Source organism: Rhinatrema bivittatum, chromosome 2, assembly GCF_901001135.1.
Source record: "Rhinatrema bivittatum chromosome 2, aRhiBiv1.1, whole genome shotgun sequence".
Lineage (NCBI taxonomy): Eukaryota > Metazoa > Chordata > Amphibia > Gymnophiona > Rhinatrematidae > Rhinatrema > Rhinatrema bivittatum.
The window spans coordinates 430,164,917-430,309,095 of record NC_042616.1 but is presented as its reverse complement, the minus strand read 5'-3'; the positions used below and the strand labels follow the sequence as shown (position 1 = coordinate 430,309,095).

The 144,179-nt window shown below is 43.4% G+C and overlaps 1 protein-coding gene across 2 annotated transcripts; it reads right to left on the bottom strand.

Moving 5' to 3' along the window:
* Positions 1 to 36,530: 36,530 nt before the first annotated feature.
* Positions 36,531 to 143,795, bottom strand: SERPINB5 (serpin family B member 5). 2 transcript variants are annotated; one of them, XM_029590313.1, is made up of 7 exons: positions 143,776 to 143,795; positions 102,642 to 102,819; positions 100,376 to 100,513; positions 80,957 to 81,074; positions 76,916 to 77,058; positions 70,851 to 71,018; positions 36,531 to 40,235 (listed from the first exon to the last, which is right to left on the bottom strand). In XM_029590313.1, the coding sequence occupies exons 2-7, from the start codon at positions 102,807 to 102,809 to the stop codon at positions 39,843 to 39,845; spliced, it is 1,128 nt and encodes a 375-aa protein (XP_029446173.1). In that variant the 5' UTR covers positions 102,810 to 102,819; positions 143,776 to 143,795; the 3' UTR covers positions 36,531 to 39,842. The 2 variants fall into 2 exon arrangements, with proteins under 2 accessions (XP_029446173.1, XP_029446171.1); XM_029590311.1 differs by lacking the exon at positions 143,776 to 143,795 and adding an exon at positions 139,926 to 140,045.
* Between the last annotated feature and the right edge of the window lie 384 nt (positions 143,796 to 144,179).

The following is a 144,179-nucleotide window of genomic DNA, read 5'->3' as shown; positions in this document are numbered from 1 at the left end:
TCCTGTAATAATGCCTGGTTGTCCTTACAAGCCCCAAGCCTAACCGCTTAGGTTCTCCTTAACAAGCCCAGAGTTAAACAGCTTTTAAAACCACAATTCCCTTCCAACCTTTCTCATACATCATTTACCAACACAGGATTTACCATCCCCCAACCTCCTGGTTATTCCACCTCCATAGAGGAACAGCTGGAGCTTTCCTCTCCCCAGCTTACCTCCATCTCCTCCTCCTCTGACTCTGAGGAGCCGGGCTTTTGTGGCCAGCTCCACCACGTCGGCACACCCTCTTTCTCAGCTTCCATGGGTTCTGCTGAGTCATAGGGATCAGTCCCTATTTCCTCCACCTGTTCCTGCTCACCTTCCAGCCAGGGGTCAGGTGCCGGTTCAGGGAACCTGGGAAGTGTAGTCTTTGTTGCTTTCCTCAGCGCCCTCCGGTGGATAGGTTTGGTACTGCCCGCTTCTGCTTTTCTATATCCAGGCTGTTTCTGCCCCTGGCCAGGTCGTACTGCCTCACAATATGCAGAATGTCACTTTTGATAGCCACAGTAACCACAGAAACTGCCAAAAGCATGCAAGCAGCCCCCAAAACCCTGGTGTAAGCTGCTAGAGATAAAAATGGTTTCCCCAGTCCCAGTAGTGCATACACAAGAAAAAAAACAAAAGTGTGGCAGGGCCCTGGAGCTCCTGAATAAATCCAATCTCCACACAAGGCTGCTGAGGCAGGTTGATATGGACCCTCCTGTGAAAATGGGTTTAGCTCAAACTGCATGTGTGTTAGATACCCTGGCCACAGGTGGCCACAGCCAGCTCCTCTTACCTCCCCTCCAGGCACTGGGACTACTGTCGGCATCCACGCGGTGGCAGGGAGATGCCCCCCGGTGCAAGCCTCTGGCCTCCTCCTCTCTTGCAGCTCCTGCCGCTGAATTAGTGCCACACTCCGCGGCACAAGGGACGACTCCCAACCCTCTCTTCATGGCACCAGGCCTATGCTCCCTGCAACCCACGTTGGGCAGGGCCCTCCCTAGGCGTGCAGCCATGCCTCCTGAACATTCTTAAAGGGCCAGCACCGATTGATGCAGCTCAGCCTCCTGGATGATGTCAGGAGCCGGTAACTACTTATAGGAACCTCCTCTTCCTGTTCATTGACTTGGCATAGAGTCTACTTCGCCTTGGTGAAGTCCTCTGTGCTTCTTTGGTGCCTTATGAGTCCTGTTCCCACCTTCTGAAGTCCTTGTCCTGCCTTCCAAAGCTCTGTTTCTGCTCCTGCTTCCTTCCCTTGGCTCCCACGGACGGATCTTCTGGCTTTTGACCTTGGACTGGCTCTCAGTGATTCTCTGGCTTCTGACCCTGGACTGGCTATCAGCGACTCTCTGGATTCCGACCTTGCACTGACTATCATCGATTCTTCCGGCTGTGATTCCACCATCTTCACAGGGGCCCACTTAAGACCAGCCAGCCCCATGCACCCAAAGGCCCAACCCGCGGGGAACGGGATTGGTATTGGTGAAGCTCCAGCTGGCCCCTGCACCAGTTCAGCCTCGCCTCCTGATGGTAGGGACCTGCGGGGGTCCGCTCTTGCAGGTAGTGCCAACTCCTCCTCGGGCAAGGGATCCACACTCTCCTCCATGAACCCAACAATGTGTTTGAGCAGGCAGCCGCTGTTGGTCTCTGTGTTTACAGCACAGAGGGTTTCTCTGGATTGAAATCCCCCTGTAGTCTGACTCTCCTGTAGTATTTTCAAGTGTAGGGCAAAACTCCTAGCACAGTGCACTCTGTATAGCATCCACTAGAGGAATACAATTTTAGGGAAAACCCTCTGATTCTCACTATTAGAGTTAAGATTTAGATTGTTATGTGGTTGTTTACTTATCTCTGTTGGCTCTTTCAGCAGGGGAACAACAGCCCCCCCCCGCCCCCCAAGAAACTGCAGCTAGGGAAGGACAGCAAGGGAAGAGTTTATTCTCAGCTTGACCCTGTACCCTGTTGAGAGTTTCTTTCCCTTTCACTGGTGCTCAGCAGTGCTCCTCTTGGTGTAGCACATCTCCATGAGGTTTAGTTTTTGCATGGGATTCACACAAAAACCAGATCCTAGACTCCTTTCACTGCCAGATCACTGTTGTTTCTGCCTTTCCTTTCAGCAGAAGCCACGTCTCTCCTTTTTCTCTCACCCCATTGGTCAGAACTCTCAGGGACAGCACAACCCACTGTGCAAGCCATGCATTTGCACAGGGTGGTGGCCTGGAGGGGGTGGCAGCCTGATGTCAAGACCAAATGAGCTGCTGGCATGGTGAAGAAGAGGAAGAGGACAGGGCCATACGATGAAGAAGAGGAGAAGCACAGGGCCATGCAGCAAACAAGAGGAAGTTGTAGGGCCATGTTGTAGCGCCACATTTAAAACTAATTGGAGAAAATTCTTTCACTCAACATACAATTAAACTCTGGAATTTGTTTCCAGGGGAAGTGGTTAGTGCAGTTAGTGTAGCTAGGTTTAAAAAAGGTTTGGATAAGTTCTTGGAGAAAAAGTTTATTACCTGCTATTAATCAAGGTGACTTAGAAAATAGCCACTGCTATTACTAGCATCAGAAGCATGAGATATATATTTAGTTTTTGGGTACTTGCCAGGTATTTTTAGCCTGGAGAGGCCACTGTTGGAAACAGGATGCTGGGCTTGATGGACCCTTGGTCTGGCCCAGTATGGCATGTTCTTATGTTTTTACAAATGTAACAATGCTACCTATGAAAAGGCAACACTGCAAATATTACACCAGGCCCTAAAAAACCAATACACCTCATATTAGGAAACAGAACAAACCAAACTGTTATAAATTTCTACGTGCTAGCAGAATCTCTCATCCCAATCACACATGCAGAACGTAGGCAGACCCTCACCAAATACAGGAAAAAGAAACTGTAAAGTATGAATATAAACATGCAGGCAAAAACTGAATTGGAAAACTGCAACAAGTCACTCTCTATGCAGTGTAGCAATGGAAAAACAGAAGACATCATGAATACTCAGACATTAAACAATAAAATCTAGAAAAATAAATACATTAATCATAATAGTATAAATATACTAGTAAAAATATTTTAAAACAGCTAGTGAACAGAAGATCCATTAATTAAAAGCTCACAAATAACTTTGTTTTAAATTTCTCAAATACCAATAAAATATTTCAAAACGGCAGACACAAATAACATCCAAAAATTACAACTAATAAGGATAAAATAATTCACGCTCGCTATACCTGGAAATTTTTTATTTCCAGTCACGCAGATTGTTGTGGATCAGTGAGAGAGAGATGCATAAACTTTCTCCTCTCTCATACACATGCATAAATATGCTCTCTCCCTCATACACACACAGGCTCACTCCCTCTTACATGCACATGCTCCCACTCTCTCAAACACATTCTCACTCACACACACACACAATCCCTACCACATACACATGTTCACACACTACGTTCCGCATGCACACACAGGATCCTTCTCTCTCACATATTCACGCTCAGACACAGGCAGCTTGGCTGACGAGCTGCAGGAGGGAGCAGGTCAGCAGCAGTAGCCTTTATGGGGGAAAAAACTGCTCATGTTCCCATGCTTCTCCTATTCTTTTTACCTGTATTTTTCAACTGCTGCACCAGCTTTTGTCTCTCCTTTTTGCCCCAAGACAAGCAAACTTGCTTGATTCTCTTCTCCCCCTCCCCCACCCCTTCTTTTGGCCTTGCAGCTGGGCCAGCAGGGACAGTTGTGTGGGCAGACACCTAGGGAGAGCAGAGGCAACAGCCAAAAGAGTGTTTTCTTACCTTCTTTTCCCCCATCCCTTTCCAAATAATAATTCTGGGGTTTTTTCTGGTTTTTTCCTTTCTCTGCCATATCTGGAGCAGGAAAAAAGTTTCTTTTGAAAAATGCCAAAAGGGAGACCAAGAGGATCAAAAAGCAAAATGCTTAAGACCCCCCTCTCCATGAAGACTATGACCCAAACCTAATACCTGACCTTCCCCAGACAGAACCATTAATGTTAAACCAAGGTGAAGGCATTTCTATCGCCGCCTTTTCCTTCCCTCAAGAGCTTAAACCTCAACGAAATGAGACAGGCCAACTCTCACCCCTTTCCATAAAGGAGACAGAAAAGCCATTATCAGACTCTGAGGAAAAGTCATCAGGAACACCAAAGGAGAGCAATTCAGAACTACCTCCCCTCCTCCGAAGGATAACCTTCAAGAAAATCCAGGAGGAAGTGGCAGAACAGGCAATGAGTGAGAAAGAAAGAGAGAGAGAGAGAGAGAGGGCGGCTGAGGGAAGAGGCTTCTAAACAGCCCCTCCCACCAGAAATACAAGGAAGAAGAATGATATTTATAAGCAAGGGGAGTAAAGAAGTCATCATAGACTCTAAGAAGAGCCAGAGTACACAGTCAGTTCCCCAGGTGCATATAATATCTTTGTGGGGCCACCCCCTTCTGGAAAAGGAGGGAGTAAAACCTAGAGACCCAGAAGGAAAGCAATCAGCCACTCTCAGTCCTCAGGGAAGTTCCATTGCTGCTTCACTTGGCCTCCAAGAAAAGAATATCGAGCCTCCAGCAGCCAAATCTAAAAGGAAAGCATCAAATTGATATCTGTTGACAACTATCCAGCTGAGGGGACACTCTTTGAGAGATGCAACAGAGGAAAGGGTGAAACATGAAAAAAGATCTGGAACCCTTCCCCTCCCTGAGGACACTGAGCAAGTTGCCCCTTCGGCAGACGAAGTGGAAGCTCTTGGAAAATCAAAGGGGGGGCGCTTGGAAAAAACAACCGATGAATCTGTCGCTGACTAGTCTCTGCCATCTTCCTTGAGAGAAGATCCTCTCAAAGAGGAGGCACCCTCCAGTGAGAGGAACAGGGAACAAGAAATGATGCAGGAAAATGCCCAAGAGATGGATGCAACACACAGCACCCCAGGCCTCCAAGAAAGAGGATTGGTTGAGGAGGAAGAAGAGGAAGTGATTCAGGAGCCAGAATCAACTCTGGATGTTTCTAACTCTCAGAAATGGAGGTATAGTGGAGGAGGAGGAAGAGGAGACAGCCCCTACCAATGAGCAGGGGCTGCAGCTGAGACCTAGCACCATCTCTCTGAGCCATCAGTCTCCCACCCCACCTATGATTCTAGCCCCCGGAATCTTCACTAGACCTCCTAACCCTCCTTCCATAAAAATACAGGATAAGACATGGACTTCCAGTAAGGTTTTTCTCCTTCACCACGAGCCATAAAAATGCAATGAGCTCTTCACAGGGAGAGATTAAGGCTCCCCTGAGAAAGGGGGAGAAAACAAAGGAAGGTCGCAAGGTGTCATCCAAGCTGCAAGAGTTAGAGAGCCAGCCACAAGAAAAGGACAACAACAAAAAAAAAAAGACCCAAGAGACTAAGGAGGTGTAGGTCGGCAGCACACACTTTCGTGTAAGATGCTGCCAGGATTCAACATTCATGACTACACCTGCACTGCAGCCAAAATAGTGGGCCCTAAGGGATTACTTGCAGACACAAAAGTGAGTGGGGAAGCTGTCATCTTCTTCGCTTTTATGACTGTAGTATCAAAGGCACTAAGGGAGGACATTATAATCGGGGGCAACACCCAGCGGCTACAGCTCCTGAAAGAGCTGGGAACAAGGTTGGCACTCTCCAATGTGCCACCCTTCCTCCCAGATAAATACATTGCAGCTGCATCTGAGTGCCTTAGGGGAAGTGGTCTCTGACATAACCAAAATTCTCCTGGGGCACCAGGAGGCAGAACTGCATCACCTAAAATCCTACAGGCTCCAAATGATTATCCGGCTGCAGGGAGGATGGCCAGGGCTAAAGGGGTGGTTCTGGGTTCGCTAACTACACCACCCCTACAAGGTATACTATTCAGCTGGAGAGGGGAGGTGTTTCTACTGCCAAAACATAGGGCACACTAAGAGGCAGTGCCCTGAGCCGAGAGCACCTCCCCCTACCCCCAAGCCCAGAAAAGGTGCTGGGGCTCTGCGACCCGCGAAACTGGAGGGTGTGGCTGCGGGACCGTCAGAGCTCAGGAGAGGCAAAGATCATCCCGGTTCATCAAGAATAGGCTAACTAACTTCAGGGACTGACTGCCAGATGACTCCAAAAGTCAATTCCATTCATCCCCCAAAAACAGTGCTCAGCACTATCACAAGCAAAAGAGAGGAAAAGGGCAGAAAAACCAGAAGGAAGGGAACAGATAGAGGAAAGAAGTCCCAAAAAGCTGCCACCTCTCCAAAGTTTAGAAGAGATGGAGATGCAGCACAGCATGAGATTCCCCTCCTTTTATTGCCCCAAAAGATGATGGACGAAACACCCAATAGGGAATTGACAGTGGCAAAAGGGAGATCCCAGAAGAAAACTCTCTGTACCAGTGAGACTACAAATTCTCAGCCATCAGTCTCCCCAGAAGTCCCACAACTATTACCACTGCCTTCCCCCTCCCCTCCTCACTCTCGCTTAATTCGGAGACCAGAGACAGCCAACGCCAACGCCAACCCAATACCAGTCATCCAGCCTCCAAGTTTTTTATCTAACTGTTTAACCTCTTTCCTACCAGTGCTGTCCATACCAGTCCCAAGCATGCGTAGAATGTTTTAAGTACAGGCTTCTACCACCTTCACAGGTAGCCCATTTCAGGCCTTGTCATCTTCCTCAGGGCTTCTTACAACACCAACAATAAATCCAACACCCAGGTCTCCTACTATCTCCATGAGGTTTGGTTTTAAACCACAGTCATTCCATGCAGATTTCCCCAATGACTTCTTAGAAAGCTGATGCAACCATTCCACTTCTGTTAGGATCAGAAGTGACCCTCCGGGCAGGTTGCCCCTCATTTTAGACAACTGTCCAACAACATTACAGGCCTGTTCATTTTTACTCAGATCCAAATGCATATACTGACTTGTCAGGCTCTCTGATTTTATTATTATAATTATAATTATTCTTGCACAAGCAATGTACACAATATAGAGCCTGAGCAGAAAAAAAAACACACAAGCCATAGAAGGTGCACACAGTTATACACGGAACATGGAAGCAATTACAGTTGGAAAGAGTCAACTGATTTACACTTGTGGCCCAGTACCATGTTTACGTTACATTATTGTAAACTATAAAACACTAGGTAGAATCTCTGCCCTTGGTTCCAGCTATACTGAAATCCTAAAACAGTGATCGGGTTGGATTCTTTAAGATCCCCCCTCCCCCACAGCTCCTTCCTCTGCCCTCTGCCATGCCCTCTCCAACTAAAGTGAAATAAATCTAAACTAGGAGGGAGATACCTTCTTCATATGGATTTGGTCATTTCAATTTCTGTTTCAATTAAAGTTAGTGCTGTCAAAAACGTTTCTGTGTAGGTGTCCAGAGTGAGCAAAGCATACATTTGAAAAATTACAAATTCAAGTGCCATATGCTAGTACTGTATCTCAGGTAACGAATGGTCAAGACAGAAAAAAAATTATTTTCTCATCTAGGAATCAATTAAGAGCCAAAACATAGCTGTGTAGGGTGAAGATAAATACGTTTTTAAAGGTCTTCAAACTGCTTTGGTGACATTCTTCACATAACTGAGCTAAGTCCTTTACTATATTTGACAAGGAAATATTTAGTGCTGGTTCTATTTTTATTTTTTGGGTGGACTTTATATACATTTTATGCACAATACATGGACTATGATTATTATTGGCATATGGCTTTGAGAAGGGATGAAAAGTGGTCCTAAATGTTATCGCCTCCCTATATGATTGTCTATATACACATATTTGTTGTTGTTTTGCATATATTCATCCCAGGATCTCAATATGCAGAGTGTTTGAGAGGAGACTGAGTAGGTCCTCAAGGCCTAGCCAAGGGAAGAAGTTTTTTTTGGAGACTTAGAGGTTTTGAAGATTGAGAGGATTTTTGATATTTTGAGTCAGCACCTGAGAGGGGGGGACCCCCTGGAATAAAGGGCCGTGTCCCTGTTTTGCATCTTCCGCCCAGTTAACAGCAGGGTGGAAGACAGATTGGATTATTTGAGTATCGTGAGCAGTCTTTTGGAGATTAAAATTAAGTTCTCCAGATGTTCTTCACTCCTCTTCTCTCACTGGAACTCCACTTAAAAAAAACAACCCAAAAAACAGATGGTTATAGACCTTCCTTGATTTAAGGTTTCTCACTGGAAAACAGTTTTTAAAGCTATCCAGCTCTTGGGGTAAGGAAGGGTTGCAGGGAAAGCTCAGATATGCAAAAACCAAAAACGTCTTTATTCACCTTCAGGTCACTGCAACCGCCTCTTGATCAGGGCAATGAGGTATGCAGGACCCTCCTGGGCAGGGGAAACAGCTTCCCAGCAACACATAGGACCTACAGGAAAAAGATTTCAAAACTTAGAAAAAAAACGACAAAACTCTCTCTCTCTTCTTCTCTACTCCCACCCAGTCTTGCAAAGGAACTGGCAGGGCAGTGCCTCTCTCGCTACTGACTAAATCAAGAGCTGGGAGCTAGAGCCATCTAGTAGAGATCCAAGGGGGTCCAAATGAATGGGACTTGCAGTAGCCCATATGGGAGATTGCACAGGCCTGAATAACTGTATCAAGGGCAGGGTCATCATAGAACACGCAGAAGTGGAGAACTTGCCATAATTGAAATATGGCATGCTGCTTTGTTGTGCTTCTTTGTGCACACAAGAGAGATGTGTGCCACTCTGGTTAGTGATGCCTCCAGTGTCACTGTGGTCCTTTTACAGCCCCCTAGGTGACATCAGAGGGCAAGGCAGTAAGGTCTTCCAGGAGCAGCTAAGCACTGAACACCAGTGGCAGATGTATCAAGAGCTGAAACTTGATGGTAAGCAAAGCAGGCACAGTCAAGTAGGGCCTTTTGGGTAAGGAGAAACTGAAGAGAGATAAGACTGGTGGGGAGTAGCTAGAAAGAATGAGAGAAAGATTAGAGGGGAGGCTGGAAAGAAAGAGATTGGTGGGGGAGGCTGGAGAGAGAGATTGGTGGGATGGGATCTGGAAGGAGAGACAGTCTGTTGGGGAGGGCCTGGTGTTCAGAGACTAGTGCAGTTGGGCAGGAGGGAAAAGGAAAGATGTGCCGAGGGGCTGAAGGAGAAGAAAGAAAGACTGTTGGGAAGAAGCTAGAGAGAGAGTGATGGTATGGGAGCTGGGAGGAGATAAAGACAAAAATAGAGACCTTTGGAGAGGGTTTGGATGCTGAGAGACTGTGTGTTGAGGTGAGATTGGGCTATAGAAGGTAGAAAGAGACTTATGGAGAGAGGCTTGGGGAAATTAAAGAAATAGAGAGACACTGATGGGAAAATGCTAGTCATAAGAGAGAAATTTGTGACGAGATATTAATAGGAGGGAACAAGGGGGAGAGGAACCGGTGGGGTGAGGATGGATAGCAGGGGAAAGAGAGACTTGTGGAGAGAGGATTGGGGAAATAGAAGAGAGAGAGAAAGACAAGTTGGGAAAGGCTGCTGATGAGAGTGACACATGGGGAGGGACTGGGTGGAGAAAGGTTGATGGGACAGAGAGAGAGAGAGAGAAGAGAGAGAAACTGATGGGGGGGGGGGTCTGGGCAGGAGAGAGAGGTGGGGGAGAGACTATTTTTTATGTATTATTTATTTATAAAATGTATAACCCACAAATTGCAAATACATTGTTCTAAGCAGTGTACAAAAATAAATAAAGTATAGGGTATATAACAAAAACCATTACAATAGACATTGACAAAAGCCAAAAAACAAAACTCATATCTTACTCATAATAACAGTTAATTAATTATAAACAAATGCTTCAATGAAGAGCTAAACCTTTAACAGCTTACAACAAACTTTATATCATTAATTAATCTCAAGTATCATGGGAGAGCATTCCTTAGTTTAGGGGCAATGTAAGAGAATGCACGATTGCATGTTTCAACCCATTGTACTTCTTTTACTGGGAGTAAGGCCAACAGACAATCTGCTTCAGATCGTAAAGAGCACTTAGGCTCATATTTAGTTAAGGCAAAAAACAACAAAGGGGCAACCTTATACCGTGGAAAGATTTTATTGATATATTCTATTAGAGAGCCCTTTCTCCGGCCAAGTTTCACAAGTAAGGCTGCATCAGGGGCTAAAAATTAAAATTTGAAAAATTAAAAAAATTCTTTACATAGAAACCTAAACAGTAAAATTGCAAAACCATAGATATCACTTAAGAAACATATATTTATAAAGAAATTAATTCTTTTTACCTCAAGTTTCATTTGATGATTATGAAACTACATAAACTTTCTTTTATGTAGCAACAAGGATGGCAAACAAGGACCTAAATATACAGATAAATTGTATATAGTCAGAAGAACAATTGAAAGTGAGGCATAAATAAATCATATAGCCAGACAAAAACCAGTCATTTTTGTAGCGAGACAAAAAATTGTAATACATAAGCTATGTCTGCCATGAAAATATATTCCAAAAAAAGTATTTTTCAAAAGAATTTTATGCAAAAATTAATCTATAATCTTTATGCAATCTGATACAAGTTACATGTGTTAAAACACCATAAAAAAAAGAAAAAAAGAAAAAGGAAAACATTTTTAATCTATAATCTTTGTGCGATCTAATATTGTTCTTCAATGTTATAATTGTACTGCCTTTGTTGAACCAACAGCAGAGAGAAAAAACGGGGCTAAAATTGTCCTAAAAAACATATAACAAGTCAAAATAATTACCTTAGTTTTACGAGCAACTCACACTGCTTCATAAGCGTTATATGTCAGTCTAGATACTGAATTTTTTACATCACCGATTGGGAATGATTAACAACTACTTAATTTAAAAAAAAAAAAAAAAAAAAGAGGGAGACAGTAATATTAACGCTTATTTCTTAACAAAACTCCAATTTAAAACATCAGTCTAAGAGGCTACATAACAGTTTCACTATCTAAGCCATGCTCTCTTACTCATGGGGTGCTACAAGGATCTGTTTTCTCTCTTTTTAATCTTTATCTTGCCTCATTAGCCACATTGATATAAAGTCTTGGTTTTAGCTCATACTTTTATGCTGATGATATACATATAGTGGCTCATTTTAACTTAAAACTAAATATTTCTAAAGCATAATTTAATGAATGCTTGACGAGTATCTACCTGGCTTCATACTTCTAAATTAAAAGTAAATCCTTCTAAGTCGGAGTCCATGTGGTTCTCTAGAAATACAGATCTTGTTGAGAACGGGGTGTTTTAGTGTGCCCTTGGGCCTCAGCCCAACCCCAAACGGATCCAGGACTGATCCGAGGGTTGACGGCGTGTTCCAGCATGGCTGACGGGCTTACCTTCTGCCAGGCCTGCAAGCTTCCAAGGCCAACAACAGGATGATGTTGGAATGAGAATGGTCCTCCGACCATTCCGAGCCATTTCGGACCTGCCGCTTAGATTGGCATGGAGCAGCAGGCCTGGTCTGAGGTCGAGGGCAGACGGGCCTTGACACGAAGACATAGCAGACTAGGGTTGATGCGACAGCATCACAGACGAAGACTTGGGTTGATGAAAAGGCATCATAGACGAAGACTTGGGTTGATGCAACAGCATCACAGACATGATGAGGAACTTGAAATCCAAACAAGACAAGACGCAAGGCAGGAGGACATTGGCACTGTCTCTCAGGGCGCCCTACTCAGTCCACCCATGGGACTGGTCGCGGACCACCCTGTCCCACTGCGCGCCCTACACAGCCTGAGGAGGCTGGTCACAGACCACGCTGAGAACGGGACAAGCGCAGGGAAGGATCCAGTCGAGGTGGGACTCCGACGACGAAGGCGATGTCATCCGAAGCACCAACATGGCTGGCAGGATGAGACTGCTCAGGAGCACAGGACACCAGTCCACCTGCAGGCCTCTCCAACCTGGGAAAGAAATCATCCGAGGGAGCAAGACCGACAGGACCAGAAGGCTCCAGAGCGCTGACGTGAACACCAAAGAGGGCAGGACACCAGGAGGCGAAACACCAGGAAACGAACACCAGGACACCTGAACGAGGACCTCAGGCATGGAGACATAGCATAACGAGGAACACACAAGACAAGGAACTCCATGGAGAAGATAAAAGACCTGACGGAGCTCTGGCAGGCAGGAGCCTCCAGAGTTAAGTAACTCTGATGCAAGGCGAAGACGTACTGTGAAGACAGCCCTTTTATAGGGCTAAGCAGGAAATCCATCCTTAGGTGGGGCCAGGCACACTTCCTGTGACTGGCCCTTTAAATATTGAAGAGAGGCGCGGCCGTGCATCTAGAAGGAGCAGGAAGAGCTGTGCAGGACCGTGGACAGCGGCCTGCACCAACGTACAGCATCAGAAGCAGCAGGGCTGAGCCTGGACGCAGGCCCCGATGACGGCAGCGGCACCAGCCACTTCAGGCAGCCTCGAGGGCGGCTCCAGCCATCAAGAAAGACCAAGGCTTTTGTGGCCTCCAGCTGCGAAGGTGGTGGAAGTCGGCGGCGGCTCTGTGCCGCGAAGATGGCAGAGAAAGTCCGCGGCTCTGGCCACGGTGAAGCAAGAAACAAGGGGCGGCCTCCAGGCCACAGGAAGGAATCAAGTCCGTGGCTCCGGCTGCGCAGGAAACCTGACGACGGCATCCTGCCACGTCGGTGAAGCGTGGGGTGAGGTGAGTGCAGCCTGCTCATGGGGAACGCCGCAGCCAGGAGTTTCATAACAGATCTATGTGTTCTCCTCCTCCAGAAATGGTAAGTATCATGATTCATGTAAAAGACACTGTTTCTACTCTCAGAATCATATTTGACTTGAGACTTAATTTTGAGGCGCACATCTGTGCACTAATTAAAAGGTCTTATTATTGCTTGTGGTTGATCATGCAGCTTAAACCATGTTAAGAAGATCATGATCTTAAAGCACTGATGTATTCATTGATTTTAAGACACCTAGATTATTGCAACTATCTTTATCAGAGTCTCTCAGTATGATACACAAGCTACAAATTGCTCAAAATTAAATACTGTGGCCAAGCTCATCTTTGAAAAAAAAAAATACAATCACGTCTCTCCCATATTCAGGAACTCCATTGGCTGCCAATCTCTTGTAACCCTTTGTCAGGGTGTTTGCTGTTTCCCCTAGGGCCATAAAAGTATTTGTTAGTCAAGGCTGCTCTCGCCATACTTCCCCAGGAAGTGAGCTCTTTATGTGAGGGGAAGGGAAATCCTTTGTGGTCCAGGTGATGGAGAGTTGCTTCTGATGTGTATCTAACTCTCTGGTGATGTATTCTTTTCAGGGACAAACAAGCTGGAATCAGACTGGGTGTTCAAATAAAGTTTACTAATTATGTCCAAAAGGTCAATAACTGTCCCACAAACATTCCACAAATGAAACTGTACATCCAAACTATTTACATTGTCTCTCTGCTGGGCTGCTTGTGTCCATCTCTCTAGCTCTTGGGAGGAAGCTTGCCACTGTCTCCTCATCTGTGCAAAGAGCTCAAAAGATTGGGAAATCCTAGAGGGGAGCCCCATGCCACAAATAGTTAGTCAGATGCCCACAGTCTGTGTCGTGATCCCTTTAGGATGGAGATTCAGTTGAGAATGTTCCAAGGCTTGAGGTTACAACCTCAGTTGACCTTGCTAGGAGAGAAGCCTGATGTTCCAGTTCTGCTTACAGGTCTCTATTTCCTTCCACAAGTGTGCAGAGGGATGGGAAAAACCTCCATACTACAAAAAGGGGAAAAATCCAAATGTCTCTATCCAAAATATCTCACACTGGGCAATGCTGTCACTGATCTTCTATCCTCTAGGGAGAAGAAGGGTTGCTGACAGATCTCCAGCCCCTGCTCTCGGAATTGGTGGGGTTGCCCCTCACCAAAGCACAGATGTTCACCAGATCAAGAAAAACATAAAAAACCTGACCAAAACCTACAAAAATCTCTTTCTATGGAAAGGGAGGCAGACCATCTCAGACAGAGAGTGTACTGATGAGGAATCTCCACTAAATGCAAGGAAACATCAAGCTGAGTTAGTAGGCCTAACACAGCAGGGGGAAATGAAAAAATGTTCCTTATTCTGAGATAACCAATCACACCCCCTCATTTATCAAAATGCGCTAAGGCGTTTTCGAATGCATTAAGGGCTTACCACATGTGAACACGTCTTTAATGCATGCGATAGCACCATATTGTATGGTGCGATGCAAATTTGAAAAACAGGAGGAGTTAGGGGTGGAGAGTGGGCTGGGTTAGACAGTCTGCAAAGTGCTATTGCACAGACCTAACGTTGATTTTAACTACACCTTTTTCATTAGCACTAAGCCATGCAATAGCTTGCATTACGGGGTGGTAAGGTTTTCTCACATATTGCGATGTCTCCTGAAAGGCCTGTTTTAGTAGATTTGAAGCTCCTGGGGGGAGGGGGGGAGGGGGAGAGAGAGAGAGAGAGAGAGAGAGAAGCCATAATGTCTTCTCCCTAGATAGGTATTTGTATCACCTCGAGTTACTAGGTGGGTTGTAACTCGAGGTGAGGTTTAGGTATTAGTGTAGGGGGATAGGGGCCACTTTGACATTCAACATGAGACGTACGAACAGAACAGTGGTCTCTTGTGAAGATTTGATGGCCTTCGGAGTGAGGAAACTCACCCAAAGATGAGATTTGTGCAATGTTCTCTCAACCTAGCTTGATGTTACCCAGGTAGAGAGTCCATCAAGGTAGGTTGAGAGAACATTGGCCAAATCTCATTTTTGGGTGAGTTTCCTCACTCCAAAGGCCATCAAATCTTCACAAGAGACCACTGTTCTGTTCGTACGTCTCATGTTGAATGTCAAAGTGGCCCCTATCCCCCTACACTAATACCTAAACTTCACCTCGAGTTACTAGGTGGGCCTAACATAGGGATACAAATACCTATCTAGGGAGAAGACATAATGGCTTCTCTCTCTCTCATTAACTAATGGTCCCCCAGTGGTTGGCTACAAGAAATACATCAGGTCTGGCACTTATTACAAAGACTGAAAAGGTTAGTGCAATTTGCACTAACTTAGCTCTTTGCATAGGTAATTAGTGCACATTGCAATAAACCACACCCCTTTTGCTATCGCATGCGATACTTATCACATTTTGATACATCCAGGCCACAGTCGGCTCAGTGGAGAGACTGAAAGGGAATGGAAAATCTCAATGTTGTTACTATTCCTGATGATAAGGGACCTAGGGCCATCTAGTGGTGAACCAAGGATCGGCCACACTCTTATTGTATACAGTTCAAAATTGTATGTTTAAATTTTAAAGCATTTTGATGGGATGTTCCTCCTTATATTGTAAATATTTTAGTTCTTTATCACCCTTTGAGACCATTACGTTCTTCCCAGGCTGAACTTTTAAGACTCCCATCTCCCAAGTACATTAATCTGGAATACGCAAGGGACATGAGTTTTTTCTACCTAGGGCCTTGTCTTTGGAACTCCTTACCACTTATTCTAAAGGGGTAGAAACAGTTTGTTAAATTCAGAAAAAATGGGAAGACATGGCTGTTCTCAAGATCCTTTAATCCATAAATGATTTAGGAGATATTTTATTTTATTTATAGGTATTAGATTTTACAACTTATCATATTTTATTTTCACAACTCTATTTGTATTAGGTTTTAGAATTTATTTACAGTGATATTATTTTATTGTTACTTTGATGGGGCTTTTTTATTTACTTATTTTTTTTCTGTCTGTTTTAACCTTGATTTTTCAGTACATCATCTTGATTATCTGTCAAGAAAGGTGATTTATCAGATATATTAAATAAATATTAACCTTAAACAGTGTTATTAGCAAAAGTCACATTTTGTTATTTGAAGGTTTAAATGCAGATAATGTAGCAGTTTGAGTATCCTGCATGGATACTTCAAACTCAGGTTTGAAGTATCCATGCAGGAAATCAACCCTACTCATGTTCTTATGAGACACCTGTGACATTCCTGATGAACCAGAGGTCAGTGCTGAGACTCCCCAAAGTCATTATATTATTGTGCTATGGCTGGAAGAGGGCTGGTCAGTTCAGCCTGCATCGTCACACAAAGCTGTTTATGCGGTATGTCACTACAAACTTTTCACAAACCTAATCAATGAAATTTCAAATGACTCACATTAGAACCATAAATATAATCATTATAATTTATGTATTTATTTTAAAATTTTATATTTTACTGATACACAAATTTCAGCAGGTTACAATAAATATGCATAATAAAATCAATCTATATATATGAAAGGACTGCATCGCCAACAGAAAATACAAAGACAAAATGAAAACAGACCATGACAAAAATATTGTACATAAACATAAAAGTTGCAAACCTAGTACCAGGATACTTGAGCAAATGCAAGATTAAAGGGGTAAGCTATGAGTACTTTTCTGAATCCGAGCAGGTATTTCTTGGATCTGATCACCTCAGGTAATTCATTTCATAGAGTACTGCTAGCTATGTTAAAAATCAATTTGCGCGATGTAGCTAATCAAACTTGTTTTAGAGAGGGAATTTCTAACAGCTGTTGAGCAGAAGAGCACGACAGCAACTGTGGTGGTAGGCGTGAATGACTTATGCAATACAGGATGGTGCAAGCTCATGAAGGGCCTTGAATACCAAGGAGAGAATTTTAAACTTCACTTGCCAGGCAATCGGAGCCAATGTAAGTCTGATAGGATGGGAGAGATGAGGTCATGCAGTGAAGATCCAGAAATTAACTTAGCAGAAGAATTTTGAATTAGTTGTAGTGCTTGAAGATAAGAATATGCTAATCCTAAAAACAGGACATTACAGTAGTCAAGTGAGGACAGGATGAGGGGTTGAGTCACAGTGTGAAAATCAGGCACTTAGAGTGGAATAGAGTGTCCAAAGAATAAATGGGAGTATCTGCAGAGACAACACAGCATAAGAACAGGATTTCAATTTTTTTGATGTTAAGAGAGAGCTTGTTTTCTTACATCCATTCCTTGGCAAACAGCCAATTTGTAAAAAGCAAGATTGAGTGTGGTGGTAATAGGTGAATATCATACACATACAGTTTGAAAGAAACACCTTAGCTGGAAAGAACAGCAGAGAGGGAGACAAGATAGATTTTGAAAAAAGTAGAAGAGAGTGAAGAATCCTAGGGGACACCCGTAGCTAACGGATATAAGTTAGATGAAGTATCATCAATCATAACATGATAGGAACGATAAGAAAAAAAAAAAGAAGAGAACCAGTAATAAACAGTAGAGGTGAAGCCTAAAGCCTGCATGCAGTGAAACAGTAGGTTATGGTTGAGGGTGTCAAAGGCCAAGGATATATCAAACAGGATTAAAAGGTATTGAGTCAAAGCCCTGGTGAATGGTGTCAAAACTTGATACCAGTGGTGACTCAGTGTTATGATGTGGTCAGAATCCACCAGTGAACTGTCCAGAAAGTAAATGGTGTCTAAACATTCCTGTAACTGAATGTGAACAATTTTTTCCATGGCCTTAACTAGTAACAGTAGGGAGGAAATAGGATGGTAGTTAACTGAATCTGAGGAGGAATCCAAATTGGCCATTTTTGATTAGAGGGCAAATAGCAAATATTTTCATTTTGGAGGGTAATGAAGGGACAAACATCAGAGCACAGGACTTTAATCAGGGCAGAAGATCAGTAATTGAATGCGCAGAAGTTGTCTTTCATCTGTTTAAGTATGGCAGTCACTTCAGAGCTTGTTGTAAGAGAAAATTAATCCCAGGAGGAGGAAGTGGGATGTTGATTAGATAGACTGGTTGGTGCAAGTGGAGCAAAGGCTTCCGCCACCTGGGAAGCTTTTTTAGCAAAACAAGAAGCAAATGTCTCACACAGTAACTGTGACAAGACTAGCGAGGTACATGTAGGGAGAGTAATTAGTGAATGGACAATTGCGAACAGCTCATGAGAGTGGTAGGCATCTTCTGTTATCCATGAAGAATATCCTGAGCACATTGTTTGAACCATAAAATCTTTATATGATGCTGATAGAAAGCAAGATTGGTGTCAGATTTATTGTTGTGCCAACAGCATTTGGTGGCTTGAAAATTGTGTTTTATAATTCTTAGAGAAGTATACCATGGGGTGTTTTTTGCCATCAGAAAAGCAATGATTTCATAGGGCCAAAAGAATTCAAGGCAGTGTGAAGAAGTCTGCCAAAGATTAGCTAATCTGTCAACATCCTGCACAGTGAGATGCATGAGTATTGGAAACCACTCAGAGCATAGCTGCTCAGGCTTAATAAGAGGGTCTTCTCAAATGTTTATGCAGAGGACGAACTTTGTGAAATGATAGGCGTGGGTTCTTTATCAAGCATTAAAATAAAAAAATGATCAGTCTAAGGCACATTGCTACAAGAGACACTGTCAGCTGAAACCCCAAGCCGCTAATTGTAAAGTCTCCCAATCAAAATATGATGAATGTTTTTGAAGCCACGGAAGGCCTAAAACAATTGGATGCATGGTCTTTTCTAATAAAAAGAAATTTCTTCTTCATGCAAAATCCCAGGGCGAAACCCCACAGGGTTAGTAACATGAGTTACTTGACTAGGTAACGATTCCCCTCGGATGGAGGATATAAGAAGTGGAGGCATCTTGGGAATAACTGGAAGTCCTAATTGCTTAACAAGGCTAGCCGAAATGAAATTTCCACCAGCCCAGAGTCTATAAAGGCTTGTGTTGTAAGTGATTCTTTCTGATGAAAAAAAGTCACTGGAACCGTGCACCGGGAAGTAGGATTAGTGCAGCCTAGGGTAATCTCCCAAGTGACTCCTAGGCTCGAGAGTTTTCCGGCCTCTTGGGACAATGGACCAAAATATGACCTTCACCTCCGCAGTAAAGGCACAGACCTTGGGAACAACGATGTTGTCTCTCCTCTGGAGTAAGGCGACTATGTCCCAACTGCCTAGATTCTTCAGTATGGTTAGAGACTAATTCAGTGCTAGAAGGTGTGACTATTGGTCGAGAGAAAGCCAGTGCTAGAAGAACTGGTTTGCGAATTGGTTTAACCTCCCGAAGGCATTGCTGGATACGACGATCAATTCGTCCCGCCAAATGAAAAAGAGATTCAAGTTCCGAAGGCAGTTCTCGGGCAGCAAGTTCATCCTTTATTCTTGATGATAACCCCTCCAAGAAAATGCTGCGTAAACTGTCATCACGCCAGCCAAGCTCCAAAGCCAAAGTATGGAATTCCACTGCATAATCCATTAAAGATCGGGAACCTTGTCGATGGTGCAAAGATCTGAGGACGCTGTAGACTGTGACCTGGCTCATCAAAAATTTGTCTGAAATTCTGTATAAAAGAAATCAAATCTGTAAGGAAAGAATCTCCACGTTCCCACAGGGGGGAGGCCCATGCAAGAGCCTTCCCATCTAGCAAGGACAAAATGAAGGTGATCTTAATCTGATCTGTGTGGAATTGAGCAGATTATATTGAGAAGTGCATAAAACAGTTGTTTAAAAACCCACGACACTGCTTAGGATCTCCGGAGTATCTTGGAGGAGCTGAAAAATGAATTGGAGCAACTTGAGAGAGTGAAACCACTGGAGGTGTTGTTGGAATTGGAGCAACTTGAGAGAGTGAAGCCACTGAAGGTGTTGTTGGAGCCATCGGCATGGGAGTGGAATCTAATCGGTTAGCCAAGCGTTCTACGGTTGCAGACAGGACATCCAGACATATTTGTTGCTGCTGAAGGTGTTGGGTCGAAAAACACCATTAAAGTTTAAGAATTGCCATACTGGGTCAGACCAAGGGTCCATCAAGCCCAGTATCCTGTTTTCAACAGTGGCCAATCCAAGTCACAAGTACCCAGCAAATACCCAAACATTAAATAAATCTCAAGCTACTAATGCTTAATAATTAATGGTTGTTTATGGATTTTTCCTCTAAGAGCTTATCCAAACCTTTTTTAAACTTAGCTACACTAACTACTGTAACCACATCCTCTGGCAATGAATTCCAGAGCTTAACTATGTGCGAAGAAAATTCTTTTTCACTCAAATTTGTTTTAAATGAGCTACTTTCTAACTTCATAGTGCCCTCTAGTCCTTTTATTATCACAGAGAGTAATAACTGATTTACATTTACTTGTTAAAGTCCTTTTATGACTTTGTAGACCTTTATCATATCCCCCTCAGTCGTCTCTTCTCCAAACTGAACAGCTCTAAACTTCCTTAGCCTTACCTCTTAGGGCAGCCATTCCATGCCATTTAGCCTCCTGCACATAACCTCCCATAATTTCAGCTCACAAATGGCCCATCCTGCCATCATCACCCCCAAACACTTCTCTGCTCACTATTCAGAAGCAAATATGTCGACCAATTTTCAAAATTTCAAATAATTACACATCATATATTCATTTTTACCCATGACAAAAACAATATGGAGTCTGTGATCCATGCTGCCCTTTCAAGCGATGGAGAGTCTACATCAGTGACGTGGAACACTTCCGATATGGTAAATGTTTTCATTACGAGCAAACCAGTGAACGCCTCCCAAAAGTGATCATAAGATCACAAGGTGGTTTCCCATGACATGTATCACAGTGGGTTGTCAATATACTGATTTGCCAGTATGAGTCTGAATAGTGAAGTGTGAGGATTACCCTTTCAGGTAACCTCCTTATTAAGGAGACTTTCATTGTAAATTGTTTTGGTTATTACCTTCTTGTTCTCCTATCCTTCCTACTGCCTTTCTGTTCTTCCCCCCGCCCAGTTACATTCCCCTGTTGCAATGTATTTTCCAATCTTTCAGTTACTATGTGAACCGGTATGATGTCCCCACAAATACCGGTATATAAAAGTTTCTAAATAAATAAATAAATAAAATCTGCAAGACCGTCAGCCATTCATATTACAAGACTGGAGCAAGATAGGTTGAATTGAAGTTGTGGTAGGAGATGTGAGCAACATGGTTCAACTCCCATGATGTAGAAAGCATGGACTTTTGAAACACAGACCGTGTCTACCCAATTTCTTAGCATTGGACTATGATGGCATAAATTTTATTTGCAAAAAGAAAAAACAAAACAAAAATAACACAAATCATTGTCTATGGACAGGGACCAATGATTTATATATGATTGAGTACAGCAAACATTTGCAAAATGAGCTATTTGGAATGATGGTAGCCTATAATATGAAGGTCTTGTAATTATAAATAATGTTGCATGAATGATAGGAGCAAAAACAATAAGAAACATAGAAATAACAGCAGAAGAAGACCAAACGGTCCATCCAGTCTGCCCAGCAAGCCTTCACTTTTTTTTTCCCCCCCATACTTATCTGTTACTCTTGTCCCTTGTAAGTAACTTTTTTTGTTATATTTCCCTTCCACCCCCACCATCAATGTAGTTAGCAGTAGGGATGTGAATCGTTTTTGAACAATTAAATTTATCGTCAGATAATTTTAAAATCGTCCAAAATCATTAGATACACAATACAATACAAATGCCCCCGATTTATCGTCAGGGGCATTTGTATTGTATTGTTAAATAGGGCGCGGGAAAACCGTCACACCAAAAAAACCCTAAAACCCACCCGAACCTTTAAAACAAATCCCCCACCCTCCAAAATGTTTTAAATTACCTGGGGTCCAGTGGGGGGGTCCCGACGCGATCTCCTCCTGCTCTCTGGCCACCGCTGCATTGAGAAATGGCGCCGGTGGCCCTTTGCCCTTATCATGTGACAGGGAGATCGCCCCCGGACCCCCGCTGGACCCCCAGGGACTTTTGGCCAGTATGACATAGTGAGGGCAAAGGTAGCGCCGGCGCCATTTTGAAGATTGGCAATACGGCCCGCGTGCTGGAGGTCGCTCCCGGACCCCCGCTGGACTTTTGGCAAGTCTTGTGGGGGTCAGGAGGCCCCCCAAGCTGGCCAAAAGTCCCTGGGGGTCCAGCGGGGGTCCGGGGGCGATCTCCCGCACGCGTGACGTCAGGAGCCAGGAAACAAAATGGCGCCGGTGCCACCTTTGCCCTGTCACATGATAAAGGTTCGGGTGGGTTTTAGGGTTTTTTTGGTGTGCCGGTTTTCCCGCCCTCCCCCGATTTACGATTTTTAACGATTTTTAGAAAAAAAACAAACTCAGCAATCAGATTTCCCTCCCCCCAGCCAAAATCGATCGTTAAGACGATCGATTACACGATTCACACCTCTAGTTAGCAGTGCTGGAGCTGCAACTAAGTGAAGTATCTAGCTAATTATTTAGGGGTAGTAACCGCCATCATAGCAAGCTACTCCTAAGCATGTTTATCCAGCCTGTGCAACTCAGTCCTTGTTGGTTGTTGTCCGAATATAAATCATCTTTTCAATAGTATATTGATGTTAGACTGAACTTCGTGGGGAGTTTGTATGTTTAGGACTCATTTCTTATCAACACAGGAAGTACTGAGTTCTCTAGGTTAGTGATTCCCATAGTATTTTCCCTAGGGAAGAATTCCTAGGGAAGAATTCCATAGCTTGAACTTGGCATGTAAAATAGCTGTAGTAAATCTACTCACACAGTGTTAAAGACGTTCATGCGTAAATTGCTTTTAAAACAGAGACTTATGCATGCATATGCAAACCCCGTTTTGACACTCTCCTAACATGCCCACTTTTTTCGCTTGTACTTTTTTTTTTTGTTTGTATTTGTTTATTAACAGCAATTCCAATTTACAATCAAGAAATTTTCATTACAACATGTGCAGTACATCTACTTTCAAGCTTCCATCTTGTATCAGTAGATCAGCCAGTTCGTATTGTCTAAGCCATCTTATAATTGTCTATCTGAAAACATATCAGTAGAGAGCCATCCCATACCACCTAAAGTTAGGTGGGCTACCCATTCCTGAACATTACAAGGACCTGCATTTTGGCTACATGTTAAACAGTACACAACTATGTTGTAATACAGTAGCAGATGGCTATACTATTCATAACATTCAACTATAGTATTCATAACATTCATAACATTCACTTATTCGATAACTGACCCCTCCTGGGCAATTCCTGTAGAATTAAGAAATCATCCACTTGGTATAGAAAATAAAACATGATATTATCACCTCGAACAAATTGGTGCTTGCTGTTGTGAGTTTTTGATTTATGCATGCCTCTAAACCTTCAAGTATTATGTCCCCTCCCCCTCCCCCCTCTCCCCATACTCTCCTCTCCGGATTACATATAGATGAACTATGAAACCTATGTGAAGAAAAGGATATTCCTCCTTCTTCCCCCCCCCCCCCCCACCCCATATCCCATATACACATTTCACATTTCACTTGTTACAGTTCACTGGTCCCACTTTCAGTACGAGTCCAAAAATTCAGCCCTCCACATCACCGTAGCCAGTACCTTATGAAATGACTGTGATCAAATACTAGCATTATATAGGATGTTACTTGCTCGCCTTGTTGAATCCTTGGCGCTACATACCGTCAACAAGTAGCCATCAGTCCTTGCTCCAGCCAAATCAGTTATCTAATTGAGCTGTCCTGGATTACACTCACTGCACCGCCTGCAAAGAAGGAAGACCCACAATGGCTTCCTTAGGTAAGTGAGCCACATAGTCTTGCCAAATGTTACCAGTTCGGATTCGATGTTTTGTAGATTTCTGTCGTGCTGATAAATATTCAAAGTGTAACATCTGTTGTATTTTGTGTTTCCATACAATCTTGTACTGTGGTACTGGATTTATCCATTGATTCAGTAATGTATCCAGTGCTGTAAGTATCAGTTTGTACATAAATTGAAGTTGAGGTTTACTGAGATGACCATCCAAATATGATACAAGACCAAAGAGCCAGATCCTTGGCTCCAGCGGTATGGTGATACCCCAAATTTCACTCAACAAGTGTTGCAAGTGTTTCCAAAAGGTTTGTATGAGTTTACACGACCAGACATTATGAAAGTAACCTGGATTTTTATCTCCACATCTGGAACAGTCTTGGTTTGTCGTCAGGCCCATATGAAAAGCCGCCTGCTGGGAGTAATACGCCTGATGGAAAAATTTATATTGTTTGTCTCGCAAGAGGACATTCTCACAAGTGATAGGAATTTGTTGAAAACATCCTTTGATATCCTCCATAGAAATAGGATCCGGTAACGCTCTATTCCACTTATTGAGCACATTTGAGAACACTGGCATTGACATTAATTGCAAGAGTGCTAGATAATACTGCGAGCATGTAAAACGTTTCTCCAGAGGTCCTGTAATGAAAGTAAGAAGAATATGAGAAGTTTTAAAGGATGTGGTATTATGTAACTGACCATGGATAAAATGCCTCAATTGTAAGTATCCATAAAAGTCCGCATAAGGAAGGTGGTAGAGCCTCTGAAGTTCTTGGAAACTATGCACATATACTTCTTCCTTCTCAAAATGAATTAGTTGAAATATATTTTTTAATCCTGCGTTTGCCCATCTGGTGAAGAGGACAAGTTCCATTCCTGGTGGGAAGCCAGGGTTTCCCGCTATTGATTGACAAACCGTATTCTCCGAGCTTACATGGTGGTGTTTACAGATAAATTTCCACATTAAGCGTATGGGATGTATAAGGATACTGGTAACGTAGTAGGACGGCAATGACTTATGAGTCCCATGCAAAACAGCTCCTGGAGAGAAAGGATATAGCCAGCTTTGTATGAAGCCCATAGGCGAACACGAGTCAGTAATCAGAATCCAATCTCTTAGGTGGCGGAGTAAACTTGCGTAATTATATAATTTCAAATTGGGGCAATTTAATCCCCCATCACTTTTTGGTCGCATTAAAACTTTCAAAGGTATCCTTGCACGTTTTCCGGACCATAAATATCTGTTAAGCGCTCTGTCCATCTCCGCGACGTCTGATGCTCGGAGCCAGAGAGGCAGCATGCTAAATAAGTAAAGCCACTTAGAAATTTCCATCATCTTGAGCAATAATATTTTCCCCGACAAAGAGAGTGGTAAAGTGTGCCAGGTTTGGAGTTTTTGTAGCAGTTTCTTCTTAAGAGGTATTACATTGAGAGAGTACACATCCTTCGAGTTAGCGGGTATATGGATACCTAAATATTTTAGCGACTTAGAGACCCATTTTAAAGGAAATTGACCCGGCCATGTGGACTGTAAGGTTCCAGATACATCCAACGCTTCGGACTTATCTACATTGATCTTTAGCCCTGCAAAACGTCCAAAAGCTCGTTGAATGTTAAGTACATGAGGCAGAGCTTGAATGGGATTGGTTAGGTAAACTAGCATATCGTCCGCAAAAGCAGCTAGCAGAAAGTTGTCAGTGCCTATTTGCTGGCCTTGCAGAACATGCGTTTGAGCCAATTTTCTGAGCAGAGGATCCAAAGAGAGAATGTACAAAATCGGAGACAGTGGGCAACCCTGCCTAACTCCCCGCTGAATCTGGACCTCGCCGGAGAACGAATCATTCGCCACTATGTAGGATTTTGGTTGTTTGTATAAAATGGAGATAGCCTTAATAAGCAATTCCAGAAAGCCAAATCGTTTCATGACGGAAAACATATAGTCCCAAGATACACGATCAAAGGCTTTTTCCGAATCAAAGCCCACAGCCATTGCCGGCTGCTGGAGCCGGTTAGATGTTTCTAATGCCGTGATCAATCGAAAGACATGAGCACCAGCATTTCTTCCTCCTACAAAGCCCACCTGGTAAGAGGAAATCAGCGATGGAAGGACTCCTCCCATGTGGATGGCAAGGATTCTGGCGTACAACTTCAAATCCGTATTCAATAGTGAAATTGGCCTATATGACGCTGCTTGTTGAATATCTTTTCCCGGCTTGGGTAAGACCGTAATGAAGGCATCATTAAATGAAGGTGAAAAGCCCTCCCCCATCCACGCGTGGTTGAAGAATAAAGTCATTGTATCATGCACACTAGCACCCAACAGCTTGTAATATTCCACTGGTAATCCATCCGGGCCAGGCGATTTATTGCATTTTGCTGTTTTTAGCACTCCTGCAATTTCTCCTGCAGAAATAGGACGCGTCAGCAATTCTTTCTGAGCTTCGCTAACACATGGTAAGTTAATATCAGTGAAAAAGGACTCCTCATCAAGGTGGTTTCCTTCTCTGTCTTCCTTATAAAGTGACGCATAAAACTGACGAAGTGTTTCAAGAATATCCTCTGTGTTGGTCACATACTGGCCATTATTGGTTTTTAAACCAGTGATGTATGATTTTCTCCTCTTAATCGCTACTAGTCTGGATAGCAGTTTGCTCGATTTGTTGCCATATCTATAAAAGTAATGATCAGAAGCCTGTAAGACTTTCTGTGCCCTTAGGTGTAACTGCGCGTTAAGCGCATGGACACATGCCCAATATGCCGTTTTATTGGAGGTAGATTGACAGGTTGCAAGCTGTTGTTTCGCCTGCTGCAATTGCGTTTCCAATTGCAGAATAGTATTATTAAGCTGTCTATGTTTCTTAATAGTATATGCAATGATCTCTCCTCTTATAACAACTTTACCAGTTTCCCAGAATAAAGTCGGGTCATTCAGATGTTGTCGGTTGTGCTCTTGAAATTCTTCCCATTTAGAGCGTAAATATGGATGAAAATCCACATCCTTCATCAAATGACCGGGAAGTCGCCACTTTTTTTTTTCGGTGTTCTTTAAAGAAACCCAAAGATCTACCCATATGGGTGCGTGATCCGCCACTACTATGGCTCCAATGTCTGCCTTGTCCACTCGCGAAAATAGCCGATCAGGTATCAATATGTAGTCTATTCGAGATAAGGTACTATGGGCTCGTGAGACATGAGTATATTCTCTCGTGGTTGGATTTAGTATTCTCCAAGGGTCCACCAATCCCAGATGCTTGCTTAGTTGTACTACTCCTGAGGTAGCAGAGGGGCGGAATCCTCTAGGTAATTGAGATTTGTCTAGTTGTGCATCTAGAATACTGTTCATATCTCCCGCTACTAAAAGGTCCCCCAGTACGTTGGCTAGTATCAAGGAAATCAACTGAGAGAAAAATTTCTCATCAGGCACATTGGGAGCGTATATATTACAGAGGGTTATTTGCTTGCCTGCTAAAGTGCCCTGTATGAGAATGAAACGGCCATTGGGATCCTTGACCTCTTTCGTTACTAGAAAGGGAGTATTTTTATTAATTAGGATCGCCACCCCCCCTTTCCTGCCTGCAGCTGAGGCAAAGTAACAATCAGAGACCCATTCTCTCCTCAATTTAATGCTCTCTCCTTCTGATAAATGCGTTTCCTGTAAGCAGGCGATGTTAGCTTTTAAACGCTGTAAATGTTGAAAGATTTTTTTTCTTTTTATTGGAGAGCCTAATCCATCTACATTCCAGGAAACTATCTTGTATTTACCCATATCCCGTCCAGTTAACTTCCATGTCACTAGATGTCCCCTGAATCAGAACATAAAGAGCTGCTGGCCCCCAGCCTAGCCTGCAGCTCCTCCTCTTCGTAAGGTTACTGAAAATAGATAAGCCAAATCCCCCGACCCGTAGTATAATCATGAAATGTGTTCTCTGCCCAAACCCCCCAAACCCATATCCCATTCCCTTCCCGTCTCCCAAGGGATTAACCCTATTCCTGAAATGCGTCACTCAGACAAAGAGCCCTCTGTCTGAGACGCTAGAGATCACGATTGGAGTGTTCCCACTCCCCAGCCAACTATTTAAACAGTAAACAACTTGGCAGTATAAAATTTAACTCCCATAAACCATCATTTTCCCCATTATGTGAAAATATGCAGGGGAACTCGAATTAGAAATTCTCTGAGAGAAACCTGTACCTACTTAAATATGCAGGATCTCAGCATACCTCATGCCTGTACACTACGGGTATCCAAATATTTGTGCGCTGCTTCGGGGTTCTCAAACGTATGTCCTTTGCCCCCATCCCAGATTTTTAGGATAGCTGGGAATTGAACTGCAAATTTAATTTGTTTATCTACCAGTTTCGCACATACTGTGGAAAAAGCCCGCCGTTGTTGGGAGACACGGGCAGAGAAATCTTGGGCAATGCGTATCTTTGTTCCTTGATATAAGATTTCTTTGGTTTTTCTCGATGCAACCCATAGTTTTTGGCGGTGTGCATAATTTAAAATTTTTGCAATCGCTATGCGGGGCCTCGGGTCCGATTCTTTTCTCACTCCCACCCTGTGGGCTCTTTCTATGGTAAGCTGATTTTTGAACTCCGGGACCCCCACAGCGTCAGGAAGCCAGGCCTCTAAAAAATTTTCTAGCCCCGATTGATCCACCGTTTCAGGTAGCCCAAGAAACCTTAAATTAGATCGTCTTGCCCTATTTTCTAGGTCCTCGAGTTTAATTTGGACCTCTTTCATCAATTTTTCTTGCGTCTCCATTTTCCCCGTATAAACCATCACATCGTCCTCTAGCAGTGAGACTCGGCCCTCCACATGGTCAAGTTGGGGACCTAATTCAGTAATCGCTTCTCTCACCTCATTTAGTTTCTCCGATATACCCGCTAACTTTTCGTCCAGTGCTGACGCTATTATTTTCTTTAGATCCGCTGCTGTAATTAGTCCTGCAGAAGGAGATTCGCCAACATTTGCCGCTGCTGCCGCCGCCATTTTAGGCTCCGAGACAGCCTTAGCTTTCTCTTTATCTTTTCGGGTGGTTTTCGATGTCATGCTCCCCGGTGAGCGGCTCATATAATTTACTATCGACATGAGCTAGAATTATAAAGATGCCGATAACTGCCTTAGCCCGCAGAGAGTAATTTCGCCGTTATTTGTTGGCTGTGAAGCCGGGAGCCGAAGCAAAGCACGTCCGCTTCAGCTCATCGCCCCACGTGACCTTCGCTTGTACTTTTATTTGCAAAGATGGATATAAGTGTCTATGTCATTCATTTAGAAAATCAGATTACCAGCAGATGGCGCACATATATATTTTTACATGCCAAGGGTCTGATTTTAAAGAGGATTTACATGCTTGAAATTGTGTTTTACATGTGTACATGCAATTTACCCATGTAAGTTGGCTTTTGAAAATTGCTACAATATATGCCATTGAATTGCCCATAGGATATTGACATGTAAGTGCACTTCATGCGCGTAAATGACTTGAAAATTGCTACAATAGCATGTTACATTTTCACATGTAACTTCTTTGAAAATTACCTCCATAACCTTATTGAAAATTCACCCCATCGATGAAACAACCTTTATTTTCAGTTTTTATTTTATTTTAGGCAGAAATTTATCAGTGTTTATTGCAACAAAAACAGTTGAAATCATTGGGAAAAAATGACTCATATTTCCAGGTCAATAGTACTTTCTTTACCTTGAATGAAGGAAAACGTGGATTGGAAATCATGTTTAACTAATTAATTAATTGATATTATGTTTGCTCTTGTTGTAATGAACGCTGATAAATACCTGTGAATAGTAAAAATTAAAATTGAAGAGAAAGGTCCCTATACATATAGTACTACAGTATTTAATGGGTTTTCTTCAACATCACTTATGCTACCAGGCCTGATAAGAAGAGGATAAAGAGGGTGCAATTATGCTGGTGCCAAAAGATTAGGAGCAGAGGGGAGTGCCAACATGAAATGATTATAATTTGATGAAAAATAAGTGATAAACGGATGAACCAAAAATTATAAGGCATGACTGTGTAAATAAAATTATCCAGGTATCTCTACAAATTGATTTAAAAACTTAATAAAATTTGACTTAACAAATGCAAATGTAAGAACAATTTAACTATTAAAAAATAGAATGAGAGATCACGTGATGTGGTGAGCTGAGAGGCTGCGATCCTCATCAGCTCCGGGACCCACTCCGCCTACCGCGAGGATTCTTACTCGAATATAGCCTCAAACCCGGCGAAAACTTAGCTTGAGAGGGGGCATATGTCCATCATTAAGTATATGAATAAACTAACACCTCCGATGACTACCAAAGCCGGCCGCCGAGAAAAAGAAAAACCGAAGGCAACACCCAAAATGGCTGCCGCGGGAGAAGGAGGGCCCGATTCTGGTTCCCAGGGACTTACAATTACCGACATTAAAGACGCGATCCGAGAAGCCCTTGATGATAAGCTTGACCATATTACTCAGCAATTGGGGGAAGTCAAGGAAACGCTCCATGAGCTTCTTCCCCGTCTTGATCAGGCAGAAGCCAGGCTCTCAAATGTGGAAGACGAGGCGCTGCAGACTGAAAGGAAAATGGCGGACACGGACAAGCAGCTGAAACTTATGCAGGCAAAAATTGATGAACTGGAAAATAGAGCCCGGAGGGACAACATCCGCTTTCTGGGATTTCCTGAACATATTGAAGAAAAAACGCTTTGTGGTTTACTGGAATCCTGGATCCCTGAGGCATTGAGCTTACCTCACCTCCGGGATAAACTGGTGGTGGAGAGGGCCCACCGTTTAGGGGCTCGGAAGGAGGCCAATGCGAGACCCCGTTTGGTCATCGCTAAGATTCTTAATTCCTCGCATAAAGCGGAGATTTGGCGCGCCTCCAGGTCCAAACGAGATCTTCAGTACCAGAGCCTGCCAATCCGTCTTTTTCAAGACTTTTCTGCGACGGTTTCGGAGGCCCGGCGGGGATTCTCCTCTATTTGCACCTCCTTGCATAATCAAGAGGTAAGATTTTCACTGCTCTACCCTGCACGCCTCAAAGTGTGGCAGGGTGATCGGGTGCAGGTGTTTGAGACCCCGGCGGCGGCGAAAGCCTTTCTTGCGAAACTGACTGATGCCTCACCGTGAGGGAAAGCAGGCCGATTAATGAAAAAAGAGGAAAAAAAAAAAAAAAACATCCATCAACCTAAACTACAACTCATAAATAGCCAAACTGCAAAGGACCTGATATTACGCCTACAGAGATGGAGAAGGCATGTATTGTGGAGAGTGGACTTAAAAACTATAATAATAAATATGGCTCACCCGGTGACCAGAGGCCCATCCATTGACGAGCTGGCTCGGATGGGACGGCGAAGTTATAACAGCGGTGCGCCTAGCCAAGCAACTGCCCACGGTGACTAGTATCGAATATTGGGAATTTTATTTTGTGCTTTGACCCGAGTACGAGCCCATCTGTGTTAGGCCTGCGACGTGCCCGCCTCATTTGAGTATGGCGGAACGACATGGGTGCGCTGCTACGCTACTGACTTCGGTGCGGCCTGACGCGGGAGACCTGACTTGGAGACGGGAGACCCGTTTCGGGTTCCGGGGCTTCGTGAGCCTTCCCAGAGCTCTGGTCAAGAGAGGGTACCAGTTTACAGTACGGTCGGCCTAAACGCGAGTTGGGATCTGAGCACGTGGACTCGCCGCTCATGCGGGAGCAACAATTGGCACCAAGAGGGTACCTGTGCGGGACAGCTGAAGGGGAAGGTGAACGCAATAACAGTACTCGTTCTCCCTTTAGACTGTAGCTACTAAAGCGCGCCCGGAGGCACCCATTTCTCCAGAGTGGTACGGCGATGGGGAAGTGCTGTGGCCTCGAGACCTAGACGCAACATAAACGATAGGCTATGCATACGTATCCCCATGTACAGTGTTATATTCTAATGGTTTTACCACGATTTGTTCCGAGTGGACCGCTCCCTTTGGATCACTCCGATTATGTTTCATGACTAGTGCCTCTGGCTCTGTTCTGTATATAGTTCGTCCTTGTGGATTTCAGGTCCATACTGAGGATGCGGAGTGGATGTGCCCGGGCACATCAACGAGATCTCTAAATCCCCATGGAGTTGGATGGGGGTTTATTTCTTAACTGTGGTATTGAGGGGACGGGGAAGGGAGGGGAAAGGGGGGGATGGGTGGGGGGGAGGGGGGCGGGGGTGGGGGATTTTGGGAAGGGATGGAGTAGCACTAGTATTGTCGTTGTTATGGGGAATGAGTTTTCTGGCCCATGGTTATGGGTGGCATATACTATGGCAAATGGGAGTCATACCGTTCTATGTGAGATTATATGTCGTGGGGGGGCAAGGCTGGGTGCCCACCCACGTTTACTACATGATATGCACTTGTATGTGGAGCCTTATTGTTTTCCATTCCCATGGTTAATTTGATATCTTGGAATGTAAATGGTCTTGGTACACCAGTGAAGCGAAACAAAGTGTTGACTCACCTAAAGCGATTGCGGGCAGATCTTGCCTGTATTCAGGAGACCCACCTCACTGAGTTGGAAAGTCGCAAACTCAAGCGAGACTGGGTGGGCACCTGCATCTTTGCAGCAGCGGTGCGCAGGAAGGGTGGGGTTGCCATATTAGTACATAAAAATGCTAATTTTCAAGTGCATAATACTCTGGCTGATGAGGAAGGTCGCTATGTTATAATACTGGGTGTCTGGAATAATAAACCGGTCACCATCTGCAATATTTACGCCCCAAATGCTTATAGCCATGCATTTTTTGTAGAACTGGGCACCCTATTGCAACTACACAGTCAAGGTATACTGTATGTGTTCATGAGGCCCTATTAGATAGAAATACTCCACAACCCCGCCATACAGGTGAGCAGAAGCAGGGGGTGGCATATTTGTGTCGTCAACTCCTTTTACTTGATGTCTGGCGAACACTACACCCCAGTGAGAGAGACTATACGCATATATCCCGGTCTCATCATACGATGTCCCGGATTGATTACATATTGGTATCTCAGCGGGATTTTTTTACGGTTTCCCAGGCAAATATAGAAAGCTTGGCAATATCTGACCATGCACCAATCTCAATTAGTATACGGTCTCCGGGATTGGAACGCCAAGTGAGACTTTGGCGGTTTCCATCTTTTCTAAAGGATGAGGCTGCCTTTAAAATCTTTCTGAAGGAAAAGTGGAAGAATTTTGCTAAGGATAACCAACAACACACCACTACACCTCTTCTTTTTTGGGATACTGCCAAGGCAGTACTCCGTGGTGAGATTATCTCCTATGTTCATTCTCGAAGTAAACGTATTAACCAATCCATCTTAGATCTTGAGACCAAATTGAAGAGAGCGAAACGGCTCCTTTCCTCTCACAACACTGGTAACTATAGAGTGGAGTTTTATAGTATTCTGGGACGTTTAAACACCTTACTTGATGCCCGAGCCCGCCTTTATTTGTGGGGAGGACAGAAGTCACTTTTCAAATATGGTAATAAAACGGGTCGGTTGTTAGCCAGACTAGTTAAAAATCAGACACCCCGCTCGTTTATAGCACGATTAAAGACTCCATCTGGGCAGGAAACGGTAAAGGAGGAGGAAATCTGTGCCTCCTTCCAACACTACTATGCCACCCTCTATAGCCCGGAGTTGGGAGATGTTGGTGAGGGAGAGGACGCCTTCTTTAGAGATGTACGCTTACCCACATTGTCAGCAGCCCAACGAGAATTTTTGAATAAACCCATTCAGGAATATGAAGTTTCACAGGTTATTTCTGCCGCTCAGACGAGGAAATCCCCCGGCCCGGACGGGTTTTCCTACGATTTTTATAAAATCCTGTCGCCTTACATTAGTGAGACCTTAACTAAGTACTTTATAGAAGGCCTGGCGCAGGATAGTTTCCCAGCCGCCTTTAATCATGCACATATTACCCTTATACCGAAACCGGACAAAGATAAAACATGCCCGTCTTCCTACCGGCCCATCACTCTTTTAAATTGTGATTTTAAGATTCTTGCAAAAATCTTAGCGGAACGCTTAAAGATCTTTCTTCCAGGTTTAATCTCCCTGCATCAGACAGGTTTCGTAAGGGGCCGAAAACCGAATGGAACACTTACGAAATTGCTCACTGCCATGACTATATGTCGTACTCGACAGATACCAGCGTTGGTAGTGGGCTTAGATTCTGAAAAGGCTTTTGACCGCGTTAACTGGTCGTATCTTTTCACGGTTTTACAAAGATTTGGCATTGGGGGGGATTTTTTGACTTATATAACCTTACTTTATAAGACTCCGACTTCCAGCATCTTAGCCAATCACTCCCGATCGGAGGCAATCCCCATACAGCGAGGAGTCCGGCAGGGGTGCCCCTTATCCCCTCTCCTGTATATTTTGGCACTGGACCCCCTGTTGCGAAAGATTGATGGGAGTAGAGAGGTGAAAGGGTTTGGTGGACCCCAATATATTTTTAAGGTTGCTGCCTTCGCCGATGACCTGCTAGTGTACCTAACAAAGCCCCAGTATTCGCTTCCCCATATGTTGGATCTTTTAGCTCAATATAGTCTGTTTTCTGGGCTCAAAATAAATTATGGGAAATCCGAGGCCCTGGATGTTACAGGCACTTTGCGAGACACTTGGCCGGGTGTTTTTCCCTTCCGATGGGCGGCAGACACTTTAAAATATTTAGGTATCTATATACCACATAACCTGTGTAATTTTTATCAAGCCAATATTCACCCTCTGCTTACTAACACCCTGGCTACTTTCAAGCGCTGGACCTCCTTGCCTTTGTCTCTCCTGGGACGTATTCACTTATTTCAAATGATAATACTCCCAAAATGGCTTTACGTTTTACAGCTGGCCCCTCTCTGTATTTTAAAAGCCGACCTTTTCCGATTTCAAAGAGCCCTACGCTCATTTCTCTGGAGAGATAAGAAGGCTAGAATTCCATTAGAGGTACTCATGCGCCCCAGAGTGAAAGGAGGTCTGGGATGCCCCAACTTAGAACTTTATAATCTAGCTTGTGGGGTACGCCATATTAGAGACTGGCTATCGGGATTATCCTCCTGGACCCCCCACACTCACTTGCTGGAATGGTATGGAGTTCGGACGCTAAATCCTTTAGTACAAATACCTGCTCATATGGTCCCCCATAATTTGAAGCCGCAACCTCTTTTGAGATTGTGCAGGAAGTCATGGAATCTATTATGTACCTTGGGGGGACTATCTGTGGTCCAACCAATGTTTTTAACGATAACAGGGCATGATCTCTTCCCACCGGGGTCTGGGGGTGGAGCTTTTCAACGCTGGAAGGGTTTAGGGCTCAATTATATCTCCGATCTTTATGATAAGGGGACGGGAACTATTCTCTCCTTCTCCACTGTCCAACAAAGATTCCTTGTGCCTAGCAGTGATTACTTTGCTTATCTACAGATTACCCACTTCCTTCATACAGGAGCACCCCGGTCAGAGGATGCCCCAGCTATCCAACGCTTGGGAGATTTAGTGCAAGTGGGGACCAGACATAAGAGCAGAGTATCCCAGCTTTATAAAGACTTACTCGTATATTCGGAAGTAGATGTGCTTGCCACGCTTTATGGTAGATGGGGAGAGTGGGCTTTGTTTTCTTTAACCTATGTAGAATTTGTGGCCTGTTTTACTGATATACCTTTGTTGTCCGAAAATGTACTGTTACAAGAAACCCAGTACAGATTTCTATGGCTTAGTTACATTACCCCTTACAGGGCTTATCAAATGAAGATAGCACCTTCATCCCACTGTCGTCGATGTGGACATGACAAAGGTAATTTTTTCCATTGTTTCTGGGATTGTTCAAAAATATCGACTTTCTGGAACCAGGTGTGTAAAGCCTGCTCGTCCTTTATGGGGCGTTTCTTGCCACCAGATCCAAATCTTTGGTTGTTTGGGTCGGTACACTGCTTGTCGGTGCCTCTCTCCGACCCGGAGAGACTTCTGATCTGCCGAGCGGGGTTGGTGGGAAAGCAATTAATATTGGCTACGTGGTTGGAGGTTTCTGCCCCCTGTTATGAGCGCTGGTTCCAAAAGATGGTTAGATTATGTTCAATGGAACATGCCCTTCTCACAGTGGCGATGCCAAAGAGATCTGTACATATACACCATATTTGGGCCGCTTTTACGAAATATTTGACCCCGAGGACAGGGACCAATTGGGGTCCCTGGCCTGGGGCCCAATGGCCTTGATCACTGGACTGTGTGATCCTGACCCTCCCTTACATATGGAACTGGCTGATGAGCTGCAACTCTTCTCGACGATGAGGAATTAACGACATCTTCCACCCTGACTTTTTCTTGCGGAAATACAACGAGAAACAGCACTGTACGATTGAACTCCATCCGGGGAAAGGGGGGCGGGGGGGGTGGGGGTTGGGGTGGGGTACCGTTTTTTCTTGTTATTCCTTATTTCTTGTTCATGGTTTAAGGGCATATGGGCTGAAGTATTCCATTGCTGTATGAATGCTTGTTGTTTACCATTTGAAAAATCTGAATAAAGATAGTTTCAAAAAAAAAAAATAGAATATGAGGGAAAAATGTTTGTCTCTTGTGTCTTTCATGAATGTAAAATTGTGATCCGCACCGAGCAATCATGACTGGAGGATGCGGAATATAAACATTTATAAATAAATAAGTTATTTGTATGACATCCTTGCAGATTTTTAAGTGAACAACGTCACTGAATTTGTTACCTATGTTTTAGGTAAATGCAAAGGTGAGCCCTGGTTGCAGAATAATTATGTGTGCTGTGCCCTCAGGACACGCCACAATGGGGCCACAGGGTTCTCTGAGCAGTCCTGTGCACTACAGGTGTAGAACAACACTGCCAAAGGAGCAATGTAGATTTAGTACACAAACACTGGAGTCCTGTGTTCAAGGTACAAATAGTTCATTAACTTACAATACCAATATGAATAACAGATAACGACAATATTTGGTGCAGTTATGGCATGAAAGATTTATTCACAAAATTGAAACATAGTTGTCATAAAGTAAGTTATGACCTCACAGCTGTGTCATACCTTTTTTTTTTTTTTGACTAATAGTAACCAGCAGACTAACAATAGATCTTATAGGATTTGAAAGATTTCTCTTTGTGTATGTGAGTGCATGTGTGACTTGCTTGTTTGTCTCTTTAATTAGGGTTCAGAAAGTGTTTTTCTGAAATCTTAGCCACAAGCAAAAGAAATAGCTATTAAAATATATAGCATTTTTCAATAGCACAATCCCAAAATATTAATACTATCCCATAACACGTTGGTATAAAAATGTCATTTCTAATTATTCTGTCTCATGAAAAATGCCACCTTTAACCCTAACTACAATAATCTCTATTGTAGTTTTTAATCCATATTTAAAGGCTTGATATATTCAAACTTCAAAAATGTTGCCAATATTTTGTTTATTTTTTAGGTCACATTTCTAAATATTTTTAATTACCTTAAGCTAACCTATAGTTTTTTGTAACCCCAACACAAAGCCAATTATGCAATAAGGCAAGAGACTTTGAATGGCTGATCTGATATTTTTACATAGGTAAAGTACCAAGCTAAAATAATATATACAGACACTACCACACAAGCAAGGCTGATGACAGTGGATGGCCTGCAAGAGCAAACTAGACAGCAGACCCAGGGACAGAGACTTAACAGGCAGGAGTAAAGTTGGACAAAGGGAAAAATTGGAAACAGACCTGCACAGAAAGGATAGAGTGTCTCTGGGCAGGGCTTGGGGAGAAAGAAGAATCCAGCCTCAACAAAGCAACCACATCCTGAGACGTAGCAAGAGACAGAAAGACTCGAAGCACAGGAGGCAGGAGAAGAATGGCTGCTGGAGAGCTGGCTCTAGGCAATCTTACATAATAGCCCAGGAGAAGGCCTTATAAATGGAGTAAGCACAGCTGAACATCAAGAATCACAAAGGCTGCAGAGAGAAAGAACAGAGTAGTTGGTAGGCAAAAGCCCTTCAGCGAGAAACAGAGTTCAGCCCCAAGTCTAAGACGGCGGTCAAGCTGGATCTTTCCGGCCAGATACAAACAGAGTCTGGAAAAGAACTTGTGTAGAATGGAAAGAAGGAAGTTATAGAAATAGGGGTCATAACACAAAACTCCAAGGGAGTAGACTGAAGAATAGCTTTGTGCAGAGAGGGAGAAGGGTGCCTGACAAGACCAGCAGCTCTTGAACCAATGGACGTGGGAGCAGCAGGCTAGGATCCTCCCAGGGAGAGCCATACCAGCTGGGGAAGGCTGGGGAAGCAGTATTATTCCCATCCTTTAGTTATTAGGGGCATGGGCACACCCAGGGAAGCCCTCATTGGTCCAAAGGAAGACCCACCCCTGCTAGCACCCCTACCCCTAGCATAGTCTCTGCTGACACAATGGATCCATAGGCTGGGTGTGTAAGGATTGTTTTTGAATCCCATTTGGAGCTGTTGTAGATCGAAAACCTCACTTGTTTGCTTCTCTTGCAGAGTGTAAGGCAAGACTTTGTTATGTTTGCAAAATGCTCCTTTGGTTGAAGCTCTGTTGTAAATATCGATTATTGTGCCTATGTCCTGGTCAGAACCTGATAATGCCTGGAATAACCCTATGGAAGTGGTGGTGAAGACAAAAACGTAGCAAATTAAAAAAAAAAAGCATGGAATAATCATAGAGGATCACTAGTGGCAAGAGAATGGTAATGCAGCACTGGGGAAGCCTACACAGCATGGTAGTTACAGCCCATAAAAGCAGTTAGAGGATTGCTTTATGCTTGCTAGAGGCAAGAGATAACTTGCCTGGAGTGGCAGTTACAGCCCTAAAAGACATTTGGGGAAAAGGGAGTGGGTGTTGGATTCCATGTGGGAATTTGTGTGCACATCTATGCAGAGTGAATGGGTCACAACTGGGCAGACTGGTTGAGCCATTTTCTATGTCATTATGTTACTTGGACCTTCTGGGAAGTGGAAAGGACTCACTAAGCCCTCCTGGGAGACCCAATGACACCACTCCAAAGAATATCAAGAGACAGATTGAAGGAGCGTCCTTCACGCATGCTCAACCAAATATGTGCTAGTCCAAAATGGGGAGGGACTTGTTTTAGTTATAGTAAATGAATAATTCTAGGATAGTGTCCCTTATAGAGATGAATATGATGTGAAGCACACGGTAGAGCTGATAAAACACGGGCGTTGGGGTCCAAACATTTGATCTGCTTTATAATGAGCCCACATTATATTGACTTTATATATTTTGCTGTAATAGATAAGTACAATTTTTTTGGATGCTGGAAATTAAGATTTCATGGAAATAAAAGGTTTTATTGCTAAGAACAAAACACCTGCATGCTGTCATTATCAATTTTTAGAAATCATGAAATAACAACATATGTATTTTAACATTGAAAAAAATGTCTGATTTACATTGTGAAATTGGGAGCCAACTTTTGACCACATTATAAGCGATATCACGTTATGTCGGGCCAAGTTATATTGGGTCCACAGTGAACTATGAGTACTTACTGTATTTCTATAGTGGTACTGGATGTACCCAGCGCTGTACAGATACTTATAAGAGACAGCCCCTGCCCTGTAGAGCTTACAATCTGATCATGACAAGACAAATAGGGCACAAGATATAAACTGGATGAACGATGAGCAGATCCTTTACAGTTTCTGTGAGTTGTCCATAGCAAAACCATGTTATGTGATGTCAAGTTCTGTCAAATAGCTCTAAATATTAATCAATTCCTCAGGGAAAATAATTCTAGCTTCTCACAAAAGAGCACTTGCACCGAATAGTTGTAGTAGTGCTAATTTGGGAGAGGGAGGTTTAAAGGTACAGTAGTAACTAGGTTAGATTGTACCAAACATATGGTTAACAATATTTCAGAGAGTTTTCTCTTTCATGTTTAAAGTTTTTTTCCTCAGCATTATTTCTTTCTAGTATTGTTTTGCCTTGAATATTATAAATTGCATATAAAAATAAAATGAATTATTTCAAACAGTATACTGAAACGCTTTTTATTTACTATGAAAAATTAGTATTATCTGATAAAGCATACTGTTTGATCTTTCCTCTCTTTTCTCATATGTGGGGCAAAATAGAACTGTAGCTAGCTGGAGTGTTATGCCAAATGCATTTTTTGCACTTGAAAAGTATATCCATGCAACCTTAACTATATTAAATGGCTTTTTAAATCAATGCTTTGTACAAATGGCCTATAAGTCATGAAAGCAAAGTTATGATTTTCAATAAACATGTGCACTATTGTTTAAGGAGAACAGAATTTGCCACACATGATAATATTGCGAGTTGTGTTGTGCCTGAGCATGTAGATGAAAGGATGATTAGCTGTAAATTCATCTTTGTGCATCAAGATTCGTGACCTTGTACACTCAGCTTCCATAGCACCGTCTTCTTTGACTTCTATGCATGCTTTATGGAGAACACTGGACAGGGCAATGCCCTTGCTCTCTGACATCCCTGAGAAATCAGCCACTTCCTCATTGAAGGCATTGGACATGCCCAGGCTTATCAGAGTTGGTTTCAGGTCATAGCTCTCTTTAAGCTCAAATTTGGGGATGGATGCTTTCACGATGGTGCTGGCCATCACACTTGGATTGGTCCAGTGCACGTATTTCTCAAGAGAAAGCTCCTTTTCAAGCTGAAGAAAGAAAGCAGAAAAAGCAATTTTAGTAATTAATTGAAAAAAAACGAACAGGTCAATGCAATAAGCTGGGCATTAAAAAAATGTCCATTAGTTTACAGAGCATATTTTTAACTTTCAGGTTAAGTTTGTTTTTTTTAACTCCCAATGCAATAAGCTAATGTTATGCAAATACATTGGGAGTTAAAACAATAAGCAAAAACTGCAAAATGTGCATTCACATTGGCTGAACGCACATTTTAACTCAGGAAACCGGAAGGGAGAAAAAAAGATAGCTATAGTAATTAGGTGCGCCAACATCATGCAGGGTGGAAGGGAAATAGAATAAAAAAGGTTACTAAGAGCCAAGAGAAACAGATAAGTATGTGAGAGAAAAAAAAAAGTGCGAAAGCTTGCTGGGCAGCCTGGATGGGCCGTTTGGTCTTCTTCTGCCGTCATTTCTATGTTTCTATGTTTCTTGACAAATTCCATCCCCTTTAAAATAATTAGTGCTCTATAGCTGTTTGCCTGCCTTAAGGTTAATATTTAAATCAATGGAAAGGGCAATTTTGACTGTTGTTAAATCCTGGTCTAATCTGGGCATTCACCAGTCGTCCTCAGGCTGGTAGGCATGCAGGAGCCGGCACTCACTGGCTGACCTGTGGCTGAGTGCAAGCAGGCTTTTTTGATTCCACACAGAGCAAGTTTCCATTTACTGCCCTGAACCTGGCTCCTTTTCCCTAAGCTCTCAGTAGTTAGACAAAGAAAAGCGAAATTAGCTGAGCAGGCCTCAACAGCTTCCTCCAGAGAAGAAATGCTACATACACAGGGTGCTGTCAGAAAATGCCTGCATTGTACCTGGAAGGCAGCTAAGAAAACAGTCCCCTTCAGCTGGGAGAACTGCACATTAATTAATAGGAAAAAGAAGGGATGCTCTCCAGTTTTTACAGCGGAGTTGTGTCTCTCTCCCTCAGTGTCTTCCAATGATTTCTTCAAGAGAAGCCGCACATTACTTTTCTCCGGATACCTGTGCTTTATTCGGATAAACAGCGACAGCCAGCCCAGTGCCACACCTACCTGATACATTCTGATCTATCTGGCTTATCTGGCAGCAGCAAGCTGCTGTCACTTAGTCGGATAAGTCGGTACTTATCCTGAGTATCTGGTCCAGTTTCCCACTAGTTAGACAGATAAGTACTTATCCAGCTAAGTTGCAGCAATCCGCACCAGATACCCGGATAAGTACCAACTTATCAGACTAAGGCCTAGATTTTCTAAAATCGCACGGCTTTGTGAATTCAGCGGTAACGGGGGGGCGGGAGGGCGAAGCAGGGGGTGGGCCTGTGAAAGCCGGCAGCGATCGCACCACCTCGCACTACTGGCGGCGATAAGGGTTCTTACCTTTTCGCCTCCAGTGATGTTTCCGTGGCATCCGCCCCGGTACCCGCCCCGGTGCCGCCCCGACTTCTCCTCTTCCGGTGCCGACACCGCCCTGACTCCGCCCCGATCTAGCTATCGCATGCGAAAAGTCCCTTTTCGCGTGCGATATCAATAGAAAATGACCCCCTAAGTGACATAAGCTTGTCACTGCCAGATAGTTCGGTACTTATCTGGCTAAGAGCAGTGGCTGCTGACAATTACCCGAATAAGTGATTATTTATCTACAAAGTAGATTAGTCAATTTTAAAACATTTGTTTTTTAATCTATTTTAGGTGCCACTTCAAAGCAGATTACATTCAGGTACAGTAAGTATTTCTCTGTCCCCAGTGGGACAGAAGCAACGGAAGGTAAAGTGATTTACTGAAGGTCACATGGAGCAGCAATGGTATTTGAATGCTGGTTTGTAGCCCACTACTCTAATCACTAAGGTTACTCCTCCAATCCAACGCCATCTCTGCCCTGGAGTTTACTTTCTAGCACTAAGAAAATGAGAGCCGACCCAATACACTGCTCTGAATCTGGGAGTAATACTCAATGACCTCATTTGCATGAGATTTCCATGTGAGGGCACTAAGTATTACTCCCATTTTAGAATGCTCATTTTGTGCACGTAAAACTTCTTACTGCATTGGCAGTAAAGTTTACACTAATAAAAAGAGCGTTGAATTGCGGGCAATGTGGTGTATTGGCCAGAACGCACCTTTCTGCATTGGCCCATAGGTAATAAACCACCCCTCCCCCTTTCTGGAGGTGGAGGGGATAAGAAAGCACATGCTTCCACTGAAATGAGCTACAACAGGAAAAGGCAGAGTAACATGAGATGCAAGCCGGGGAAAGTCAGAGCAACTCTGAAAAGCCCCACCACCACCACTGTGCAGGTGATTAAACCCCTATTGAAGGGGTATGAGACACAGTTTCAGATTAATAGATTTGCAAATAGCAACCCTTTGAGTCTTACTGCTAAATTTGTCAAATATTACTTCACAAATATTGGAAAAGACAACTTGTAAACATTTGACTGAAAGAGGGACTTGTATTGGAACTGTATTGAAAGACAATCTTATCACACAAACAAATTCCTACCGTGAATGACAAGGGGATAAAACCCTTTGGGTACCTGGTTTTCAGAGCTAAAGTAAAAAAAAAAAAAAACAGGCAAGATGGGAAAACCTGGGTTTCAACCTGGTGGCTGGGATGAGGGTGTTTCAAAGTTTGTTTTTTGTTTGTATTTTCATTCTGCTTTTTAATTGATAGGGATAAGTTAGAATTTTTTAGCTCAGGTGAGTTTTTAGTTACAGGCACTTGGACTACTTTTCTAATTATTGGAACCTCATTGTCGAGATGCCCTAATTCTAATGCATCATTAGTATCCTTTGAAGATACCTCTCTCCGAACCATGCGCTGCTGAGCGACTGTCGGCTTTCCCCTTTGTTCTAGTTTAAAAGCTGCTCTATCTCCTTTTTAAAGGTTAGTGCCAGCAGTCTGGTTCCACCCTGGTTAAGGTGGAGCCCATCCCTTCGGAAGAGACTCCCCCTTCCCCAAAAGGTTCCCCAGTTCCTAACAAAACTGAATCCCTCTTCCTTGCACCATCGTCTCATCCACGCATTGAGACTCCGGAGCTCTGCCTGCCTCTGGTGACCTGCGCGTGGAACAGGGAGCATTTCAGAGAATGCTACCCTGGAGGTTATGGATTTCAGTTTTCTACCTAAGAGCCTAAATTTGGCTTCCAGAACCTCCCTCCCACATTTTCCTATGTCGTTGGTGCCCACTTGTACCACGACAGCCGGCTCCTCCCCAGCACTGTCTAAAATCCTATCTAGGTGACGCGTGAGGTCCGCCACCTTCGCACCAGGTAGGCATGTTACCAGGCGATCCTCACGCCCACCAGCCACCCAGCTATCTACATTCCTAATAATCGAATCACCAACTATGACGGCCGACCTAACCCTTCCCTCCTGGGCAGTAGGCCTTGGGAAGATATCCTCAGTGCGAAAGGACAATGCATCACCTGGAGAGCAGGTCCTTGCTACAGGATCCTTTCCTGCTACACCTGGTTGGTGCTCTCCCATTATGAGACCTTCTTCCTCCAAGGCAGCACCAGGGCTGCCAGTCTGAAGTTGGGACTTGACTACTATGTCCCTGAAGGTGTCATCTATATACCTCTCTGTCTGCCTCAGCTCCTCCAGGTCTGCCACTCTAGCCTCCAGAGATTGGACTCGTTCTCTGAGAGCCAGGAGCTCTTTGCATCGCAAAATGTGAATAACTGGTTATGAACTTTGCTGAGTTAGAGCTACTGAGAGCTAGAGTCACTAACTGCTATAATCACTGATTAATAAGCAAGCCATAAGCCTAGTTGTGCTATAAACCCAATGTAAATCCCTCCCACTGATGAAGAAAGCCTCAGAACACTGGCTGTGCAGAGGCAGTGTTGGGTCCCCAGAAGGACACGGACCCCATTGGCTGATCAGGAGGCGGAGTTCAGACCCTAGATTCTAATTGAGAGGCAGAGTTCTGTCCTCTAGGAAGTTGCACACCCCCATTGCAGATGAGAAGATGGAGTCAAGTCCTCCAGGAGGGCATGGACCCCAGCAGCGGATTGGGACTGAGAGTCGAGTCCCCCTGAAGGAGTGGAGCAGAGGAGACAGCTGCGGTTGTCTGGCTGCAACGGATCCTTCCACCTTATGACTGGCAATACCCACCTAGTTGCATTCCTTCACATGGGTGAAGCTTGGAGGACAAAGGAAAGGGGGGAAGAGGAGGGTAACTATATTGGATCAAAAGAAATGCAAGAAGTTATTTATATTCTATATGGTGGCATTTTGTACCTAAATGTGCCAGTTGATATCTTGTAGAAATGTGTATAGTTATGTAGTCTGAAACCAATACCTACAAGTAGATAAATGTGTTATTTGTTATCTTGTAGAAACGTATATAGTCATATAATCAAATAAAACTTGTACATACTTGTAAATGGTGCCAGCCCTGCTTACATTCCCATCAGTTTTTCAGTTTTTCCTGGGTGAAGGGAATGAAATCCCATCCACTGCACTTTCTTCTCCAGGTGGAGGTACCCGGCACCAAGCACACATGGACCGAAAGAGCCTGCCTAAGGGCTACTCCTGTCAGATTGGTCCTGGACCCAAGAATTCCCCCCCCCCCAACCCCCGCAAGGTAATTAGGCACTGGGACATTATAGTAATATTAAACAGTGTGGGCCCTATGTAAAAATATTGCTTACACAATTGTTATATAGCTTCATAGTTGCCTACACAGAAAAACAGATCATGGATCTGTTAAATCCAGCCTTCTCCTAATCATCTAACAGTTGTCTCTATTTTTATAATTCAGGCAAAAACAAACAAAACCTCTCAGTATCTGTAACCATGTGAAAAAAAAAAATCCTTTCCTGAACCCCCAAATATAATCAAACATCAACTTAGATTATGGAATCAGAATTTTTCCCTAGAGTCTAGCTATATTACCAAATATCATTTTCCATTATAAACTTGTACAATTTGGACCTGATTTTAAAAAGCATTTACTCGAGTAAAAACCAGGGGGGTAATTTTCAAAGGAGTTACGCGCATAAATGTAACTACTATTGTAGCAATTTTCAAAAGCCATTTACTCACGTAAAGTGCACTTATGCGAATAAATCCTATGGACGATTCAATGGCATATATTGTAGCAATTTTCAAAAGCCCACTTACTCGAGTAAAGTGCATTTACATGCGTAAAACCCAGATTTACGCATGTAAATGCTTTTTAAAATCCGCCCCCAGGTTTACTGGAGTAAATTCACTTTACTTGAGTAAGTGGGTTTTTGAAAATTGCTACAATATATGCCATTGACTTGTCTATAGGATTTACTCACATAAGTGCACTTTACTTGAGTAAATGGCTTTTGAAAATTGCTACAATAGTAGCTACATTTACGCATGTAACTCCTTTTGAAAATTACCCCCTTTATGTTTGAAGGTAAGACCACATTTAAGTTTCAAGCTTGTCATCTAAAGAGAATTCCTTATTTACAGTGATGCTGCAAAGGTATTTCATTGTCTTTCATGAATTTTGATTCTTTAGCACATATCCAAATTACTTTTATTTTAGAATACCTAGAAAGTTCTGAATTTCAGTTGATTATGCAATGTTTGATTCGGTGAGGATACATTCATAAAAGCTGTGGGCAGAGCCAGCCTTTGCATAGGGTGAACTGGGACACTCTGGGCACTGCCAGTATCACCAATCCCATGGCAGGAAAGGATATTCCGAGTGAGGCCACAGGAGACAGGTCACATACACACATATCCATATGTGTGTATGTGAGAGAGAGAGCCAGCATGTATGCTTGTGAGAGGGAGACAGAGGGAGTGTGTGGGAGAACATGGATGTGTACATGAGAGAGGGAGTATGTGAGAAAATTAATATGTAAAAGTGTGTGTGTGTGTGTGTGTGTGTGTGTGTGTGTGTGTGTAAGAGAGAGCCTGTATGTGTGTGTGTCTATGTGAGGGAACGAGAGAAGATGTGTTTATATGAGGGAAAGAAAGAGAGTGTGCTTGAGAGCATGAGCATGGATATGAGAGGAGAATGTGAGAGAATGAACAAGTGTGTGTGTGTGTGTGTGTGTGTGTGTGTGTGTGTGTGTGTGTGTGTGTGTGTGTGTGTGAGGGAGACTAAAGTTTGTACGGCCTCCTCCCCCAATCCATGACAATCTTAGAGTGACTAGAAATCAAAAGATCCCAGGTATGGTGGGCAAGAGATTTTTTTTAATCATTATTAGTTTTAATTATTGGGTGTTACTTGAAGTTTATGTTGTGGGAACTATTTTGTTAGTGTTTTGGGAAATGTATAACACATTTTATTATAGAATGTTCTACTCATTAGATATTTTGAAATATCATTTATATTTCTTGATTTTACTGTTTGATGTTTTATGAGGAATTGTAATATTACACTGCATGCAGCATCTGGATTATTGCAATTTCTTCTTTAGGGTCTATTTAAAAAGTAGCTTTGCTGGGGAGGGAGGGAGGGAGGGAGGGAGAGAGAGAGAGAGCCTTGCTATAGTGCCTCCTCCCTAGACAGGTATTTGTATCCCTATGGGAGGCCCACCTAGTAATTCGAGGTGGGGATTAGGTATGAGTGTAGGGGGTTGGGGGCCACTTTCACATTCAACATGAGACGTACGAACAGAACAGTGGTCTCTTGTGAAGAATTGCTGGCCTTCGGAGTGAGGAAACTCACTCCAAGATGAGATTTGGGCAATGTTCTCTCCACCTGGCTTGATGGACACTCTACCTGGGCAACAACAAGCTAGGTGGAGAGAACATTGTCCAAATCTCATCTTGGAGTGAGTTTCCTCGTGAACCGCGATATATACTGGCAATGTAGCCCAAATAGGGTTAATAGCGCAACTTGCGCTAAGAGCGTGTTGCATAGCTGTTATCGCATTTGCGATACACATGCTTATTAGCATAAGGTAACACCCCTTTTGGTATCGCACGCAATACCATGCGATATTGGAAAATGAGGCCCATAGGGCCCTTAGGAGTTTTTCTTGTAATGTTTATAGCCATGTCACTAGATACATTTCAGGCCAAGGTAAGTATAGTCTAGGATATGGTTTATGCTATTATCAAATGTCATTGGCCTATACTTGCCCCTTATCCTATTTTTAATAATTCCCCTGATTTGCCTTTCATCAGGGTCATAACCTCAAAGAAATCTTAAAATTTTCTGAGGTGCATCCTTGTTTCTCACCTTTGGCCCATTTGGGTCATATGTCTTGTGGTCACTGTCAAACTTGTGCAATGTCGCTTTCCCTTACCGAATTTGTACATCCAATATCTGGTAGGAAGTATGTGCTTAATAAGTTTTGTTTTTGATTGTTGCTCCTCAGTGTCATTTATGTTTTATGCTTTTGACATTTCCTATACATGGATATGATCCACTGGATGAATAAAATGTAGATTTTTGAACACTGCTGCTGAATTTGCCAGTCATTTTAGAGGCACCTCTAGCAATGCATTAGCTAGAGACACATGATCAAGTCTTCGATCTTAGATATTTTGTGATGGTTTATGTTCCACCTATGACTTGTGGGAGTGATTTTTTTTTCATTTTTAATCTAAGTCAAATAGCATTAAATTTATAGACTAAATTCTCTTTATCTAGAAGATCTTAAACACAATGGGGCGGATTTTCATACTCCGCGAATAGGCCTACTTTTGTTTGCGCTCCAGGCGCAAACAAAAGTACGCTGGATTTTAGTAGATACGCGCGGAGCCGCGCGTATCTGCTAAAAACCTGGATCGGCGCGCGCAAGGCTATCGATTTTGTATAGCCGGCACGCGCCGAGCCGCGCAGCCTACCCCCGTTCCCTCCAAGGCCGCTCCGAAATCGGAGCGGCCTCGGAGGGTACTTCCTTTTGCCCTCCCCTCACCTTCCCCTCCCTTCCCCTACCTAACCCACCCACCCAGCCCTGTCTAAGCCCCCCCCTTACCTTTGTCGGGGGATTTACGCCTCCCGGAGGGAGGCGTAAATCCCCCGACCGCCCCCGGACCGCCCCGGGCCGTAGCCACGCCCCCGTACCCGCCCCCAAAACGCTGCCGACACGCCCCCGAAACGCCGCGACGGACCGGGCCCGCCCCCGAAACGCCCCCGACACGCCCCCCTCGGAGAACCCCGGGACTTACGCGAGTCCCGGGGCTCTGCGCGCGCCGGTAGACCTATGTAAAATAGGCTTACCGGCGAGCAGGGCTCTGAAAATCCGCCCCAATATTCAATAGTCAGCTTCCTTTTAACTCCATATTATTTTTGGTTTGTGTATTTTGGACTATTTTAGAACATAAGAACATAAGAATTGCCATACTGGGTCAGACCAAGGGTCCATCAAGCCCAGTATCCTGTTTCCAGCAGTGGCCAATCCAAATCACAAGTACTGGGCAAGTACCCAAACATTATATAAATCTCAAGCTACATTGCTTATTAATTAATAGCAGTTTATGGATTTTTCCTCTAGGAATTTATCCAAACCTTTTTTAAACCCAGTTATGCTAACAGCTGCAGCCACATCCTCTGGCAATGAATTCCAGAGCTTAACTATGCACTGAGGGCCTGATTTTTAAAAGCATTTACTTGAGTAAAACTGGGCTTTATTCGAGTAAATGCACTTTACTCGAGTAAGTGGGTTTTTGAAAATTGCTACAATATATGCCATTGAATTGTCCATAGGATTTACTCACATAAATGCACTTTACGTGAGTAAATAGCGTTTGAAAATTGCTACAATAGTAGTTACATTTATGCGCATAACTCCTTTTGAAAATTACCCCCTGAGTGAAAAAGAATTTCCTTAGATTTGTTTTAAATGAGATACTTGCTAACTTCGTGGAGTGCCCCTAATCCTTCTATTATCTGATAATGTAAATAAATGATTTACATTAACTTTTTCAAGTCCTTTCATGATTTTGTAGACCTCTATCATATCCCCTCTCTGTCGTCCCTTCTCCAAAATGAACAGCCCTAACTTCCTTAGCCTTACCTCATAGGGCAGCCATTCATGCCACTTATGATTTTCGTCAGCCTTCTCTTCACTTTCTCCAGTGCAACTATATCTTTTTTGAGATGTGGCAACCAAAATTATACACAGTATTTAAGATGCGGTCTCACCATGGAGCGATACAGAGGCATTATGACATCCATTGTTTTATTTGCCATTCCCTTCCTAATAATTCCTAAGATTTTGTTTGCTTTTTTGATTGCCACAGCACACTGAGCTGACGATTTTAATGTATTATCCACTATGACACCTAGATCTCTTTTCTGGGTGGTAACTCCTAAGATAGAACATAACATTGTGTAACTACAGCATGGGTTATTATTCCCTGTAAGCATCACTTTGCACTTGTCCACATTTTTTCATTATTATTTCATTGTCTGTTTATTTTTCTATGTAGATGGTATTATGGGTCTTTTTTCTGGTATTATTCTGCATGCCTGTTTTACTAATTGGTTCAATATTTCTGCACTGATTTGATTGGTTATATTTAATCATGTGGCTTTTTGGTGCCTTTTTGAATGTCTCTGGAGTTAAAAGGATTGACCTGACTTCTATGTGTTTGGAATACTAAGCTTATGCTGAGTGATCAGTGGCTTCTCAGGTATGCTTGTGTACATCTTTACATTTTCTCTATATGATATCATCTGGTCTGTATTGCCATATTTTTTTTATCTGTCCTAGAATTTTTTATTTCTTTATTTTCTAAATCATTTTGTCACTCCTCAACCAGCAATGGTGAAATAAAGTCCATGTCAAGGGTCATGATCTTCTTTATCTGTTTTGACAAAAGATTTTGGCTATATTAAATGTGTTCACTTTGCTTTTTGATTTCTGGATGGTTTGTTCTAAGAATTGCCACACACACTCATTTCCCTTTCATTTCTTGCTGAGAGATTTTAAAATATAACACATCCCATCTTCTAAGTAATTAATTATGACTGACAGCTTACTACTTGCTTTACATTTACATGATTGTGGTTATTTAACCAAAGCATCTAGTCAGCTGCTGCCCAATAGTTTATTGCTAACATTATTTAAATTTAATGTAATGTCCCCTCCATGCACATTACCATTATGGCCCTGGTAACTCCTTGTTTAGCTAGGGCAGTAGGATTGGAAAGTAGGGAGGTACGATCCTGTGCAGCCCTTCCTTTTGAAGGTGCTGGGATGGCCTTCCCCCTGATATGATTTTGGTTTAAGAGATTAAGGCAATGCAGCCTGAGTTTGGAGCTTAGAAGAGAATATGAGTTTTTTCTTGTTTGTACTTTTGGGCCTACTTGTAGGAGCTTGGCCAACCCTGCTTGGTGATTCTGAGCGAAGTCAAGGATCTGCTCTTCCAGTCCAGATGCATCCCAGGTTGTTTTGGGTTTTGGACAATTTTTATGGTACGAAGCCTAACGAGACTCCGGGGTTTTGCCTGGGGAAGGAGCACGGGGAGCCCTTTCCCTGGGGCCCCTGGATAAAGAAGACCTGCCCCTCTGCAACCTAATCCATGGACCAGAGGTATGGCGGTGACCTGATGGGAGGACATTCTGTTATTTTTGGACAAAGTTTTTGAGAACAGGAGTTTGTTAGAAGAACCAGGAGGAAGAGTTTTGCTGCTCCCTTCCTTCCTGTGCAGGAACATCATGAGCTATGTGCTCCTGATGGGATCCCTTCCAACTTGGGATTTGAAACACGAGAGAAAGAAAAAGAGAAACATCTAGCTGTGAGTAAGAACACATTTAAAATCTTTGAGGACATCCAACAGGAGTCTTCAGCCCCTGGGAAGAGAAGTCTGGGACTCTGTCTGCAAAGACTGTAAGCTATTTTTAACCAGAATTGGAGCGTTTTTTCCTGTCCCAACAAAGGATGCTCTGGCCACTTGGGAAACTTCACTTAGCCAAGCCCAAGGGGGAGAATTTTCCCAGGTCTGGATATGGGAGACACATGCACAAAATGAGAGACTGTAAGAAGGAAAAGATCATCTGTGGTGCTGGGAAATGTATTTGTTTTGCCATTTACCCATCAGTAAAGAATTTATTTTTGGACCCAAAACCAAAAATCTCTAGTGTTGGTTTTGGCACTTACAGCACTCACACTGGGAAAAGAAACATACCTCTCCCAGGGAAAAGGAATACAAGAACACCTTTGTCACTCCAGCCCTGAAATCAAATTCCTTCCCCCCCCCCCCCCCCCCAACAAAGGACTCAGGCCCTGGGAAAGAAAGAAACTGTGTAAGAGCAAGCCTGAGTGAACCAGCTTTTAATGCCCCACCAGTGTGTACCCTGCACCCTGTGATGGGGTTATATTAAAGCAGTTCAAAAAGTCTACTTGGAATGCTTAAGAGTCTTTCCTGAGGATTCCCTAGAGCATGCAGCCCCTAATCAAAATTAGGGATGTGAATCGTTTTTCAATGATTAAAATTATCGTCCGATAATGTTTATATCGTCTTAAATCGTTATAGAACACAATACAATAGAAATTCTAACGATTTATCGTTAAAAATCGTTAAATCGTGTTAGTGCGCACTAACTCGAGTTAGTGCGCACTAACTCCCCGTTAGTGCGCACTAACTCGATTTAGTGCGCACTAACTGAAAATGATACAAATAAACACTTTCCAGGTCACTGAAGGTCAGTTAGGAATGAATATGTGTTCCTATTGGCTGGCTGCCCTCTTATCTATTGATGTTACCAAGGTTACCACTGAGGTGATGGTTGGGGGGATGGGAAATGGAACTGGAAACTAACGAACACCAACAGAAAATGAAACAAAGTGTTCACACTTCCCAGGTCAGTAAAGGTCACTTAGGAATGAATATGTATGTATGTATTCCTATTGGCTGGCTGTGCTCTTATCTATTGATGTTACCAATATGGTTGGGGGGATGTGAAATGGAAACAGTTGGAAGCTTGACAAAAAAAGTAATGTAATGATCAGCACTCACCTGACTAGAACTTGTTTGTTTATTATTTTTGTTAGCAGGCACCTGAAATGCTAGTGCATGTTGAATTTGCCAATCACTGTGCATTTTAGAAAGGTGGGTCCTGGCTGGAACTGTACACAGTTCAAATATATGTAATTGATTGTTGGTAAGTGTATTTTTTAAGTAGCCACACTGGCACCAGTATGTTTACTTTTTCCTCCTACTTAACTCACTAGCTCAGCTTTGTAAGAAGGGCTTCTCTGCTTGTGTGTTGTTTTTGTTTGGTGTGAGGAGAGCAGAAACATCAGATCTTTATTCAATCTACTACAGTCATCTCTTACAGTGCCCTATCCCTATTAATACCAGGGGGTGTTGTGATCTTCCTGCACACAGTGCCCTAAACCCTGATACCAGTCTGAGACAGCTCCCTCCCTGCATTACTAGTGAGAGGCTGGCTTCACAGACAGGGGGGAGCTGCCTGACCCTCACTCCTGACTTCCCCCATGTCCCAGCTAGTGAATGGTGTGTGGGTGAGGGGGGGGGGGAGGAAGGTGAAGTCTGAGACAGCTCCCTCCCTGCATTACTAGTGAGAGGCTGGCTTCACAGACAGGGGGGGAGCTGCCTGACCCTCACTCCTGACTTCCCCCATGTCCCAGCTAGTGAATGGTGTGTGGGTGAGGGGGGGGGGGGAGGATGGTGAAGTCTGAGACAGCTCCCTCCCTGCATTACTAGTGAGAGGCTGGCTTCACAGACAGGGGGGAGCTGCCTGACCCTCACTCCTGACTTCCCCCATGTCCCAGCTAGTGAATGGTGTGTGGGTGAGGGGGGGGGGGGAGGATGGTGAAGTCTGAGACAGCTCCCTCCCTGCATTACTAGTGAGAGGCTGGCTTCACAGACAGGGGGGAGCTGCCTGACCCTCACTCCTGACTTCCCCCCATGTCCCAGCTAGTGAATGGTGTGGGGGTGAGGGGGGGGGGGTGGATGGTGAAGTCTGAGACAGCTCCCTCCCTGCATTACTAGTGAGAGGCTGGCTTCACAGACAGGGGGGAGCTGCCTGACCCTCACTCCTGACTTCCCCCATGTCCCAGCTAGTGAATGGTGTGTGGGTGAGGGGGGGGGAGGATGGTGAAGTCTGAGACAAGCTCCCTCCCTGCATTACTAGTGAGAGGCTTGCTTCACAGACAGGGGGGAGCTGCCTGACCCTCACTCCTGACTTCCCCCATGTCCCAGCTAGTGAATGGTGTGTGGGTGAGGGGGGGGGGGAGGATGGTGAAGTCTGAGACAGCTCCCTCCCTGCATTACTAGTGAGAGGCTGGCTTCACAGACAGGGGGGAGCTGCCTGACCCTCACTCCTGACTTCCCCCATGTCCCAGCTAGTGAATGGTGTGTGGGTGAGGGGGGGGGGAGGATGGTGAAGTCTGAGACAGCTCCCTCCCTGCATTACTAGTGAGAGGCTGGCTTCACAGACAGGGGGGAGCTGCCTGACCCTCACTCCTCCGGGGTATTGTGATCTTCCTGCACACAGTGCCCTATCCCTGATACCAGGGGTGTTGTGATCTTCCTGCATGCAGTGCCCTATCCCTATTAATACCAGGAGTGTTGTGATCTTCCTGCATGCAGTGCCCTATCCCTATTAATACCAGGAGTGTTGTGATCTTCCTGCATGCAGTGCCCTATCCCTGATACCGGGATGTGTGCAAGAAGATCACAACACCCCGGTATCAGGAATAGGGCACTGTGTGCAGGAAGATCACAACACCCCCAGTATCAGGAATAGGGCACTGTGTGCAGGAAGATCACAACACCCCTGGTATTAGGGATAGGGCACTGTGTGCAGGAAGATCACAACACTCCTGGTATTAATAGGGATAGGGCACTGTGTGCAGGAAGATCACAATACCCCTGGTATCAGGGTTAGGGCACAAGTTCTAGTCACATTGACTGATCACATTACTTGTTTTGTCAAGCTACCAACTGTTTCCATTTCCATCCCCATATACTGTCAGTAGGAAACTTGGTAACATGAATAAATAAGAGGGCAGCCAATAGGAATACATATTCATTCCTAAACTGACCTTAACTGACCTGAAAAAGTGTCAAATTGTATCATTTTCAGTTAGTGCGCACTAACTCCCAGTTAGTGCGCACTAACTCCCGTTAGTGCGCACTAACTCGAGTTAGTGCGCACTAATCGGAAAAAAACGATTTTTAACGATTTTTTAACTAAAAAATCGTGCCTAAGACGATTTTCTTGCCCTGCCACACGATTTCTATTGTTAAGACGATATGGAAAACGATTCACATCCCTAATCAAAATGACTATTAAAGAGTCGGAGACGTTACTTTCTGATTAAGATCCAGCCCTAGTTTATTCGATAATTTCATCACACTGAGTCCTGAAGCTTTGTTCTACCGGCATAGCTAAAGGAATGTATAATACGTTTCATCTGACCTTAATCTTTTCCATCGTGCATGACTTATAGGACCATGGGACATACTTTTATTAGTATACCTTCGTTAGCTCACCAATTATTGTCAAAGAATATATTATTTTTCTTTCACAGGTCAAAAAGGATTAGATCCTCAGTCACCATACAATTTTGTTTTCTTTATCATGTACTCTAAATGGTCTTGTATGTGCTTGCTTAGAACCAAGACTAACATGTAGAAACCCTGTCTGCGACTGAGGCTTGTGCAATATTTCTTTTGGTATGACAATGTACTCAGAGGGAATGTCCTATAATTCACATGTCAAGATTTCCATCAGTTTCCCATTTTCAATAAGTGATTTTTCATAAATCTTACTCTTTTCTACACATGACCACTATCTTGTGGGCATTGAGAGCTACATATGATATCATAAAGGAGCCTATTTACTATAATGCATTAATACCTTAACAGATGTTAAATGCCTGTCTTATTTATTTATTTATTTATGAACTTTTATATACCAACATTTGTGGGATACATCACGCCGGTTTACAAAAAACTAGATAGTAAGAATTACAATGAACCGAGGGAGGGGAAAAGAGGGAGCAGGCTGGAAAGGATGAGACGGAAGAGGTAGATGGAGCTGAGAGAGAGGGAGAGAGAAGAAATAGGAACAATGCCAGAGGGAGCTACCGGCAACAGAAAACTTATTATGTAACAAATTACATCAAATAAACTTATAATGGAGCAAATTACAAATTACACCAAGGGAAGGGTACGGTATAAGTCTTGGTAAAAACGTAAATAAGTGAGATAGTGACCATATACATTTTGCAAAAAATTACAAAAGATTACAATACTGTGCTGTACTGAGGGACAATGTGGGGCGGAGGGCAGTAAAGGGGGGGAGCAGTGGGAGGGGAGAAGGGGTTGTAGGGAGGGTAAACGTGCTTTACCAAAAGTAGTGATACTAACTATGTTTGGTTCGAGTCAGGGTACGCCTGTTTGAAGAGTCAGGTCTTGATTCCTTTTTTGAAGTTGCATAGGGATGGCTCCAGACGAAGTTCAGTGGGTAAGGAGTTTCAGAGGGAGGGGCCAGCAATGGAGAAAGCTCTTGCTCTGGTGAAGGAATGGTGTGCGGTTTTGAGGGAGGGGGTAAGAAGAGTGCCTGCAAGGGCGGTTCTGGTGGGGCAGTTGGATGAACGGAAGCGTGGCATTTCCTTGAGCCAGGAGTAATTATAATTGTACAGCGAGTTGTGTAGGATGATAAGGGTTTTGTACTGGATGCAGAAAGGAATAGGTAACCAGTGCAGGTCCTTTAGAATGGGGGTGATGTGGTCAGCTTTGCGAGTATTCGTTATGATCCTGGCCATGGCATTCTGCAAGATTTGCAGTGGTTTGATAGTGGAATAGGGGAGGCCCAGGAGAAGGGAGTTACAATAGTCCAGCTTAGATAGAATGGTCGTCTGAAGTACTAAACAGAACTCATGAGCATGGAGGAGGGGTTTGAGTTTTTTAAGGATATAGAGTTTGTAGAAACCCCCTTTTAATAGAGTGTTGATGTGTGGTTTGAAGTTTAGATGCTGATCAAGGGAGACCCCTAGGTTTCTGACGGAGTGTGAGGCGGCATTTGAAGGGGTGGTATTGGGGGAGATGGATTGCGGTATACGGTCAGGTTGGTTAGAGATAATGAGGATTTCTGTTTTCGATGCATTCAGAGCTAGATGGAGGTTGTATAGCAAGGAGTTGATAGATGTAAGACAAGATTCCAGAATTGAAGGGATTTGGTGAGGGATTCTTAGATGGGGATGAGGATTTGCACATCGTCTGCATATAGGAAAAACTTTAGGCCTAGGTCGGCGAGGAGGCAGCAGAATGGCAGGAGATGGGGGGGTCAGGAGGGTGGGGGGGTTAAATTTTTATTTAGAGGGCCGAATAAAACAGAAATCTGTTAAATTCGTGGGGAGTCGCGATGCATTTCGCCTCCCCACGTATTTAACAGATAGGACAAAATAAGTTGCGGATTACAAATACGTGGAAAACGGATGCACACCTCTACTGGCAAGTTAAATGTAAGACATTGATAAGACAGGCTAAGAGAGAATTTGAAAAAAAGTTGGCCGTAGAGGCAAAAACTCACAGTGAAAACTTTTTAAAATATATCCGAAGCAGAAAGCCTGTGAGGGAGTCAGTTGGACCATTAAATGATCGAGGGGTTAAAGGAGCACGTAGAGAAGATAAGGCCATTGCGGAAAGATTAAATGATTTCTTTGCTTCGGTGTTTACTGAAGAGGATGTTGGGGAGGTACTCGTATTGGAGAAGGTTTTCATGGGTAATGATTCCAATGGACTGAACCAAATCACGGTGAACCTAGAAGATGTGGTAGGCCTGACTGACAAACTGAAGAGTAGTAAATCACCTGGACCAGATTGTATACACCCCAGGGTTCTGAAGGAACTAAAAAATGAAATTTCAAACCTATTAGTAAAAATTTGTAACCTATCATTAAAATCATCCATGACACCTGAAGACTGGAGGATAGCTAATGTATCCCCAATATTTAAAAAGGGCTCCAGGTGCGATCCGGGAAACTACAGACCGGTTAGCCTGAATTCAGTGCCAGGAAAAATAGTGGAAAGTGTTCTAAATATCAAAATCACAGAACATATAGAAAGATATGGTTTAATGGAACAAAGTCAGCATGGCTTTACCCAAGGCAAGTCTTGCCTCACAAATCTGCTTCACTTTTTTGAAGGAGTTAATAAACATGTGGATAAAGGTAAACCGGTAGATGTAGTGTACTTGGATTTTCAGAAGGCGTTTGATAAAATTCCTCATGAGAGGCTTCTAGGAAAAGTAAAAAGTCATAGGATAGTTGGTGATGTCCTTTCGTGGATGACAAACTGGCTAAAAGACAAGAAACAGGGAGTAGGATTAAATGGACAATTTTCTCAGTGGAAGGGAGCGGGCAGTGGAGTGCCTCAGGGATCTGTATTGGGATCCTTACTTTTCAATATATTTGTAAATGATCTGGAAAGAAATACGACAAGTGAGGTAATCAAATTTGCAGATGATACAAAATAGTTCAGAGTAGTTAAATCGAAAAGCAGATTGTGATAAATTGCAGGAAGATCTTGTGAGACTGGAAAATTGGGCATCAAAATGGCAGATGAAATTTCATATGGATAAGTGCAAGGTGATGCATATAGGGAAAAATAACCCATGCTATAGTTATACAATGTTAGGTTCCATATTAGGTGCTACCACCCAAGAAAGAGATCTAGGCATCATAGTGGATAACACATTGAAATCGTCAGTTCAGTGTGCTGCAGCAGTCAAAAAATCAAACAGAATGTTAGGAATTATTAGAAAGGGAATGATGAATAAAACAGAAAATGTCATAATGCTTCTGTATCACTCCATGGTGAGATCACACCTTGAATATCATGTACAATTCTGGTCTCCGCATCTCAAAAAAGATATAGTTGTGATGGAGAAGGTAAAGAGAAGGGCTACCAAAATGATAAGGGGAATGGAACAGCTCCCCTATGAGGAAAGACTAAAGAGGTTAGGATTTTTCAGCTTGGAAAAGAGACGGCTAAGGGGGGATATGATAGAGATGTTTAAAATCATGCGAGGTCTAGAACAGGTAAATGTGGATCGGTTATTTACTCTTTCATATAATAGAAAGACTAGGAGGCACTCCATGAAGTTAGCATGTGGCACATTTAAAACTAATCGGAGAACGTTCTTTTTCACTCAATGCACAATTAAACTCTGGAATTTTTTGCCAGAGGATTTATTTATATATTTTATTTATTTATTTATTTATTTTTATATACCGTGTTCGATTTAACATATCACATCGGTTTACATTCAAACAAAAATGCAGGAAACCAGGCATTTCCTTTGTCTAATACATTGAATATTTAAAATATGGAAATTGTTAACAAGGGATTTGAAAAAAAAAACCTGGAGATGGTTAAACACTACGGGTTGCATGAAGGGGTGCACAAAGGGGAGTTCCCCTTTGTCATGCCCCTTCGGCGCGCGACGCACGGCACACGATGCCAGGTGGATTAGCGCTGTTCAACGGTCCAGTCCGGAGCTGGCTGCGATGATGTCGGGGGGGGGGGCGGGTCTCTCATTCAAATTTTCTCCTTGCCATTCTCTTCCCATTTCTTGATGAATTTTTTCTATTTTTTTTTTCATTTTTTACCTTTGATGTGAGGATGTGGTTAGTGCAGTTAGTGTAGCTGTGTTTAAAAAAGGATTGGATATGTTCTTGGAGGAGAAGTCCATTACCTGCTATTAATTAAGTTGACTTAGAGAATAGCCACTGCTATTACTAGCAACAGTAACATGGAATAGACTTAGTTTTTGGGTACTTGCCACTGTTGGAAACACTGTTGGAAACAGGATGCTGGGCTTGATGAACCCTTGGTTTGACCTAGTATGGCATGTTCTTATCAAAGCTTCCCAAGAGAGCATTGTTCTGTTCATACATCTCACTTTGAATGTCAAAGTGGCCCCTAACCCCTACACTAATTCCTAAACCTCACCTCGAGTAACTAGGTGGGTCTCCTATAGAAATAAAACTACCTATCTAGTATGAGGGCATTATGGCTAGTCTCTCTCTCTCTCTCTCCCTCCCTCCCTCCCTCCCTCTCTCTCTCTCTCTCTCGCTCGCTCTCGCTCTCTCGCTCTCTCGCTGTCATTGTAGAAGGACCCTGATAGCTAGGCTGGCCCTTCAGGAGCTTAAAAGGGGTCCACCCAGTGGTTGTATGCAGGAAATACAACAATTCTGGCAGTTATCACAATTTACTTGCACAATCTTAGCACTTCGCATAGGTATTAGCTCACTTTGCGATAAACTGCCTATTACCTAAAAACACGCCCCTTTTCCTATCGCATGCGATATTTAGTGCATTTTGATAAATCCAGGCCTTAGATTGTAAGCCCTGTGGGGATAGGGAAATACCTACAGTACCTGAATGTAATCCATTTTGAAGCGCTGAAAAAAGTGTGAAAAGCAGAATATAAATAAAAATAAAGCAGAAAGCAGACCTACTGCAGTACTGCACATAACCAGCTTACCCAGTTTAGACAAGACACTGTTTTTCTCTATAAAGCAGCGGTCTGTGGTAAGGACAGTTAGTTTTGTAGGAATAAATCATGTACATTCTAAAGTAGTGATAGCACAGGAACAAGTGTATACTAAATAATGAATGCTAAATATGATTGATTATTAATGAATTAGTCAAGGTGATATAAGGTCATGCATTTCCTGAAAGTTTCAGAATTGCTTTCTGCATTTCTTACCTATATACAAGTTACAAAAAATTTACTAATAAAGGAGCCGATGCAATACCATGTGCTGCGGCCAACGCACAGCTTAACACGTGATTGGACTTGCGTTTTGGACTTACGTCCATAACTCCCGGGGATAAGTATGTCCAAAACATGGTCCAAACCACTCTGTAGTTAATATGCTTATCACATGTAAATTCCATGTCGATGAGGCTATTATCTAATACATTACCCGCAATGCAAAAAATTTCCCATACGGCCAATGTGCCCATTGCAACGCCACAAATTTCACGCTAGCTTGGGGCTGGCATAAAGGTATGCCACACTCAAGGATTCATTGATAAAAACAAAAAATCCTCCTTTCTGTGATTCGTCCTATTAATATCATCGCAATACTAAGTAGGAGGAACCACAGAAAGCAGATTCCTGTTAAAAAAAAAAAAAAGTCTCAGGTAAAAAAAAACTAATTCTGGGCACCCAATATATACACACAAGATGCACAGTTCAGGCCACGTATCTTGTGCGTATATATTGTGCCGGTAGTGGGAGAAAATGGACCCTCCTACTGAGCGTCCGTTTCCCACCCTGCACTGACAGCCACCTCTCTCCTGTGCACCCGATGCTGCGGAGGCACTAGGGACGCAGAGTTTTCCCTAGCGCCTCCTTTTTAGTGCGACCTCTCATTTAAATATTGCATCGCGTGTCCAGGAGAGGTGGCTAGGCACGCGTCAGGAAAACGGGTGCTCAACATTGAGTACCCGTGTTGAGCGTCCGTTTTCTACGCACAAGTATTGCATCAGCCCCAAACAAAGTTACTGGATCTAACAAGGGGAGGTCCTCGTCCCCACGCACAGAGCTCCCTGGTTTGAGAGTTTCAACAGTTTTACAATGCATTGACTGCAGGGAGAAGGAGATTGGTTTAAAGCCAGGTGAGTGTTTTTATAATTTTTGCTACCATCTGGTTTTGCCATTCACCCTCTCACATTCCCATGGTTCTTCCCCTGCCAGTAACTTTTCTTTCACATCCAGTTTTCCAATTATATTTTATTGCACACACGGAGAAATATCAACAATAAAGCACTATTTTTATTCTCCTCATGATTGCCCTGCCCTTTTCTTGGTCTTTCTTTTTGTGGGCTTGCCTCTACAGTCCCCATTCCTACTCTGGGTTGTTCCTAGCTGTCTGCTGCTCTGACTTGGGGCTTTGTACCCAGCGTCAGTGCAGGGGGAAGCATGCAGTCTCTGCCGCCTCACATTCCTCTCTATGCATTCCTCCTTCTGCTTATCTGCATTCTGTCTGTGTATAGAAGCCAATGTCACTGAGGAAGGCAGATCTGCCCCTGAGCAGAGGTTTAACTAATTGTCTATATACAATTAAAGAAATGTTTATCTAATTGTCTGTGTACAATTAGAGATCTGTAAACTGTGTACAATTGGAGAGCTGTAAACTTTTATGAACCATCTGCAAAATGGTTCAGGAGTTGTGCAGATTGGATGTTTGAACCTTGAGTAGGATCGTCTGCCTGTAGGGTCTTCAACGCCGTTTATTCTGTTATTTTGGCAGTATGATTGAGAGAAGTGTTGTGTGACTTTTTTTCCTCTTCTGCCATGGGGAGCAAGGGGTCTAAAACTGACTCCCCTTCAAGGTCTGGTCCAGCTATAATACTATAAATGTGGGACAGGTAACCAACACATAGTTTTTCTTATTAAAATTTGTTACTGTTTTATGCTGGCACATGTTTAAATTGTAATCTATACCAATTATATATTTTTTCTTGTTGTGCCTTTATGTGAACCGTTGTGATGGTGAATTAACTTAACGACGGTATAGAAGAGTTTTTAAATAATGAGAGACACAGGTTAATTAATGTTGTGATTGTCTGAGTGATAACCCCGTGTCCTTGTTTTAGGGAACTGACTGGAATTGGGTCACATGGATGAATGGCAGGTTTAATTTTAGTAATAATTTGACTAATTTCCAGTTTCGGTACTCTGTCGAATGTGGCCCACTTAACCATGCCATTCAAATCTTCAGGTGCTTTTGTTGGAGAACAGGTAGGGAATTGTGTTTTCAACTTAATTGATTTTGTCTAAGAGTGCAGTGGCATATTCATTGCAAATGATCTTTGAAAAGTTATAGTTTCTTGAGATGGAAAATGTCTGGTCTTTAATTGCATGTTTAACAACCTCAAAGAGCAGTTTAGAATTAAAAATAACCCTGTGAATCTGTTTAGCATAGTAATCTTTTTTTTTTTTTTTTTGCTTTATTGGTTAGTGTATGGTATATTGTAAGGAAAGATTTATATTTCCTAGGGATTCAGCAAATGGGCATTTCTGCCATTGTTTGTCTAATTTTCTAAGGTTCTGTTTACTGCTTCTTAATTAGACATTGATTTTGCATAGAATGAACTGATTTTGAATTTTGTTTCCTAGCTACATCAACAAAGGAAGAAGAATCATCAATGGATGGCAACAGCATTGCCTGTCCCGCCTAATTCATTAATGACAGTCAAACAGCCAGGTGACTTTGTCTATCTTAAAATATTTTAGTGAAAGAATTGTTTACTGCCTCAGTTGACAGACCCTTACCACGTGTTCTTGGTGAATCATTCAGCTTTGAAATTCAAGTGCTTGAACACTGAGTCCATGCTAGCCATTGCAAAAAGGCCTTGATACTCAGTAACAAGATACCCATGATGTCACCATTTTTTCAGGTCCTACCTGAATTCTACTGGGAGGGATCTACCAGGATCCTGTGGTAGGCAGGTGTTTCTATCCTTGACAAGGACTGATGCTCCTACACAGCATGAGGTAGAGCAGTGTTTTCCTTGTTCTGCCAGGTCACAGTCATAGTAATTACTCCTGAAAGGAACGAATATGTCCATCTGATCTCTACTTTGCGATGAGGCCTAAATCTCACCAATTGCTAGGTATGTATTCACCTCACAATCATAATCACTTCAACTTCCTCTTTCATGGCAAATACATTTCTTGCAGTTCCAGCAAATCTTACAGCCCCAAAGAATTCCAACCTCACATATAAAGATCTTACCTCATTCTCTTTCGCATTGACTCCCATCAAATTATCCAATGTCTTGGAACAAGCTGAATGATGGTGCTTTCAATAATTCCCAGCCAACACCTCACAAAACTCCTCCCATAAAGATGACTCTCCATACTGCCTTTATACCATTATAAACCCTTCCCTCTGGCTGGAATAAACCCCTCACACCCCTCCCCCTGGCTGGACTAAAACTGGAACTTATAATTTGTTCAACTCTTCCTTAGTCATTATTGTGGACATTTATTATAATTCTACCTTTCTCAACATCTATTATCTCCATAAGGTCTGCAGTAAGTAGCAGCCAATCCAGAGCTGGTGTAAGAGTATTTGGCATCTTAGGTGAATCTTTGGTTATGCACCCTATTCTCCAATGTATCTCCAACATCACACTATCTCCTACCAGTAGCAGTGGCTCCAGAACAGCACTCCCTTCTTTGGTTTTATTAGCTGTAGAACAGCATTCCTCTGGGTCTCATGTTGGTGGGATTTTTCTGCCCTCAAAAGTTTGGCATTCTAGGTGACCATCTAGTTTACCTAAGGGAAGAACTGGCCTGACCCTAGCTCATACTGCTTGGCTTTACCAAATACCACAAGGCCTAACTGAAACTGCACATCTGAGGCATTCTTAGAGTACTTAGAGCAGACCACTTTCCAGTATGCTATTGCACATGCAAAACAAGACTGTGTTCATCTGACAAACTCTCTTACATCCAACCCTCACTGTCTCTTTTCTACACTCAATTCCCTCCTCAAACTTCCCTCGCCTCCCTTCTGCCCTTCACTCTCTGCCCAGACTATGGCTGACTACTTCCATGAAAAAGATTCACAAAATTAGTCTTGAGTTCTCAACTATACCACCTTCACCTGCATTTCCCCCAATTATTTCCTCTACTCTTCCCCTAACCTCTGCTGCTCTCTCCTTTCTTGAAGTCACAGTGGAGGAAACTGCTAGTCTTCTCTCTTCCTCCAAACTCACTATTTGTTCCTCTGTCCCTATCCCCACCCAATTCCTCATCTCCATCTCAACTGCAGTCATCCCTTCCATCTGTCACATCCTCAATCTATCATTCTCCACTGCTTGTGTTCCTGCTGCCTTCAAATATGCTATAATCATACCACTCCTTAAAAAACCCTCACTGGATCCTACTTATCCTGTCAACTATTGACCCATTTCCCTTCTCCCTTTTGCCTCCAAACTACTTGAACATGCTGTTCACCAGTGCTGTCTCAACTTTCTTATTTATTTATGTATTTATTTGTTCTGTTTTATATACTGTCATTCGGTGCAGCCATCATAACAGTTTACAAAAAATCAAACAGTGAATAAACAATTAAAACATATTTGCATAAATTAACAGTGGGGGAGATGAATGGATAGGGGAGAGGTTGGTGGTGAAAAAGGGAGGACAAGGAAATAAAGGGAAAAGGAGTATGGAAATAGTATTGGTATTTCTTCATCTTCGGGATTGTCTTCTAGCGTTGTCAATTATAAGTTCATATTGATATTACTATAGTTGATGCCAGATGTTATTTCAGTATCTCTCTTGCATGGGTCCGGTTGGCAGTAAATCACAAGCTATAATTAATCCACTCTAGTCTGTTTTTTTGCCTCTACATTCAACTGAAACAGCCTTTGCCAACATTTCTAATGACCTGTTTATGGCTAAAGCCAAAGGTATTTACTCTGTCTTTATCCTCCTTGACCTGTCTGCTGCTTTTGATACTGCTGATCACCACCTACTCCTTGATACTCTGTCCTCGTTTGGATTGCAGGACTCTGTCCTGTCTTGGTTCTCTTCTTACCTCTCCCATTGTACTTTTAGCATTTCTTCTGGTGGTTTCTCCTCTACTGCCATTCCACTATCAATTGGTGTGCCTCAGGGTTCTGTCCTGGATCCTTTTTTCTTCTCACTATATACTAATTCCCTTGATGCTCTGATTTCTTCTCACGGCTTTCAATACCATTTTTATACTGATGACTTCAAGATCAATCTTTCTACACCAGAAATTTCACCAGAAATTTCACCAGAAATCCTGGATCTCAGCCTTCTTGTCTGATATTGCTGCCTGGATGTCCCGCTGCCATCTTAAACTCAACATGGCCAAGACAGAGCTCCTTTCTTTCCCCCCAAGCCTATCTCCCCTCATCCTCCTTGCTCCATTCTGTAGATAACACAGTCATCACCCCAATCCCATCAGCCCGTAACCTTGAAGTCATCTTTGCCTCCTCTCTCTCCTTCTCTACATATATCCAAATCTCTGCTAAAATGTACCATTTCTTTCTTTATAACATTGCCAAAATCTGTCCTCTCCTTTCTGAACACACCATACCAGAACTCTTATCCACTCTCTCATCTCCTCCCACTTAGTCTATTGCAATCAGCTCATCACAGGTCTCCTGGCAAGCCATCTCTTTCCACTGCAATGTGTCCTAATTTCAGCTGAACAACATCTTTCGCCAAAGTCACTATGCTCATATAACCCCTCTTCTGAAGTCACTGCATTGGTTCCCTATCCACTCCTGCATACAGTTCAAGCTCTTCTTTCTCACCTACAAATGCCTTCACTCTGCAGCACATCATTATCTCCTTTTTTATCTCTCTCTCTACACCACTCCATGTGCACTCCACTCATTGGACAAGTCACTCCTATCTGTACCCTTCTCCTCTACTGCCAATTCCCAACTCTGTACTTTCCACCTGGCTGTGCTGTGCTGTGTGCATGGAATAGCCTTCCCGAACTGGTGCGTCATGCTCCCTCTCTTTCCATGTTTAAATCAAATGTAAAGACCTACCTTTTTAAACCACTTTTATATCTTCTGCTTGATTGTCTGCTTTTAGTCTTGTTAACTATTTTTTGCTTTTTAACCATTGTCTTGCTTTATTAAATACCCCTAGTCTCTTGTCCTGTATGTTTGTCTTATTAGATTGTAAGCTCTATTGAGCAGGGATTATCTTTTTGTATGTTTGTATAGTGCTGTATATGTCATGTAGTGCTATAGAAATGTAAGAAGTAGTAATAGAGCCTGTATCAATATGATTTAGTACTTTAATTCACATGAATGGTTCAAATCCACACCCTTCTTCAGATGGAAGACATACCCTTTCACCCATGTCGATGATGGATAACTCAATGGAAATCAGGCTTCTTCTTAATGGAAAAAGGGCATTTAAGAGAATTTTTTTCAAATGATACTTCTTGAATCACTATAGGATATATTATTCACAACGTTTCTATCCATAGCATATTAATGCTTCTTGGACAACCTCTGCCTTCTTTCACCATCCAGACATTCATCCCCATCGACAAGTAAAAAAGAGGATGACTAATTCTACAAAATCCATCTGGAAGGAATAAATGTATGTGTTACTTTCAACCCTGGAACCTATGAGTTTGAAGTGTTTGTGAAAAATCTTTCTTCCATTGTCAAACAGGCAGCTAACAAAAACAGTAAGGGATTATGAACAATAGAATGCCTTGTACATATTGCTGGATGAGAAAGGAGGGGTTTGCCAAGTAATAACAAATCCTGTTGCACTTATATTGCTTGCTAACCAGGACCATGAGATTAGTATTAAAGGGGATGAATGGGACTTGGATATCTTCAGTATTGGATCTTGGTTTGGCTGGTTGGGAAAGAAGCCTGCATATATTATAATAATCATTGTTCTTATTGGTATTTTTCTTTGATTTGTTTAAGTGTCCAAAGTTATTTTTATCTGCTGTGAGATTGTTACCAGGGCAACAGTTATGATGTTGGCTTTCTCTCCAGATATTGAAGATCCAAAGATGAAAGAACTCTCCTATCAAGAAGAGACTTAGTTGCTTGATGAACATTGATGTACTGTAAAAGTTCAAAAAGAGTTGCATAAGTGTTTTAGGTGGCATGGTGAAATGGCATGTGCAAGAAGAATGTTAAGCAGGTTAAGTTATGTAGCCTGAGGGAAATAACAAAGGTGGGAATTATGGAATTTAGAAGCCCTGTTTGGTCTGCCCAGTATTGTGATTTTCACACTGACAGGCTGAGTCTTTACAGATTGCTAGAAGATGTCTTGGACTTTGGATTATAATGGCTTTAGAAGTTAGAGCTGCTGTAGTACTGGCAATAACCAGCTATACCCAGTTTAGTGTTTTTCTCTATAAAGTAGTCATCTATGGTAAGGACAGTTAGTTATGTAGGAATAAATCATATACATCCTAAAGTAGTGATAGCGAATGAACAAGTGTATAGCATATTATAAAAATCAGATGAATAAATAAATAAAATACTAAATAGTGAATGCTAAATATTACTGATTATTAATGAATTAGCCAAGGTGATATAAGGTGATGCATTTCCTGAAAGTTTCAGAATTGCTTCCTGCATTTCTCACTTGCATATGTTACAAAATGTTTACTAACAAACAGGCCAATGCAGTAAAGTGCGCTCCGGTGAAGCGCACTGTTAGCCCAAGTTTAGACATGCATTTTCGACGCACTAGCTTTACCCCTTATACAGTAAGGGGTAACAGTGCATCGAAAACGCGCAGCCAGCCACACATTTTACTTTCAGAAATTAACGCCTGCCCAAAAGCAGGCGCTAATTTTGGCTCCTCGGGCTGGCCCTGCGCCTCTTGGGTTCTACTCTGCAACAAGCTCCTGCTACTTGGGTCTCCCTTGGAACACCACGGCAACCTGTGAGTTCTTTGGCTAGCCTTCCCTGCTCCTCGGGATTGTGCTTGTGTCCTAGCAAAGACTGTCTGTGCTTTCCCGCTTCTCGGGCTGCGCTCTCTTCTCCAGAGACTAACCTAGAGTCTCCCGCTCCATGGGGTTTGCTCCATTGTGCTCCTCAACTTTTGGCTGTCCGCTCTCTTGGGCCTGCTACTTTTCTAGACTGCCCATCACTTCTCCGCTCTCCGGGTTCCTGCCTACAGCTACAGCTGAGACCAGCACCAGGCCTTCCTGCTTTGTGGGTGGGTCTGCGCCTCCAAGTCTACACCCACTATGCTGCAGCTCCTCCCCTTGGGGCTGGCCTACCAGAGAATCTTCAGTGCGGATAATCCTGAGCCTACCGCCCCGCGGTCTGTCCAGCACCTCTCTTCTCAGGGTCTCACTCCAGGTTCAACCTACTGTTCCTCACACTACAGGGGTCACTCCCTGGTCCCTGGGGGCCTCTCCACTACTGTGCCCAGAGTTCCCTGCTGTGCCTATACCTCACCTCCTGACAGTGCGGACCTGTGGGGCTCCTCCCCACAGGCTGTATCAAGTCACATCCGGGTCAAGGGTCCACATACCCACAAACCATAACAATGGGTCTGGGGACAGGGTTAGGTCAGGGGAGAAAGTAAGAAGGGTAGTGCTGACTTTCAATGCTAGCTGATGTTCTTGGCTAGCCAAATATAGGTGCTGCAAGACAGGCCTAGATTTGGCCAACCAGCATTCAGAACCCTCTCTTTTCCATCCACCTGATAAACAAAAAGTACCCCAGGCAGGCGCATACTCTTTCACCTGCCCAATAAAAAAAAAAGAACTTTGCAGCAGAGAAAAGGCCCCCATCCCACCCTCCTACCCACCCGATTAATACAAAGCCTGGCAGCCAGGTTCAGAGTTAGACATACTGAAGCCCAGGGAAAAAACTAAAAAGAGGCCCAGTTAGTGCCAAACACCCTGAAACTCTGCCTCAGTAGCATCATTCACTTTGCCTTGTAGCATTAGGGCCCCAGACATTGCCCTGCTTGTCTCGCCTTAAAATGGCCTGTCAGCAACCCTTCATTCCATTCTCCCCCCCCCCCCCCAACTCTCCAAGCACAATTGGGTTGAGGGGTTGCGGGTGAGAGGAGGAAACCATGGGTGGGCTGGCTCCTACCCCATCCCCACCCCTATACAGCCTTAACATTTAGGTTGGAGGGAAGGGTATCCACTGGGAGGGAGGGTGGCTACCCCTCAGTAAAGTTTAGGTGGGGCTGATGGGAGAAGATTTAACTGGTTAGGATTGCTTTTCAGCACTTACTGGCTAAGTTTTAGCAAGATAATTCAGCCACATTAATCTAGCCAGTTAAATTTTGATTGACTAGATTTAGGATATTTTTCAGTTGACAAACTAGCTGGCTAAGTTCAACTGAAAATTTGCCTAGTAACAACTGGCTGAAATTATCCGATTATCTTGTTCTCTCAGCGACTTTATAAATATTGACCTCTAAGCATTTTCCCAGAGACACAAATGAGAAAAACCCTTTTGTACATCTGGTCCATATTTTGTAGCTGGTTACTTTACTATTCAATCACTGTTTACAGAATGATAAAAAAGTATTAGGTGAAGTTGCTTCATGGTATTTCAAACTGACTGCCTTTCTCTCTTGTAAAAATAATGGCTGAACAATGACAAATCCAGTCACAAAATTCACTTCTTAATTCTATAATAAGTAAGATATAGAATGGATTTTTTGAATATATGTCTGATAAAGTTATTACTTCTTATAATTTACCTTCCCCACAAAACTGGAGAAAATGTCCTGTCATTTAGTACAGCCCTGATGATGCAACCATTTACAGGGTAATTAAGGGCAACAAACATTAATGCAAGGAAGCTGTGTCAATTACTCTTGTGTAGAGAACCCCAGTGGGTCTCTATTTGTAGGAATATACCAACTGTGTAAGAAGAGAGAAAGCATTTCAAATGGATTACAGATCCCCCATTTGGGTTGCTGTGTTGGTTGCTTCTTACCACTATAAAAGGGGGAAACACCTAGAGAGGGTGTGGATTTTTGAGTTGACCTTTGAGGAGGCAGGATGGCATTTTTCTTGCTCCTGGTTTTGTTCTTTTTACTTGGAAGGGAATACCCATGGGCCTTCAGGAATAAGGTCTGAATCAGATGGAAGAAAGAGTAATCATATTCTCTTTTGAGAAACTGCTTTTACTTCTTTTTGGACTTTGCTTTGGAGGACATTTTATCCATTCTTCCTTCATCTTTTGTTGCTTTCGAAAGACTGGATTTTTATTTTTGGTCCAGCAACTAAATTCCCAAGAGCCTCAAAAATTTAGTCACTATCATGAAGAAAGGCATTTTTCATGAATCTCTCCCTCAGAGAGCTCCAAGGACCTTTCAAAAGTCTATTGAAGGAACGGATTCACATGCATTCTCTTCGGAGGAAGAGAGAAATGTGAGAAAAAGAGAACTGTGCACCCCAGTGTAAAACCGTTGATGTGTCATCAGGATATACTGGAGAAAGCTGTATGAGAAGTAGTCATCTGGATTAAGGTATGACAAGTGGGACTGTATTGCATGCCATCTAAATTTAGTGAAGTATCCTATTCAACCAATTCTGAGAGGGAGCTCCAAAACTAACCCTGCCATTGGGAAAGGGTATTGAAACAGATAGTCAGAGGAAACTATCATTAAAGAGTGACTGATCTCTTAGAACTGAAGAATGTAATGGACTGCATTGAACAAAGACTTGTATAGTCATTCACTTCTACTTAAATCAATTATCAGTAAAGTTATATTGGAACCACATTCATCGTCTAGTGTGATTATTACTGTACCCCTTACAGACTGTTAAAACAAGGCTCAGTGCCTTAGAAATGATTCCCTTCTCCAGTAGGGAATCCTGAGAAGAGCGGGGCTTATGGAAGTTATAGGAAGTTTGGACATTTTAAGCCTTTATAATTGGAGATGACCACTGGACTCCTCAGTAAGGACCTCAGGCCAGGGGTTACACCTCTATAAATTATGGTGTCTAGTTTCAGAAAACATGATTAGAGGCCATACTGTTCTGTTACTGTTTCCACAAAAATAAAGAGAGCAGATATTGGTTCACTTCAGGGCTCCCTGAAACCCCCTGCCTTTTATTTACTTAGGGTGCAGTACTGAACCATGAGAAATCCTGCCCTGAAACTGGGCCAAATGGTGTGCAGAAGGATGCAGAGCCATTGCTTTACCTGCTCCAGCCCAGTGGAATCGTCCATGATGTCCTTGGGTAGAAGGATAATCAAGCTCATGTTTTTGCCACAGTAAGGAATTTCCAGTACCATGGTTTGCAGTTCATTGATGTAGCCCAAGCAAAGCCGAGCTTCCACGTTCATCATCTGCACAGGTTTGCTTTCTGTCTAGAAAACAATACACAATATGGTAGTCTTAATTTTTGCATATATAATATACTCAGGACCAAGCAAAATACATTTCAGGATGAAGACAAAGACAAGTCTCTCTTCCTCTGCCTATCACTGGTGTTTCACTTATGCCAATATCTCGTAGAAGAAAATAGGATCTCGTGGTAGGGATGTGCATACAAACATTTGTTTGTTTCGTTTATTTCTGTAGTTTATGCATGCAAATACCATTTCATGGGCATAAAATTGAATTACACTTTTTAAAAAATGATGTGCATAACCTGCTGAAACAAATTAAAATGAATGTACATCCCTAACATAAAGATTTTGGTCAGTTTCCTACTCTGTTGCCAGGAAATCAAAGCATTGGATCTTACAAAAAGGGAAATCACACTGTTTTCTGAAGTCTGTCTTAATTTCCATTTCATGTGCATGAGAAAATACATAAATAATATTTTTTGCAAGCTAACAAATCTGAACATTCCGTATTGATAAAACTTGTCACAAAGCATCAGAGATTTTAAATGAACAGAATAAAATGTTATGTTTGTAAGGTTTTTCTAGACTACACTGAATCCTGGCATTGCCCAATACCTCAGCTACAGTCTGTGAACAATTCTGGTCACCGTATCTCAAAAAAGTGGTAGCTGAACTGGAAAAGGTATAGAGAAAGGTGACCAAAATGATAAAGGGGATGGAACAACTCTCCTGTGAGGAAAAGTTAAAGAGGTTAGGGATGTTCAGCTTGGAGAAGAGTTGGTTGAGGGGAAATATGACAGAAGTCTACAAAATAATGAGTGGACTAGAAAGGGTAAATGAGGATCAGTTGTTTAATTTTTCCAAAAATATAAGGACTCAGGGACACTCCATGAAGTTAGTAAGTAGCACATTTAAAAAAAATTGGAGAAAATATGTTTTCACTTAATGTACAATTCAGCTCTGGAACACATTGCCGGAGAATGTGGTAGAGGCAGTTAGTGTAAAAGGGTTTAAAAACGATTGGGACAAGTTTTTAGAAGAAAAGTCCATAAACTGTTTTTAATCAGGTAGACTTGTAGAAAACCACTGCTTATCCCTAGGCATTAGCAACATGGGATGTATCTACCATTTGGTATCCTTCCAGGTACTTGTGACCTGGATTGGCCACTATTAGAAAGAGGATACTGGACTTGATGGATCCTCTGTCTGATCCAGTATGGCAATTCTTATTTTCTCAGTTTCTTAAAAGTTTGGAGGCTTGCATCCACTGTATATCTACCCTACATTCAGACATGATCTGTGCTTCTGAAAGTATCCTAATTTCCAAATATTTAAAAATTCTGTTTGGAATAAGTATATAAAAGGACAAAGTGCAAAAAACACGGGAGAAGTAAATTGTTAGAGTCAGTTTTCTAAAAACTGCATAGAATGCTGGAAAACCTGAAGGTAAAAGAAGTACAGGTACCCAAATAGTGAAGGATGTAACAATAGTAAAACAGCTATTGTATTAGAAAGAGGAAAGCAAATTCAGTAGAGGATTGTGTTTGTTCAGAGTGCTTGCCAATGGAAAGACTCAGAAAGACATTTCCTAACATGAAGCAATATGGCATAAAAGCACTAAAAGATTACTTGCTTTGCTCTAGAACAGTGTTCCAACAGTAGGACTGAACTTGAAGATCTGTGGAATATTTTTAAGCATGAAATTTCAGATACAGCATTCAGAATAGCTCCAATACAAAAGGGAACACAGGGAACCTTTTTGCAAACATACAGTAGGCAGAAATATTAGGCTGCAGATTTCTTCAGTTTCACTGGTGGCAAGGTCATCTGTTATGATGCAGTCCATTCCTAAAACTCTGAATCTTCTCTATTCCTCAAACTCTATTCTCAAACTCAAATCTATTCCTCACATTCTGAACCTCCTCTGCTTCTGAAACCTTTCCATTTCATGCACTTCTGTGTGTACATATTCACTTGCTAAATATATTTGAAAGTTATTCAGACAAAAATGCTCCTTTTAAGCAAATACAATGCAACAAATGTAGGATATAGTGAAGGCAAATTGGTGAAATCCATATGCACGAGTAATAGAAATCTATTAATTTGGTGTTTCTCTCATAATGTCATGTACCAAACAGAGAGGTGTGAAGGCATTATGCAACTTTGGAAAATTCATTTTTTTCAAACCTGATTTGGAATGATCAGGACAACAGAAATATATAAAGCAGGACTGTGAGTTAAACAGGAAGGAAGAATATTTTAAGAGATCTTTGCATATATTGCCGAAGTGTCCTGGCCACACAATGAGAGATAGAGAGGAACTAAAGAGCTAGCCAAGTTATTAAGCTGGGGGGTTTTTTCTCATTCTGTGTGTATGAGAAAAAAAGCTTAATAAATTAGGCTCTGTTTAAAAAGTAGGACAAATTTGTCATGTACTCTGATGTGCTGCTGATCTCACCTATATTTGCACCTACTAAATATCTAACAATTTTTTAAACTATTGAACTATTAAATCCATAGCTCATCTAAACAGGAGCAGTTTAGATAATCAGAGTTTATCCAAGACTGGTCGATGCAGATAAATTCAAGCTGTTTGAGGCTCTGATTCAGATGAATTTGAGTCATTTATATCTCACCTCAGATGTTCATACTTTCTTAGTTCTGTAGCGAAGACTTAGCCAGGCTCCTGATATTGAGCCCAGTCCAAATATTATGGGAGTCTGAACTAATTATGAACTAACTAGCTGACACCCGTGGAAATTCGCGGGAGGCCCCTAAGAATCATCCTGCCCCCGCCCCAGCCCCAGCCCAGTTTCCCCTCCTGCTCCAACCCCCCCAGTACAGCCCCCACCCCCTCAGCCACAGTCCTGGCCACCCTTCCCCCAGCCCCACCCAGCAGCTGTACAACTACCCATGCAAATTCCCTGGAGGCTTCTATCTATCTATTGCCCTCCCCCCAACAGCCCCAGCAGCCTGCCCCCTCCCCTCCATCCCCAGCACAGGGAATATCAGCTCCCAAGCAAAGGTAATGTTATATGCAGATACCGAGCAGTCTCAAAGCGAACGTATGTCCATCAGTTCTCTCTGTAAATCCCTAGATAACTGGTAGGGTACACACACAAATTACCTCGCCAAGAGTTACATCTGTTCCAAGCAAGGTGTAACTTGGGCATAGTGACTTATGCGTGTAGCTTTTAACATCAAAATCTCTGCACAGAAATGCTGACAGTGCCCCAAATGCACCCTGGAACACCTCTGTGCACTGCACAGTACACAGAAAACTGAGCTGCGTCTGTGCACACACAGGTTCCAGATTGCTTTTCAAAATCAGATTTAGACACATAAACTGGGGTTTATTCATGTGAATCCTTTTGAAAATTGCCCCCAAAAGGTATTAAGTTAGTCCAATTCAAAGGTATCACCTTATATCATTTTTTGATGTGTTAATCTTTAGTTCTGTGCTTTATGCTTCGCATCTGCTATTCTTATATTATCTGTTCCAAAGTGGGTATTCACACTTGCATTTACAGGTCTGCACTATCTTTGAACACTTCAAATCTAAGAGTATTTATATAAATCCCAATCATTCTGAGTAATCTGAGGAGGTTTTTTGTTGGGTTTTTTTAAACTCAGTTCCATTCCAACCTGGTCATACTTTGCTTTTGGACAGAGGTGGTAAAAGACAAAACAGTCAAAGAATTCAGAGGGGCATGGGATAAATAATATGGATCTCTAAAGGCTGGAGGATGGAAATGAAGGAAAGGGTGCATGGGGGAAGGAATAATCTGCTCGTTGAGGCAAGTACTACCCTTTACAGAAGGCTTGGGGATTACTGCTCTTAACTAATAATTCTGGATGCTTTTGACACAATTGCAACATCACTCTCCACTTCAACGGCGAGGGGCAAAAAGGGGAATTGGAGTCAGATGACCACCAACATGGGCCCTGACTTTTACGGTCTAGGATACCGATGTGCAGACGTAAGGGAAAAAGCACAGGACTGCTTCTACGGCCAAGTCCATAAGCAAAGCACGTCAAGCTTCAGGAAGGCTCCTCACCTAGCAGAAATGTTGCTAGCAGGATTTTTTTTTTTTTTACGAGTTTTGACAGTTGCTTAGTTTTGATTGGGGATAATTGCCCAGAATGGCAGTTACTACCTTTAAGAGAAACATGGGAGGTAACCTGCACGGCACGGCAGATGCTACCATAAGAAGCTTTCTGGGCAGGCTGGATGGGCCATTGGTCCTTTTCTACCATCAATACTGTGTTTATTCTGATTTGATTATTAGTAGAGCCTAGAGCACTTACTTAATGCCCTTTCTTAACATGCATTTTTAATACTTTTGATTTACTGCACTGTTAGTGCCTCCAAAAATTACTCCAATACCCAGTACGCAAATGGCATTAAAGATTAATGCACTCACATGTAGACCATTTATGAATTGTAATGGGGTAATTAGAAATTTACGTCTGTTAAAGCTACATTATTTAGTGCTGTTTTTTAATGCCCCATTTTTAACTTCACTTTTAAAGTGAAGAAAAGTTTAAAAGCTCTATTTTATGCTTTCTATACATTTCTATACAATTTTATATGCAATTTTTTCCCAGATTTGGTTCAATGCTAACTTGTTATATGTAACTTTCCCATGGTTTGGTTCGAAGTAAACCGGTGTGATAAGAATCTTCGTCTTGAACGTCGGTATCGTAAAAGGATGCAAATAAATAAATAAATAAATAAAGCCCATGTTTGTTTGTTAGCATGTGAGTCTGGCATGCAGCCAGGGTACTTGGACCCAGGAATCCCAACGCCAAGACCCCTGGACCCTGGGACTGTTAGCACGTGCTTAGAATTAGAATAAGTGAAAAAAAAAGAACTGTGACCCTCCCCCACCCCAAAGCAGAAAGAAATAGAAAGCATTACAAAATGTGACTTCAAAACCAAAAAGGGAAACTGATTAAACCAAAGAAATCAGAGTCAGTGTATACCACCAATGTAGGGCCTTTCATCCATCTATGGAAGAGAAGAGGGCAAACTATAGTCCAGAAGCTACATCTGGCCCACATGGCTGCTTTTAATCCTTGTATCAGATCTCAGCACATGGTGGTGCGTGCAGAAGATGTGTGACCAGATGTTACTGTCAGGCAGCCCTTAGCCCCAGGCACTTATTCCTCCTTCCCGACCCTTCCCTCTCCCAGACCAGGCACCCAATGTGGCCCTCAGAAAAAAAAACATCTGACCACCCCTAGGCTAGGCTGAAGGGTATGTTTTGTTTTTTTTCTTTTATTTACATATTCACAGTACAGGCTTTAAACATCTTTGAGCAATAGGGTGCCTGGTTCAATAGTTTTCTCTCTGAGTTTTGGTGGCTCCGGAGTTTGGTGCTTTAATCATTCTCTCTGAGTGCTAAATTTTCACAACTGCTCAAGAAGATCTTCAAAACTTGAAAAAGATGACTGCATCAATGATCAGGATACTAAAAGGAAACTTTAGAACTATCCAGGTATGTAAAACATTCAATATAAGAAAGATCAGACAGGACTTAATGGCTTTCCTTACCCACTACAGATATAACCTTACTGTCTCTCCACCAGTCTCCTCACTACTCTGCCTTCACACCACCCTCATAATGCAACCACACAACTTGTGAGTTACCTGTATATTCTAGCTGCATCTTCCTTTGCATTAACCTGCTTATTTTGCTTGGACCTGACGATGGCAGCATAATTCTCGAAAGCCAGTCAGAAATTAATGAATTTAGTACAATAAAACAGTATCGCATAGAACTTTTTTGCTGACCATGATCAGAGCATTTTTGAAACGTCAGTCATCTTGAGAATCTCCTGTCTTACGTGTTCCTTTCCCACAGGCTGTGCTATTGCGATCAGCTGCTTGTACAGTAGCAGTTTGTTCATACCTTACTAATTCTGAACGGTGCTTCTTTTGTTTCACTTTCCGAGAATTTTGTCATCCACTTCCCTGAAAAGCTGGCAGCATTCAGCAGGAGGATGTTGGTTTGCTCGCTCACACTCCCTTTTTCCAGCATATTCTCAATTTTACCTACATAAAAGTAATCAAAAACATTTGTCACTGAGAGAAAAACACATAATAGTTACATTTCTAAACCAGTCATTTACTGGCCTGGATTAATGAATTGCATTTTTATGTCATGAAATTTGGATTCCCTTTGTCGACCCCCTTTAGGCCACTTCCCTTTACCTAAAGGATTCTGAAAGTCACTACATGCCACAAATAATACCAAACGTTTTGGATTTGCTAATACTTTTGTCTGCCACCCTGTGTATTTCAAATACATACAGATATAAAACAGAACTGAAACAGCAGCTCTGCAATCCTCCATTCTACCTCATAAACCCATTACTATAAACTTTCTTACAGAGCTGCCCACCTAATATACCTGAACAGTATCAGGGTGCTTCAAAAATTAATCCAATTTATGTGAACATTTAGGAATAAGCACAGTTAAAGAGAAATGTATTTACTGCTTTGCAAAATGAAAGATGATCACTTAAAGTCCTAATGCAGTGGTTCATAAACCTGTCCTGGAGGGCCCCCAGACAGTCAGGCTTTCAGGATCTCCACAAAGAATACGTATGAGATAAATTTGCATGCAGTGGAGGTAATACATGCAAATTTCCCTCATGCATATTCATTGCAGGTATCCTAAAAACTTGACTGCTTGGGGGTCCTCCAGGACAGGTTTGGGAATCACTGTCCTAACATCTTTAAGCAGCTCACTGTAGCATTTCACGACCCAAATAAAAAAAAAAAAAGTCCTATTTCTAGTGTATTGTAGTTTGACTGACTTCACTGAGGGAATTTCTAAATGATCAGATTGCAAGGATTGCACAGTTTTCATTGGTTCACAGAGGGACAATTTGTCCCTCAAATACCCTGGCTCTAAGGCACGGAGAGCTTTAAAATCTAGCATTGATCATTTAAAAGATATCCATGTAGGCACTGGTAACCAGTGGATCGCCTTCATCACCGGAGCAATAGGCTTATATTGCTTAATGTCCATAATTAATCAAGCAGCACTATTGTGCACAAGCTGAAGTCTCTGGAATGTTTTCTTATAGGTGAATTTTAAAAGCCCTATGTGCATCAAAGCCGGGAGATATGCGCACAAGCGGGGATAGCACATGCTAAGCGGTTTATGAAAGGTGCCCTTGTCAAAAGTTCAGAAAAAGGGGCAGGGCATGGACGGGTGTGGGTGTGTCGGGGAAGGTCAAGAGATGTGCATGTAAATACTTACATGCACAGGCGTGCGCCATCGTCCCCTGCTACGTAACTTTACCTCTGCTATGGATGGAGCGTAAGTACAAAAGCAAAAAAATCTAGGCTAGTCAGTGGGGGCCGGATTTTAAAAGGATTACGCGCTTAAGTTAAGCGCGTAATCCTTAAAAAAAAAAAAACTCTGCGTGCCGCCGAGCCTATTTTGCATAGGCTCGGCGGCACGCGCAAGCCCCGGGACACGCGTAAGTCCCGGGGCTTCGCAAGGGGGGGGAGCGTGTCGGGTGGGTGGCGCGATGTTCTGGGCGTTCTGGGGGCGTGTCGGGGTCGGGTGATGGCGCGCCAGCAGCCCGCTGGCACGCGCAGAGTTATGCCTGCCTCCGGCAGGCATAACTTCAACAACAAAGGTAGGGGGAAGGGTTAGATAGGGCCGTAGGGGGTGGGTTAGGAAGGAGAAGGGATGGGAAGGGAGGGGAAGGGAGGGGAAGGTGCGGGAGGGGTAGAAGGAAAGTTCCCGCCGAGGCCGCTCTGATTTCAGAGCGGCCTCGGCGGGAACGGGCAGCGGGCGCAGGGCTCGGCGCGCGCAAGTTGCACAAATGCGCATCCCCTTGCGCGCGCCGACCCCAGATTTTATAAGATACGCGCGGCTGCGTGCATATCTTATAAAATCCAGCATACCTGTGTTCGCACGCGTGTAGATTTATAAAATCTACCCCTGGGGTTTTAAGGATTGGGGCTAACAGTGGGAAAGGTAGTCTAATAAATTAGGGGGCTTTCAAAGTGCTATCCCTAAACTGGGTGAACTGGGAAAATGGTATGGCATCGGTGCACATCCCTTATAAAATTCTTCCACTTATATGGTGGACACGGCATTTGCGCACATAGGCGTGCGTCCTTTTAAAATTGTGTGCACACACAGGTACGCATGCTCATCCTATTTTGTAACGTAATTTGGCCACATCTCTGGACGTGAGCCAGCAAACGCGCATGCATGTGCACCTGCGCAGCTGTTTCAAAGTTATCGTCCCTGAGGCATATCATTCACTGCCACATTTCTGTCCTACTTTTTTCAACTGGTGACCTTGCCACTCATTCATTCTCAATCAGCAAGCATATCAAAAATGCTGGGATTTAGATGATTAATTAAGCATTCAATATTTTGGGAATAGTCTACTGCAATCAGGCCGATACAGTAAAATCCGCTGGAGAGCTGGCGCTCCAAGGCGAGCACCTGCTCTCCCGACACGCGCACAGGCCACTCTCCTGTGCACGCGATTTAGTATGCAAATGAGGGCCCGCGGTAAAAAGAGGCACTAGGGACACTAGCGCGTCCCTAGCGCCTCTTTTTTGACAGGAGCAGCGGCTGTCAGCGAGTTTGGCAGCCGACGCTCAATTTTGCCGGTGTCGGTTCTCAAACCCGATGACAGCCACGGTTTCTGAAAACAGACGCTGGCATAATTGAGCATCCGTCTTCCGACCAGTGGACCACGGGCCGATTTAAATTTTTTTTTTTCAAATTTTACATTTTTTTTAAATTTTGGGGCCTCCGACATAATATCGCTATGATATTAAGTAGGAGGGTGTACAGAAAAACACTTCCCCGGCGCCAGCAGAAATTAACGCCAGCCTTTGGGCAGGTGTTAATTTTTTAAAGTAAGATGTGCGACTTCGCTGCACATTTTGCTTTCTGGATCGCGCGGGAATAACTAATCTGGCCATCATCTTGCATTTGTCTGTTGTGGGCGCTATTAGTTTTGGGTGGGTTGGACATGTATTTTCATCACACTATTACCCCTTACTTTATAAGGGGTAAAGCTAGCACGTCAAAAACGTGCGGCCAAACCCGGGCTAACAGTGCACTCCACCGGCCCAAATGTGAGATAGATTGCACATTTATGGCCTGATTAATTACACTTTATCCCCATCGACACATACCTCGGGCCTCAATACTACAAATGTCCAGAGTCAAGTAAATGGATGAATTCAAGTCACATAATTTAACCTCATACTGCAAAAAAAGATATTCAGGCCGACTCAGGTAACATTTAGCTCTGGACTGAATAGATTTACTCTTGTGCATAGATTTTGAGGTTTGTCAAAAATACTGATTTTAATAACTACTATAAAAGCTCTCGTTCAGAAAAATTACAAAATGTTAGTAATATATCTGTTCTCTCCTCTTCCAGAGAAAACAATGCAAGCTCAGATTTGTCATGATGGATCCCCGATCTACCATGACTAGCAGAAGGGAAATTCAATGCATCACTTGCAACTAGCCGAGGCAAACTGATGGCCAGCTGCCATACACTGCAAGACTGAAAAATGTGTCTCATTAAAACAATGGATATAAAATTAGAAAAATATATACATTGAATTTTTAGCTAAAAAAAAAGGCTATAAAAACCTGAAAAGGAAACCAGTTAAGGGAAAGGGGGTACAGTATATACATTTTTGTAACTCCATCTTTGTATTGTTTTGTATTATGTAAGTATAAATTAATTTATGCCATGTGCCATTTGTAGGCTAATTAACCAAGCCTGAGAAAATATTTAACTAACCATTAAATAAACCTCAAGGAAGCTTTCCATAAATGTTTGATTTTAGAATGTTAAGATGTTGTCTAGTTTTGGAGTGCAATAAGGTAACAGACTTCTCTGGCCAGCTGTAAGGGCATCGAAGGGTGAGTTAATTACACAATACTTGCCATCAGTTAGCTCTTTAACAGAATTGTTAATCTGTTGTCTGGTTTCTTCCGGTTGACTTTTAAAGTCTACTGTTTCAAGTTCAGATGGGTAAGGTTTCTTGGAGGAATTCACAAAATCCTGAAGGCAAAATCAATATACAAAAATTACCATATTCATTACTATTAATACATATAATTCTAAATCCTCAGATATCATATAGTAGGTGCTTGACTTAAAGGAATGAGAGTACTGTAAATTATTATAATTAGCTTTTACATTCTGTGCATTAGTAATAACTTTCCTGTCAGAATTAAAAGGGAAGCCTCAGCAAACATTAAGTTTAAGGTCAGTGTAGAAGCATGAATTACAGATTCAGCACTAATTAGATAAGAGTATATGTGCTCAGAGGATGCAAAACACACAGAAATACACGTACACAAAATGAAGCACATGTCAAAAGTGAATACCTCAAATGGGAAGTGAAACAAACAGTTGAGCAAAATTGTAGGTTCCTCTGAATAAATTGTATGTTTCAATGAATCACTAAGAGAAGCTGACACAACCTTTGCATGGTACAATTACACATGACAGCTTTCTGTAATTTTAAATGCAAAATTACTATTTATTTGCTCATTTTTAATAGCTTGAAAATAATTAAAAAATTGAATATGGCATGTACAAAAGTTTTGACATCTTTCCTGATGATTAATTATTCCTTTTTTAAAAAGTTGTTAATAAGACCCAAAAGGTTGATTGACTTATTAGGCCTTCAATTAGTCAGATGAAGGCATTTCCATGGTTGAACAAATACTGTGACCCTTCTTACTTCTCAGGTTATACATTTTGTTCTGGACTACGTTCAACAACCATGAGCTTCTCAAAGCAGCTGTCTAAGCATTTGAAAATGAAGATAATTCACTCTTTGAAAGCAGAGGAAGGCTTCCAGTTAGCAATTTCAACTGTCAGAAGCATTGTTAAAAAATGTTAGTTACATAGCACTATTGAAGTCAAGACAAGATCTAGAAGGTCAAGAAAAATCTCTGATAGAACTTCCCAAAAATTGGTCAAACTTGCAAACCTCTGCTCAAAAGTTTAGCAGACACTGGAATAAATGTCCATAAGTCCATAGTACAATTTTGCTTATACAACAATGTTCTGGGAAAGTTTCAAATGGATAACTTTTCTAATGTTAATAAATCACCACCACCTAATCAGCTTATTTGGTGTGCCTTACTTGAAATAAATCCAAATAATAAAAAAAACCACCAGGAAAAATGGTCACAGAGGCTTGTGCAGATGAGTTGCTGAGAGCATATATGGAAGTTGGCCCTGAAGCAAAGTTTATACTAGCTAAACATGGCCACGACGGCTACTCCTCAAAGATATGTACTGCAATTCTATGTAGATTGGATTTAAGCTTTTCAAAGACTATAAAGTGGTCACTTAGAGGATTTAGGGATTATTGGAATAGGCATTGAAATTATGCAATGTGAGATTTGTGAAAGGCAGCCTTGAGAGACTTTCTTGAAGCTGAGTACTACAGAAGTTTAATTTTAAAGGTTCCAGTCTGAAGCTGTTCCTTTTTCACATTGCTGTTTACTTTTTGAACAATTTAAATGAGCACTAGACTGGAGGTATCACAAGCAGCATTTTATTTTTGAGGATAAATGTGGCGATTAAGAAGCATGAAAAAGACATAAAAAGTTTATAAAATTGGGGAAATTTTTACTTGAAACTTCTATGGTTGCATCACAAACGTCATCACAGGGGTTCTCAACCCAGTTCTTGGGACACACCAAATCAGTCAGGATTTCAGGATATCCACAATGAATATGCATGAGAGAAATTTACATGCACTTCCTTCATTGTATGAAAATGTATATCACACATATTCACTGTGGATATCCTGAATATTTAATAGCTGGTTTGGTATATTCCAAGGGTGGGACTCTCTACCAGGGTACTATCAAACTAGGGTGAGAGAACATTGTAGAAATCTTATCTTTGTGTGACTTTCCTCACTCCAAATCATGTCAAATCTTGTCTGATGTGTACTGTGCTGTTCGTACATCTCACTGTGCATGTAAAACTGGCCCCAAAACCCTAGACCACCACCAAAACCTCATTTTGAGTTACTTGCTGGCCCTCCTATAGTGATATAAAGAGTTGACTGCTATGAGAGCCTTATAAAGAGTCTGTCTCTCTCTTTCTCTTTCTCTCCCTCCCCCCCCCCCCCCCCCCCCCCCCCCAAAAAAAAAAAATTGAAAAATGCCTGTCTGGGCACGTTGCAAAGTACAAATATCGCAGGGCACGATAAAGTACCTTTGAAAAGTGCTAATATAGCGCATGGTGCAGTAACTCTTAAATTATCATAACCACACCCCTTTTCCTTTCCTTATCGCGGGTATTATTCATGCAAAAATTATTGCATTTTGATGAATCTAGAGCTAAGTTTGTACCTGAGGCAATGGAGGGTGAAGTGACTTGGCAAAGGTCATAAGCAGTAGCAGTGAAATTTGAACCTGGCTTCCCTGGTTCTCAGCCCACTGCTCTAAGCACTAGTTTGCTCCTCCACTACTGACTGAAAGGGTGTCCAAACATTTTGCACATGCCATATTCACTTTTTATTCTTTTCAATTTGTTAAAATCAGCAAATAAATAGTAATTTTGCACTAAAAATTGCAGAAAACTGTTATGGTTACCTTGGTACCGTATAGAGGTTGTGTCCGCTCCTATTCACTTAGTCATTCATTGAAACATACAAATTGATAGGGGATGCCTAAACCTTTGCACATATCTGTATTTGAAAAACACTTAAAAGTACTAACGAAACCAGGAAAGAGTGCATAAATACAATATGCTAGATATGACCTGATTTAGAATTTGTCTATGGATCCCAGATTTACATACACACAGTACAGTGAGTGGGTCGGATTATCTCCCTAGGCTCAGACATGTTCTATTCTCTGGAAGGGAGAGAATGAAATAGACAGGAATTTCCTTGGGCCATTTCATATTGCCGTACCTTCTGTGGGAAAAGCACAGCAAAGGCGGCCCAATTGGCTCCCTGACTCCTCCCACTTTCTTCATAAGAGAGATATATACTAGGTTGCAACAGATTATTTTCTTTATCTGGCATACATTCCTCTCCTGGAAGGACAAGGAATCCTTCCCCTAAGTCCCTCTCAAAAGAGAGAGGAATATAATAATCTAAGACTGAAGACTCTTGCCTTCTTTCCATAGGAATTAAGGCTGATAATGCTCTCTATGGTTAGAGCAGGGGTCCCCAACCACCGGTCCGCGGACCAGGACTGGGCTGTTTGGGGTTTTTTTGCCAGTCCGCGGCGCTGCTCTCCCCAGCTGCCATTCATTGGCTGCCGCTGCTGCAGGGAGGCGGGGCGAGGCTGGAGACCCGCCTCCTCCAACCCCAAAAGAGAGGAGGCATGACCCGAAAAGCCAATTAGCACGTTGCGGCTGCTTGGTGAAATACTCAGCAAGAAGATCAGCAGGGCCGTGGTGGAGCTCACTTCACCACGGCCCAAAGAAAACAATCACGTCTAAACATGCAGGTGCTCCTCCTCCTTCCTGCCCGCGCGGCCCCGGAAGAAAAATGTTGCCAGAGCTGCATGGGAAGGAAGGAGGAGGAGCATCAGCCACGTGCAGAAGAGGAGCAGCGCGGCCCAAGAAGACCAGGGCCGCTGCAGAGCCCATCCTGCAACAGCCCGTGAAGAGGAGGCTCAGAGATGAGAGAGAGGCTGAAGGTTTGTACAGTGTGTATGTGTGCGTGTATGAGATGAGTTGAGAGACTGTGTGTGGGAGTGAAGACCTGAATGTTTGCAGAGACAGCATGTGAGAGCCTGTGTGTGTGTGTGAGAGAGAGCCTGTGTGTGTGAGTCAGACAGCATGTGCCAGTGAGAGACTGTGTGTATGAATGATTGTATATGAGAGAGCTGTGACAGTGAGAGCCTGTTCTTGAGCAAGACAGCATGTGGGAGTGAGAGAGAGCCTGTGTGTGTGAGACTCAGACAGCATGTGCCAATGAGAGATTGTGTGTATGAATGATTGTATGAGAGAGAGCATGTGAGAGTGAGAGCCTCTGTGTGTGTGTGTGTGTGTGTGTGTGTGTGTGTGTGCGAGAGAGAGAGAAAGCATGTCAGAATGAGAACCTGACTGTGTTTTTGAGGGAAGAAAACAGATGGAGAGAAAAGAAATAGAAAAAAAGGCAATATAAACGGAAATGGCAAAAGAAATAAGAAAGGGAAGGTGGGAAAAAAAAGCCTGTGACCAACCGATTAGAAAACTAAGATCAGACAGCAGATGTAAAAAAAAAAAAAATTACTTTTTACTGATTGGCACATGTAATCCCCAATAGCCATGTGGCAGCAGTGACAGTGGCAGCAAAGGAATGAGAGAGGCTCTGAGGTTGTGAGGGAGCCAGTGAGAGCATGAGTGTGTATGAGAAAATCCAGGGGAGTAAGAGTGTGTGTGTGGGGGGGGGGTGGAGGGGGAGAGAGTATCTTACAGCCTGAGAGTGTGTCAGTGTCTGTGAGAACGAGAGGTTATGGTGGGTATAAGAGCATGAATGTGTATGTAAGTGACAGTGTATGTGTGAGAAAGAATGGACATGTGAGTATGTGTGAGAGAGAGAGGATAACCTCCTAATCCTCGATAATATCAGGGTGACTGGAAATCAAGAGCTCCCACAGAAGGGGACAGCAGGGGCTTTTTATAATCCTTATTAGTTTTAATTATTGTGTGTTATTTGATATATGTGCTGTTTTGAAATATTTTATTGGTGTTTGGGAAATTGTAAAACAATGTATATGATTTTAATTAATATAAATTATATTTATCAGTAGTTTTAAAATATTCTTTTATTAGTATGGTTTTACTATTATAACTGATGCTTTATGTTTCTTGATTTTATTGTTTTATGAGGAATGGTGGTTCTGGTTTTCCATTGTTAATACACAGAGTCTGGCTTCTTGGGGTTTCCATTTCAGTTTTTTCTAATTTGTGCTCCTTTATTTTGTATTCTGTATTTGGTGAGGGTCTGTCTCTGCTCTGTGTGTGTGTGACCATGATGAGAGATTCTGCTAGCATAGGGATCTATAGCAATCTGGTTTGTTTTGTTTCCTCAGTAGGTGGTGTATTGGTATTCTAGGACCCATTGTAATATTTACCCTTGCTTTTTCATAGGTAGGGTTATTGTTGCTTGCGTCCTTGGTGTTATTACTGTTATGTTACGATGGGATTGCAGTATAGATTTTGAGTGTCTTTTTTTGAGGGATTTTGTGTTAGTTCACAATGTCTCTGGCAGTGGAAGTTGTTTGTGCTGCTGTTACTGTGAGGTGACACCAGAATTTGAAAATATCTTTTAGTATAATGAGCTGTAAGGGAAACATCCAAGCTCCATTGTTTGGGGGAATTTCACTGGATGCACAGAGTTAGAGAACTGGAGGTGCAGTATTTATAAGTGTGCACTAAAATCCAACCCCATCCATAACCACGCCCCATATGACCAAAGCCCCGCCCCTGCCCCACCCCTACCCCGCCCTGCCGGGCCATGGAAAAATGGTCTTGCTTGAAGCTGGTCCCTAGTGCAAAAAAGGTTGGGGACCACTGGCTTAGACCCAAAATGTTTTATTATATGATTCTTATCACTCAATTCGCCACCATTTACCCTCAGCTCCAGCCTCTGCTTCAGTTCTGCAATGCATTTTTTCTTTTAATTCTCTAGCCTTACTGAACAGCAAATTTGCTACAGCTTCCTTTCTTACCTCAACTTGAGTTAATCAACACCTTATAAAATATAATCTCTGTTAAAAAATGCTTTCTTTATTTCTAGAACAATTGCTTATATTACTTTGTAAAATAAAGTATTATGACAAAAAGAGAAAAATAATATATGGTCACTACAACTACAGTATCCCAAAATATATAGAAGACAAAATGTCCGATCAGAAATTTTTATTGAGACATATTTCTTTCTAGCAAGCCCGACTCAGACTGAGTTTCGCCACCACATTGGGGCTGCCTCAGGGGCTAAAATACATAAACAACATCCATAACTCAACAAAACAGTACATATAAAATCATAAATAAAACACAACAATACAATAAAACATATATAATGGTAACATGAAATTTTTGTTGTGTGTAGATATTGAAAATACCAATGAAAGACACTTTCTATAATGTTTATTTATAATAGAAAATCCATGGTTTTACCTGTGTGTAGTCAGTTTTAAAGATCAGTCTTGTATGCCAGATTATATCTTATGGTCTCTAAAAGGTGTGCATGAAACATAAAAAGAAAAACATAATAATTAAAACAAAAATTAAGGAATTCTTGAGGTCAAGTATATCCAATAGAAAAATTAAACTAATAAATTAAATATCAAAAATGAATTTGGGTATCAAAAATAAAAGTTAAAACTATTTGGAGGGTAAAATTTCAATCTTAAAATCAAGTACTGATAAAACATGAGATGTGAAATTATTTAAAAAATGAGATGTGAAATTGTCCCCTTTTGCAACTGGAGTTGTTAAAGAGAGTTAGTAGCAGTCTGCTCTGTGATTAATGCACCATTATGCAGCCAAAAGGTAAAATATAAAGCACTCAGGAGGGAAATTAAAATACAACTGTTTAAAATCAAATACAAATGCAAAAAGGGGTAATTAAAAACTATTTGGCGGGTAAAAATTGAATATTAAAAACAAGTACTGATAAAAAAAAAGTGTCTTAAAAATGAGATCTGAAATTATTTAAAACATGTTCCCTTTTGCAAGCAACTGCAGTTGTTAGAAAAGATTTAGTAGCAATGAATCTACTCTGAGATCGATGTAACATTATGCAGCCAAAAGGTAAAATATTTGAAAGTGGTCTCTGCTCTAGTCCCAATTATGCAACTAAATCCATAAGGCACTCGAGAGGGAAAGTAAAATGCAAATGGTAAAAATTGGAGTCTATGTAAAAAGGGCTTTACTGCAGCAATAAGAAAGCATTTAAAACTCCAACGGGGCTCGCAAGAAACATCTCACAAAACATTCTATGATTAGACTGCTACTAACTCTCTTTAACAACTGCAGTTGCTTGCAAAAGGGAACATGTTTTAAATAATTTCAGATCTCATTTTTAAGACACTTTTTTTTATCAGTACTTGTTTTTAATATTCAATTTTTACCCTCCAAATAGTTTTTAATTACCCCTTTTTGCATTTGTATTTGATTTTAAACATTTGTATTAGAGCAGACTGCTACTAAATCTCTTTAACAACTGCAGTTGCAATAGGGGACAATTTCACATCTCATTTTTTTAATAATTTCACATCTCATGTTTTATCAGTACTTGATTTTAAGATTGAAATTTTACCCTCCAAATAGTTTTTAACATTTATTTTTGATACCCAAATTCAATTTTTATATTGAATTTATTAATTTAATTTTTCTGTTGGATATACTTGACCTCAAGAATTCCTTAATTTTTGTTTTAATTATTATATTTTCCTTTTTATGTTTCATGCACACCTTTTAGAGACCATAAGATATAATCTGGCATACGAGACTGATCTTTAAAACTGACTACACACAGGTAAAACCATGGATTTTCTATTATAAATAAACATTATAGAAAGCGTCTTTCATTGGTATTTTCAATATCTACACACAACCAAAATTTCATGTTACCATTATATATGTTTTATTGTATTGTGTTTTATTTATGATTTTATATGTACTGTTTTGTTGAGTTATGGATGCTGTTTGTGTATTTTAGCCCCTGAGGCAGCCCCAATGTGGGGGCGAAACTCAGCCTGAGTCGGGCTTGCTAGAAAGAAATACGTCTCAATAAAAATTTCTGATCGGACACTTTGGCTTCTAATCCACTTTGTTGCCATCACAGCTTTTTTAGATAGCCTTCCTTGTTGTTTCTTTGGTCCCAAAATGTATAACCATAATGGAATAGATCCATTAAAAGGCTTCAGCACTTATGAGCAACATACTTAATACAGCTGGCCTATGTCTGCAAAGTATTTGTATTTATTGATTTATTTATTTGCTCACCTTATTTTCCATCTATATCAGAATAATCCATTCTAGGCAGATTCCATGATTACATGCATAATTACATTTAAAACAAACAAACATAAACCATAATCATGTACTTACACATAATGGAGAAATGACTTACCTGATAATTTTGTTTTCCTTTGTGTAGACAGATGGACTCAGGACCAATGGGTATAGTGTACTCCTGATAGCAGATGGGAAACGGAGTCAGATTTTAAAGCTGACGTCAGCCTACATATACTCATGCAGGAAGCTTAGCTCTTCAGAATTCTCCTCGAAAAGCAATTGTGGATATAGGTGTGCTTTAATAACTTGGTTAACTTGATTAACTTGATTAACTAGGACTGCTTCAACTGATTTCCAATTGGAGACCGCCAATGCACTCAACCGGATAACGCCGACACCCGGCAACTATGGGTGTCTTGAACTAGGAGTAATACTGGCTTACCCATGCTTGTCTTGTTCTCAGGGATTGTCACCTGAGGTTCCCGGATTCTGGGGCAGCCATGGGCAGGTTGCTGAGTCCATCTGTCTACACTAAGGAAAACAAAATTATCAGGTAAGTAATTTCTCCATTTCCTAGCATGTAGCCAGATGGACTCAGGACCAATGGGATGTACAAAAGCTACTCCTGAACCGGGTGGGAGGCTGCCAGTGGCCCACTTAGTACTGCCCTTGCAAAGGTTGTGACCTCCTGGGCCTGGACATCCAGGCAGTAGAACCTGGAGAAGGTATGTATGGAGGACCACATTGCCGCCCGACAGATCTCAGCAGGCGACAGCACCTTGGTTTCCACCCAGGACACTGCCTGGGCCCTTGTAGAATGGGCCTTGACTTGTAGAGGTGGAGGCTTCCCTGCCTCTATGTAGGCCGATTACTTCTTTGATCCAGCGGGTTATGGTTGCCCGCAAGGCCGCTTCCCCCTGTTTCTTCCCGCTGTGAAGGACGAATAGGTGGTCCATCTTTTGTACAGATTCAGATCTTGCCAGGTATCGGACTAGGAGTCTGCCAATGTTTAGATGGCGAAGAAGGCGTGAGTCTTCCGAGTCCTTATGTTCATCTGGAGATGGCAGCGAGATGGTTTGGTTTAGATAAAATTGAGAAACCACCTTTGGAAGAAAAGAGGGGACAGTGCATAGCTGTATGGATCCCAATGTGAACCTGAGGAATGATTCCTGAAAGGATAGCGCTTGAAGCTCAAAGATGTAAAGGGATGAACTTACTACCACTAGGAATGCAGTCTTCAGGGTCAGGAGCCGTAGTGACAGACCACGTGTAGATCTAAAGGAAGTTCCCGCTAGGAAGTCTAGTATTAAATTGAGATTCCATAGGGGCACCGACCACTTTAATGGTGGTCGGATTTGCTTGACCCCTCTCAGGAAGCGGGAAACATCTGGATGGGTTGATAGACTGATGCCGTCCACTTTGGCTCTGAAGCAAGCCAGCACGGCCACCTGAACCTTGAGGGAGTTGAGAGGCAACCCCTTCTTCAAGCCGTCCTGCAGAAATTCCAGGATCATGGGGATTTTGACTGTTTGCAGAAGGATCTCATGGTTCTCATACTAGGCTTCAAATACTCTCCATATTCGTATGTAAGCTAGAGATGTGGAGAACTTGTGTGCTCAGAGCAAAGTATCAATCACTGCCTTAGAGTATCTGCTCTTCTTCAGGTGAGTCCTCTCAATGGCCAGACCATAAGAGATAATCGAGTTGGGTCTTTGTGGAGGATCGGTCCTTGCCAGAGAAGGTCCCTGTGTGGAGGTAGGCACAGAGGGTTCCCCGCAAGAAGTGTTTGCATGTCTGTGTACCATGGTCTTCTTGGCCAGTCTGGGGTCACTAGGAGTACTAGTCCCCTGTGGTGTTCTATCTTGTGGATGATCCTGCCCAGTAGTGGCCATGGGGGAAAAGTGTACAGCAGGTATTCCTGTGGCCAGGTCTGGACGAGGGTGTTGATTCCCCGGGATTGTGGTTCTCGTCTGCGGTTGAAGAACTTGGGAACTTGGGCATTGGACTGGGTTGCCAGTAGATCCATGGCTGGGGTTCCCCAGCGGTTTACTATCAACTGGAAGGCTGTGGTCAACAGCATCCATTCCCCTGGATCTAGGCGCTCTCTCTGCTGAGGTAGTCCGCAGAGACATTGTCCTTTCCCACGATGTGGGAGGCTGAGATCCCTTGCAGGTTTGTTTCCACCCACACCCTGAGGGAGTCTATCTCCAGGGACACCTGTTGGCTCCTAGTTCCTCCCTGGCAGTTGATGTAGGCAACTGTTGTGGCATTGTCCGACATGAGTCTGACAGACTCGCCCCAGAATCTGTGGCCGAATCGTAGACAGGCTAGTCGGACTGCTCGGCTTCCAGCCAGTTTATGTTTCATCCCGCCTCTTCCTTGTCCCATTGTCCCTTGGCCATCAGTTCCTGACAGTGGGCTCCCCACCCTCGCAGACTCACATCCGTAGTGAGCAAGATCCAGTTCAGTGAAGATAGTCTTCGTCCCTTGCTCAGGTGGTCCTCCTGTAGCTACCACTGGAGCTGTGTCTGAACCTCTGCTAGTAGCTGGAGGTGCATGGAGTAGTTCTGGGATGTTGGGTCCCATCGTGACAGTAGGTAACATTGCATGTGGGCCCTTGCCCATGGAACGACTTCCAGGGTTGATGTCATGAGACCGAGGACTTGGAGGTAGTCCCATACCTTGGGGCAAGTATAGTTCAACAGCTTCACAGTTGACCCATTAATTTCCTTCTCATAAGAACATAAGAACATGCCATACTGGGTCAGACCAAGGGTCCATCAAGCCCAGCATCCTGTTTCCAACAGTGGCCAATCCAGGCCATAAGAACCTGGCAAGGCAAGTTTGTCTTCCACTTGTCTTTCTTGGTGTCAAAGCAGACTCCCAGGTACCCTAGCGACTGGGAGGGCTGTAGGCAGCTCTTGGCTTGTTGACGACCCACCTGAGATTCTACAGTAGATTCTTGACTCTGGTGATCGCCTGGTGACTTTCCTCTGGAGACTTTGCCCTGATCAGCCAATCGTCCAGGTAAGGATGTACAAGGATTCCTTCTTTCCTCAGTGTTGCCGCCACTACAACCATGATTTTGGTTAAGGTCTGAGGGGCGGTAGTTAGTCCGTAGGGTAGCCCCTGGAACTGGTAATGATGGTCCAGTATTGCAAAGCGTAGGAAGCGCTGATGGTCATGATGGGGATGTGGCGATAGGCTTCGGATAGTTCCAGTGAAGTCAGGAATTCTCCCGGCTGTACTGCCCTTATGACTGAGCGTAGGGTTTCCATGTGGAAGTGTGGTACTCTCAGGTAACGACTGATAGTCTTGAGGTCCAGGATGGGCCGGAACGTCCCTCCTTCTTGGGAACGATAAAATAGATGGAATAGTGACCAGTATTTTGTTGGTGTGTGGGCACCAGGATTATTGCCTTTAGGCTGAGCAGTTTTGTCAGTGTGGTTTCCATTGCCATCTTCTTGGAGAGGGCATGGCATGGTGATCTCACAAATTTGTCTGGAGAGATGCTGTGAAAGTCCAGGTAGTATCCCTCTCGAATGATGTCTGACGTTGTCTGACATTATCTCAACCCATCTTTGGTAGAAGAGGGTAAGTCTGACCCCTATGACTTCTTCCTGTGGATGGGTCTGCTGATTCTCATTGTGGATTACGGCCAGAGCCTGTACCTGAGCCTGGTCCCCTCTTGTTGTGTCTATTCCGAAAGGACTGAGCCCTGCCTGCGGGGCGAGGTGCTTGGTAGAATGTGTTGTTGTACGGTCTAAATCGCTGAGCTCCTCTGCCCTTGGGTTCTTCGGGGGGAGGAGCACTGGTTTCTTTTGTTCCTATCCTCCGGTAGACGAGGTACTGGAGATTCGCCCCATTTGTTGGCTAACTTCTCCAATTCGCTTCCAAGCAAGAGGGATCCTTTGAAAGGCATTCTCGTGAGGTTCACTTTGGAGGTCGCGTAAGCTGACCAATTTTGGAGCCATAGTTGTCTTCTGGCTGCCACTATGGAGGAGACACCCCTGGCTGAGGTGTGCACTAGGTCTGAGGTCGCATCCAAGAGGAAGGATATCGCCGGTTCCACTGTTTCACCGGACGTGGTTGGGTCTCTAGAGAGAAGCAAGCAGGCACGTGTTACAACAGCACAGCAGGAAGTGATCTGCAGGGTCATTGCTGCTACATCAAAGGACTGTTTAAGGATGGCTTCCTGACATCTGTCCTGGGCATCCTTGAGTGCCGCTCCTCCTTCGACTGGAATGGTCGTGCTCTTTGAGATTGTGCAAACCATGGCATCTTCTTTTGGGAACCGTAGGAGTTCCTTGGCCGTGGGTTCCAGGGGTATAGGGCTTCTAAGGCCCGTCCTCCTTTGAAGCTGGCCTCTGGGGCATTCCATTCCAGGTCAATCAGTTGTTATACAGCCTGCAACATTGGGAAATAGCATGAGGCCTGATGGAGAGACACCAAAACGGGGTTCGTCTTTGGCTCTGCTGTGGTACCCGTGCCTGGAATGGCCAGCGTCTTCAGGGTCAGAGACACGAGAGCTGGTAACTCATCTTTGGAGAAGAATCGCAGCATGGTTCAGTATGGTTCCATCCCTGGGAGGATTTTCCCTTCCTCCAGGGAGTCAGCCTCGTCCCCCGAGGTGTCTGATACCCCTGTAGGGAGGCTCTTGCTTGGATGGGGCACATCTTGAGAGGTCTGAGAGGTGCTTGGAAGATCATGTGCTTCTGGTGGAAACTGGGACTATGTAGCAGGTGGTACCGATTTCGTTTGGACAAAGGTTTGCAGCCCTTTGAAGAATTCCACCCAGGAAAAGGTCTCTGGGCCCTTATTGAATCCCGGCAGGTTTATGGTGGATGCCCCCGAAGTGCCTTCCTGTGTAGGTGCCGAGTCAGAGATACAGAGGTCCGGGATACTTAGTGGATCCGGATCCCTCTACTGGCTGTGGGGGCCTTGCCTAGGTTCCCCCTGAGCCTCTTCGCACAGCTGGCATAGGGTGGAGGCCAGTTCAGGTTGCGCAGCTATCAGGTGGCAGGCTGGGCAGAGGGCTTGTCCCTTGGCCTTCTTGGCTGGCAGTACCTTGATTTATGTGCGTAGAATGGCTCAAAAACTCGTCAGTGCGCTTAGGTATGCGCGCCCGGAGGCTTAGTTGTATGACCGGGAAACGCACTGCTGTGCGCCCAGTGGAATTTGTGTGCCAGGGTTGTTTGTGCGGGCCGCTATGCACCCGGCACCGTTTTGCGTGTCGCTGTACACATGGCACAGATGTGCGTGCCGTTGTGCGCACAAGTCGGTTGTGCGTGCCACTGTGCGCCCGGCTCGCTGCTGTGCGCATGGCTCAGTTGTGCGGACAATACGGCGATCAAGGGGGCGAAATGGCACCGACGACCATGCGGGCAAGATGGTGACCCCCTCCGGAGGGTCTCCACGTGTGTGGACCCTTGCACCGGATTGGGGTCTAGCTCGGACAGAGCTGCTCAACCCGATTTAACAGACGCCGGAAGGGACAATCTGTGCAGCTATTCGAGCCTCAGAGACCGGAGACTTAGAAGAAGTTTCTACCTTACCTGGTCTCTGCGTTTCCCGGTCTCGTGCCGGGTGGTCTCCAGCTGCGGGGGGGAGAGGAAATTACCTTCACCGCCATGCTCGATTCAACATCCACTGTCTCTAAGCCACCCTGGGGGCTAAGTCCACGTCGGGAGCCGGCTACCGGACCGAGGCTTACCTCTGAGGGATCTCAGAATTCACCTCAAGAATTCTTGACTGTGGGAGGGACCCTTAGGTATCACCGCAGGAGAGCGAGGCTCGTCTTCTTGAGGTAAATCTTCTCTCTTCTTTGTTTTAGAATTGCTATCACTATTCTAGTGTGTGGATGTGTCCCTCTCTGCTTTAAGAGACGAGAGAAATACTGAAGAGCAGAGCTTCCTGCACAGGTATATGTAGGCTGACGTCAGCTTTGAAATCTGACTCTGTCTCCCATATGCTATCAGGAGTATACTATACTCATTGGTCCTGAATCCATCTGGCTACATGCTAGGAAAAAACCATAATAAAGCAGAATCTGATATCCCATCAGCCAAAGGTCTGCCAAAACAAATGAGCAATTATATTCAAGCCCAGAGGAACTCGGCTACATTTAATGCCAAACAAAAATTGTATATATGATTTTATTTCACAATGTAATCAAAAATACATTTTAACAAAAAGTGCCAAGTGCAATAAACAATACCCACATTAAAATATTCCCATCATACTTACATACATGCCACACATACCATCACACACCACACACCATACTATTAAAAAACATCTTATACATCAGCAATGTTAATAACACAACTTATATCCCCCCGATATTGTAACACATTGTACTTCAAAAATTTCTCTCGTTATTACAAAGGAGACTCAGTCTCTGCACCTTGTTAACATAATTTGTCTTCTAAATTGAACAATAATTTCCAGTGCTGTACCAGATACAAAGTATCTACCACGTGTCCCCAAATAATAACTTAATATATTGTTTCAATTTATACAATGTAATACCCAACGCTACAATACCCGACGGAATACCCATTTCACCCCTGCCTTGGGGCTTCTTCAGGGAACATTGCTGCGTTATTCATATAAGCATCATATATCAACGTCTTCATCCCACGTGTTATTCAATATCCATACGCCCATCCTACATCATTAAATCCATGATGTTCATTGAGTGGATGTCAATTGCACAAAGCGATCACTTCTACAACAGGTCTATCCAACACGAGAAACTTTCTCACTGATTTCGACACGCTTAACATGTGGCCGCAAATTTGCAGGAAATATGTTGTCTATACATCCTTAATGTTTCGTATGAAACTTGACCACGATGTTTCCATACCTCGATCGACCACAGAAAACCTTCTCCATTTGAGAATGTCAATTCAAAACATTCAATACGTCAGACGCCGCCGCCATGCCCAGGTCTTCCCGAGGAAGACCTGAGCATTCAGTCTTTTCCGAAACATCTTATAGTCCCCATATCCCAAAGATCTACTGGCAGTATATTCCCAAGTGTAGGCCCGACTATAGAGAAAGCCCTCCTACAAGTATCCTAAAGGCAAGATTCCTTAACAGAAGGCACTACTAGTAAATGCTTGTCAACTGAACACAATACCCTACCAAGCCTATAGGCTAGCAGCAGGTCCCTTAAATAATATGGCTTCTCTTAACGCTTTAAAAATTAAAGTTAAAAGATTAAAATCAATCCTCTGCGTTACAGGCAACCAATGAAGATGGAAATATAGTGGCCAAATATGTTCACTGTATGCAGAACCCACAATCAAGCTGGCCACTGCATTCTGCAAAACCTGCAATGCCTTAACTTGACCCTTTGGCAGCTGGCTATGAGGCATTACAGTGGTCCAAGGATATGATAACAAACAAATGCTTAAGCTACTGTATGAAAATTATCCTAACATAAAATATATTTTAATTGCTTCACCAGATGTAATTTGTAAAATGAACATTTTAAAACACTTCCAGTATATGACTTTAAAGTAAAACAACCATCAGTTAAAAACCCCCAGGTCATGAGGTCACACACTCTCTCTGAAAATGAGGTACCTCATCCAACTCCAATTTAAGAGGTACTATATACTAGGAGCAGATCGGCTTACCAACAATGCCTCTCTTTTGATTACATTCAAAAATAACTTATTCTTTTTAACTAGCCATTGATTGCCTGTAAGCAGTAGTCATTAAGTTGCAGGAAATCCACCTTATCATAGAAACATAGAAACATGATGGCAGAAATAGACTATTTAGCCCATCTAGTCTGCCTAATCATCCAATTAATTTAGCTTTATAATTCCCATCACTCCATTACTTCCTGTATTTATCCTATGCTTTCCTGAATTCGGAATCTGTTTTTGTCTCCACCACTTCTACTGGGAGGCTATTCCATGCATCCATTACTCTCTCTGTAATGAAATTACTTCTGAGTCTACCTGCTTTCAACCTCATCTCATGACCCCTTGTTGTAGAGCCTCCTTTTCATTGAAAGAAACTCACCTCCTGGGCATGGAAACCTTTGAGTTATTTCCATGTTTCTATCATATCTCTCTTATCTCGGCTTTCCAGTCTAGGGTATACATGTTTAGATCTTAAAGTCTATCCCCATATTCTTTAGAACAAGACTTCTGAACATTCATGTTCTTGACTGACTCCAACTGATTTATATCCTTTTGAAGGTGCGGTCAACAGAATTGTACACACACAGTATTCCTAATGAGATCTCACTAAGGAGCAATATCACCTCCCTTTTTCTGGCTTTTGCTGTCACTTTATCTGGCTTTTGCTGTCACTTTTATCAATCTGTTTGGCCACCTTAAGATCATCAAATACAGTCACCCCCAGTTCCCCCTCTTCTTTTGTACTTAGAAGAATTTCACCTCCAATACTGTACCTCTCCCTTGGGTTTTTGCAGCCTAAATGCATTACTCTGCATTAAATCTTAGGTGCCAGACTTTAGACCATTCCTCTAGCTTTGCTAGATCCCTCCTCATGTTTCTCATACCTTCCTGGCTGTTCACCCTGTTGCAGATTTTGGTATCATCAGCAAAAAGACAAACATTTCCCTACAACCCTTCCACTATGTCACTCATGAAAATGTTGAAAAGAACCAGTCCAAGGACTAATTCCTGTGGCACACCACTAGTAACAACCCCCTCCTCAGAGAAATCTCTATTTACCACTACCCTTTGTCGCCTCCCACTCTGATAGCTTACCCAATTAAGGGGCTAATATATGTATATTATGCTCACACTGATTATCTAAAACAGCGATTCTCAACCAGTGTGTCGTCAAGCACGTCGCGTGCTACCCACAGCTAGCGGGATGAAGATTGGAGCGCTGCCACTTCTGGAGACCAGGCTGGCGGGGGCCGAAGTTCAGAACACTGCTGCCACCGAAGATCAGGTCAGTGGGGGCCGAAGATTGGAGCGCTGCAGCCACCAGCAACCAGGCCAACGGGGGCCGAAGATTGGAGCACTGCCGTCCCCAGAGACCAGGCCGGCGGGGGCTGAAGACTGAGCTGTTCAGCTGAGGGCTGGTGTGTGTGAATGGTGTGTATTTGAAATGGGGAGGGTGCTTGTGTGTGTGTGGTGTGTATGTGAGGGGGGAGGGTGCTTCAATCTGTGTGTGTGAGAGAAAGAGAGAGAGCATGTGTGTGATTGAAAGCCTGTGTGAAAGTAAGAGAGAGTCGGAGCATTGTGTGATTGAGAGAGACTGGTCAGAGAGGTGAGTTGTGTATGTGTGAGAAAGGCTGATCAGGGAAGTGACTGGTGTGTGTGAGAGACAGAAACTGGTCCTGAGGGTGTGACTGGTGTATGTGTGTGTGAGTGTGAGAGAGAGAGAGACAGAGACTGGTTGTGGTCCCTAAGGAAGAGGACCATGAGGACAGCTTCAGCAGTTACTGCTGCTTCTGGTGTGGCCTGTGAGGGAAAGGAGAAGGAGAACTTCTGGAGAGGGTAAGTAAAGGTGGCTTTTTAAGATCATTTTTCTTGATTGACTGTCATTTTAATTATTGGGTATTATGTGACGTGTCTGCTCTTTTGAAATATTTTATTGGTGTTCAGAGAATTTTTTTATATTTTTTAAAAGTTTTTAATTGTTAGATATTCTGCTCAACAGCTCTTTTGAAACATTTATTCATATAGTTTTACAACTATAAAACTATGTGGGGATCCATAGCAGCTTGGATTTTTCTGTTTCCCTAATTGGAGGTATATTGGTGTTTAGTGCCTGGTTTAATATTTGTAGTGTTGCCTTTTTATAGGTAGGGTTGTTCCATTTGAGTGCATGCCATAATGCAGGTGTAACTGTGTGCGGATTAGTTTGTGTGCATTATTGCAGATCCTGGGACTATGTTAGGTGCTATATTTCTGTTTCTATTTCTCCTGTTTTGCACTGCCTGAAGAGTGGCTTTTTTGGGTTTCCATTCCAGTTTCTGTCTCCATATTTATAATTTGTGGTCTTTCTGTACTTGGTGAAGGTCAATTTTGTGTGTGTGACCGAGGTGAGGTATTTAACTAGCATGTAGTCTAGTAAAATACCTCATCTTCAGGGTCATTCATCAAAATGCGTTATGGCATTAATGCTCGCGATAATAGCACTAGCACATGGCGTGAATGCAAATTTTGGGAAGGGGCGGAATTAGTTATGAAAATGAGAGGCAATATCATAATACATGCTATCGCACAGTTTTTTTAATTGTATTTCTGGGAAGAGAGAGAGTGAAGATTTGATGTCATTTGGAGTGAGGAAAGTCTCTCAAAGATGAAATTTTGTACTATGTTAGCTCACCCTAGCTTGATGGTGCCCTGTTATAGAGTTCATCAAGCTAGAGCAAGAGAACATAGTAGAAATGTCATCTTTGTGAGACTTTCCTCACTCTAAATGGCACCAAATCTTCACCAAGGTGTACTGTGCTGTTTGTATATCTCTCTCTCTCTCTCTCTCTCTCTCAGTGAGAAATAAGAAGAATCGTGGGGCTCGAAAAGTTTACCACACCATGCGATGCTATTTATGCAAGGCGTTTAAGGTTAATCCACAAGGTACCGACTGAGAGGTTTACAAGTCCCTACTTATCTCTATATTTTATTTTTCTTACTGATTTTTTAGTAATGAATGTAACTTCTTTTTAGTCTTATTTATTTTATATTATGATGGTTTATGTAATTTTATTCTGTTTTATTTTTATGTTTTTGTTTGGTTTTAGTTATTTTGTACACTGTAGTGATAGAAACTTGTTTCTGTACAATGGTATAGAAAATTTGCTCAAATAAATAAATAAATAAACTATGTTATCGCATGGTGCAGTAAATCTAAAATTACCATAAACATGCCCCTTTTTCTTATCGTGGTTATTAGGTCTGCGATGTTACAGCATTTTGATGAATCTAGGGGCTTATTTGTTGTGTTTTCTCAATAGGTGTATTGGTGGTGAACAGCTACTTTTTATAAGTAGGGCTATTGCGCCTGGTAATAGGGGGAGTTTGTGTTGCTGTTATTGAGATAACACCAGAGTATCTTTTTTGTATGGTGAGTTGTACGGGGAATATTCTAGTTCTGCTTTATACCCATTGCTGAGGGTCAGGGGTGAGGCTGAGGCTTCTGTGGATGCAAAGTGTACATTTACATTTAGCCTTGTGACAGTCATGTTCAGGATGTCACACATGTGAGAAGTTCTGAGAACTATCTATCAGGTGTGTTCCCTCAGAAAAAAAGGTTGAGAACCACTGATCTAAAATATAGCCAGCTGCACTCATAAAGAGTTTATACTAATTAGGAATTTTTTTTTTGTCATTTGGGAGATTGAGGGGAGAGATACTTACTGTGAGAAGATTAAGAGTTTTATCTACATAGACGCGCTTCATCAAGTTCATTGAATACAAGGAACTAATCTTTGAAATGTCGGAGGCAATTGCTTGGAATCCGATGTCAACTTCTTTGACTTTTTCAAAATGAAGAACCTGGTGGCAAAAATGTAAACCTGATAAGCATTAACATAGTAAAGAGCCATATGTATCTATCTATTATTACACACACGTGTGTGCACGCGCATACACACACACACACACATATACATTTGTCTGCATAAATTGCAATATTTGTTGTGCTCCCCAAATAATAACAATAATAACAACATACCTATTAAATAGCAATCAGCAGTCAACATTTAAACACATGCTTTCAGCAGTTTTGTGATATGGATTAATTAATCCGGGAATAAATAACGATTTATGAGCAGCATGTAAAAATAGATCAGACTTTCCATCCCTTGAAGAAAGAAACTGATCAGCCTTCAGAGACACTAGTCTGTGGGTTAGCACAGGGGTGAGCGTAAAGTTTTGAGCCCCGGCCCCTTTTACATTCATGTAATTGGTTGCCCCCCTTCCCCCCAGATAAGTTACTACAATGCATGTGTATGTGTTTATGTATATGTAACCCCATCCCGGTGTCCTGCACGGGTGGGACCATAAATGGATTTGTAAGTTCTTTGGGGCAGGAACCCTGACCAGCTTTTCTCTGATGTCCCTTCCCCAGGGTGTGAATCCTGTTGGCTGGGGGAAGGAAGGTGTCGTTTCCGGTCCCAGTGCAGGGGTGGCTGACTTCCTCTTGGTTATCCCTGGGAGAGGGGGGGTCACTCCTCTTTCTGTGTGCTCAAATAAAGACTCTAGGCCTACTGGGTTAGTGTCCAAACTTAAATTTACTGTTGCAGGCGGCACAATAAATATGCTTTCAGCACCATAGTATTTTCTCTTCTCTATTACATTCTTTGCCTCTATCTGTGCAGGAATCTTTGCATGGGCAGGGGATCCTACCACCCTCCTGGTTTAGATGAGATGGAGGTCCTGGTGGGCAAAGCAGCTTTTAAGATGGGCAGGATAACCCCTTCCACGGATGGCCAAAAATCCTTCCTTGCACAGAGAGTAATCTCTGTTCTCTCCCCAGGGGCTGAAGACTCTGGATCGGTGTCCTCTAGGATCTTTATGGTTCTTGTATTCATGCCGGCCAATTCAGTATGGTGCGCTCGGCCGAATGCATCGTTTAGCACCTGTTTGGCCACGCATTTTTGACGCGCATCTATTACCCCTTATACTGTAAGGGGTAATAGCGCCTTGAAAACGCACAGCCAAACTTGCAAAAACTAATAGAGCTCTTCACATGCGAATGCATGTTGATGAGCCTATTAGTCAGTCGCCTGGGATACTGAAAGTAAAATGTGTGGCCAAGCCGCACATTTCACTCTTAGAAATTAACGTCATAGTGATATTAAGTCGGAGGCACCAAAACTAAAAATAAAAAAAACCTTCAAGAAAAAAAAAAATCTGCCTGCCAGTCTGCGGGTTCGAAAATGGATGCTCAATTTTGCCAGTGTCCATTTTCCGAACCTGTGGCTATCAGCTGACAGCCGTCACTTCCGCTAATAAGCGCCTCCTAATTATCTCATGTTTTGATTTTCCTATTTAACTTTTTTTTTTTTTTACTATTTTAGCCTTTATTATCCCCTCCACCACCTCATTCTCTCTGGCCTCTTTGTCTATTCTGCTCCCCTACTTCACCAACTCTTTCCCTCAGGGACGGAACCAGCTATCGTCTTTCTCCCTGGGTGGGGATCTGGCGGCAGCAAAACCTCCTCTCAGTCTGAGGATGGCAGCTCTTCCTGGGTTGTGGAACACCGCAATATCTGCTCCCATTATATCCCACAGTTAGCGGCTCCCTACCCCGGCCTGCCATAGCAAAAGCAGCTCCTCTCCACAGCCCACCGAAAGAGATGCATGCTATTGCTTACCATGATATGACTACATTCTGGCAGCTCGTTCCCTCCCTCCTCAGCTTACAGTACTTCCACGGCACTGAGACTCGACAGTGTAGCCATTTTATTCTTCTCTCATTGGGCTGCCAGAGTGTCCCCCCTTCAGGACTGTTTAAGCCCCGCCCCCCAGTTTGTTCAACCCTGCTCTATTGCATTCCATTGTTCAGCATCATACAATGACTGTAAATCAGCCACTTTCCTATCAAGACATCTCAGCTTATACATAAAAGCAGTATCAGCTCTGTAACGATATTATATTCTCACAGTTGAATTAGACCTACCTTTTCCATTTGGGTTGCTGTATCACATTTGGCACCTTTATAAGCCAGTGCCAGCGAAGACGACAGGCATAGTGGAGAAAAAATTACATTATCTGATTTGTGCTGTTCAGATAGTTTTTTGAATATGTCAATTGCCAATGCAGTGTTTGCCAAGCGTAGAGGATCCATTTTTGTAAACCTAGAATGCAAATGTAAAGATTGAATTAACATTATTATGTCCAGAACATTCTTTTTTTCAAAAGCATTTCAAAATCATGGGACTTATTTCAAAAAGGACTCAACCCCTTTTTGTGCTTATGGGAAAAAAATTATTTTATTGAATAAAGTCCCCAATTATCATAACATTGGTAAAGATGTGGTGGTTTGCCAAAGAAACTAGAGTAGAAAAAATAAGAGATTTGTGCCAGTGGAAAACTCTATGATTCCATTATCCACTGTCATTGTCTTCAAGTGATGACACAAAAGGAAAATGATCCCGATAGCATCAGTGTATACTAATATGAACAACAGATGCTACCAAGATAGAACAATGTATTGTGCTACTGAGTAGCTCCCTAATTCTTTCCAAAATACTGCCCAACAAGATATGTTTTGGACATCTAGGGGGATTCAATATACTAGCAGGCATTAAAATACCAGATAATATTCAAACTGTTAGCCTTTTCCACAATGCATTTATGGCCTTGCTCCTGGTTACCTCTTTTCTCTCTCCTACATTATCAACTTTCTCATTGCAAATCATATTCTGTCTTCTGCATTCTCTGCACTCAATTGCTTCTCAATTTTAAGCTGTCTCACTATTGGGTGATACGCTTTGTGCAATGAGCTCCCTTCACACACTGCACTATCACCTCGCTCTCTACCCGAGGCATTGCTAGCTAGGTACCCAAAAGAACCAGGGCATGCCTCCATAAGCCCTTCCTTCCCCCCCCCCCCCCCCGCCCTACTGAGATGTTGATAATTAAACAACTCAATCACGATTAGCAACTTCCTTCCTCCTCAAGAACTATCCTGTAACAATATATAATTGGATACTACACTTTTAAATATTACATTATCTTTGAACTATGTTCCCATGCAGCTGTCATCAGGGAATCTTCTTATATTATCTGCGACAAGGCAACAATACCCTGTTAGTTCGATCCCAGAGCTTGGTCTTATGGCTCTCTCCACACCTGCCTCTTACCAAACTCTGTCCACATGGAGGCAGAACACTATAGCTCATAAAGCAATTCTTCTATATGGGAAGGAAATCTGTGTTCTAAACAGAATAGAATATAATCCCAATATAAACCGTGCAGCTCAAGTCCTACAAAGCTTGTATGCACAGGAACTCCCACAACAAAGGGTGCAAAGCAGAACTAGGACATTTCCGCTTACCATTCACCAGAGAAAAATAATATTCAAATTCTGGTGTAACCTCAATAACAGCAATAAAAACTGTCTCCACTACAAGGAGCATTGTGTAAATGTTGTGCTGGAGATGGACCCTTGGCCTGGTGCAGGTAGGACCAAGAGAGCGCCTGTCACCAGGAAGTGGAGCACAGGAAGGGACAGAAGCTAGCTGGAGCTTCGCCAATAGCAACCCGGGATTTCCGCAGGTTGAGCCCTTGAGTACCTGGGCTGCCTGGCCTTAGGTCGGCCTCGCAGGGTCTCCTAGAGAGGAAGCGCAGAGGAGTGCCCACCACGAACAAGGGTGTGTGGTCAATGTCCAAGCAGGAATGTCCAGAAGTCGCAGGAGGCCAGAATAGAGTGTCTGAGTGAATAGCGAGGATCAAGGCCAGAGTATCAGTCCAGAATGGTCAGCCAAAGCAGGGGTCAGTACCTGTAGTCAGTCCGGGAGTAGTCAGGTCAGGCAGAGGTCAAGTTCCAGGCAGCGGTCAGATGTGATCAGTGGACAGGCAGAGGTTGGTTCCAGGCAGCGGTCAGACTTGGTCAGTGGACAGGCAGAGGTCTGTTCCAGGAAGCAGTCAGACGAGGTCAGGAGCAAGCAAAGGCCAGTACTGTGAGATCAGTCCAAAGGGTACTACCAGGAATGGAGAGACGAAGGAACAGGAGACGCTGGCACAGGAGACACTGGAACAAGGCAGACTAAGAACACCAAAGTGTTTGACACGATTGCCAAGGCAAGGAAGTGGTGTCTGACCACTTCCTTAAATCCTACTGTAAATCAGGGTGCCGTGGAGCTGGGAGTCACCCTTGGCCCTTTAAGAGGCCGGGTGGTCCGTGTGCTCGCGCCTAGGGGCGGGGCCGATGCCATGGAGGATGCTGAGCCCCACCGTGAGGCCTGTGAGCGGTGGAAGGTCCGGTGGATGCCACCGCGGGATGCCGTGGATGAGCGGAGCTGGCAGCAGCAGGGGAGGACAACCTGGGACCCGCCGGAGCAGGGACGGGGTGAGCAGGCGCGGGCCAAGCGCAGATGGGACGCGCAACAGTAATAATTCAAAACCCTGCAAAAAAATGGACACACTGCCAGATTAAAACAGTAACAACCCTACCTATGAAAAGGCAACAATGGAAATATTACACCAGACCCTAAAACACCAATACACTTCCTATTAAAAAAATGGAACAAGCCAGGCAGCTATAGTTCCCTACACAACTAGCAGAATACCTCACCTTGGTCACACATGCACATTTGAATCCCCTTTCAAGGCCCCACGGCAGAAAAGTTGGGCCAGCGCTCCTCTGTGTTGTGCCCGTCGGTCGCAGATGGCTGCACCCTCTATTGCTCACCTTTTAACTGCCTGATTCAGTTCCTTTTGGGAAGATGACTGCCTCCGCTTCTCCAAGCCGACCCCGCCGGTGTCCCCGCTCTGGCATGGGTGAATGCGTTCACCATCTTTCTCCCGGAGTCACCTAGGGCACACGCGCGCCTGCACCTCCGTCCTTTACGTGTGTCATGGCGGGAAACTCGGGGGCGTCCCCACCGCATGACTTCACAAGCTCTGGTATTTAAACTCCGTTCACGATTCCTATTATGAGTTAGCAAGGAATCCTCCATGCTAATCTCTCTTCGCTACCAGACGCTTCCGCTCTGTGTACTCTCGTTCCAGGATGACTTAGGTACCCGCTCCTCGGGGGCCTTGCCTCTCTCCTGTCTACCTCCTGGGGTTGCCTACCACCTACAAGGACGCCTAAGGTACCCGCTCCTCGGGGGCCTTATTTCGTCCCGGAACTCTGCTCCTTGGGGGTTCTCTCCTACTACAACTGCCAGCATCAGAGTGAGTACTACCGCTCCATTTCTGTCTCTGCATTGTCTCACCTCTCTCCACATAGATCCTCAGCCTACCCTGCACCGCGGACCACTACCGGATCTACTCTCACTGGCCTTTCCATCCAGGCCTGGGTTCTCGGCCTAGCCCGCTTCACGGACCACTACCGGACCCATCTCCCTCTCGGGACCTGGTGAGACTGTGGAACTGCCTTTTCCACTCTGCAGCCTTCAGACGGAACATTGTCATCAGACATCTCCTCTTCTGGCTGGGATCATTGCCCATTCCTCGGGTTACCATCTACGTTGCAGTATAATAAAGACTAACTTTCTCTGTGTTCATCTCTACTCGGAGCTAGCCTATCGCTGCAAGTCCCCGCAGGGCTCTGCCCTATGGGAGGTGCCATCTCTTGCAGCGACCAAGGGGCCCACGCCTCAATAGCCAAAATACAACACTCTGATGATGTCAGCGTGGCGGGATATTTAAACCCCAGCCACGCTCTAGTGCCTCAGCAAAGGATCTCCTGCTTTGCAGTGCATGTTGCCTCATCATTCCCTGCCTCATCTCTCTAGCAGATTGTACTAAAGGATAAAATAGACAATTTCAACTATCCAACAGGTTTAAGAAAGCATAATTTTCCTTAGGAAAAAAAAGAAATTTAAAGGCAAAGGATCATGATATCACAGCAGGAAACTGGAGGAAGGAAGATTAGAAAAAATATAAAGAAACACTTCTTTAATCAGAAGATGCTTGTGAGGGGTGTCTACAGAAAACCCCCTCAGACTACCTTAAAGGACCGGGCACAGGTGTCTCGCACGACCCTCCTTAAAATTCAGACACACAGGGTTTAAGAACACACGCAGAGTTTAAGAACTCAGGACCTATTAGTGGGGCTGATGCAATAATTTTTGTGGAAAGAGGGCGCTGACTTTTCAGTGCCCGCTTTCTTAACGCACGCATGACGCACGCATGGCGCCCGCAATGATATGATTTGATATTTTTTTCAAGAATGTCGGTATATAAAAATTCTAAATAAATAAATAAATAAATAAATAAGGGGGGCACCATGCAATAGGCAAATTAGGGGGGTTGCGCTAGCAAGGAGGTGATAGGGTCACTTGCGCGACCCCCGCGGCGACTGCCAGTTATGAAGACAGACGCCGATAAACTCGGCATCGGTTTTCATAACCGTCCATCTGCCAGTAATGAAAACGGACCGATCAGCATCGGTCTTCATAACTCGGCAGCCTGCCGAGGTATTTTTTTGTTTTTTTACTGAAGAAGTACAGAAAAGCAGTTTTTTCTGCTTTTCTGTACTTCTTTTACATGTGCTCAGCTATTAACGCCTGCTCCAGGCAGGTGTTAATATCTGAATGATAAATGTGCATCTGAGACGCACATTTATTTTTTTGAATGCGGAGTGATGAGTAATAGCCTCATTCACATGTATTTGCATGTGATGAGCGCTATCTCATTCACTCCGCGTTAGACGCGGGTTAAATAGACGCTAAGCCCCTTATTGCATTAGGGGATGGATTAACGCCTATTTAACCCATGTTTGACAGCGGGTTAAACAGTGCACATTGCATTGCATCGGCCCCAAGGTTAGGGTGCAAGAACCAGGAATATGCTAAGACCTGTTATGTATTATACCGAGTACTTCAAGATGATACCAGGACTTCAAGATGAGCTGCCTAATTTGTTTGTTAAGTTTTGCACTGCATTTGTTTTCACTGTAAATAAACTACACTTAAGGAAGAGCCAGACCTTGCCTCCTTTGTCCTCTAGCTGGTTCTAAACTGCTACCGCTTGAGTTACCATATATGATGGGAGAGTGGGATATCTTGCCTAAGCAGGAAGCACAGACAAGAATACAGCCCCAGCAGGAAAAAAAAAAACACTGCAGAGTTGTTTTTTTTTCTTCCAAGTTCCACTTACTGAGCTTTTGCACAACAGGCCAAGAGGGCTAGCCCCACCTGCATATTCAGGGGTCAAGTAGTAAGTAAGGGCTGAACAGGCCATCAGGTTTTTTTTGTTTTTTCACCACTCTCCTATCCCTGGAGAAGCGCATAGTTGGAGATAGCTCAATAAGCATGGGACATGGAACAGGTGATCCAGGTCCTTGCTACAGGGCAGCAACAATTCCAAAATGCTCTGAAAACACAAATTAATCTCTAGCAGGCATTACGGGAGTAGGTGGTGCAGGACAAACAATGCTAATGCAGATAGCTCAAGCTGTGCAAACAGCCATAACCACTCCATCTTCTGTATCACCAACACTAATTAAGATGTCCTTCAGAGAAGACCCTGATAGGTTCTTGAAAAACCTTTAACGAACAGCACAACTGGCAGGCTGGCCCGAAGACAGGTGAGCTATCCATCTGGGGTATCTACTCACCGGGACTAGTCAAGATGCCTTCCAAACAGCTAATCTAGGACGGATGGTCACCTACCAGGAAGTAAAGGCAACCATACTCGAGACAGCGGGACTCACCCAAGAAGCCTATCGACAGAAGGTCATGCAATTAGCACACAGCCACCTTCTTGGGGGTCACCAAGCTCAAGAATGTCAAATGGTCCGAGTATTCCAGCTAGGGGACCTCGTCGTCCTCCCCCCATCTTCAGAAAGCAAGCTGTTAGCCTGTTGGCAAGGACTCTATGAAGTTTTGGAGAAAACAGGGTCCGTGGATTACAAAATAGCTTAGCCAGATAAATGAAAGAAAACTCAAATCTATCACATAAACCTCCTAAAGAAGTTGGTTGCCCATGAGTGTGGAGTGGTGCAAGAAGGAGAGTTTGATCCAGAGGTCAGACCTAAAGTGAACCAAGCTCATGTTCCTTTTGGAGAACAGCAGTCCACTACACAGACAGCTGACTTAAAGCAGCTGGTAGAGAAAAATAAGATCTTCTCGAACCTGCTCAATCATACCCATTATGCCTCCTGAGTAGGGTTGCCAACTGGCTCCAGATTTTCATGAAAAGTTGATCCAGTCCTGATTTTACTCCCTTGCATGCAGGCACTTATAGTCTTGCTTTTCTTAGGGAATGAAATAGGGAAATCTGAATAAGTCCCAGCATGGAAAGGGGTAAAACCAGGACTGGATTAACCTGTCCCAAAAATCTGGAGCCAGTTGGCAACCCAACTCCTGGGGTTGTGGTATAGCAATGTCCCTATTGGAATCCGGAGGCCAGTTGCTGCATCATCAAGACCAAAGTGAAGGAGATGCTCCAGCTCGGGGTAACAGAGGAGTCTAACAGTGATTGGTCCTCACTTAGGGGTAGATTTTCTAAATCTATGCGCACGTGTACTTTTGTTCGCGCACCAGGTGTGAACAAAAGTATGCCGGATTTTATAAGATACGCTCATAGCCGTGCATATCTTATAAAATCCGGGGTCGGCGCACGAAAGGGGGTGCACATTTGTGCAACTTGCGCACGCTGAGCCCTGCGCGCACTGCCCGTTCCCTCCAAGGCCGCTCCGAAATTGGAGCGGCCTCGGAGGGAACTTTCCTTCTACCCCCCTCCCGCACCTTTCCCTCCCTTCCCCTCCCTTCCCCTACCTAACCCCCCACCCCCCCCCCCCCCCCGGCCCTATCTAACCCTTCCCCCTACCTTTGTTGGCAAAGTTACGCCGGCCGGGGGCAAGTGTAACTCTGCGCGCGCCAGCGGGCTGCTGGCGTGCCATCACCCGACCCGGGGGCTGGTCCAGAGGCCTCGACCATGCCCCCGGGCCGGCACCATGCCCCCAGCATGCCCCCAAAAATCGCACCACCCACCCATCACGCCACCGACACGCGCTCTTGCGAAGCCCCGGGACTTACGCGCGTCCCGGGGCTTGCACACACCGCTGAGCCTATGCAAAATAGGCTCGGCGCGCGCAGGGGGGTTTTAAAAGGGTTACGCACATAACTTATGCGCGTAACCCTTTTAAAATCCGGCCGTTATAGTATTGGTGCTGAAGCAAGATGAAAGCATAAGGTTCTACATCAAATTTAAAATGGTAAATGAGGCCTCAAAACTCAATGCCTATCTGATGCCACGAGTTGATGAACTGTTGAGCATCTGGGATAGACCCAGTTCATCTCTAGCCTGGACCTTACCAAGGGGTATTGGCATTTACCTCTCACACCATCAGCAAAAGACAAGACTGTGTTTTCAATGCTAGGTGGACTGTTCCCATTCACCATCCTCTATTTTGGACTTCATGGCACCCCCGCCATGTTTCAATGATTGGTCAACTGCCTGCTCCACCCACATCAAGGCTACGCAGCCACCTACTTGGATGACATCAGATAGAAGACTATCTTAGCCAACGCCAGGCCATCCTAACCAGTCTGAAGGAAGCAGGACTAACAGCTAACCCAAATAAGTGCTTACTGGGAGGAAAAGAACTCCAATATCTTGGCTACACCCTGAGGAATGGCAAGATCTAGCCATAAACAAAGAAAATCTAGGCGATCATCTGGGTACCAATCCACAGATAAAAGTGAAAGTGATTCATTCCTAGGCATTATGGGATAGAAGATTCATTCCCAACTACTCAGAGAAGATGGAGCATCTCACAAGGCTGTTGGTAAAGAAAGCACCAGAGCAGGTCCAATGGTCAGAGGAAGCAGAGAAGGCCTTCAGGGCCCTGAAAGAGGTGATATACTCGGAACCAGCCCTGATAAGCCTGGACTTCATCAAACCCTTCACAGTGCAGGCTGAAGCCTCAGAAGTCAAGTTGGGAGCCATCTTGGTCCAAGAGAAGGATGTCAAGAACATCCTGTGGCATACATTAGCTGTAGGTTGATGCCACAAGAAAGGTGGTAGTCAACAGTGAAAAAAAGAGGCCTTGGCAGTTAAGTGGGCCTTAGAGTCCTTATGCTATTACCTGCTGGGGCAGCAGTTCACCCTCAAAACGGACACCAACTGCTCCTATGGATGAATAGGTACAAGGAGACCAACATGAGGGTGATGAGATGATTCCTAGACCTACAACTTCAACTGTAAGATCCAACACAGGGCAGGAAGGGAGACTGCTAAAGTGATTTCCGGTCAGTAAAGGTGTCCCTTCCACAGGAAGATGCTCATCCCGACAAGGCTGAATGGAGGGACAGAATATGTGAAGGAGTCTATAGAAAACTCCCTCCTTAAAGAACCAGGCACAACTGTCTCACCTGGTACTCCTTAAAATTCAGACACACAGGAAATCTTAGGGGAAGGGAGGAGCCCCGCTCCAGAGTTTAAGAACTTAAGGTCATGGAAAAGTTAGAGAGGCCCCAGGAAGCAGGCAGGAGCCAGGAATATGCTAAGACCTGCTATGTATGATACCGAGTATTTGTGAGATACCTGAACTTCAAGGTGAGCTGCAGAATTTGTCTGTTTTGTTATGCACTGCATTTGTTTTCATTGTAAGTAAACTGCACTTAAGGAAGAACCAGTTTGCCTCCTTTTCCCTCTGGCTGTTTCCAAAACTACTACCACTCGTGTTACCACAGTGCTAAATGCCTGGAATAACCCAATGGCAGAGATGACAGTAACCGAACCACAAAAGAATTCAAATATGCTTGGGATATATATACAGGGGAGGGGAGAAGTAGGGTGAAAAAAAAGAAGGTGTCAAGTCTGGGTTATGGTATGGAAACAAGTTTGCACACATAGCTAGATTCACAGACAGCCAAAAGAGGGAGAAAAAGCTGGCTTGCATAGTACTGCAGAATAGCTGCATCTAGCTTGCAAGCAGATTTGGTGAGATTGACCAGCACACAGCGGCAATAATTTTTGGTATACTCAGAAGTAAAATTAGCATGAGCTAGCAAGCATGAATGGTGGGTCATCTTGGCTATACCGTCCAGCTAAACGAAAAAAATAAGGATCAATCTCCTGCAGGAGGTCAAGTCTGTACAAATGACAGCTGAGAAATCTCTGTAAGTTCTATATGGGAACACAGAATATCGAGAGGATCAGTCCCCATAATGGTGAGGGTCAGGCTCTCTAATTTATTTTGTGGGTTCAAGAAAATGTGGGGTTATGTAGATGGTGAAATGGACTCTATTGTTCACAGTGGGGCAGCGTATTTCTTCTCATTGGTCAGGAAGGGACTCGCTTATCCTCCCCTGTATGAACCTAATCCCCCTTTTACTCAGTTAGTGCTGGCTTAAATAAGAGCTCTAAAATAAAGTCACTCCATTCACAAGCTTAACAGAAGCTCCCAAATTTATTATATACATTTTAGGAGAGATAACCTGTCAATAGTGAATAATCAGAGTTCATGGCATACATAGTAATACATCGATCAGGCATCCCAAGGGCTAAGGTACCATATTCTCAGGTCCCACATTCTTAACTACAACCTGAACAGAATTTAAATCTTCCATATCCCCTCCTTATCATAGAGACCATTGAATGGAATGTAGAATGTACATCCCCATTACTTAAGTATCAGGCTTTTTCCCAAAACTACAAGCTCCCCTTTCATCCCAGAACAAGTGAATCACACTTTTCCAGATTCCTCATCCTTTTAATCCAAATGTGGGCCATGGAACTCAAATCCCAATTATTTCCTGAAGCCACTCACACCTGACCCCCATGAGCTACTCACATCCTCTTAGCCATCCTGATTCCCACCACTGCCCAGTCTCCTCCACACTAAGGCCTCCATGGGGCACTCCTTGTCTTGAAGTCAGCCCCAACCTCTTAGCACTTGACCACTTCCTCAGGGGGGAGGAATTGTCTTTTCTCCTAAAATCCTCGTCCACAGGCCTCTCCCTCATCTCCATTCTCTAGCTTTTTCCTTGGGAAGAGGTAACCCCTCTTGTCCCACTCTAAGCCTCGGGCCTCTCCACGTGGGGAAAAACCCCTGCAGGCCCTCACTCCCTACTGGGAGGTTCACAAGGCCCATCAACCTACGGGCTGGCTACTCCAGGCTCCCTATATCCTAGAAGTCCCTTTCTTTTCAGCTCCAAGGGTATCTCCCGCCAATTTGACCTGGTATTTGTATGCTCCAGGAACACCTCCCACCTGTAAATTGCCTCAGGGTGGAGTCCCTGGTGACCTGGGCTGAGGTAGAGAAGGTAGGTAGGGCCTCATGATGTTTCTTTGAGAGGGCGTACCTGAAAAGCCCTGTTTCCTGCTGGGCTTTGTGTGGCTAAGTGTAACCCGCACAGTCTGCTGGGGTAAGGAGAGAAAGCATAGACAAAATTAGGAAATGTCTTGAGTAAGAATGTTCATCCAGAAAACCTCTGGAAAAAGAAATGATGCTGTGCTGAAAGGTTTAACAAATTTTGGGGGTCATTTTCCAAGGAGTTACCGCAGGAGATAATTCCACAAATCGCGCTAACAGCTGTTAACGCGATTTGCAAATTTTTAATTCAGGGGGGTGGAGTATATGTAAAGTAGGAAAGAGTTATCGTGTGTGGTGAAACAGCTGCAGTGTTAGTGCGGCCAATAGCTACAACCCTTTCATTTGCGATACAGGCTGGTAAAGGTTTATCACTGTTCATGATGTTGCTGGACAGCCTGTTTCAGGAGGGAGAGAGAGAGAGAGAGAGAGAGAGAGAGAGAGAGAGAGAGAGAGAGAGAGAGAGAGAGAGAGAGAGAGAGAGAGAGAGAGAACCTTGTTATAATGTGTGTGTGCTCCCTAGACAACTATTTGTATCCCTATGAGAGGCCCACCTAGTAACTCGAGGTGGGGATTAGGTATGAGTGTAGGGGGTTGGGGGCCGCTTTCACATTCAACATGAGACGTACGAACAGAACAGTGGTCTCTTGTGAAGATTTGATGTCCTTCGGAGTGAGGAAACTCACTCCAAGATGAGATTTGGGCAATGTTCTCTCAATCTAGCTTGATGTTGCCCAGGTAGAGTGTCCATCAAGCTAGATTGAGAGAACATTGCCCAAATCTCAGCTTGGAGTGAGTTTCCTCACTCCGAAGGACATCAAATCTTCACAAGAGACCATTGTTCTGTTCGTACGTCTCATGTTGAATGTGAAAGCGGCCCCCAACCCCCTACACTCATACCTAATCCCCACCTCGAGTTACTAGGTGGGCCTCTCATAGGGATACAAATAGTTGTCTAGGGAGCACACACACATTATAACAAGGTTCTCTCTCTCTCTCTCTCTCTCTCTCTCTCTCTCTCTCTCTCTCTCTCTCTCTCTCTCTCTCTCTCTCTCCTGAAACAGGCTGTCCAGCAACATCATGAACAGTGATAAACGTTTACCAGCCTCTAGCACACAACATATCACAAATGAAAGGGTTGTAGCTACTGGCCGCGCTAACACTGCAGCAGTTTCACCACACACAATAACTCTTTCCAATCGTGCTAACAGCCATTAACAGGATTTGCAGAATTATCTCCTGCACTAACTCCTTGGAAAATGACCCCCTAAGGTTCCTTATATACTTGAAGTCTCAGCATTTTCAAAAACCACATGAAAGTTATGACTTCATTACTGTCAAATGTTATATCGATATGTGGTTCTCATTAAAAAATAAAGTTAGATTTTGAAAACATGGATTGTGAATGACTATAAAACCAAAACTTAAAGGGGTTAAAATAGAAGTAAGTAAAATTAAGAAATGAATTAAAAACAGAAGTGGATTTTAAAATTTTAGTATATTTCCCATAGGACATATGTTTTCAGGACATAGCTGGACTTTACTGGAGATTATAAAAATACAGTGTACTCAATATCTAAATTAAAGCCATTTGGAGACATTGTATTAAATTTAAAAATAAGTCTTTGCTCCGTTCTTAAAAGTAACTTGTCTATGTCATCTCCTCTCCATGACAATTTAGGTTTTCACCATACACAGAATCTGTAATCTTCAAACATGATCAGCGGACACAGAATGTTCAACCAAAGGTTTGCCCTCTACCTTTCTTTTGATAGCACTTTTATGTTCCATTATTCTTTTGTTTAAGGGACCTATATTTTTTCCAATATACCATTTATCGCATGGGCATCTGGCGGCATAGACTACTTCCTCACTTTTACAGTTTCTTAGAGTCATAAACCAACAAACTTGGATAAGTTCACTGTAATCTCCAGGAAAAGAGTTATTAATTTAAAAAAAAAAAACCTATGATATTTGCAAGAAATCCTGAATGCAATATTGTGGGATGAAATTTTCCCCATTTCTCGTATTTCAAAGTTGTAGATATGGGGGTTGATCCTGCAGTGATCATGCAAGGCCTCTCTCAGTTGTGTTTACATAATTGTTTACTGCTGAATACAGAGGAAACCAAACTTTTGTTTATAGATGATGGGGGTGCAGTGATGCCTCCTCTAACTGCCAGAGCAGGAAGTGGGTTGTTTGAGGAAGGTAAAAGATTGAGGGGTATTGATGGTTTCCATGCTTGACATGGAGTCTCATATTTCTGGAGTGATCCGGCAGGTGTTGTTTTTTAACTTAAGCAACTCTGGAAGATTTGTCCTCTATTAGATGTGCCAGTCTTTGAACTGGTAGTACAGGCTTCATTTCTGCCGCTTTTAGATTATGTAATTGTTTGTTTTTGGATCTTTCCAAGATCATTCATCAGCTCCATCAATAAAATTAAGATGAAGGCAGCAGTCCAGAAGCAAGAGGGGGGCTTTCCAGTCTTTTGCATTGAGTGTCACATGTATGATTTTTTACCCGCCGGTGAGAGATTCTATGTGTGCACTTGGTGCAAAAAACTCCTGGCTCTCAGGCAATGAGTCCAATCACTGGAGGCTAGAGTAGCAGATCTGGAGGAGCTGAGGCAGACAGAGAGGTACATTGATGAGACCTTCAGGGACATAGTAGCCAAGTCCCAAATCCAGTCTGGCAACCCTAGTGCTGCCTTGGATCAGAAAGGTCTCCCAGTAGGAGAACATTACCCTGGGAGTAGGAGAACATCCTACTGGGAGACTCCTACAGGAAGTGATCCTGTAGCAAGGTCTTGCTTTCCAGGTGATGTTTTGTCCTCTAGCACTCAGGAAAAGTCTCCCAGAGCTACTGCCCAGGAGGGAAGGTTAGGCCGCCATCATAGTTGGTGATAGGGATGTGAATCGTGTGATCGATCGTCTTAACTATCGATTTTGGCTGGCGGGGGAGGGAAATCTGATCGTCATGGTTTGTTTTGGGTTGTTTTTTTTTTTTAAATCGTTAAAAATCGTAAATCGGGGGAGGGCGGGAAAACTGGCACACCAAAACAACCCTAAAACCCACCCGACCCTTTCAAACAAATCCCCCACCCTCCTGAACCCCCCCAAAATGTTTTAAATTACCTGGGGTCCAGTGGGGGTGTCCCGGCGCGGGAGGGGGGAGGGCGGGAAAACCAGCACACCAAAACAACCCTAAAACCCACCCCGACCCTTTCAAACAAATCCCCCACCCTCCCGAACCCCCCCCCAAATGTTTTAAATTACCTGGGGTCCAGTGTGGGGGGGGGTCCTGGCGCGATCTCCCACTCTCGGGCCACAGCTGCGTTAATAGAAATGGCGCCTGTGGCCCTTTGCCCTTACCATATGACAGGGCAAAGGTAGCGCCGGCGCCATTCTGGTTCCTGACACCCGACGTCACGAGTGCAGGAGATCGCTCCCGGACCCCCGCTGGACCCCCAGGGACTTTTGGCCAGCTTGGGGGGGGCCTCCTGACCCCCCCACAAGACTTGCCAAAAGTCCAGCGGGGGCCCGGGAGCGACCTCCTGCACGTGGGCCGTATTGCCAATATTCAAAAGGGCGCCGGCGCTACTTTTGCCCTCACTATGTCCCTGGGGGTCCAGCGGGGGACCGGGAGCGATCTCCTGCACTCGTGACATCGGGTGACAGGAACCAAAATGGCGCCGGCGCTACCTTTGCCCTGTCATATGGTAAGGGCAAAGGGCCACCGGCGCCATTTCTATTAACGCAGCCGTGGCCCGAGAGCGGGAGATCGTGCCAGGACCCCCCCAACTGGACTCCAGGTAATTTAAAACATTTTGGGGGGGTTCGGGAGGGTGGGGGATTTGTTTGAAAGGGTCAGGGTGGGTTTTAGGATTGTTTTGGTGTGCCGGTTTTCCCCCCTCCCCCCCTCCCGCGCCGGGACCCCCCCACTGGACCCCAGGTAATTTAAAACATTTTGGGGGGGTTCGGGAGGGTGGGGGATTTGTTTTAAAGTGTCGGAGTGGGTTTTAGAGTTGTTTTGGTGTGCCAGTTTTCCCGCCCTCCCCCGATTTACGATTTTTTGATGATAAATCGGGGGAATTGCTATTGTATCGCGGCTCTAATGATTTTTGATGATTTAAAATATATTTGACGATTGTTTTAAATCGTCAAAAAACGATTCACATCCCTAGTTGGTGATTCAATTATTAGAAATGTAGATAGCAGGGTGGCTGATGGACATGAGGACGGCCTGGTAACTTGCCTGCCTGGTGCAAAGGTGCCAGATCTCATGCGTCACCTAGATAGGATTATAGACAGTGCTGGGGAGGAGTTGGCTGTCGTGGTACATGTGGGCACCAACGACATAGGAAAATGTGTGAGAGAGGTTCTGGAAGCCAAATTTAGGATTTTAGGTAGAAAGCTGAAATCCAGAACCTCCAGGGTGGCATTCTCTGAAATGCTTCCTGTTCCACGTGCAGGTCCCCAGAGGCAGGAAGAGCTCCAGAGTTTCAATGTGTAGATGAGACAATGGTGTAGGGAAGAGGGATTCAGTTTTGTAAGGAACTGGGAAAACGTTTGGGGAAAGAGGACACTTTTCCGAAAGGATGGGCTCCACCTTAACCAGACTGGAACCAAGCTCCTGGCACTAACTTTTTAAAAGGAGATAGAGCAGCTTTTAAATTAGAACAAGGGGGAAAGCTGACAGTCATTCAGCAGTGCATGGTTTGGAGAAATGTATCCTTGAAGGATACTAATGAAACAGGAGAGTTAGATCATCCCAACAGAGAGGTTCCAATAAAAGCAAATGAAGTCTATGTGCCTATATGTAAAAAATCACCTGAGCTAAAGATTTCCAAATTATCCCTATCAACAGAAAAGCAGGTTGTTAATACAAACAGAAAACACACTTTGAAATGTCTGTATGCCAGTACCAGAAGTCTAAGAAGTAAGATGGGAGAGTTAGAGTTTATAGCAGTAAATGATGAGATTGAGTTAATTCGCAACACAGAGACCTGGTAGAAGGAGGATAACCAATGGGAGAGAGCTATATCAGGATACAAATTATATCGCAATGATAGAGAGGATCAACTTTGTGGGGGTGTGGCACTTTATATCCGGGAGGGTATAGAGTCCAACAGGATAAAGATCATACAAGAGAATAAATGCTCAGTAGAGTTCTTGGAAGGGGGGTCAATAAGTAAATCTACAGCTCTAACAGTAAATTTTCAAAAGGTGCAGCTGCAAAGTTTTAAAAGTGTTCAACAGGCATGGACATTGTTTAAAAATACAATCTTAGCTGCACAGTCCAGATGTATTCCACACATTAAGAAAGGTGGAAGGAAGGCAAACCGATTACCGGCATGATAAAAGGTGAGGTGAAAGAGGCTATTTTAGCCAAAAACAATCCTTCAAAAATTGGAAGAAGATCCATCTGAAGAAAATAGGATAAAGCATAAGCATTGTCAAGTTAAGTGTAAAACATTGACAAGACAGATGAAGAGAGAATTTGAAATGAAGTTGACCGTAGAGGCAAAAACTCATAAAAACATTTAAAAATATATCCGAAGCAAGAAACCTGTGAGGGAGTCTGTTGGACCATTAGATGACCGAGTGGTTAAAGGGGCTCTTAGGGAAGATAAGGCCATTGCAGAAAATCTCAATGAATTCTTTGCTTCTGTATTTACTAATGGGGATGTTGGGGAGATACCAGTTCTGGAGATGGTTTTCAAGGATGATGAGTTAGATGAACTGAACCAAATCACTGTGAACCTAGAAGATGTAGTAGGCCAGATTGACAAACTAAAGAGTAGCAAATCACCTGAACCAGATGATTTGCATCCTAGGGTTCTGAAGGAACTAAAAAATGAAATTTCTGATCTATTAGTTAAAATTTGTAACCTAGCATTAAAATCATCCATTGTAAATAGAGGGTGGCCAATGTAACCCCATATTTAATAAGGGCTCCAGGGGCGATCCGAGAAATTATAGACCAGTGAGCCTGACTTCAGTGTTGGGAAAAATAGTGGAAACTATTCTAAAGATCAAAATCACAGAGCATATAGAAAGACATGATTTAATGGGACACAGTCAACATGGATTTACCCAAGGGAAGTCGTGCCTAAAAAATCTGCTTCATGTTTTTTAAGGAGTGAATAAACATGTGGATAAAGGTGAACCAGTAGATTTGGTGTATTTGGATTTTCAGAAGCCATCTGACAAAGTCCCACATGAGAGGCTTCTAAGAAAACTAAAAAGTCATGGGATAGGAGGCGATGTCCTTTCGTGGATTACAAGCTGGTTAAAAGACAGGAAACAGAGAGTAGGATTAAATGGTCAATTTTCTCAGTGTAAAAGGGTAAAACAGTGGAGTGCCTCAGGGATCTGTACTTGGATCGGTGCTTTTCAATATATTTATAAATGATCTGGAAAGGAATACGACAAGTGAGGTTATCAAATTTGCAGATGATACAAAATTATTCAGAGTAGTTAAATCGCAGGAGGAACCCCAGGAAGCATGATGGTCTAGCAGCTTACAGATGTGCCCCCTTCTCTAGTAAGATATTGGAAGAGGGGGTTATATATTAATAGATCCTGACCATTTGGAAACATTTTTCACAATGAGGTTGCTTCAATGCTCAGCTCTCCTCCATGCATTACTTTCTTATTTGCAAGATTAAATAGAAGCTGATCTACTGTTATGATATAGTTTTGTTATGAATTTTATGTTTAGAAAGTACCATTCCTTTTCCTTAATCTTTGTTTATTTATATGTCATCTCCCCCCCCCCCCCCCTCCCCATTGGTTCAGGCTCTGAATTACCCCTAATGCTTGGGGTGTGGAGTACCACATAACAAATTATATTTACTATTATGTTTTATCTTCGGGTTCATAGCCTGAGTACGGGATGAGACAGGGTCCCGGTCACCTCGATATCACAATTCTGTGCCCTTCCCAAACAGCCTTTTGTTGCACGCCCCATCCGCACTCGGCCCACACACGGGCCTGCTCACCTCGCTAGCTCCTCTACAGGTCATGGTTTGGCCTCCCCAGTGGCAGCCGCGAGCTCCCCCAGGCCTCTGCGTCCCGCAGCGGTGGTCGCCGGGCCTTCTACTGTGCACCAGGCCTCACACCGGAGTTCGGCGTTCTCTGTGGCATCGGCCATGCCCCTACGCGCGTGCGGATCACCCGGTCTCTTGTAGGCCCAGGGGCGGGTCCTAGCTCCGCGGCGCGCCCTGATTGAACGTACTACTTAAGGAAGTTCCTGCCTGCACTTCCTTGCCTTGGCAATCAGGTTGGCACAGTATGTGTACTAGTTTGCCTCCGCATTCACAGCCTTGTTCCAGCATCTTCCTGTTCCAGCCTTGTTCCAGCGTCCTCCTGTTCCAGTGTCTGTCTGTCCTTGTCTCCCCAGGTAGTACCTTCGGACTGATTCTCTGGTACTGACCTCTGCCTGCTTCACTGGCCATTCTGATCGCTGCCTGGATTCTGACCTTTGCCTGCCTTCGTGACCTGGTCTGACCTCTGGAACCTGACCCCTGCTTCGTTGACTAATCTCAGACTGATTCCTGGTATCTGACTCCTGCTTTGGCTGACATCCCTCGGACTGATTCTCGGAACCTGACCCCGGCTGCCATTGACCATGCCTCCTTGATTCTGGCTCTGTCCCTTGCCTTGTCATTGCCTACGCTGTATAGGCCTTCTTTGATACCCTAGGCCTTCAGTCTAGTGACCAACTGTGCTCCCTTGCTACTGGTGGGCACACCTCTATACTTCCTCTCCGGGAGACCTTGTGAGGCCCACCTAAGTCCAAGCGGCCTGGGTCCCCAAGGGCTCCACCCGGGGGGATTGCGGGCTTCCAGTGGTGAAGCTCTTCCTAGCCTCTGTCTCCTCCTGTGCTCCGCCCCCTGGGGGCAGGAGCTCCCTGGGCCTGACCAGGGAGCCATCCTACACTGCACCAGGACAAGGATTCACTCCAAGCGCAACACCTTTCACTTGTGGCACCAGAGACCAGATAAAATCATCACACCAGAATAAAACAGTACTTAAACCTTTTTACTAATATTGTGCAAGTAGACAGTAAATCCAACCAGAACATTAAATAGGAAATGTACAGCAGTGAAGTATACTATAAACTTGCAGTTTTCTTATTTTAAATCAAGTAATGTAAAAATAACACTGGGTATGGCCTGTTAGCTAGGGCAACCAACATACTCGCATGGCTAGTAAAAAAAATAAGGAAGGGTTGGGGGGGAAAAGCAGAGAAGTACACAACTTTCAAAAATTGTCTTTACCCCTGAGTACTCAAAATGGGAGGAAAATAGATCCACTCCGATGTCAACAGTTTGTAAAGGGTGCATCCTGTCCCAAAAACAAAATTATGTGGAAAAACAATCAAGAAAATGAAGAAGTTCCTCTTGATGGTGGAGCTGGCAAGATGACAAACCAAACAGATGAACACTGCAGTGTGTGAAAGGTCTCCCTCTCCTGGGGAGCTTCCCCAAATGGTTTATTTGGTATAAATAGAAAGAGGGCCTGGTTTCAGTCTCTTACAGAAAGACTACGGTCCACCAAAAGGCAAGGAAATAAGCCTTCTCCCTCCTCTGCTACAATACTCTCTTTGCAAAGTTTAGATTACTTAACTCAGTCTCTTAGGAGGGTGATGCAGCCATGTGCTCCTGGGCCTGGATATCTCTGAAAAGGAAGTCTCTCAATTCCTGGATCCACTGTTCCTTGTTGAGATTTTACGTGTAGCTCAGCTATGAAGCAAGAACAGCTGTCTGTCTCTCTATTTCCTCAGAGTGTAGACTTCTGTCTGTCCCTCTTAATAATTAGCTCTTCAGGAGAAGAACTAATTGCAGGGTTGCAAGACCCACTCTTTCTGGCTTCTGGCTCCTGGCTCCAACTCATGGTCTACCCACCCCGCACACACAGAGCCAGCCAAATTGCACCTTTTCTATGTTAAATGGTCTTCCAGCATTCCTTTGGCTTCCGCCTCTGCTGGCTATCTCTGGGCAGGCTAACAGTACAGCCCTTTTCCCAACTTGCTAACTTCTGAGAGTGCTGGATGCTGGTTTTTGCAGGACATTTGTCATTTATAAGAGAGCACACAGGGTTATTATGTATTTTTATATTCCTTCACCTTGGCTGTGGCAGCTTGCAGTCTCTGCAGGGTTGAAAACCCCTTTTTGACAGGTCCAAAACACATCACTCAGATCCAGATGCAGCTCGATCCACACTGCAAAGCTCCAACACATGATAAGCTCTGCTTGCTACATATGATTGCTGTCTATATTCGCTTTTTTGTTTACTGTAGTTGACTGATTTAATTTGGATTTGAATGGTAGATGTTCTCTATTTCCACATGCCCAAATTAGAATTGAATTGATGTTGTAAAAATGTTTGACGTGGTCATATTTTATAGAAGCAATTGTTTCATGCAGCCAGATTCATGATTGTATTATTTGGGAAAGGAGTAGAGACGAGATGGACCGCAAATGGCAGAGACTCGGCAGGCCACAAGCAGCACCCATCCTGCTCGTGGCCGAGAAAAAAAAGGAGTTTACTCCAAGAAGAGGAATGTAACTAGCAGTTTACCATGGGGAATGGCCCCTTGACCAATTCATTTCACCATTTTCGTGAGTGACATTGTGGAAGGATTGTCGGGAAAATTTGCTTTTTGTAGATGATACCAAAATAACCCAACATGGTAGACAGCCAGAAAGGTGTGGAAAACATGAAGAGTGATCTAGTGAAACTTGAGAAATGGTCTAGAGTCTGGCAGTTAAGATTTAATGCATTTGGGCTGCAAAAACCCAAGGATGCATTACTCAATAGGGGTTGAATGGTTAGCAGGAAAAGGGAGGTGAATTTGCACCTATATAGGTCCCTGGTGAGGCCTCATTTGGAATACTGTGTACAATTCTGGAGACTGCATCTTCAAAAGGATATAAACAGGATGGAGTCAGTCCAGAGGGTGACTACTAAATAGTCAGTGGTCTTCATTCTAAAGTATATTGGAACAGTCTTAAAGATCTTATGCCCTAGAAGAAAGGCGAGATGGGGGGATATGATAGACAGACATTTAAAAATCTCCAAGTTTTTCTTACACAGGAGGTAGGTCTTTTTCAAAGAAAAAGAGGCTGTAGAATGAGGGATCATGGGATGAGGGCGAAAGGGGGTTGGCTCAGGAGTAATATAAGGGGATACTTCTTTATCAAAAGGGTGGTAGATGCATGGAACAATCTGCCCGTGGAGGCAAGGACAGCATCTGAATTCAAGAAAGCAAAGGATAAACACAAAGGATCTCTGAGGGAGTGGTAGAGCTGGGCAGTCTAGAAAGGCCATATGGTCTTTTTCTGCCATCACATTTCTCTGTTTCTTAAATTCTGCCTCCTTCTTCTTTCTCACAATCCAGCTCTCAGCACCAATCACAGATTGCTCCACTCTAGGCTCCATTTGTTCTTGGTCAAGCTGCTTGGCTTTGTCGCTGCTGCTGCTCCTCCTGCAATTGCCAGAGAATCCTGGTGCAGAAAATCCTGACATCTCATCAGGAATTCAATCATGCAAGGATCTGATGCTGATTGGTCCACAGTTCTCTATTGCACATTTTGGAGGCAGAAGAGAAAGTAAACTTCTTGCACAAACACTATGATCTTTGCTCAGTGATTTGTTACAATGCCAACAGACTGACACTCTGTCTAGCTGGAAGACTGCATCTATGGTCACATAAGGAAATGGTTCACCAGTGATTACTGCGTTCTATCAGTTGCCAATTCCTCTCCTCCTGATGACAATCTGTGAGGAGGCTGCTTCTCAAAAATCAGTTCATCAGTGCCTGGCAAAAAAAATAAAATTCTGTCCAAAGGCTCTAGTTCCCCTAATTAACTTTAACTCTGCCCTTGAAGCCAATGCACAAGGCAGCGCTGTATTATAAGCTCATGGGGGAGGGAGCTTCAAAACCTTTCCTTTATTTTGAAGGCTCCTCATATATGTATTGGACTAATACTATTCTGAAACTGTATTTAACAGATTCATTTTTAGATTATTGGTGGATTATTGTAGTTCTTTGTACTGAATAGTTTGTAAATGGCTTTAGCTTAAACCTGAATTGAGGAACATGGTATGCAAGTACTGTACTAGCAACATAACAATTAGTATGTTTGTTTGATTTCCTGTTTATTTTTCCAATGAGGCAGCCTATATTTCCATATAAGTCTTGTCTGTCTTATATAAGTACTTGAAACTGTGCAATAAATATAAAAATTTAAAAAAAGATCACAGTAATGCACAAAATCACATCTGGTACCATTCAGAAGACTTTTTAATCCATGTGTAAGTGTTAACGTATTAGCTTGTTGTATAAATCAGGACTTGTTCTTCTGAATTAGTCACTGAATGCACAGTGAACATGAAGGAGTTCAATTTTATGGACTATCGCTGTACGAGAAGATCTGAAGAACTATGTCTAATCATGCTGCAGTGAAACGCACAGCCATCTTGATTTACTAACATTTGCAACGCAAACGAACCCTAACACGTAATGACGTACTTACGCACTAACGTTTAGTGAACGTGACTCCATTTTGGATTCATATTTTGTATTGTATTAATACGAACGCCGTCGCAAATGTCTAACCCGTCAATTAAATGACGAAACAATAGTCTGATCATAAGCTACACCTACTAGAGACCACGCTAGCTATTGCTTGTTCAGCAGTTTGTAAAATGATTGTTCAGCAAAACCAGAACGCATATGCAAAAGATAAGAATTGTAAAGTGCATAAAAGTTTGCTCCTAAGGGGGCGTGGCATGCAGTTGTACTAAGCCGTTGTCTTAGCTGCATCTTGCTGGCAATAAAAGTCTATCTTTGCGGATCAGTTGTCTGGACCTCCTTACTGATTAAAACAGACGGTTACATTTGGCGAGCTTCAGCCAGGAGGTGCCGGGGACGCTATTTTAGCCCCCCAGCTGGTCCGGTGGTTTGGTGGCGGAGCGATCCCCCAGACTTACTTGGTGAGTGGCCACCGCTGAGTTCAGCGATCAGGTTTCTGAGGGGACCGTTCCACAGGGAACTTCTTGAGACCTCTGGGCTGGTGATTCGAAAAGAAGGCTTTCTTCGCGATCGAGAGAACGTTTCAGGCAAGTATACTTTTATCTGCACGGGAATAAGAAGTGGGAACCTGAATTAGAAACCAGATACAGCTAAATTACCAGCCGATCCTGAAAAATGGATCGAGGGGGCGTTGATCAAACCCCACAGCGTGGTTAGTAGGAGCTTCCCCTCCGAAGACCTCGTTACTGAAAACCTGAATTGGAATTTCGGAAATTTTTGAATTTTGGGAATCAGAAAGAAATCTTGGGAATAGGTTTCTTGTTGTGTGAAAGAGAGTGAATGGCCTCGCAGTTCTAGACCGGGCGACCGCGTTCTAGTCGGGGCAAGTGTGACCCTTTTGTGTCTGGCAGATACGGACCCCTTACCTATCTGCTATCCCTTCCCCTCTTTGTCTGTGCCTCTATCCTAAATGGGTGGGGGAGGGTCTACCCCGTTAAAAGTTATGACTGAGCACTTCAGCGAAGTGTTTGACAAACATACCTGTACTAAACCTGGTATGATCCAACGCTGTGCCTATCGGTGGCCGAGCTTGTGCGTCAACTGGCCCCCGAAAGGAACTTTCGATTTTGTTACGGCCTCTAGAGTCCGAATAGTAGTCACAAAAGAAGATCAGCCAGGTTTTCCTGAAGATATCCCATATATTAATGCCTGGATCGAAGTTATTCTCAATCCCCCGTCCTGGGCACAAAAGTTAGTAGAGGGAGCTGCCCTCATCATGGTGGCGCAGATGCAGAAGGCGGGCCACCGGAAGTCACCAAACCGGAAAAGAAAGGAGAAGTCGGCCATATTGGACGCAGACGGCATGACGTCACCGGAGGCGGCCATATTGGTAGTCCAGAAGGACGAAGAAACTACAGAAAAAAAAATTAAACCACTGCCGGCAGCGGAGACCATATTAATTGATGAACCAGAAGTTCTAGCACCGCCGCCTTACATCCCACTTTACCCACCGCTACTTAATCTGCCACCGATTCCTTCTTATGAACAAGCTGAGCCCTTGCCTAGTACTTCACAGGAAACGAAAAGAGAGTTAGAATCGGTAAGGGCAGAGGACGAACCGGAACCTCCTGTCTCAGCCCACACTCGTCGGAGAACACAAGCGGCTGCCAGTCTCCAACTCCCAATCAGAGAAACTGCAACTGTCGTACCTGCGGTCCCAAGTGAGGAAAATGCTTTCCAAACTGCACAGACAGACTATATACCTATGTCCCTTTTTCATCAAGCGATCTTTTTAACTGGAAACAGCTCGGCCCTTCCTACGCTGAAAAACCAGATCAAATGATTGATTTTTTAAACGGAATTTTCTCCTCACATAATCCCAACTGGGCTGACATCCGCCATCTGGCTTCTTTCCTGTTCACCACTGAGCAGCGGAGACAAATACAACAAAACATGGACGAAGCAGCCAGAAGTGGAGCTGGGTCAGACGGTGATCCTGATGCCGCCGCAAGGGAACTTGCTCCGACAACAGACCCTCACTGGGACTACCAAACTTCCAGTGGACGAGACCGCATCGCGGCTTATCAGAGAGCCTTCCTAGAAGCCTTAAGGAAGGGAAAAAGGAAAATTATGAACATGACTAAAATCCAGGATATAGTACAAAAAAAGGACGAAACTCCGGGAGACTTCCTTGAACGATTAATGGATGCGTATCGCAGATACAGCCCTTTTGATCCAGAAGATCAAAAGAACCACCCCATAATAGTCATGAGTTTCGTAGGACAGTCATGCCCCGATATACGCCGAAAAATCCAGAAAACAGAGGGATTTGAAGGAATGAACATCAGCCAGCTCAAAATTATGGCAGACAAAGTCTATGGAAATAGAGAGCTGGAAGATGAGAAAAAGGAGAAAAAAGAAAGTAGCAGAAGGATGAGAGAAAGTGTTAACTTGTTAGCGGCAGCAATGGAAGAAACTAATTTCGGAGAGCAAGCCAGGAAGTATCGAGGATACCCTGGGCAGAGAGGAAGAGGCAACCCGCCACAGAAGGCATGGCAGAGAGGAAGATCAGGAAGGGGCGGATCGTTCAGAGGAGGAAGAGCGCCTATAGGGGTCAATTAATGTGCATATTGTAAACAAGAAGGACATTGGAAGGCTGATTGCCCTGAGAAACCACGGGAGGACGAAGGAGGGAACGGTTCAAAACCCTCAAAATCTCAAGAAACTGAATGGCAAATGGCGTTGGACGAATTGTCAGATGAGTCTAGTGACGATATCGGGCGAAACTCATGACTAAACAAGGAAGCCCTGCCCTCCGATCCGTTGGTGGAAATAAAGGTTGGGTCTAAAACCTTCAAAGGATTGCTAGATTCTGGAGCACAACGATCTGTCATGACTACTGCAATCGCTATTCCCACAGCACAAAGCATCTCCATTGTAGGGGCCTCCGGGAAACCACTGGCAGCCCCTATTCTTCAGAATCGACAGGTTCGAGTGGGAGGACAATTAGTATCCCACCGATTCCTCTATGTCCCTGGATGTCCAGTCCCACTAATTGGTAGAGATCTCCTTTGCAAATTAAGGGCCACTCTACAGTTTGAATCAAATGGTGAAATCAAAGCTTCCTTTGCAGACAACCCTGTTTCCCTTATTTGCCCTCTTCAGGAGGAATGGAGACTACATCTTCCCATAGTCGAACGAACCATCGAGCACCGATATGAGGAAGATACCCCTCTCAATGTAAAACGAAGGTACCTGATGGATAGCGTACCTTCAGTATGGTCTGAAAACAACCCAGGAGGACTGGCAACCGAGGCTGACCCAGTCTGGATAGAACTGAAAGAGAATGCACAAGTCATTAACCAAGCCCAATATCCTATTCCCTACGTGGCCAGGCAGGGAATACAAGTACATCTACAAAGACTATTTGACTTGGGTATCCTGCGACAAGTCCGGTCTGCCTGGAACACTCCCTTGCTACCAGTAAAGAAACCTGGTACTAATGACTATCGACCTGTACAAGATCTACGAAAGGTAAATAGCCAAGTGGCGGACTTGGTGGCCCTGGTACCCAACCCTTACTCCATTCTAGCTCAAGTCAACCCCACATCAAAGTGGTACAGTGTAATTGATCTCAAAGATGCTTTCTTCTCCGTTCCGGTAGCAGAAGAATGTCAGAAGATCTTTGCCTTCACATGGGAAAATGCACACACTGGAATAAAACAACAGTACACCTGGACTCGGTTGCCTCAAGGATTCAAACATTCTCCCACGCTTTTCGGGGAACAGCTGGCAAAAGATTTGAAAACTTACCAGAAAAAATATGGGCCAGTAATACAATACGTTGATGACTTACTGTTGTTCAGAGACACATATCTTGACTGTGCGAAAGCTACCCTTCACCTGTTACAGACATTGTATTCAAAAGGGTACCGGGCAAGCAAAAAGAAAGCCCAAATCTGTGAATTAGAAGTAGAGTACTTGGGTTTCCGAATCCGTGAAGGCACTCGATGCCTTGGAATCTCTCGTACAAATTCGATAAGACATCAGCCTACACCAACCTGCAAAAAAGAACTGCGAGCATTTCTGGGAGCTACTGGATACTGCCGGCTTTGGATAGCTAACTATGCAGTTATTGCCCAACCCCTATACGACAAGCTGCGGGGTAAAGAAGCAGAATCTCAACCCTTCCAGTGGGAAGGACATGAACTGGTACACTTACAGCAACTAAAAGAAGCCCTGATCTCACCCCCTGCCCTGGGGCTACCTGACGTAACTAAACCATTTCATCTGTTTGTAGATGAGAAAAAAGGAATGGCCATTGGAGTCCTAACTCAAATCTTCGGATCATGGGAAAGACCTGTTGCCTATCTGTCAAAAGGAATGGACAATGTTGCCAAAGGATGGCCGGGTTGTCTTCGAAGCATCGCGGCTGCATGCATACTAATTCCAGAAGCAGTCAAGTTGACATTTGGACAAACTTTGCAAGTAACAACTCCTCATACTATTCAGGGACTGCTCGAAACACATGGACCAAAGTGGATGACCAACTCACGTCTTGTAAAGTACCAAGCCTTACTATGTGAAACTCCTGAAATTCAAATACAAGACAGTAAAAACTTAAACCCAGCCACTCTAATGCCAGCACCTGAACCAGTAAGCCATGATTGTGAAGAAGTCATGGCCACAGTACACTCCAGTCGACCTGACTTAAGAGATCAGCCTTGGCAAGGCGCATGGACCTTATTTACAGATGGAAGTAGTCAGGTAAAGGATGGAGTACGAGTGGCTGGCTATGCAGTAGTAACTGAAGATGATATCATTGAAGCTGGACCCTTGCCTTCAGGAACGTCTGCACAAAAAGCTGAATTAATTGCCCTTACTCGAGCTCTTCAGTTGGCAGAAGGGAAAACTGTAAATATTTATACAGACTCTAAATATGCCTTCTTAACCATCCAAGTACACGGAGCATTGTACAAGGAACGAGGGTTTCTCAATGCCGAAGGAAAACAATTGGCAAATGCGCCAGAGATCCATGAACTGTTAAAGTCCGTATGGCTACCACACAAAGTGGCCGTAATGCATTGCAAAGCACACACTGGAAAATCTAATCCTATCGCAAGGGGAAACCAGAAAGCTGATTCTGCCGCCAAAGCAGGAGCCCAAGACCCTTATCAAACAAAGATGACCATATGTCCCCTCTTGCAGTTTCCAACTGAAGTACCCACCTACTCAGCCGAAGAAAACGACTGGGCAAAAGCTGAAAATTTCCATCAACAGAATGGGTGGTGGATCATATCAGACGGACGGATATGGATACCTGATACTATTGCGTGGACAATAGTAAGAGAAGCACACTGTCATACACACCTGGGACGTGATTCATTGGCAAAACTACTGGCAAAAACATACTATATAAACCGAATCACACAATTGACTAAACATGCAATTAATCAATGTGTTACGTGTGCAAGAAATAATCCTCGTAATGGACCTGGTCCTGCACCGGGACACGTTCTAAGGGGAACTATACCATTTCAAGTCTGTCAAATTGATTTCACCCACATGACCCCTGCACAAGGTTACAAAGCCATGTTGGTAGCAGTATGCACCTACACCGGATGGATTGAAGCTGTGCCTACACGAACAGAAACTGCAAAGGAAGTCGTTTCCCTATTATTGAACCAAATCTTACCACGATATGGCTTACCAAGGCAGATCAACTCAGACAACGGCCCAGCTTTTACAAGCGAGGCAACTCAACACCTCACCAAAATTTTGGGCCTCAAATGGCATCTCCATTGCACATGGAGACCTCAAAGTAGTGGGACTGTTGAACGAGCTAACAGAACTTTAAAAAGTCAATTAGCTAAGCTATGTCAAGAAACAAGAACCAAATGGCCCAAAATGCTACCATTGGCATTGCTTAACATCAGATGCACTCCACGACAATCAGGACTAACCCCCTATGAAATGATGTACGCAAGACCGCCACCGTTGCCCTCTTTCCCCGAATCCTTACAAGTCCAAGGGGAAATGTCACTCAGCAACCAAATGAAAGGACTCTACAATACTGTGGAAGCAATTCGCAAATATACCTGTGAGACAGAGCCATTAATCTTAATCAATCCTATCCATAAATTCCAGGTGGACGACTCTGTGTGGATCAAGGAATGGGACGAATCAGACTTCCTTAAACCTCGATGGAAGGGACCATTCACTGTGTTGTTAACCACACCCACCGCTCTCAAAGTATCCGGTTGTCCCACCTGGATCCACTGGACACGAGTCAAACCAGCCACCGAAACTTGGCAGGTCTCCAAGACCGGTGACAGCACCCTGCGCTTTACTAGAAATACAGCAAAGGTCAACCTACTATAGAAACTAATGCAGTCACAGAAATACTAATAATCTGTTTGTTTCTTTCTTTTCTCGCAGGCATCAAAAGCATATGATCTCAATGCTCTGGAAGTGGGTTATCAGTACCATCCTGGTAACCGCTCTAACTATCATATGCCCTTCTAGCAGCGATTGGAAATGGTTCATCAGCATCATCTATATCATCATTTCTGCTCAACTATGGCTCATCTTTGCCATAATCCGAGAATCCTATGGCTACTAATGATCCTAATAGCTATAGTACCAACATCAGTTCAATCTTCGCTCAGCCAAAACTGTACAGAATGCATCAAGCAAGTCCGCACTACAACTGAAGATGGGTACCAGTTGGTATTCACAATCATTCATCAATCTCAGCCACCACCATTATGTATAAAAAAGCCTGCTTGTGCCTTAAACACCACTCAAGGACAACAGTCTTTCCATCGATGTATCCTTAACGGCAAGCTCATCTGTCATTCGCCTACCACACCCAAGTACTACAATATAACGCTCACCACCGGATTGCCAAAAGCTTATACTTCTGACATCGTACCAGCTGGAAAAGGAATTCTATACTACATCAATTCAACAAAGGTCCTAATTGGGGGACCACCCATTGTCTCCATTGACTTTAATGCCTGTGATGCCATCGACAAACATCCAAGTGCAGTACATTGTGGTTCTCCAGCATGGAAGAGAGCCTACACTTTCAATCACAAATATCTCTGCCCTTATGACCGTTCCAGTAATCCCTCCCGGTGGCTACCGTGTGCCGGGGATAAAGAACTTTCCGGATGGAAACTGGTCTGTGACTATACTGGAGGAGGATATTCAGGATGCCCTGGAATGGGTCGACTAAGTAAGGGAGCGGGAAACCTCATTACTCTAGAATGGCCAGTCCGGTCTGAGGGATCCCCATGGCAAGATACTTGGGGTTTTGGAATTGATGGCACAGGAGGAGATCCCATGACATACCTTACCATCACTCAGCGACGAGAAAAGCCGCTCCCTATCATTCATCAAACCACTGTGGTGGGCTATCAGTCTTTCTTCGATGAAATTTCTCAAATCAATGAGGAGTTGAAAAAGCATGCTATCTCCAACCAAGCAAAAAATATGTTCATCAATTTAGCTGAGAACATAGCTTTATCTCTGAAAATACAAAATTGCTTTGTCTGTGGTGGCACCAATATTGGAGAACAATGGCCATGGGAGGCCAGGGAGATTTTTCAAGCTGATTTGAACACTATGAACACATCCACCACGTATAATCGAAATCACAATCCTTATGAATGGGCTCTACAGACGGATGTCATCGGAAGACAATGTTTGTCACGGCACTTCTCCAAGTCGTACAAAGTGCCCGTCGGCAACTCACCATGCACAGGAGTTCTCACAGTTGCCAGCAACACTCAATCATGGTGGCAAACAGAAAACCAGACCATACCCACACCATTCTGGACTGAGCCTACCTTAAACGCGACGTGGAAAGAAGCTGGCCAATTAACCACGTCGTTCATAGCCCCAGACGGCTATTACTTCGTATGTGGACGACGTGCTTATGAACAACTACCTCCTCAATGGTACGGTACCTGCTTCCTAGCTACTATCCGCCCTAGCTTCTTCTTGCTACCAGTCACAGCAGGAGAAACGCTAGGGGTGCCTGTCTATAGTCCAATGAAGCCCAGTAGGCGACGAAGACATAAGGTCTCTATCGGAGACTGGTCCGATCAAGAATGGCCACCCGAACGGATTATCGAATATTATGGTCCAGGAACATGGGCAGAGGATGGTTCTTTTGGATACAGAACACCTGTATACATGAACAACCGTATCATCAGACTTCAAGCTGTTCTCGAGTTCCTCACCAATGATTCCGCTCTAGCCCTTAACATTCTTGCCAAACAGAATACCAAATTAATTACTGCTGTATACCAGAATCGATTAGCCCTGGATTACCTCCTTGCTCAGGAAGGTGGTGTATGTGGGAAATTTAACCTTTCCAATTGTTGTTTGCAGATCGATGATAAGAGTAAAGTCATCGAAGAAATCACAGACCGTATGGTGCGGTTGGCTCATGTTCCGGTACAATCCTGGTCCGGAGCCTTGGATTGGACAGCTTCATTACCTTCCTGGCTTACATCGATTCCTGGGTTCAGAGAACTTTTATTCCCTTTATTATTTTTCTTACTATCCTGTGCACTTCTCCCTATGTGTTTCCCTCTTTTCCTCAGGAGCCTTTCGTCTATGATGGAGAAGATCGCTGATCGACGAGCAGCAGCCCAAATTATGATGCTGAACCAGTACGCTTCAATTTCTTCGCTACCCTTCAGTGATTCTTCAGACTCAGAAGATGAATCTTCAGTTTACTATGACACTAATTTTTAATTTAAAACATACGGCCACCTTGTTTGCTCAGGTGAAGTCCGGCTACAAAGGGGGGTGGAGTCAATAGGGCCCATCCGTCTCAAACCGGTGAAGACACCATCGACCTGGCTAACAATTTAGGGCCTTACTCAGTATTATGGTACTAATTATTTTCTTGTCATTTCAGTTACTTCACATATGAAGGTGATACTTACGCCTTCTTACCGAAGTTGAAGTATCAAAGGGGGGAATGAAGGAGTTCAATTTTATGGACTATCGCTGTACGAGAAGATCTGAAGAACTATGTCTAATCATGCTGCAGTGAAACGCACAGCCATCTTGATTTACTAACATTTGCAACGCAAACGAACCCTAACACGTAATGACGTACTTACGCACTAACGTTTAGTGAACGTGACTCCATTTTGGATTCATATTTTGTATTGTATTAATACGAACGCCGTCGCAAATGTCTAACCCGTCAATTAAATGACGAAACAATAGTCTGATCATAAGCTACACCTACTAGAGACCACGCTAGCTATTGCTTGTTCAGCAGTTTGTAAAATGATTGTTCAGCAAAACCAGAACGCATGTGCAAAAGATAAGAATTGTAAAGTGCATAAAAGTTTGCTCCTAAGGGGGCGTGGCATGCAGTTGTACTAAGCCGTTGTCTTAGCTGCATCTTGCTGGCAATAAAAGTCTATCTTTGCGGATCAGTTGTCTGGACCTCCTTACTGATTAAAACAGACGGTTACAAACATAGTGTGCAGAAAACGTTATCGGTGCTCAGTCATAATAATACTGTTTGCAAGGTACAGGTAAAATTTATTTTTATATACCGATTTTTCATAAAATCTAAACAGTGTACAATAAAAGTTCAAAGCCTTACTTCATAAAACAAGTGTCTATATAATATGTTGGATATATTGACAGATTTTGGACCAGATCAAACTATGGATACCTTCATACCCTGTTGTACAATATATGGCAGATATTCAAAGGCTAGCCAGCTAGAGAAGTTAGCTGGATAAAATTATCCGGCCAACATAGCCGAAATATTCAGTGGCACAGCCACACCACTGAATACACCCGGATACGTTTTTAGTTATCCAGACAAGTTTATTTGGCTAACTTTAGAATGGCTCAATAGCAGGCCTAACTCATCCAGCTAACTTGCTCCTCCCCGATATGCCCTTGTCCTGCCCATCACTTAGCTAGCTAACTACTTAGCCGGATAAGTAGTTATCTGACTAAATGACAGCTGCTTAACTCTGCCAGATATTCAAATGCCACCACTTAACCAAATAAGTTAAAACTTATCCAGCTAAGTGGATATGAATATCGACCTCTACATCCATCAGTACTCCTCTCACAAAATTCTCCTTGCAGGAGACTGTGGCTGCCAGAGGCTTGGCCCCCAAAAGGAAGTCTGCTGAATGTATAAATCATTCTTTTTGTTATTTTTCCTACAGGGGGCCTGATCTGCCCTTTAACTCATGTACGGTTACTCCACACTAATTATTTTATTTTCTTAACTGAAGGAGATTGAAATTGGTTTCTCCCTGATTTGAAAGCAGTTTAAACAGAAAAATGAATTGTATTAATTATTCTAAAATGCATTGAAAACTGATTTCAAACTGATTTCAAACTGGTTTCAAATGCATTAATAAGGGGGATCATCTATATCATTTTATCATCATATCAGACCAGAACTAGCCGATGGGAAGACCATGTAGGACCTCATTCAGTAAGCATTTTTACCATAAACACTGAGTGGGAGAAAAATCTTAGCCTCTTAGTAAAACAGTAACCATGGATCTGTCTGAACCAGAAGGGCATGAGTGAATCTAGACAAATTATTGTAGATGAAATACAAAGAAATATTAATTATTAAGGGGAGATTTTCAAATTGTGCATTTGTGATGCAAAGTTTGTGAGTACTTTTTACCCATGTACTTTGCCTCAAGTTTCAAAGCAAAGGTATACATGCACTTTTGCTTTGAAACTTGCCCTGATTGCAAAGTCCATTCGTCTATTTACAGCTGTTTTGTCTGGAGTGCAATTTCAATGGAAAATAACATTTGTACAGTTAAAATTGCATTCTATGGAGGTAATTTTCAAAAGGGTTTATGCGCATAAAAGTAGTATATATTGTAGCAATTTTCAGAAGGCCATTAATGACTAAAAGTGCATTTATACGCATAAAACAGTTTTAAATGGGCAAATCTTTTTGAAAATTAACCCCTATGTGCATTATTTTGATCCCTGATCAAAGCACACCCCCAGGAACACCTCCTCTTAATGTAAGTAAAAGCACATTCCTTGTGGGGCAGTGCACTGAATTTCAGACACATTGAGAGAGGGTAATTCCCAGACCTCTGATTTATAGCTTGGGGTAGATTTTAATACCTACGCGTGCACGTCCATGTGCGCGTGCCACCTGGTGCGCGCACATGGATGCGCAATTTTATAACATGCACGTGCAGGTGTGCACATGTTATAAAATCAGGGGTTGGTGCATGCAAGGAGGTGAACAATTGTGCAACTTGCTTGTGCCGATGCCCACAGTCTTCCCTTGTTCCCAACCCCCTAACCTGACCTCCCTAGCCCTCACCTAGACCCCTCTGACCTTTATCTTACCTGTTGCGCCTGCCTCTGGGCAGGCTCAGGTTGCGCGCGCCGGCAGCCTGCCAGCACGTGATCCCCCAGCACAGCAGCAAATGGCCGCTGTGCCAGGAGCCTCTGATCCTGCCATGCCCCCGGGCCACCCCGCCCCTTCCCCGCCCCATTTTCGAAGCCCTGGGACCTACGCGCATCCTGGGGTTTTACACGCGTGGCCGGGCCTTTCTAAAATTGGCCTGGCGCGCGTAGGCGTTTTAAAATCCGGCCCTTTATGCGTAAATTGACTTTCATCCACATAAATGGCTTTGAAAATTGCCTTCCACAAAATGCTTTGCGGTCCATGAACTTTCACCGCTAAGATTAGAAGCTCCTGTGTAACTCCCTTCCCTCTTTCACCTATGGAATGTCTTAGCAATGTTTCGCTGGGGTGCTTTTCACACCACAGGCTTTGCCCTGATTAAGCAAAAGTGCCCCCATGTTTTTCCTTAGATGAGTGCCCCAGAAAACAGTACCCACAGAGATCTCTCCCTGCTTTCTCTATGGGAACCTTTTCCTCCTTGAAAATAACACGCGTAGATTTGAAAATGTCTTCTGAGGGCATCCCCTCCCCCGAGCTACACACACCTCGGGTGGGGGGGAGGGGGGAGGTGGTGGTGCCTCCCGCCAATGGGGGTAAAATTGTGTGAACTGCAGACCACCCCATAACTTTACTCACTTTGAAGGTGCGCATTTTCCAAACAGCTCCATTTCCACAAGTAAAATGCCGCTTTAGTCACTGAAAGGGCTTTGAATATTCCATGCATTGTTATTTTATTGTTTTTATTTTGTGTTTTGTTTTAAACTCTGTTGGACATCACTTTGGAAGATTTTATTGTAAAACTGGAAAGCGATTTATAAATATTATAAATAACTACATTTTGCTCTCTGCAGCTCTGTGCTATCTTACGTTTACCTCATTAAGCACTTCATTCATTACCAATGATACATAAAGTAAATTTATTTAAAAGGGCTCCTAGAATTTTCTTACAATAGGAGTATTTTAAATTGTCACTGAGTATTGTCCCTCCTTACAGAGCTGAGAAAATGCAAATAGTCCTTCAACATGTCTCTTCCACACTCTGCGCCAGGAAAATGAATATTTAGTATTCATCAAACTGTGTCTCATGTGTCTCTATCAAGTTCTAAGCAGAATTAGTTTAGATCCACCCTACTCTGATTAACTTTGCATTTCAACACGTTTGAACAAGTCAGTACTCTTGACATACTTGGTTAAAAACCATATCGCATAATTATGTACCACTGACATTAAAGGTAAAATGAGCCTTTCATCATGAAATGTAAAGCGGTCGATATTGAAAGAGATTTAGAAAACTTCCCCACCACACTCCCTGACTACATCTTCTCCAGGCAACCCATTACTGGCACAAAATTTAGCCGGATAGAAAGAATCAGTGTTGGAAGCGATTCAGGGAGGCCTGGTTACAATTTAGCTGGTGAGCACGGATAGTCAGGGGTACCCAAGAAAGGTTAGCTGGGTAGGTCTGGTCAGAAAAATACCTCTCCTAAAGTTACCCAGATACTTCAGCCAGGTACTGTATATCCAGCAGCACACTTACCGGGACGAGTGCCACTGAATATCCAGGTAAAGTTACCTGGGTAACCGTATTGCTCGATGACTCGCTGACTAGCTCAGAGTTCCTTTGTGTGGCTCGTGTCTGGTTGATGGTTCTTGGACTCCAGCCAAGGGCTTTTTTCCAGACAGCGAGTGTTACCCGAACTATTTTCTGATAAGAATCAGCAGGGATTAGACGCCAGGTAGGCTTCTAATGTGACTCGATTCAGACTATAAGCTCCACAGAGCAGGGACTGTCACATATATATATATATATATATATATATATATATATATATATCCATAGAGTGCTATGTATGTCTAGTAGTGCTATGCCAATGATAAGAATAACACAGAAGCGTAACATAGAAAATGAAGGCAGATAATGACTGTAAGACCCAATTTCACTCCTGGTGCGGAGCCGTGGACCCCAGCTGTTCTCTGGCCTTCCTTCTCGCTTTTGCATCTATGGATGCTCTGTGCTTAGCCCTATCCCATGCATTCCTGAACTCACTTATCATTTCTGTTGCTACCACTTCCCTGGGAGCCCATTCCATGCACCCACCACCCTTTCTGTGAAGAAATATTTTCTGACGTTGCTCTTGAATCTACATCCTTGTGGCCTCTTGCTCTGGAACATTCTTTTCACTGAAAAACGTTTGGTTCTTGTGCATTATTTATATCTTTGAGGTATTTGAATGCCTCTATCAGGTCTCTAGAGTATACATATTCAGTTCCTTTAGTGTCATCTCATATATGACTTTTAGTTTAGACTCTGTACCCCTTCTCTGGACCGCTCCTACCCTTTCTAGATCCTTTGGCAGATATGGCCTCCAGAACCGAACACAATATTCTAGGTGAGGTGTCACCTAGTTCCTGTACAGAGCCATTCCCGCCTCCTTTTTCCTACTTGTTATACCTCTCCCTGTGTACCCTAGCATCCCTCTGGCCAGTATTAGTAGTAGCAGCAGTCACACATATATCATAGTATACACTGGGAAAAACACTGCAGGAGTCACAAAGCGGCAAGGTCATTTACTGTGGCTTTGTGACTCATGTGGTATTTTTCACCTCGGGGTAAAATACTGCAGCTTACTGAACAAGCCTCTAAGTTTGTACATTCAGCAGTGGAGGGAAAAGTGACTTGCCCAAGGTCACAAGTAGCAGCAGTGGGATTTCAACCCTGGCTTCCCTCGTTTGCAGGCTGGTACTCTAACCACTAGGCTACTCTGCAACTAAAATAGCCGAACCTTCAAAAGCTGTTCTGCTAATCAAAGAAATGGAGTTAATGGATCACAGTCCAAGCCTTGCAGCACAAGCTTGCAAGGATTAGTCATTCCCATTAATAACACTTACATAGAAGCATGAGAGTTTACGGCACAGCCGTAACCCACTGTTTTAACTGGACACACCCTGTGAATAATCAAGAAAAGTTCTTGACATGGAAAGGAAGATTAGAAGTGAAAAATGTAGTCTAATGTCTCAAACCAAAACTGACTGCACAACAGCATCTCCATGAGATTTAGAATTCTAAAAGCAGTTTAATACAGCCCTGCAGCATGAATTCAATTTAAAAGGGCTGACTGACCAAGGCTTTTCTTCCATTCTGTGTCTAAGAGGGGGAAAACGTTTACGGAAGCAGGCCCAAAGTATTTTAAGCAGAAATGTTTAGCTCTAGTTGGGACTGGAATGTCATGCCTGCACTTGCCACATCAAAACTAACATACACTAGTCAGAAGAGGAAATCATCCAACAGACAATATATACGTACATATAAAGTTTGTGTGTGTGTGTGTGAAAGTATATAAAGAGATTGTTTGTATTTGTGTTTTTCAGAATAAAAAAAACTTCATAGGCAGATACATGGTCTTAAGAGCACCATGAAAGAAGGGGACTAGACAAGGTAAGCACTAGCAGTGCATATACTTCACATGCATGCTAGACCAGCCACTGTGTGTACACAAAACAGTCCAAAGTCCCTGCTTCATACAGGAATCCTGTTCCAGATGTTGCTGTTTGTGGGCTGCCAGCCCGCAGCCATATGCTAATAACCCAGCCTTTTCAATTGATTTAAATAACATAAAACTGTCATAGCAGCATTTACAGCATAAGACATTTCTTAAATATTAACTGTTGATAATACACATGCGTAGATATCTTAACCACATTAAAAAGTTGTATTTAATGGGGAGGGTTAAAGTTGTGTCATGGAAATTTTGAGAGGCTGAACAGTCCTTTCCTTGATGCAAGCAGGCTGCCTCGAGAACACCTGCTGGGGCTTCCACACATTCCGCTTTAAAAGGTTATTAATGTATTGCAAAGTTGAATAAAACTGCGCATTGTGTTTGCTGGGTTTGTTTTCTCAGCTAAACGCCTGTCAGCTATTAGATAAGATCACGGCAAAAGGACAGCCAAAGGATGAGGTGATCCACACTTACCTTGTTCCGGACCTTAAAAATGGACAGATGCAGGAAATTAAAAAAAAAAAAAAAAAAGGACTCGAAGCAGCAGAGCGAAAGAAAGTCCTGTCTTTACAGCAGGTCCCCTGAAGAGCAGAGAGAACCTCCTAGCTCACCTAAGCAGGACTACCACTCCCAGTTTTCTGCATGCTTATTCGCTCTTGCTGTCATTCTCTGGCTCAAAAAAAAAAAAAATCAAGATTCTTGGCAGCTCCTAGACAAAAGAGTAGTGATTCAGACCATGAACGCAGCTTTCTGACAGAGCAACAAGTTCCTGCAGGAAGCAGCGGAATTTCACTGCCGCCTCCAGTGAAAGGGCAGCAAGCGGGAAAGGACTGGAAGGTAAGGCGGAGGAGGCCTAGGAAGAGGACATAAGGAAGGGCATGCAGCTGAAAATTAGAGCAAGCTCTGCTTTTGTTTGCCCATAAACCTTCCCTTTAATTACGATGCAAACGCTGCTGCTGCACTCTATTTTGCAGCTTCTCGAAACATGAGGGAAAAAAAAACTGATTGGCAATACAGCTGTGCAGCCTGATGTTATACAATGTAATATCACCAAGTCTGTGATGCATCAGGCCTTGTAGACTTAGCGTTGCACAAGCCATCTCTAGCGAAATAAATCATTGGTTTCTGAGAGAGGTTGTGGCTTTATTTGTTCAAATAAGTTATCTATCCTAGTGCCTGATTTTCCAGTAGGACATTTTCACATGCACTTCACCATGGTAGTTCATAGCTCTCTTTCTTTTCATATTGGGCTAGATTCACCCAAAGATGGGATAAAGAAAAATGTACAGGCAAATGTTATTCACTGATTTCATTAAATGAAAAACATTATTAACAATTTGCAAGGCACATGGATCTGTGTATCTCATGAAATTTATGAAACTCTTTTAGGATTTCTCATCTGCTCTGAATCATGCAGCAGATTAACAGCCTTAATGTACTATGCACAACCATCATTATCTCTTTCTTGATATGTGGAACTGCTCTCCTACTATCATCATTTAGATTTTTAGCCGAAACATAGGCTGGTGAAAATGGAGTGACCGCATCGGACCCCACAATTGGAGGAACCCCTCACTGGTTGCACTTGTACAGGTAGGCGGGTGGGAGGAGGACAGAGAAGGATCCTGTGCGGGAAGGCCAGCTGAAAGAGGAGGAAGATGTAGGAGTGCCTCCCTTTACCCGAAGTATGGCTGCTTCTCTATCCTCTGAACTGGCAGCAGGGTGGGAGTAAGAAAGAGCAGTAGGACTGCAGCAACCAAGAGAGCTAGGAAGATGTATTTTGGAACTGCGGCCACCTCCCATGCTGTTGTGGCTGGCAGGCTCATTGGGTAGCACATTTGAAACTAATCGGAGAAAATTATTTTTCATTCAATGCACAGTTAAGCTCTGGAATTCAATGCCAGAGGTTGTGCTTAATGCAGTTAGTGTAATTGGGTTTAAAAAAGGTTTGGATAAGTTCATGGAGGAGAAGTCCATTAACCGCTATTAATCAAGTTGACTTAGGGAATGGCCTCTGCTATTATATTGCTGGCATCATTAGCATGGGATCTACTTAGTGTTTGGGTTCTTGCCAGGTACCTGTAGCCTGGATTGGCCACTGTTGGAAACAGGATGCTGGGCTTGATGGACCCTTGGTCTGACCCAGTATGGCAATTTCTTATGTTCTTATGTAGCTACAGGAGGAGGGAGAAGCAGGATTGTGCTCACTAGTGCTTTTTTTCTGATCCCACAACTATACTGCTGAGAGAGAGAGGAGAGCTAGAGGTAGGAGAGTACAGCAAGAGGAGAGAGAGAGGTGGGTGAGAGCACCAGGAAAGAGATCTAGGCATCATAATGAATAATCATTAAAATCGTCAGCTCAGTGTGCTGTGGCAATCAAAAAAGCAAACAGAATGTTAGGGATTATTAAGAAGGGAATGGCAAATAAAACAATGGATGTCATAATGCCTCTATATCACTCCATGGTGAGACAGCATCTTGAATACTGTTTGCAATTCTGGTCGCCACATCTCAAAAAAGATATAGTTGCAATGGAGAAAGTGCAGAGAAGGGCACCAAAATGATAAGGGGCATGGAATGGCTCCCCTATGAGGAAAGGCTAAAGAGGTTAGGGCTGTTCAGTTTGGAGAAGAGGAGACTGAGGGGGAATATTATAGAGGTCTATAAAATCATGAAAGGACTTGAAAAAGTTAATGTAAGTTGGTTTTTTACTCTCTCAGATAACAGAAGGACTAGGGGGCACTCCATGAAGTTAGCAAGTGGCTCATTTAAAACAAATCAAAGAAAATTATTTTTTACTCAGTACATAGTTAAGCTCTGGAATTCATTGCCAGAGGATGTGGTTACAACAGTTAGTGTAACTGGGTGTAAAAAAAGATTTGGATAAGTTCCTAGAGGAAAAATGCATAAACTGCTATAAATTAATAAGCAATAGTAGCTTGAGATTTATTTAATGTTTGAATACTTGCCAGGTACTTGTGACTTGGATTGGCCACTGTAGGAAACAGGATACTGGGCTTGATGGACCCTTGGTCTGACCCAGTATGGTAATTCTTATGTTCTTATGACTCAATATATTTACTGCAATGTTGTTAATTAGTGTTTAGTTAAAGAAAAGTTAATAGTAGAATCCTACGGGTCCAGGCAGGGAGTGTCCTGTCTCCACAGGTATTTTTCTGTTTACTGTTGTCCAACTTTCACAGTGTCCTGTTTCCACAGTAGATTTTCTGTTTCTGTTTATTCTGCATAAAGTGTCTTTGTTTACTGTAACACTGCAAACCGGTAGTCAGCCTGCATGTTCACTACTTCTGCTGTATTGAGTGCAGCTGGCTCTAAACATTTAACCTCAGATTTGGAAGGGGGTCCTGGGTGGTTTTCCTTGTGTCTTCAGTCAGCTCTGTCTGGCCTGTGTACTTCTGGCTAGCCCTGAAGAATAATACCGAGGTCTATATTCAAATGCTAGCCCTCTATGGAAATTAGCTGAGTAAATGTATCCATCTAACCTAGCCAAAATATTCAGTGGTACAACTGAAAATACTCAGATAACTTTTTGGTTAGCTGGATAAGTTTGTTCAGCTATAGACCTGCTCAATAGAAGGTCTAAGTTATCCAGCTAATTTATCTGAAGACTACTTTAATTGTAAAAACACATAAAAATAGTGACGGAATACTTATCTATGTGTGAGTGTATGCATGTAAAAATGTGTATGGTAAGAGAAACCTGAAAAGGTAAGAAGAGGTAACCAGACAGTTAAAAACTAAAGAACAACTGGTTTACAAACTTTTATAAGCTTTTTTAGATAGCTCATAATCTCAAGTTTTATAGTCTCACATTTCTCAGTTCTCTCACTATGCTTTTAGATAGGATACTTTTAATTATTCTTTGATTTTATTAGCTAGTATGCTCAGTACAATAAGCCTACAAGATATACACTAAGGGCTACATAGTAGTTGGCAGAAAACATTCAGTTTGAAGGAAGTAGTCTTTATTTTCGATTTGGCTAAAATAGGATAGTAGGTGAAGCCTGCCTGGAAACTGGTGAGATGACGTGGTCAAGAGTTGTCCTGTCTCTGATGTCAAGCAATGCTAACGAGCTTTGGTCTTAATCACCTAAAGCATCGCATCTTCAGGATCCAACAAAATCATTGCTCTCAGCCAACACCCACAAATAGCTGCATCAGTGAAGAAGTGAGATAAGTGTTCACACAAACAGAGATTTAGAAAGCAGTGATTAAACAGTAAGATGTATTAGAGACATAAAAAAGAGAATAGAAAAGAAAAGAGAGTACATATACACAGAATAGAAGAACATAGAATACTTACCTTTAACAGTCATTGTTCCTGATTCTCTTACGTTTTCTCTGAAGTACCTGAAAAACAAAACAATACAAAGAATCAGTTCTTGTGACTACATTAGGAGACAGTAGAGCAGAAATAATTTAAGAAAAGAAGGATTTGCCAAAAATTATCTGATAACTTTTAGATGTTCTATAGGAATAACATTTCTGAAACACAAATTGCATAATTTATTGTTACAAAGTGCTATTGTCAATTAAAAGTTTTGTCTGAATGTTATTGAATATTTACATTTCACCGTTTGTATAAATGACTTGCAAAGTCACATTCAACCAACACTCCCAATCAAAAATACCCAAACCGTTAAACTAGCAACAAACGTTCGGAATCTAGGAGTAATAATTGACCCTGAACTAAACATGAAACTACAC

Excerpts from the sequence above, each read along its gene's own strand:
- SERPINB5 (XM_029590313.1), bottom strand. The coding sequence starts at position 102,809 with ATGGATCCTCTACGCTTGGCAAACACTGCATTGGCAATTGACATATTC. Across the intron at positions 81,075-100,375 it reads AAACTCTTAATCTTCTCACA|GATTTTGTGAATTCCTCCAA; the intron begins GTAAGTATCTCT and ends TTTTGCCTTCAG. Across the intron at positions 71,019-76,915 it reads CACCGTTCAGAATTAGTAAG|ACAGAAAGCAAACCTGTGCA; the intron begins GTATGAACAAAC and ends ATTGTTTTCTAG.